The sequence below is a fragment of the Heptranchias perlo genome, chromosome 17 (genome assembly GCF_035084215.1).
Source record: "Heptranchias perlo isolate sHepPer1 chromosome 17, sHepPer1.hap1, whole genome shotgun sequence".
Classification (NCBI taxonomy): Eukaryota; Metazoa; Chordata; class Chondrichthyes; order Hexanchiformes; family Hexanchidae; genus Heptranchias; species Heptranchias perlo.
In genome coordinates, this window is record NC_090341.1 from 13,612,065 (window position 1) to 13,756,243 (window position 144,179).

The 144,179-nt window shown below is 43.1% G+C and overlaps 1 protein-coding gene across 3 annotated transcripts; it reads right to left on the bottom strand.

Moving 5' to 3' along the window:
* Positions 1-6,759: 6,759 nt before the first annotated feature.
* mtmr14 (myotubularin related protein 14) lies at positions 6,760-81,056 on the bottom strand. 3 transcript variants are annotated; one of them, XM_067998522.1, is made up of 19 exons: positions 80,600-81,056; positions 76,284-76,432; positions 69,136-69,244; positions 66,789-66,864; positions 65,762-65,819; positions 63,410-63,532; positions 58,377-58,450; positions 57,343-57,413; positions 45,664-45,738; positions 43,217-43,283; positions 42,891-42,976; positions 39,979-40,055; positions 39,097-39,133; positions 38,047-38,117; positions 32,119-32,177; positions 29,595-29,721; positions 16,915-17,094; positions 14,734-14,886; positions 6,760-11,868 (listed from the first exon to the last, which is right to left on the bottom strand). In XM_067998522.1, exons 1-19 carry the CDS (start codon positions 80,711-80,713, stop codon positions 11,691-11,693), a joined length of 1,884 nt encoding a protein of 627 aa, XP_067854623.1. In that variant the 5' UTR covers positions 80,714-81,056; the 3' UTR covers positions 6,760-11,690. The 3 variants fall into 3 exon arrangements, with proteins under 3 accessions (XP_067854623.1, XP_067854622.1, XP_067854624.1); XM_067998521.1 differs by having other exon boundaries at positions 29,595-29,730; XM_067998523.1 differs by lacking the exon at positions 14,734-14,886 and having other exon boundaries at positions 29,595-29,730.
* Positions 81,057-144,179: the final 63,123 nt, after the last annotated feature.

The following is a 144,179-nucleotide window of genomic DNA, read 5'->3' on the forward strand; positions in this document are numbered from 1 at the left end:
CCAGTGATCTGCCTATGAACCTTTTCCAGGTCTGCTATATTTCCCATCATGCGAGGGAACCAGAATGGTCTGTGGCTGTGCTACGAAACTTCAACTTAATTTTGGGTCAGTTTCTTTTTAGAAAAAGAAAGTTAATTTGTTTGGAAAAGTTTATTTGGGGTCACATCAATACCATCTATCCTGCTCAACCCCCCCCCCCCTCACCACCATCTACCCTGCTCAACCCCCCCCCCCCCACCACCATCTATCCTGCTCAACCCCCCCCCCCCCACCACCATCTATCCTGCTCAACCCTCCCCCACCACCATCTATCCTGCTCAACCCCCCCCCCCCACCATCTATCCTGCTCAACCCTCCCCCACCACCATCTATCCTGCTCAACCCCCCCCCCCCCCCACCATCTATCCTGCTCAACCCTCCACCACCACCATCTATCCTGCTCAACCCTCCACCACCACCATCTATCCTGCTCAACCCCCCCCCCACCACCATCTACCCTGCTCAACCCCCCCCCCACCACCATCTATCCTGCTCAACCCCCCCCCCCCACCACCATCTATCCTGCTCAACCCTCCCCCACCACCATCTATCCTGCTCAACACCACCCCCACCACCATCTATCCTGCTCAACCCCCCCCCCCACCACCATCTATCCTGCTCAACCCCCCCCCCACCACCATCTATCCTGCTCAACCCCCCCCCCCACCACCATCTATCCTGCTCAACACCGCCCCCACCACCATCTATCCTGCTCAACCCCCCCACCACCACCATCTACCCTGCTCAACACCGCCCCCCTCCCCCCACCACCATCTATCCTGCTCAACCACCCCCCCCCACCACCACCATCTATCCTGCTCAACACTGCCCCCCCCCCCACCACCATCTATCCTGCTCAACACCGCCCCCACCACCATCTATCCTGCTCAACACCGCCCCCACCACCATCTATCCTGCTCAACCCCCCCACCACCACCATCTATCCTGCTCAACCCCCCCCCCCACCACCATCTATCCTGCTCAACACCGCCCCCACCACCATCTATCCTGCTCAACCCCCCCACCACCACCATCTACCCTGCTCAACACCGCCCCCCCTCCCCCCACCACCATCTATCCTGCTCAACCACCCCCCCCACCACCACCATCTATCCTGCTCAACACTGCCCCCCCCCCCCCCCACCACCATCTACCCTGCTCAACCCCCCCCACCACCATCTATCCTGCTCAACCACCCCCCCCACCAGTCCTCGAGACCAAAGGTACCGGCTTGAGACTCCTGGGGCATTGAGACTTGTTCTAGGGGAAGCGGGGCCTGTACGGGCTGGACAGGTTGCACCTCAACAGAACTGGGACCAATGCCCTTGCAGGGAGGTTCGCTAGTGCTGTGGGGAGGGTTTAAACTAATTTGGTAGGGGGATGGACACCAGGATATAGCATTGGAAATGAGAGTGCACAAAGGATTGGGAGACAGACAACACTAGAGTAAGAAATAGTATGATAGTAAGTGGGATCAGATTAAGAGAGAATACAAGAAGGTCTAAGATAGGTTTACAGTGCATATGACTAAATGCACGAAGCGTAGTAAACAAGGTCGGTGAGTTACAGGCGCAATTAGCCATGTGGGAATATGATGTAGTGACAATAACGTAGACCTGGCACAAAAGAGGGCAGGATTGGACACTAAATATTCCTGGATACAGGGTGTTCAGGAAAGATAGGTTCGGAAATAAAGGAGGTGGGTGGCAGTATTGATTAAGGAGAATATTGCAGTGCTGGAGAGAGAGGATGTCCTGGAGGGGTCAAGGACAGAATCTATTTGGTTAGAGTTAAGAAACAATAGAGGTGCCATTATACTACTGGGTGTATTCTATAGGCCACCAACTAATGGGAAGGATATAGAGGAGCAAATTTGTAGGGAAATTAGAGATGTGTAAGAGCCATTGAGTGGTGATAATGGGGGACTTCAACTATCCTAATATAGACTGGGCTAACAATAGTGTAAGGGGCAAAGAGGGAGAGGAATTTTAGAAACGTGTTCAGGAGCACTTTCTTGACCAGTACGTTTCTGGCCCAATGAGGAAGATCTGGTGAATGAGGTGGGCCAAGTGTCAGTCAGGGAACATTTAGGGAACAGCGATCATAGAATCGGAGGGACAAGGACCACTCTAAAGTAAAAATAATCAATTGGAGGAGGGCCAATTTCAGTGGGATGAGAATGGATCTGTCCCAGGTAAAGTGGAATCAAAGATTGGCAGGCAAAACTGTAATTGAACAATGGGCGGCCTTTAAAGGAGACAGTTTGGGTACAATCTAAATACATTCCCAACAGGGAGAAAGGTAGGGCAACTAAAGCCAGAGCTCCCTGAATGACGTAAGAGATAGAGAGTAAGATGAAACAGAAAAAAGGGGCATATGACAGATGTCAGATTGATAATACAAGTGAGAACTAGGCTGAATATAGAAAGTTCAGAGGGGGAGCCAAAAAGGAAATAAGAGGGGCAAAGAGAGTGTGTGAGAATAGACTGGCGGCTAACATAAAAGGGAATCCAGAAGTCATCGATAGGCTTATAAATAGTAAACGGGTAGTAAGAGGAGGGGTGGGACTGATTTAGGGACCAAAAAGGAGATCTACGCTTGGAGGCAGAGGGCATGGCTGAGGTACTAAATGATTACTTTGCATCTGTCTTTACCAAGGAAAAAGATGCTGCCAAAATCACAGTAAAAGGAGGTAGTTGAGATGCTGGATGGGCTAAAAATTGATAAAGAGGAGGTACTAGAAAGACTAGCTGTACTTAAATTAGACATCACCCGGTCCAGATGGGATGCATCCTAGGTTGCTGAGGGAAGTAAGGATGGAAATTGTGGAGGTACTGGCCATAATCTTCCAAACATCCTTAGATATGGGGGTGGTGCCAGAGGACTGAAGAACTGCAAATGTTACACCCTTGTTCAAAAAAGGGTGTAAGGATAAACCCAGCAACTACAGGCCAGTCAGTTTAACCTCGGTGGTGGGGAAACTTTTCAAAACGATAATCCGGGACAAAATTAACAGTCACTTGGACAAGTGTGGATTAAGTAAGGAAAGCCAGCACAGCTTTGTTAAAGGAAAATCATGTTTAACTAACTTGATTGAGTTTCTTGATGAGGTAACAGAGAGGGTAGATGAGGGCAATATGGCTGATGTGTATATGGACTTCCAAAAGGTGATTGATAAAGTACTGCAAAACTGAAGCCCATGGAATAAGGGGGGCAGTGGCAGCCAATTTCGTATGCATGCTAAGTGACAGGCAACAGAGAGTAGTGGCGAACAGTTGTTTTTCAGACTGGAGGATGGTATACAGTGGTGTTCCCCAGGGGTTGGTAATAGGACCATTGCTTTTCTTGATATATATTAATGACTTGGACTTGGGTGTACAGGGCACAATTTCAAAATTTGCAACAAAACTTGGAAGGGTAGTGACCAGTGAGGAGGATAGTGATAGACTTCAAGAGGACATAGACAGGCTGGTGGAATGGATGGACACATAGCAGATGAAATTTAACGCAGAAAAGTGTGAAGTGATACATTTTGGTAGGAAGCATGAGGAGAGGCAATATAAACTGAAGGGTACAATTCTAAAAGGGGTGCAGCAACAGACAGATCTGGGGGTATATGTGCACAAATCATTGAAGGTGGCTGAGCAGGTTGAGAAAGCAGTTAAGAAAGCATAAGGATCCTGGGCTTTATAAATAGAGGCATAGAGTACAAAAGCAAGGAGGTTATGATGAACCTTTATAAAACACTGGTTTGGCCACAACTGGAGTGTGTCCAATTCTGGGCACCGCACTTTAGGAAGGATGTGAAGGCCTTAGAGCGGGTGCAGAGGAAATTTACTAGAATGATTCCAGGGATGAGGGACTTCAGTTAAGTGGAGAGACTGGAGGAGCTGGGGTTGTTCTCCTTTAGAGCAGAGAAAGTTGAGAGGAGATTTGATAGAAGTGTTAAAAATCATGAACGGTCTAGACAGAGTAGATAGAGAGACTGTTCCCGTTGGCAGAAAGGTCAAGAACCAGAGGACATAGATTTATGGTAGAGGACATAGATTTATGGTGGTTGGCAAATGAACCAAAGGTGACAGGAGGAAAAACTTTTTTTTTTAATACAGTATGTGGTTATGATGTGGAATGTGCTGCCCGAGGGGGTGGTGGAGGCAGATTCAGTTGTGGCTTTCAAAAGGGAATTGGATAAGTACTTGAAGGGGAATAAATTTGCAGGTACCGGGAAAGGGCGGGGGAGCGGGACTAGCTGGATTGCTCTTGCAGAGAGCCAGCACCGGCTCGATGGGCCGAATGGCCTCCTTCCGTTCTGTAACCATTCTATGATTCCCACACAGTGAGATACCAATCTCAGTCGTGGGGTTTCAGTCAGGCACAAAGTGAAGGCCAAGATTTTCATAGGGATGGAAAAAAATTAAAGGGAAAGTCATCTTGTGGTTGCTCTCTTACCCCACTTAGTGACCATCTTGGGTGGCATTGAATTGGAGCAGGTTGCCTGCTGCCTGCTCAAATGGAGAGTGATGCTTGGGAAGGGAGGATAACCTAAAAGGGGTGAAAAATAATAAATTGAATGGTCATTCTCCTCACAAATATACAAAATGCAATAGTATTCCACACATATAGGAAAAAAACAATTTGGTCAAAAAACTGCTGAAATCAATCATTAATTACAAAGACATCAATCTTATTTTTCATTAAAAGATAAACGGCACCTTCATATTTCTTTCAACAATGGAAGCCTGCAGAAAGGCATTCAATACAGTTTTATTTTACACAACTTCCACAGCTGATAGAACTGGGGATGGGGTAGGGTTAAATTGCAGTCAAAACTCAGAATTTGGAAAAATTCTTAAGAAAACAACTATCCAATGACTTGTAGGTTAAACGTAATTTATATGTGGCTGCACTGGATCCAAGTTTAATTTGAGGTCTGCAGTAATCTCGCTGGGATACTAAACAGAATGAACTAAAATATTTTAGTGTCAAACAGTCGAGAGTACTCCTGCGTCGTAAGGCTTCTCATCTTTTTAGCCACCGATACATCACATGCGCACAGACTGAAGCGGGTTCACTCTCTCTCCCCCTGCTGGCTGCAAGGGAGGCTCAGCGTGGAACAGGAACTTGCACAGGGAGAGGCAGAACAGAGGACCTAAAGTGCACTCAGTAGCATTCATGCATCTTACGTGCCTTACTCAGAGAACGGACGGGTGGGAATGCATTAAAAGCCAATACGTTCCAACCCTTTCTGTAACTTAATGCAAAATTGCACAGCATAGTTCAACAGCAGTGAAATGTATAGAAACACCATCAATCGTTTCCGAGCAAACAAATCAGGGCTGAGATTGTTTCATCAGCACCTCCCATTGATCTGTTTCTTTATGCGATGCCGCTAAGAACGAGACAGTACACTTGCCTCCCGTCTAATTTCACATGTGTAACATATTCAACCTTGCCTTACTTTCAGTACAAAAAAAAACATGGAATGCTGGAAATCTAAAATAAAAACAGAGAACTGCATGTCCTTCAGCATTCGAGAGATAGGTGGGAACCTTTACCAGAATCCGGGCAACTTTGCCTGATGAAAGGTTCCAGCAGAAACAGTAACCGTACTCTTATTTGCTAACTGACCCTGCTGTGCATTCACCGCACATTTTGCTTTTGTTTTTGATTACCAGCATTTTGACAGGAAAGTTGCCCTCCTTACTGTTTTACCAATAATCCATAAAAAGCTGACTATTGTCTGTTTTGGTGCACTGGAAACTCTTCTGCCACAAGGCAAATTAACATGTTAAAACAGACCAAGTTGCAATGAAACCTTGGTGAGCGTACACCTTTTGGAATTGCTCACTGGATGCTGAGAGCAGCACCGCCTCGGTAAGAGAGTTCAGAGAACCGAATGTTTGTAATGGCACAAGGCAACACATTGGACGAGTAAGAGGTCACGGATGACAACCATAACTTACTCGAAACTTTATTTTGTTAACTGCTGTGTGAATGGGTTAACAGGAGCCTTGGAAAATGAAGCATCACCATGCGGACAGAACTGAATTGGATTCATAAGGCTGGTCCGCGTTGTATTTTTTTTCTCTCTAGTTGTCACACGTCGTCAAACACAGCGCCACGGACAGGAGGTAAGCAAGTAACCGCCTATGATTTTAGTGAGACCAAGTGCATGGAGGGGAGGGAGAAAGAAGGGAAACATTGAACCCCAGTCCGCTATCGGACACAGTGAACAATTGTGATTACACAGAAGTATTGCCAGAAGCCTTGGGCAGGCCAAGTGACCGTCCTCCAGGGAATGATACTCATGACGAGGAGAAATCCCCATAAGAAAAATTCCATTACCCCAGGCAATGAAATGCGCCAATGTTCGAAGCCTGCATACTTCAAGCAACTTTTCCAAAAACAGAAATCCAGTAACAGTGAAACGCATGATGAGCATCTCACATGCAGATATGAAAATAAAATGTTATACGAGTATTTGTAAATCGCCTATGCAGTTACCTAAGATCAGTTGATTGAATGCAAACTTTATATAAAGGGTTGTGGGGAGGATGCACAAGCCCTTTGCAAGCTTTTTAATAAATAGATTGTATAGCTCTCTATGTTACTTGAATTAACATTATTGGAAAATGTTTATCATTTAATAGCACTGTGTGCTTGAGCACATTTTGATCCGAGACACATACATTAGATGCACAATGAATATGAGGCCAAATCTTTTGGTCAAGATTTCAAGTTTATTATTTGTATCTAAGTTGTGATACTTCATACACATGCAGAGAGCACTGCCTGAAACAAGAAGTCCCGAAGAACCATTACAGTCATTTACAAAATCATGTACTTCATGGAACAGTAATCTGTGAAAATTGAAGTCATATCTTTCTTCACTTTAAGAGTACTGAGTACAGAATATTCCATAAACCAGCTTCTTTAAAGGAGTTCTTGCAATATACAAAGCACATTACCACAATATTAATTTGTTAAGGTTCCTCAGAACAGGTATGATCCGACAAAAAGGAAAACATAAGGCCTCAAGCTCAGCAATATACATGCAACCAAATCAAGATGGACATACCAGTTTTCAGTAAGAGATTAAAGGCAAGTTTTGCACAGGATCAGTGAAGACTGAAAAAGAAAATTGGAACTGTACAATTCACTGGCATTACTGATCTTAACAAAGTCCAGGTCTCCAGCCCAAATGGATAAACACTCAACTTCAAAATAGAAAGTCATGGGTTGTGTCTTGAAGGTGCTCTAGATCACCTTCCATGAGTTGACCCAATTAAATGGCAATCATGATTCAGATCATCCTTGCCTTGCTGGCTTGAAAAGGATAAATGTTGCAGTGAGAGGAATTAAAAACACAACACAAACCTGTTTCCCAAATTAATTTCATGTCCCTCACTATTACCATCAAAAAAGAAAAGCAGCAGTAACAGCATACATGATCTCAATATGGGAGAGAAACAGGGATTCTTACTTTCTACCATTCAGGCTGCCATACCTTCGTATGTGCCCATGTTTAAATAATGTCCTACAAAGCACAAACATGATTCTTCTTTTAAGAGACTACTTCTGATTCTAACAATTTCTAAAAAGTGATCGGATTAGCAACCAATGTACAGCTAGGGATATCAAGATGCATTTTGAGCCCAGTGTTACAGCACTAGTTTTATTATATATATTTGAAAATAATTTTCTTTAACTTACAACATTTAGACAAATACCTTTTTGGGTTATCATGCACTATCAAAATACTCCCAGTTTTTTTTTTAAAAAACAGGCTGACAAGAATCTTTATTTGCAAGATTGCAGATTTAAAGCGGCATTATCATGGTTTTTGGAGGGAAGTGCTTCTAAACACACTCAATTCTTAAAACAGCGCTGCAGCAGATACTGTATCAGTTGTGTGGCAAACCATTTGTGGAATCATATTACTTGTTACAATGGATAAAAGCACTTTTTTTTTATTAGCAACCGGCAAAATTGGTGACACAGCACAGGTTACATTACCAGGGTGATAACATCATTCTAGAACTAGGTGGAAGGATGAAAAAATCCACCTCATATACTTGGGTGATAATACTCAAAAATGGTGGCTTAATTATGAAACAATTTTCAGGAACACTTTTTGCCCATTAGCAAATTGGTGTTTGCAGGGTTGGATTAAAAAGAGTGCTAATGCAACTGAAGGTTTTTAAACCGTAAGAGAAAAAGAAAGAGAATTATAGTTTTAATGAGACAGTTCACTCTTAAGCATAATATTCCTCTTCCTAGCAAACAAATATTCACACACTGCTTGTTGCTAGCCTGGTAGATCATGACTCAACATTATGCTCTCTTTCAGCCAACATCAAATCCAATCTAAAAAGTTTTTGCTGCCCCTTTCTCTCACCCAGCATCAATCAGACTCATCCCTACACCACCAGCGTGTTAAAGGCACTAGACCAATTCCAGTGCTGAGAATTGTACTAGTGGGAATTTCACACTCCAGCAACATACTAAATCCCTCATTAATGATATCTCATTTTACATACAATCAACCCCAAGGTCTTTTTGGACAACTCAAAAAAGTACCATATTCATAGCCCTACTGTAGTACAAGCCAGACATTGACTGCACAAACCATAATCTCGGGGGTTGGGGGGGGGGAAATGGTCTTATTTCTTGCATTTAAACCTAACAAAGACATCTCCAGTCCACAAAAAAAGGAACAATTCTTTAAGAGATTATCTGCACCATTAAGAAATGGAATGCACATGAAATCCTTCAAGGAAATATGGTTATCTAGCTGGGAGAGGAGGAATTTAACAAAAAACACAAACATCTTAGTAAATTAATCTTGGGTAAATAATTGAATGGGAGAGGTTTTTTTAACTAATGGCTCTTACACTTTAGGGCAGCTTTCAAAGTTTGACATTTTACTACAGCTAGTGAGGGAACCCTCAGCGTTCTCTACAGTCCCCTTAGTATCCAAATAAAATACAACCAAACTTCATAAAGTTCCCATTATAAACAGCCTTGATCAGCAAAGCGTTATTTTAATAAGCCAACATATCCTTTAAAACAGACAGATCAGTAGGTCACACAACACCTTCCTGGGTTACAGTGTACATTGTACATCAGTACATAACCTGTTAAAGCAATCTCCCACTTAAAAATTGAAAAAGGTTTAATTCACTTACTTGGAGAACACCTTCTTTAGGTGTGGTATTGTTGTCCACATAACATAATGCAACAGTCCAAATATGCAATGCACACTTAAATAGCAGATTAATCCCAATTCTCACCATCTGATTTAAATGATTAAACAGGTTAGTTTAACCTCTTATTATTCACTAACCCTGATCTTTCTTTTTAAACTGGCCTATCAATACTTCTGTGTGTCATCCAATGTACTGTTTACGCACCACTGTTTGAATATATGCTCAGTTGGGGAGTGGGGAGGGTAGGAGAAGAGTGGGAAGTATATACAAGAACTGAAGCAGGAAAAATAGAAAGGAAGAAAACTGTAAATGCTGGAAATCTGAAATAAAGACAGTAAATTCTGGAAATGCACAACAAGTTGGTCAGCAGCTGAAGAGATAAAAGACTGTTAACATTTAAGGTAGATTTGGTCAGAATTGAAAGATTTACACTCAAAACATTTATTTCTTTACAGGTGCTGATGCATTTTCCGCACAGTTTTTAATTAAAGAACAAAAACCTATTCTATTCTTAAAAGCTGCTCTAGAAAAGTAGTGGTAAAGGAAGGGGATGAGACCTAAGTGACGTTTATATGTTAAATGCCACAGATACGGTAAACACAGAACATTTCTTCAAATTAAGCCAATCAGGTAGAACCAGAGGACATGAATTTAAATTAGTGAAAGGCAAATTTAAAACAATTATTAGGAAGCAATTCTTTATTCAGAGTGATAAATTATTGGACAAATTTGCTGGGCAGGATAGTTAAGGCAACAAAATTGGGGATTCAAAATGCAGCTGGATGCGAGAATCAGGGCATTGGAGGGATGAGTTTCGATGGGTCATATGGCCTCTTCTCATCCTTGACTTTTCTAATGCTCTTATATGCAAGAGTTCAACGTTGATTCCACTGTCAACAGCTTGACTGCTACATTTAAGAAGGTCATTTGCCACTTGACTGTTGGATCATCTTCCTCCTCTGAAGAATTCTAGTATGAAATTTCAAAAGCTTGCAAGATCTCTAATTCAAGTGATGCAACACACAGCTTCCGCCCCCTTTGATCCTCAACTGCAGGCTTTTCTAAGGAAACTTAAAAAAAAATCTTGTAAAAATTTGAACAGCTGGATTATACAATAGAACCCAGGGACGATCAGCTCCATGTTACCAAAGGAAATAGATAACCTTAACAGGGATTAAACTACATTTAAAATAAATAGATTAGGTTTTTTTTAAAAAAGTGTTACAAAAATATTATCCAAGTTTTTTAAGCAGGTTAAAATGTAGTATTAAAAAATAGAAAAAATCTTAAATCTTTAGAACCTCTGTCTAATGCTGAATTAAATTAGGTCTGCTAATGACAACATACTATCTTATATTTTATTCTTACTTATGTTGACAGACATTTTCAAACCAATTCATTCATTGGTTGGATAAGCTGTTAGAATCTAGCAGAACCTTACTGAATCGGAGTAATTTACTATTAACATTATCAGAGCCTGTACTACCACTACAGATAATTTGGCAAAATCACAGCAGTGGTTACAGTCGCTGGATTCACCGGATAACTTTCCCATGTGGCTTCAACCAGCAAGTTGCCACTCAAGTTAACCAAACAGCTGTTTTCACAGATTTGATTTGACTCTTTCCCTCTCCCTGCCCCTCCCCCACTATCTGTAGGTTAGCTTTACTAGGATTGCAGCCTATGATAGGCACAGTACTCCACTATGTAAAAGTGAGAACACCATAATAAGGTCCACACTTATAACAATGAAATTAATAAGCCTTTGGGAATAACTGGGTGTCAGATGTTTGAGGTTAATAAGATAAACCATTTTGAAATGTTGCTAAAATTAACTCTATTTGAGTACTAGCTCTTTTTAAAAAAATAATCAACACACTAATTTCACCACACCTGTCTAGCCTTAAAGGAAGTTGCAAGATAGAAATTCCTTTATCTTATCAGGTAACAATAGATAGGAGTCTGATAACAATGATTTTTTTTCAAAAGCTTCAAAGCAGCAAACTTTGAAGTGGTTAAAAACGTCACTGGACTTGTTCACCACTACCTCTGATTGACTCTCATGCCTCTTAATACAGGAATTTCTAGCTTGCAAAGAATAAAGTAATTCATGACGACTACATATTTAAGTTCTCCAATGTAAATGCAATGAGGACAAAAGTACTTCAAGAATGAGCAGTCCTGTCCCAAAGGCTGAACCTGGGCCTGGTTTGCTCACTGTCTTCCACCAATATTTGGACGCTTGGGGGGTGACTCTCCAGCTTTCAGAAATAAGTTTCAGCAGAGAAAAAAAAAGTTTTCTAACAAGTAAACAAAATCTAAGGTCAAAAAGTGAAAGAGGAGATCTGGTTGAAAAACAAATTCACAAGTCCATCTTTGGCATTGTCACAATTGACATCTGCACAGTGATCCACACATTTAAAAAAACAAATGCGGGCTGTGTCAGACAATGCTGTTTGTGCCTCTGAGCCCGACTCCACGTGCAAACTGTTCAAGAAGTCCGCCGATGGCTGACGGGCTGGATGACACAGATTTGAGGCCCACGGTTGCACTGTACGCAGACAAGAATATGGCTCGAACTTCCTCCAGCTTGGCCCTGCGTTCTGGGATGAGCGGATACCTGCAAGAAGACAAGCTGGTTAATTCTATTGTCAACTTGAGATTCCATTGAGACTGATATTACTCAATCAGATTTTTAAACACCAAATGCCTCATTGTTCCCTTTCATCTGCGTTAAAAATAAGCCTGGAAATATTTTACCCTTGGACTTATTTTTAAAAAATAGCCTTCTACTGATACATATAGGCCAACTGCCATTGTGTTAAACTGAAGCATGTCCTCAAGAAAATAAATCAGCATCTTCACTGAGATTGGAGGCTGCTAGAACCAGATATGTTGGCTGGCAGCTGTTAGAACACATTAGATTGGTTGGGGGCAAGAATGGAACCAGCATAAAAGGAAATGTTGATAGGGTTAGATGAAGAGGGGTGGGAGGAGGCTGGTGTGGAGCGTAAATGCTGGCATAGACCAGTTGGGCCGAATGGCCCATTTCTGTGCTGTAGACTCTATGTGATTAGACTTTACTTCCTCCCATTGTTTGTTATGCACAAACTTGAAGCAGAAAAAATTTTAATGAGCTGGTGTTTTTTTTTTAAAAAGAGTTTGTTTGTCCCCAAAGAAGTTATGTATTAAAAAAAGGTGTTTATAAAAACTGTTGTCTTATTTGAAGGTTTATTTTCTCCAAGACTTGTTGCAATTTTTTAAAAAAGATTAAAAATGGATTTATTTGATTAATTGGCTTTATTTGAGTATTCCCTTCCCTGCATCGGCAGAACCACTAGAGGTGGAGTTAGAGTGATGATGAGTATTATTTAACTTAAAAAAAATTAAACATTTACACTCAATTACCATAGGCACCAAAATGAACTAGATCAGGTGTCAAAAAAAAATGACATTTTGGGGGGCGGGGAAAATAAATCTAATGATATTTGCACTATCACCCCTTTTAGTACATAGATCCCCCTTCAGTAACTTCTAAATCCAACGCTGCTGCAAAATGCACTTATTTTACTGCAATTAAAGTATTCACAGTCTTGAGGATATATCTGCAGCTTACGTTATGACAAACCTGTGTTGCACTGAACTTTCAGTCTGACTCCATGTCATAATGCCTATATTCAGGGCATGTTTTTTGAGCTGTAAGCTTCACTGGGGCCGTGTCAGCTTTGTTGTAGCTTTTTCTCAGCTTTTCCTAGTATGGCATGTACGCTAGTGCAACTTCTCACATCAAGCAATGTTACAGCCTGAATGTAAGTGCAAATTTAGTGCCATGTCTAGACCCGTGGCTCTCAGAAGTTAGGTGGAAAATGCTTAAACTAATTTTACACAGAATGCTTATAGCCTGTAAAGAGATAACTCCTATTCATCAATCTGACATAGATTGAAATTAGAAGTGAAAAGACAGCTGCACAACCCAGCTTTCTGCATTTTGTATTTAAAAAGTTGCCACTTTCATTGTTCTGTCCTCTCCCCTGTTAAGCCTTCCATCTCTTTTCAAATTCCTCACTTCTGCAGACAGCCTCCATCTCCTGGATGCCCAGCTGACCTCAGAAACTTGCCCAGTGGAGGTCACTGGCAGGAATTCTCCTCCTACCTACTGTAGTGCAATGTATAGGTACACCAATCCAGTGCGCCACATGGCTGCCAATCTCGATTTTGAGTTTACATGTTTCACCTTTGAACTGGAAATTCTGTTAAATGAGAATGAATGGCACAGGATTCGGTTCACTGGAATTCTATTCAATGAAATATAGTCCAAGTCATTGGAATTTCCCTCCTCTTAGATTAGATACATTTACCAGCTGTATTTTAGAAACGTATCCCCTTACAATGTAAATGATTCATAAACACCAAAAATATTTATTCAGACTTGATTATTTAAAGTAATTTTGTCTTAGATGTTCAAGTAGCCTTAAGTACGCTTAACACAAACTAAAACCGCCATCCTGTCCAGTTAGCAAACTTTTCATTAAAAAATAAAAACAAAAAACCTTTCCACGTAGCCATCAAAACCATTCATACCAGTCATATTATTAACCCCATCTCTCTCAGGGTTCTGTGAAATTGAAAATCTTATTTGGACAGGAGTATTGAGGGCATATTGTGCCATTATGTGATCAGTTTCCATAAAGGACCCTTTCTTTCATCAACAAGATTCTCAAGGGATTCATTGGCAGTGTCAGCAGTGGTTCACTGCCTGAAAGCTGATGGATATAGGAATTATTTCTGTTCTTACTGCAACTCGCCTTTATTTTCAGGTTTCAATTCTGACAGCTATTTAAGCATAATTGATTTATTGACTGCAAGAGCTCGCACCCATTTGTTTTCTCACCACGACACAGATCAGCACAAAAATCCTCCTTGCAGCCAAGCTCATTTCCACCGTCATACTTTGGCTTTGTTTTTCTTCTTTCTTCCTTCCACTCCCACAATTGTGCCTACTGCACATGTGAGAGCCTCATGCATTTGAAATCAGGTATAAATGCCTGAAATGCAATGGAGACCCCGCCAAAAAACAAAACAAATGTAGAACAACAATTGAATGTTCACTTCTGATATCACATTTGGTAACATTACTTTCAGTTCCCTATAGTTTGTAAATTTATTTTCTTCTACTTCTGTAGGTCTCCCCAAAATAACTTGACTTCTTCCAGGTTCTCGGCAACAGTGTTGTAAACCAGTTTCTTTGAGGAATGCAAGAGATATGCTATTTGGGCTGGTTACAAATATTTCTTCCTTCTGGAGAAGATCCAGGCCCCTACTGAGCTCCAGCTGAGAATGGAAACTCACCACGTAAAGAATTGAGCAGGTAATGGACAGGGAGGAGGAGATGAGAGGGACAGACGGGCAGACAGACAGAGGGAGACACCTGTAACAGGATAAAATAATTTTGACGCAAAAGTTGCATAACCTCAGCAACACTCACAGTCTCCCATTGGCTCCATCATCTTGAATGTTGAAGGGGAGGGGTGAGTCATTGGTAACTACAGCCTGGTCATGAATACTGCCACAGCCAGACACGATCTGCCAGCTGCCATAATCCGTGGAAGAGGATGAAGAATGAGAATACTCTGTGGAGCTGCACAGGAAGACAGTGAAATACAAAATAAGCACAACTGGCCCTTTGGACTGAGCTAGAGTTTTTAAAAAAAATCTCTTTAAATGGTTAACCCACATATTCCATAGTTATGAAAGGACTTCCGAATTGGTTTCTTCTCCACTGAGGCCAGTATCTTTTCCGTGTCAAAGGGACATTAAGCCATTAAGTACAGCAATACCTGATTGCTTCTATAGGTTAAAAGCTTCTGTTAGAAGCTATAAAAAATTATGTTGCAACGAACATTGTGCCTAAAGCACGTGATATATACTCAATGAAAATTAATTATATTTCAGATGTCACTGTAGATCCAATTCTAGTAGACGCTAATGTAATGAACAAAATTTGCAATGCCAAGGCTGCAACTCCTCCTAATGTTGACAGCAATTTGATTCTGCTAGGCCAATATGGAATCAAAATCAGTGGTGTAGAAATCTTGAAATCCTCTTCAAAAGATCTTAAAAGGGTGGCGACAAGGGCAGAGGGAGTGTTTTGTATTCCATCCACCTAATTCAATTTTGTTTTAAAAAAAGGTCTCCTACCCAATAGAAGATATTTAAATTTGGTATGGTTTCCATAGCTGTGCAAAGACATGCACATATGCTGGATGCCAGATGGCTAGTAGATGTTTTCTGCTGCAACACCTCCCAGTCAGCATACAGGACTAGAAACAAGGCAGATCTCGGTTGCTCCTTATGGTGCAGTTCCTGGGCTGGTCCTGTAGTAAGGTGGCTCCCTGGTGAGAGTGGAAACTTAAAATTGTGGGAAGAGGCAGAGCTGGGACATAAACGTTTGGATGTCACGTTATCTCCTTGTTGGGGAGGGGTGATAGAGAAGAGTATTTTAAGAGAAAGTACGTCCCACTGTGCACACAATTACCTTTACATTAACTTAGAATTAGTTTAACTGCAAATTGGAATAGAGTTAGAGGAAATAGTAAATCTTAAAACAAAATATAGGGTCATATCAACAATGAGTTTAGAAAGAGAATGAGGTGGAGTTAGAGCACAGTAGGTCATTAAAGAATTAAAGGAATTGAGGAAGCCAAGAGAAACAACAAAGGTTTACTATGGAGGGAGAAATGTGTCAGCAATACTTCCAGAGCTACCACGTGGTTTTCCTTTTCAGATTTTCAAAACAGGTCAGTAACTCACCCCTGGTGAATGTAATTTTTCAACACTGCTACACTACAGAAGCCATGCTGAGGGCTTTACGCATGCCAGCCCTCTGTCCAGAAAGTAGAAATGCCAACTTTAGCACAATAACCGTACAAAATGTGCAAAATACATTGTTTAGCCAAACTGCCAAATAAAAGGTTAATCTGGAATGGTGTGCTACCACAATCATGCTGGAGCTTCAACGTGCTGTGCCATTGGGCGGTAGAACACAGGGGCAGCCCCCAGCTGTCTACATAGTACCTTTCTACATTTGCCAACATAACAGTGATTGCATTTCAGAAAATAATCCATTGGTGTAAAGCTCTTTGGGACATCATGAGGACGTGATAAGGCACTACATAATTGAAAGTTCTTTCTTTCTAAATTTGAGACTTGCCATTGTCTGCAGGCATTGAGGGAATGCCAGGTACTTTCCCCATGGGGTTGTGGGGAAAAGAGAACAGAATAAACAATGACTGGGAGGATGTTACAAGGTTAGAACACTAGGGGTTTGGATAAACAGTGGATAACTTACATGATCATTCAAGCCCTGACCACATCTTATAGCCTTGGACATAATTTACTTGTTGTTATTGCACAGATTTAAAGTTAACCCTTTCAGGCATTTACCATTCTAATCTAGATATTCCATTATTGCTGCAATTATTGCCAATTTTATCTGTGCTGTTCTACATCAAGCAACAAGGGGAGCTTTTTTTCCCCATTAAGATGCAATAACAGTTTGTTAGCTATTGCAAAGTAACAGTGTATTTGAACCCACGTACTGTGGCATGCCCTTAAGCAGCCGTTACCCTATATATCCTCAGTAGAGAGAGGATGAAAGCACACTAACCTCCTTTCAGGAACAGCCAAGGGACTACTACTCCCTGTTCTCAGGAAGTTATTTTCTGATTGGCAGAACGATGGCCTAGCTTCAGAGATACTAGGTTGCAAGAACCGGTCTTCTGGTTGGTTAGGCAAGTGTGGTTTATTCCACACAACATTCTGTGGGGACGACGTTCGGCCTCTTCTCCTGGAAATCAATGGAAGCAGATAAAATTATAGAAGAATGGAAATGCTTTTTTACAAATCCAGAATCCCAGATGCTGATGACATTAGAGTGATGGCACATTGTCTGATGAATGCATTTTTGCGTCAATGCTCCAAGCAGTGTGTGCGGGCAGTCTTGTACTTAAAAGAATATAGTCCAGCTTTAAATGAATATTTATTAAAAAAAATACCCAATCACTTTCACATCTCAGAGGATGCTGGGAACCAAGACCAAGAAAAGTAGCAACACATTTTTGCAGCCAATTTTGGCAATGGCACAAAGATTATGTCCCTAATGAGCAAGCAAGCTAATGCACAGCAAAGTTTTTGAAAAAAACAGGAATTTCTTAAGATCCAGAATGAGGTGGAGGGCTTTTTCCCTGACAAAAAGGCCCACTGTGGGCCCTTATTCTTGAGTTCCATCGTGGAACAGGAGGCAGCCATTTGGCCCACCGTGCCTGTACCAGCTCTTTGAAAGAGCTATCCAATTAGTCCCACTCCCCTGCTCTTTCCTCATAGCCCTGTAACTTTTTTCCCTTCAAGTACTTGTCCAATTCCCTTTTGAAAATTACTACTGAATCTGCTTCCAACACCCTTTCAGGCGTTGCATTCCAGATTATAACAACTTGATGCGTAAAAAAATGTTTCCTCATGTCGCTTCTGGTTCGTTTGCCAATCATCTTAAATCTGTGTCCTCTGGTTACCGACCCTTCTGCCACTGGAAACAGTTTCTCCTTGTTTATTCTATCAAAACCGTTCATGATTTTGAACACCTCTATCAAATCTCCTCTTGGCCTTCTCTGCTCGAAGGAGAACAGCTCAGCTTCTCCACATAACTGAAGTCCCTTATCCCTGGTACCATTCTAGTAAATCTCTTCTGCACCCTCTCTAAGGCCTTGACATCCTTCCTAAAGTGTGGTGCCCAGAATTGAACATAATACTCCAGCTGAGGTCTAAACAGTGTTTTATAAAGGTTTAGCATAACTTCCTAGCTTTTGTGCTCTATGCCTTTATTAATAATGCCACAGATCCCATATGCTTTTTAAGCACTCTTCTCAATTTGTCTTGCCACTTTCAAAGATTTGTGTACATACACACCCAGGTCTCTCTGTCCCTGCACTCTTTTTAAAATTGTACCATTTAGTTTATATTGCCTCTCCTCATTCTTCCTACCAAAATGTGTCACTTCACACTTCTCTGTGTTAAATTTCATCTGCCATGTGTCTGACTATTACCTCCTGATGTCTGTTATTAGCCTCCACATTGTTTACTACATTTCCAAGTTTCATGTCACCTGCAAACTTTGAAATTATACCCTCCATACCCATGTCCAGGTTATCAATATATCACAAAAAGAGCAGTGGTCCTAATACCGACTTTTGGGGAACACAGTAGTATACTTCCCTCTAGTCTGAAAAACAACCGTTCACCACTATTCTCTTTCTGTCCCTTAGCCAATTTTGTATCCACGCTGCCATTGTCCCTTTAATCCCATGGGCTTTAATTTTGCTAACAAGTCTATTGTGTGGTACTTTATCAAATGCCTTTTGAAAGATCATATACACAACATCAACCGCACTACCCTCATCAACCCGCTCTGTTACTTCAACAACGAACTCAATCAAGTTAGTCAAACACCATTTTCCTTCAACATACCCATGCTGACTTTCATTTATTTTCCAAGTGCCAATTTTGTCCTGGATTATTATCTCTGAACATTTCCCCACCACCGATGTTAGGCTGACTGGCCTGTAATTGCTGGGTTTATCCCTCTCCCCCTTTTGTACAGGGGTGTATAACATTTTCAATCCTCCAGTCCAGTGGCGCTACTCCCATATCTAAGGAGGATTGGAAGATTGTGGCCAGAGCCGTAACAATTTCTTCCCTTACTTCCCTTAGTAACCTAGGATGCATCCCATCTGAACCGGATGACTTTTCTACTTTGAGTACTGCCAACCTTTTAAGTTCCTTCTCTAACTATTTTTAGACCTCTCCAATATCGCTACTACCTCCTCCTTTATTGCTACATCGGCAGCATCCTCTTCTCTAGTGAAGACCAATGCGAAGAATTCATTTATTACCTCAGCCTCCACAAGAAGTGCTATATAAAATTAATTTTTTCCTTCCTTGAGCACTTGGCTGCAAACAGATGCAGATCATTTGACTTCATTTACCACCGTCTAAAAAGTTATTGAAGTTGGGAGTCCATACTACAAGAAGTTCAAGCAGCAGGGCTTCATAAAGAGTCTTGCTAATGGCACCACTACAGTGGATGCAACCATCAACCCAAAATCCTACAAGACCTGCTCCGCTGACACTTCCTTCAAAGAGATAAAAGCTTCTCTTTGCGGTGTTTAAAAACGGTCTAGTGAGGCTATCTCTAATAAAGTTTGGAAATGGGTCAGGCAGTTATACAGGTGACTCCCAACATGCCTGTCTCAACCACTAGCCTTGTTAGGTGTTCGTGGCACATCCCATATGCTTCGACCCACTTGGATGTGGGTGACTGTGAAACTATAGGCGGCCCAGACAATCGAACTCTCCCTATTGTGGGAAGCTACTTGGCAGTGAAGGTTCTTACTCAGGAGGCGGTGAAAGCTTTCTGAATGCTACTTTCCAGAAGGAGAATCCATTCATTTGTGCAGACATGTGAGGTAATCATATCTTAATACTGAAAATAACATCATTTTTGAAAGAAGCAAACTTTCCAGCACTGGGGCATCAAAGACCAAAGGGGAAATAAAAGCAAGAAAATATGACTGAAAAAGTATCTGAAAAAAAATAGAATAAAATGGGGGGAAAAGAAATGAACATACAAAGAAAAATGAGAGTTGAGGAAAAAGACATCAGTAAATGAGTAAAATCAGGATAGCTAGAAAGGAGAGAGAGACATGACTACGTTAAAATTGTAATTGATTTATCCACCCCAACACTGATGCTGTCTAAAGAAAAATGGATGGTCTAATGACAGCACTGTGACTAACTGTATATAAATGTAAACAAAAAGATAGAAGATGATCATGAAATATGTTTTCAGCTGCAAGACATGATCCTAGTAGTGGCAACATCATGGATCTGGGACTTGCAGAGTTAAATGTATAGTGAGTATGTAGACATTGTGCTGCAGTTACAGTTAAACATGATAGATTTGATATGCACATTTTTGCTTTTTGTTCTGCTGTGAATTTTTAAAAAAAAGGAATATTGAAAGCTAGTCTCATATCACCAGCCTTTTAAAAAAAGTCAATTAAAATATTTCCTTGCTATTTTGAAATTGTTTTTTTGTTTACACAGTGAATCCTAATGGTACAACTGCAGGAAAAGACTACGAAAGGGTACGAACCTGAGAGCGTCAGGAAACTGAATTAACCCCTTATGAGCCATGGATACGTTTTCTCATCTTTTTCATGCAATGCGAGCCCAATTAAAGTTGCCCCCAACTTTGGCCCTCCATTTGCCACAACACCACTGATTTTCTCAACTCCTTCACCTCTACCTTCAATACCTTCGTCTCCAGCAAAACATTCACCGTCTCCCATTCTGGTTGTTTCTGCAGTACAGCCCCCATCCTCACGCTCTCAAATCTGAGACACGCAAACTTGAGCATACCTGGCATACAACTGGCTTACCCATCCATTGCTCTTCTCTGCCAAACTGTCTACTACTCTAGGATTATCCCAAAGGGCAAAGATAACCCCAGACTCCTTTTCTCTACTACCAGTTGCTTCTCTTAAACCCTCTCCCCTTCATCCTCCAGTCTAATAAGCGTGAGGAGCTCATAAAATTTCTTTGTCACCAATCTCAAGACCATCTGTTCAGATGCCTCTGCTCTTTCCCCCCTTTTCCATGTCTCCTAAACCAATTTTGATAAGGTCCCACACAAGAGGTTAGTGTGCAAAATTAAAGCACATGGGATTGGGGGGAAATATACTGGCATGGATTGAGAATTGGTTGACAGACAGGAAACAGAGAGTAGGAATAAACGGGTCTTTTTCTGGGTGGCAGGCAGTGACTAGTGGGGTACCGCAGGGATCAGTGCTTGGGCCCCAGCTATTCACAATATATATCAATGATTTGGATGAGGGAACTGAATGTAACATTTCCAAGTTTGCAGACGACACAAAGCTGGGGTGGAATGTGAGCTGTGAGGAGGATGTAAAGAGGCTCCAATGTGATTTAGACATGTTGGGTGAGTGGGCAAGAACATGGCAGATGCAGTATAATGTGGATAAATGTGAGGTTATCCACTTTGGTTGTAAAAGCAAAGACAGATTATCTGATTGGGAAAAGGGGAGGTGCAACGAGACCTGGGTGTCCTTGTACACCAGTCGCTGAAAGCGAGCATTCAGGTGCAGCAAGCAGTTAGGAAGGCGAATGGTATGTTGGCGTTCATTGCAAGAGGATTTGAGTACAGGAACAGGGATGTCTTACTGCAGTTGTACAGAGCCTTGGTGAGACCACATCTGGAGTATTGTGTGCAGTTTTGGTCTCCTTATCTGAGGAAGGATGTCCTTGCCATGGAGGGAGTGCATCAAAGGTTTACCAGACTGATTCCTGGGATGGCAGGACTGACGTATGAGGAGAGATTGGGTCGACTAGGCCTATTTTCACTAGAGTTTAGAAGAATGAGAGGTGATCTCATTGAAACATAAAATTCTAACAGGACTAGACAGACCAGATGCAGGGAGGATGTTCCCGACGGCTGGGGAGCCCAGAACCAGAGGTCACAGTCTTAGGATACGGGGTATGCCATTTACAACCAAGATGAGGAGAAATTTCTTCACTCAGAGGGTGGTGAACCTGTGGAATTCTCTACCACAGAAGGCAGTGGAGGCCAAGTCATTAGATGTATTCAAGAAGGAGATAGATATATTTCTTAATGCTAAAGGGATCAAAGGATATGGGGAAAAAGCAGGAACAGGGTACTGAGTTAGACGATCGGCCATGATCGTTTTGAATGGCGAAGCAGGCCCGAAGGGCCGAATGGCCTACTTTTGCTCCTATTTTCTATGTTTCTATCTCCCTCCCACTGTAGCCTTGAATCCTCATCTCTCTCGTTTCTACCTTATCACCCCCTCCTTAAGCTGATCTCATCTATGAGACCTACCTCTTACTCCCTCGACCCCATTTCTATACTAAACTCCTGACCACCCAACTTCCATTCCTGATCCTCATGCTGGTCGACATTGTAAATGGTTCCCTCTCATCAGGCACTCTCCCCTCGCTTTCAATAGTGCCGATATCATCCCGATCCTAAAAAAAATCTCACCGTGTTATCACGTACTACTGCTCCATCGCCAATCTTTCTTTCCGCTCCAAGGTCTTTGAATGGGTGTTGTCTGCCTCTACTCATTGTGCGATGAATTTCCTCATCAACGTTCCAAATTTACCTTTTGAACCTGTGTCCCCTTGTCCTACTCTTGCAATTTAATTAAAGTAATATTCCGGAGTTACCTTATCCATGTCCTAACCATCTTGTACATTGCTGTAAGATTGCCTCTAAGATACCTCCCTTGTAGCCAGAAAAGCCCAAGTTTCTCTAGTCATTCCTTAGAACTCAGACCTCTAACACTAAGGATCAGCCTCATGACTCTTCCCTGCACTGTCTCCAGCACTTGAGTGTCTCCCTTATGTCTTGAGAAATGGATGCAGTACTTAAGGTATAGTCTGACCAGAGGACTGTGCACTTTGATCACTACTTCCTTTGACTTAGATGCAACTGTTCTGGCTATGTGGTTCAACATTCTATTCTATTGGCTTTGTTGAATGCTGCTTTACACTGGTTGGGCACGTTTAGGAACTTAGGAACAGGAGTAGGCCATTCAGACCCTCGCACCTGTTCAATCACTTAAATCGTGGCTCAACTACATTTACCCACCTTTGTTCCAGATCCCTTGATATCCCTTACTCAACAAAAATCTATCAATCTCAGTCTTGAAAATTTCAACTGACCCAGCATCTACAGCCTTCTTGGGAAGCAAATTCCAGATTTCCTATTCCCTTTGAGCAGAAAATTACTTCCTGATTTCACTGTTAAATGGCCTAGCTCTAATTTTAAGATGATGACCCCTTGTTCTGGATTCCCCCACCAGAGGAAATAGTTTCTCAGTATTTTCCCAATCAAATCCCTTTATCATTTTAAACACCTCTCAACCTTCTAAACTCAAGGGAACACAAACCACGTTTATGCAACCTGTCCTCATAATTTAACCCTTTAAGCCCTGGTATCATTCTGGTGAATTTGTGCTGTATCCCCTCCAAGGCCAATACATCTTCCCTGAGGTTCGGTGCCCAAAACCGAAAGCAATACGCCAGATGGGGTCTGACCAAGTCTCTATACAACTTGAGCATCACTTCCTGACTTTTGAATTCCAACCCCCTGGAGATAAAGGCCAACATCCTATTAGCCTTTTTGACTACTTTTTGTACCTATGCACTAGCTTTTAGTGATCTGTGTACATGTTTGCTCCTCCACAATGCCTAGTCTCTCACCATTAAGAAAATATTTTGATTTGTCTAATTCAATGGCGGAGCAGGCTCGAGGGGCTGAATGACCTGCTCCCTCTCAAACCCAATATAAAATCCAATCATATTATGATCACTATTTGCAAGATGCTCCCTTATAGTCAGATTGTTAACTAATTCTGGTTCATTACTCATCACTAAATCCAGTTTGGCCTGTTCCCTTGTCGGTTCTAAAACATATTGTTCTTGAAAGCTGTCCCAAATATATTCTAGAAATTAATTCCCTTTACTACTTGAGCTGTACTGCTTCTCCCAGTCTATGTGAAAATTAAAATTTCCCATTATAACCACAATGTTTTTGCTACATGATTCCCTGATCTCCATATTTATACATTCTCCCCCCCCCCCCCACATTACTATCAGGAGGTCTGTAGACAACTCCTACCAGAGTCTTGCATCTTTTGCTGTTCCTTAATTCTACCCATAGGTTTCCACTGTCCAATCACCTTTACTGAAATCCCTTCTTTCTACTGCAGTAATTGCATCTTATATCAGTATTGCTACCTCCTCATCTTTCCCAATTTCCTTGTCCTTTCTAAAAATCCAAAGCCTGGAATATTTAGCTCCAAATCATGCTCAAGTTGTAGCTGGGTCTCTGTAATGGCTACTACATCAAAATGTTATGCTGAATTTATGCTTCTAACTCACTTGTTTTATTTCTTATGCTACGTGCATTTGTATACAGAACTTTTACCTGGGTAACTGTCCCCACACTGCCCCCATATGTCCTGCTGGTCCTTTTCTCATGCTTTTTGATTTATAGTGTGGATTTTCCCCTCCTTCCCCCCCCCCCCTCCACCGACCCTCAACGAATACTAGTTTAAATCTTTCCACATTGCTCTATTCGCCCTTTATGCAAGGACATGGGTGCCTCTCTGGTTTAGGTGATGGCCAACCCTTCTATACAGCCATTCCTGGCCCCAAAAGTGGTCCCAGTGTCCCAGGAATCTGAAACCCTCCCTTTTACACCAACTTTCCAGCCAGGTGGTGACAATCCTAATCTTTCTGTCCCTATCTGGTCCCGCGCGTGGCACTGGGAGTAATCCAGAGATTACCACCCTGGAGGTTCGGTTTAGTTGTTAAGTCTACTAGAACTTCCAAGTCTCTTTCAGCTTCATCTATAGCTATTTCAACACTATATAGGAAGTACGTGTTGCTCACATATTTGTGAGACACCAAAAAGTTAAAAGTGGTGATCAGGATAGTGGCAATCCTGCCAATATTCATTAGCAGAGATTGTCTACATCTACGCACAGGTCCTAGTTGGAGGTATAATGTTTTTATACATTCAAAAACAATTCATTATACGATGGCTATTGGATTTATCACTAGTATTTGACAGTAAAGACAATTTAAAAATGCCAGGTCCTGACATAAACAATGGCACCCATGTGTACAGCATCAAATATGTAGGAAAAGTCCACTGCACAAGTTACAATGTCCTTCTTGGGAAAGAAGGACCAACCGTTTTACGCACCTTTACTAAATAAAACTGGACAAAAAAATTAAAACATTACAGCAACATATTGCTGAATATCATGAATTTGAGCAAAATACTCAATTTTCAAAAAAATTTCAATGAAGCTTAGAATATTTTACTGAAGAAAATATGAACTGCTGTAACATGAGGCAATTGCAGTTCTGCAGACAATTCAGTACAAGGTTTTGCTTAATAGAATGTAATTTTAAAGCAGTCACTTAAATGTCAAGGCAAAAACTTCCTGAAAGCAATGTTTTGGAACCAAAAAGAAGCAAAATGTATTCTATTTAGTCACGGGAAAAAGAATACAAGTGCTCTCTCACCATTTTAAAAGCCTTCAATTGCCATCAAAAGTGGAGGCAACTTCAGTCTACAATGTTCACTTGGTCTACAGCGATCTTTGCCCTGTACAACAACTTCAGTCCTCGTCATTATGGTAATAAATCAGTACTTTCAACACTATGAATTCTTTCAAAGAGCATTGTCTTTTAAAAAAAATTATTTGTTCATGGGATGTGGGCGTCGCTGGCAAGGCCAGCATTTATTGCCCATCCCTAATTGCCCTTGAGAAGGTGGTGGTGAGCCGCCTCCTTGAACCGCTGCAGTCCGTGTGGTGAAGGTTCTCCCACAGTGCTGTTAGGTAGAGAGTTCCAGGATTTTGACCCAGCGACGATGAAGGAACGGCAATATATTTCTAAGTTGGGATGGTGTGTGACTTGGAGGGGAACGTGCAGGTGGTGTTGTTCCCATGTGCCTGCTGCTCTTGTCCTTCTAGGTGGTAGAGGTCACGGGTTTGGGAGGTGCCGTCGAAGAAGCCTTGGCGAATTGCTGCAGTGCATCCTGTAGATGGTACACACTGCAGCCACGGTGTGTCGATGCTGAAGGGAGTGAATGTTTAGGGTGGTGGATGTGGTACTAATCAAGCGGGCTGCTTTATCCTGGATAGCGTCGAGCTTCTCGAGTGTTGTTGGAGCTGCACTCGTCCAGACAAGTGGAGAGTATTGCATCACACTTCTGACTTGTGCCTTGTAGATGGTGGAAAGGCTTTGGGGAGTCAGGAGGTGAGTCACTCGCCACAGAATACCCAGCCTCTGACCTGCTCTTGTAGCCACTCTATTTATTGAAAAATGTTTGGCAAACGTTTTCAGAGGTGCATGAAAATGTGGTAGCATACTTCACATCTTCTGCAAAAAAATACATTTCTTAGAGATACATTTTTAAAAAATCAACACTGCCTCAATAAAGTGAAGCAGACTTTGCGTCTACTGCATCATGAACTTCCCCACTAGTCAAATAGAGTAACCCCAAAACAAATTTCAAAGCTGATTATTACAGGAGAACAGCCTGTCTGAAAACTCAGGGCAATGCAGGTCTCTTGCCAGGGGAAACAATTCCTCCCTACTTTCTCTATCAAAACTCCTCATTATTTTGAATACCTCTATTAGGTCCCCCCATAACCTTCTCTACTCTAATGAGAACAATCCCAGCTTCTCCAATCTCTCCACATAACTGAAGTCCCTCATCCCTGGTATCATCCTGATAAAGTTCATCTGTACCCTCTCCAAGGCCTTGACATCCTTCCTAAAGTGTGGTGCCCAGAATTGTACACAATACTCCAGCTGAGACCTAACTAGTGATTTGTAAAGGTTTAGCATGACTTCCTTGTTTTTGTATTTAATGTCCCTATTTACAAATCCCATACGCTTTCTTAACCGCCTTATCAACTTGCCCTGCCACCTTCAAAGATTTGTGAATATGCACCCCCAGGTCCCTCTTTTGCAACCCCTTCAAAATGGTACCATTTAGATTATACTGCCTCTTCATGTTGTTCCTTCCAAAGTACATCATTTCACATTTATCTGCATTAAATTGCATCTGCCATGTGTTTGCCCATTTCACCAGTCTGTCTATGTCCTCCTGAAATATGCTACTATTCTCCTCAATACTTTTTATGTTGCCAAGTTTTGTATCATCCGCAAACTTCAATATTGTATTCCCTATACCCAAGTCCAGGCCATATAAGAAAAGCAATGGTCCCAATACCGATCCCTGGGGGACCCCACTGCATACTTCTCTCCAGTCAGAAAAACATCCTTCACCACTACTTTCAGCCTCTTATCCCGTAGCCAATTATCTACCCAAGTTACCAATGTCCCTTTAATCCTGCGTGCTTCTATTTTCCGAATAAGTCTTATGTGGTACTTTATCAAATGCCTTTTGAAAGTCCATCTACTGCACTAACTTCATCAACCCTCTCTGATACTTCAAAGAACTCAATCAGGTTAGTCAGGCACGATTTGCCTTTAACAAATCCGTGCTGACTATCCCTTATTAACCCATGCTTCTCCAAGTGAGAATTAATTTTGGCCCTGACAATGGTCTCTAGTAGTTTTCTCATCACTGATGTTAGACTAACTGGCCTGTAGTTACCAGCTTTAACCCTCTCCCCTTTTGTCAATAGGGGTGTAACATTTGTAATCCTCCAATCCTCAGGCACGACTCCCATATCAAAGGAGGACTGAAAGATTGTGGTCAGAGCTTCTCCTATCTCCACCCTTGTTTCCCTCGGCAACCTAGGATGCATCCCATCTCGATCAGGTGACTTGTTAACTTTGAATGTGCCAACCTATTTAGCACCTCCTTTCTATCTATTTTTATACTATCCAATATCTCTACACCCCCCCTCCTCTACAGTGACATTAACTTCATCCTCTTCTTTTGTGAAGACAGATGCAAAGTACCCATTCAGTACCTCAGACATGCCCTCTGCCTTCACAAGATGATTTCCTTCTTTGTCCTTAATTGGCCCCACCATTCCTTCAACTATCCTTTTACTTTTTATGTGTTTATAAAAGATTTTTTGGGCTCCCTTTTATGTTACCTGCTAATCTTATCTCATATTCTCTCTTTGCCCTTCTTATATCCTTTTTCAATTTCTCCCTGCGCTCTCTGTATTCTGCCTGGTTTTCTACTGTATTCTATACCTGACAAATGTCATAAACTTCCTTTTTCTGTTTTATTTTAGCCTCTATTTCCTTTGTTATCCAGAGAGATCTAGCTTTGGGTGCCCTATCTTTCCTCCTTATGGGAATACGCTTGGTTTGTACCCAAAATATCTCCGCCTTGAAGGTTTGCCATTGCTCATTTACTGTTTTCCTGGCCAATCTTTGCTGCCAGTAAACCTGTGCTATCAATTGGTAAATTCATTATTAATGTACACTGTCTTGTTCGGTGACAAGGCAGTTAGCTTTTTTGGTGTATTCTATCACAAGTAAGTGCTGTTACGCTCATTTAAATGATCTAAATTTAAATATATAAAAATATAAGGGTCAACTTTCCCTGAAAATAAATGTGGCATCAATAAAATGGCTTTAATTTGATCACAAAAGTGATTATATATACCTGGCTCAGTTCCAACCTAAGTTGTAACCGTGTGCCAGTATTCATTCAAGTGACTGTGTGTATCCAAGTCAACCTGACAGGTGAAAGGTGTTAGTTGACTTTTCATATCAAAGAGGCAAAAAACCTGATGTTTCATGTTTATTTCTGTCAATTCATCATCAGAAGCAGAAATGTATTACTGACTTTAAATTCCATCTGCCACTTTTCTGCCCATTCCAGCATCTTATCAATATCCCCTTGCAACTTTTTTCAGTCCTGAGAATTATTTATCTGACTTCCTGTTTTAATTTGGCTGCAAATTTGGGCACCACTCACTCTAGCCCTACATCTTGATCATAGCAGATGTCATTTTTGTGTCGAGATGGAATGGACATGACCCATTCCCTCTAGCCCTATATCCAAATCATTGATGTGCACAGTGAACATTTTGTGATACTGAGTTATGTAGACTGCGATGGCTCCAGATTCAGTTCATGTTCAGTACTGAATTAGAAGAGGGGAGGGCTGCTACAGTTGGGCGATGGAGGGAAAAAAAGATATATTAGGCAATTTCCCTACTCTTGATCCCCCATAACTGAATAGTCTGTCAATACTGTCTTCTTCTGGTTCAGATATAAAAAAATAACCTATTGAGTGAACTACTGGCAGGTATTTATGCCTGTAGAACCTCAATCCTAATATTAAATCACTTCTTCAGGAGGGGAGGATTAAGAACAGAAATTTGAAGAGAACGATTAAAAATAAATCAATAAAATAGTCATTCATCAGAGCAGCATGGTGCTATTGCATGGTGTGTGTTTATGTTCACGACTTCTCACAAAGCGAGTCATAAATCCCAAGCTAGACATCTTCGTCATCAGTGCAAATCATCAACACCAGATGTTTCCCAGCAGAGAGGGAAGGAAAACTTCATATCTCTCCACCCAATACTGACCTGCTCTCACATACCTCCAACTGTTTATAGGAAGAACACATGTGCTTAGCGAGACCAAAAAGAGGAAGAGAAGGAAGAGTAAAACACTAAATATATATTTTATATATACACAAATACACAGATATAAAAAAGCCTTACTTACCAAGCCACTTGCGTTGTTGGGCCTGCTGTCAGTTCCACCGCCTCATAGTTGAAAGTCCCTGTAGTAGTGGGAGACTCCTCCATGATGACAGAGAAATCGCTGCTCAGACTGGTGGTACTTCCTCGGTCTGTATGCGCTAACACAAATACATGTTAAGCATCATGTTTTGGCCTGTATATACGTTATGCTGCAGGAGCTTTACCCCACAGTATGTATCATAACTGTACCAGACCCCCAACGTCTGATTAAAGTCACAAGATACAGAAAGTTGCCTCAAACCTATTCTGAACCATAGAGCATCTTGTTTCAGAGACAGTCCTCAGCCATATATGCTATCCATTCAGAAGAATTCTTACGTGTGAACTACAGAAACACAGCTTTGAAGCCTGTATCCTAAATGGAAGCTTTTTTAGATAAATTTTCTGGTGTGAGAGACTCTGAATAAAGATCTCACCAGGTTCATTTCAGGGACATCTATTATTGGAGATCATTAGCCAGTCTCCTCATTCCCTACAGCTGAAGCCTCAGGTCGTGCCAGTATGTCTGACCCCAAATGTCCCATACTGAAAACGAACATTGTGTGCACCTGCCAGGGTGCTCCTATATTTTGCAGTAACCATATTTCAATATTCTAATGTAGAATGGAAATTCAGTTGACCTGACCTCTGATACAATCACAAGGACTTGGGTATTTCCCTGTGTTTTAAGACCATCTTCTTAACAGAACTATGCGTTAAGAGAAAGTAAAACAAGCATGAGTATTTCTACTTTGCATTAGAGTTACACAGTGGGAACATTGAAAATGCATTGCTAAATATATGTACTGTACATATAAAAATAACACCTGCATTTATACAGCATCCCTAATTGTGTGAGTACTGTACTCCTGCTGCCAACATTGCATTAGCAACATAAATGAGAGGATCTTCACGCAGCATATCCACTCCCCCAACGGACTAGTCTTAGGTGGCACTCAAAGCCAAGCTCTTGATGTAAAGGGAAAGCATTCTAACACGTTGAGTCTCCCAGTAAAGACAGCAGACTATTCTTTTTGTCCGAAATCATATTTGAACTCAGGTCCCAGAGGTGGAAAAAAAATCAGCAAGGCCATCGGTTTTCAATGTAAACTGGAGAGAATTGCTGAATACTGGTAAAAAAAATTCTGAATTCCATTTAATAAAAAACAGAAGTTGCCTTATTCAGTCCTTGTAAACAGTGTTCTAAAGACAAACTGTTCATTCACACTTCTTCTATGAAACAATGGACCATTTTGTACACAAACATTGGAGACAACATAGGTGAACAAAGGGATTTAATGTCTAACGGATCACAAGTAAACATGAAATAGGCAGATCTCCAATGTGGATTCCTGCAGTTCCTTCATGGACTGTTTGTTTCATTTTCATTTCAATAAATGCATCTATAGAATGACCCGATAAAACGACGTCATCAGGATCACGAAGCCCAGTCTGAGCCAAATGTGTTTCCCTCCCTCAAAATCAATTTCGGGTTCAAATCACTCCATTTGGTGGAGGGAAACACGCAGCTTCTTTGTCGTGAGTATTTTAAATTAGTACATGTGTGGGTGGATTAAAGATTCGAGACTTTCCCCCCCCCCCATTCACTTTCTTCAATTAAAGCTTGCAGTGCCAACGTTAATCTTTTCTGACCCTTCTTCATAACAGGAACGCATCACAAACCTCTTTCATGGTAGCGAATGGATTCTGAGAGTAGAAAATGAGTTACGGATGACTCACTACAGGAGAAGCTATCGAGTAATTGAAGCTTCAATATATGCAGTATGAAAACCAATATATTTGTTAATAGCTATACTGGATACAGGACGTTTTTTTAAGAATATATAAGCCATGTGAGACTGAGTTATATAATGGATCACAGGTTGGCAGGCTATTGCTGTTTTCAAAAAGTCTGATTGCTGCAGCGATCGAAGAGGACAGCAATTCTGAGTCAGTTCTAAAGATAGTAAATACTTACCCCTAGAACTGTCCTAGATTTTTTTTAAATTACTGCCTGAATTTTTTTTTAAATTTTAAATTTTTTTTAAAAAATAAGGTAGTACAACAGAGGATAGATCAAGAATATTTCAGATGCTTTGGATAAAGTCCACTCAGCACTTCGATGTTCTGCTACTTGATCCTATTAGTGAGCTAAGCAAATGCTTTGCAAATCTTCAGCAGTAGAAACTTGGAACTATCATACTGCATTGCAACACACATGGCACTCTGGCCATGTATTTTCTGTTGACCTTTTAGAAGTCCACTGTGACTTGCAGCATGCAGCAAAGTCCTCTATCACATTCACTGCTTTATTATAGCAACTCTGTAACCTGCAAGTATATACAAGTGAGACTTTATTTGTTACTGTAGTTAGCAAAATCATTTCCGGCAGTGCCTGGTGCCAAGACTGCATTAGAGTTACGATTAGAATAGTGCACAGTACTATTGAGGCTGTGGTAAGCTGTTTTTTCTTGTAATTAGAGAACATAGGGTGTAAATGTGCTTACCTAGTAGAAAGAGATCTTCCACAGGAAGTTCCGCTTCTTTATAGTGCGTGTTCTTCCTTCTGCAAAGGAAAAGGAATAAAGTTACACACAGCAAGAAGGACTGGAGTTTTTAATAATTTTTACAGACTTGGCCTTTGAGAATATGTTTGCATGGATCTGTTGAAGAATCATTTAATAAGGTACCACACGAGATTTATAGCAAAGATTTATAGCACAGGATCAAGGAGTATGGGAATGTGGAAAGGGACATGGTTGGAAGGCAGAAAACAAAGGGTAAGGGTAAATCAAAGTTTCTTGGACTGCACAGATGGGGTGAATGGTGTACCACAAGAATACGTGCTGGTGTCGCTCTTATGAACATGAATGATCGGGACTTAAGAATTGAGGGAACAATATTAAAATTTACTGATGACACCACATTGGCGAATTGTGACAAAGATCATGAAAGACTGTAGGAGGACAAGGCAGACTAGCATGATGGGCAGATGGATGTCAGATACAGTTCAATGCAGAAAAGTGTGAAGTAATATTTTGGAAGAATAGGGAAAGGATTTGAAAAGGAGTAGAGGAGCCCAGGGACATTGGTCTACAGATACACAAGTCGTTAAAGATAGCAGCGCATTAGAGCTAAAAGCATAGATTTCAAATGTAAGGAGGTAATGTTGAACTTGTGCAAGATGTTAGGCTGCAGTTTTGGTCACCCCCATTATAGGAAGAACGTAAAAGCAATGGATAAGGTACAATGTAGGTTCACTATGATGTTACTCGGGATTACAGTTATGAGGTAAATAATGAGTTTCCATTGGTCGGGTAGACATTAACAAGTGGGTGTAAATTTATCACAAAATGAATTAAGGGGAGATTAGAAAAACAAGTGCAGAAGATTCAAAACTATAAAAAGTATCCAGAAACAACATGTTTTCTACTTATGTTATGGAGATATTTAAATAAGAACAGCTTCCATAAAGTTAGAAGATAGCTACACTCCCTATTTTATGCCATTTTTTATATGAAACCTCTGGTATTAGATTCTTAAGACGAACTTTAGGGACTAGAGGCTCAAGATTTACCACCTGAGAGACTAGCAGAAAGCACTCCTCTGCTGGATGGGTCAACCGAAGTAATATATTACTAGCAGAATGCAGTATCATACTGTGGATGTTGTATAAAATATTCATCTCTCATTGCCATTACATTACAATCACCGGGTGGTGATATGTCCAGAGTCTCTCCCCTCCCAACTTGCTTTATTCTGGTCTAATATGTGCGTAAAATTCTGATGAGATCCGTTCACTGTAAATTTAATGTGCGATAGCAGCAATTGGGAGTTAAAACTCAGATGTTTTCCAAGTCTTCTTCCTCCTATCTTACCTCCTCCAAGATCGTACACAGTTGCTACTAATATTGCCATGCACTTGGCTGTCTGATGATACATTTTCTTGTTGTGGTAAGATGGTTTTTTTGCTTTGCATCTCATGAATGTTCTGTTCGCACAAGATAAACAACATACAGCAATCTTGCCAAGAGTTAACTTGTATTTTACAGCACCTTTTAACATAACAAACATGCACTTTGCATAGCGAGAAAATAAATGTCAAGTAGTAGTAAAATAGTTAGGAAAAAAACTAAAATTACAGTCAAAAGTTATGCTGGGACTTTTAAAGGCAGGAAAAGAAGTAGCAAGGCAAAGAGATTTAGGGACAGAGTTCCAGAGAGTAGGAATGGTGGAAGGCATCAACACACCAGAGGCTGGAGTCGGAGGCAAAAGACTGGAGGGGGATAGACAGCCAGTGGAGGTCAGCAAGAATGGGTTAAAGGGCCTTAGTGCAGGACACGAGACGAAGTTTTGAACTAATTGGAAGTTCAGGAGCCTGGCGAGGAGGGAATTGGAGAAGTAGCGCCCTGAGGTAATGAAAACATAGATAAGGATTTTAGCAGCAGGAGGGGGGTGCGGTAAGGACAGAAAGGGGCAATGTTGCAGAGGTGGAAGCAAGCGCTCTTGGTGATGGATAGGATATAGGATTTGAATTTCAGCACAAAAGGTTGTGCAACATCTGGTTCAGTCTAAGGGAAGGGACAAAGCAAGGGTAGAGATTTTGGCAGGAACCAAATAAGACGTATTTGGTTTTCCCAATGTTGGATGAATTAGCTATGGTAACAAATTAACTTGTGGTCTTTCTGATCATTAATTTCCCCTTTCAGTTCACCTCTTCAGTCCCATCATTGAAAAAGTACATTGAGAGAGTCCTACACTTGTATGTCTCAATCACTTCTTTTGCCAAAACACTATCCAGCTGCTACCAACACTATGTGCCTTTCTGTTTTCCTTGGCTGGTTTGTTTCATATCTTCACCATTCTGTGTGTGTAGTTGTTAGATCTAAACTGTTCTTATTCCATTTTCTGAGCTTAAATCCCTAGCCCCTTCTTCCAGTGTTGGTGGTTATGCCACATCAGAACATAACACAAGATATAGGAGCAGGAGTAGGCCAAACGGCCCCCCGAGCCTGCTCCGCCATTCAATCAAATCAGGGCTGATCTTCGACCTCAACTCCACTTTCCCGCCCGATCACCATATCCCTTGTTTCCCCTAGAGTCCAAAAATCTATCTACCTCAGCCTTGAATATATTCAATGACTGAGCATCCACAGCCCTCTGGGGTAGAGAATTCCAAAGATTCACAATCCTCTGCATGAAGAAATTCCTCCTCATCTCAGTCTTGAATGACTGACGCCATATCCAGCGACTATGCCCCCAGTTCTAGACTCTCTAGACAGGGGAAACAATGGGCTCGATTTTAGCGTCGGGTTTCCTGCGGGTTTCCAGCGGGGGGGCGCCGAAAATCCCGATATCCAGTCACGTGACCGGATCGCGCCGAGATCCCGGCCACTTCCGGGTGCCGCGCTGACGTGCGGGGCTGCGTGCGCAGGCCCCGCTGGTGGGAATCCCGCAGGCAATTAAAGCCAGCGGGGTTCCACTTGAGTGTACTTACCTTGCTTGTTGAGGTCATTAAATGAGCTGAAGCAGCTGTCAAAACAGGAAGTGTGGGATTTTAGCTTCAAGGCAGTGAGTTTCACACACCGGGGGAAACAGTCTCCCTTCAACCGGTCGTGTTCCAGCCAGCAGCCTGTGGCAGCTGCCAAGGTGCACTCCACAGCGGGTGGGAGAGCCCTCACCCACGCAGGAGGCCACCGCGTCACGTAGGGCAACCCCTGCCCTCCACCACCCCCCGCCAAGCCAGAGGACAGACCGACGTGAAACCGCAGCCCCAGTGCGAGGAACCACCTACCTACCCTGCACAACCCCTCCGACCAACACCTGCCAGATGGGTGGTGCGTTGACATCCTCGGAGGACGAACAGCATGACCAGCCCCAGCAGCCTCGCAGTCCACGCCGTCCACCTCTGACACGTGGAGCTCCACAACAGAGTGCTGTGACACATCCACCTGTACAGCAGGAGGGAGGGCTACCGCAGAGAGAGACGCGTCGCAGAGGGCACTACCCTCCGCACAGGGTCCACAGACCGAGGCGCAGCTCCCCGGACCTCTCTGAGCAGCAGTGCACACGGAGGCGCAGATTCACTCGACATGTAGTCGTGGAGATCTGCAGGCTCTTTCATGCCGAGCTGCTCCTGGCTGGCCCCAGCACCATCTGCTTACCTGTCTCTGCCAAAGTCACCACTGCCCTCCACAACTTCTCCTCCGCATCCATCCAGGGTGCAGCCGGGTACACCGCCGATGTCTCTCAGTCGTCTGCGCGGAAGAGCCCTGCAAATACACCTGCACCTACTCTGCAGTAACACAATGGGTGGCATCAGTGGTGGGTCCTCATAGTGATACCCAGGAGCGGGCATTATTGGACACAACAGACAGGATTCGCGGAGACATGGCAGTGGTGGTGCCAATATAATGTGTGATGTTTGTTGCTCTGAAATTCAATATAGGTAACACCCATGGCAAACCCTCAAACACCCTGTGCATCCCCTTCATGCTCACGACACGTTTGCCGTACGCTGCCTACTGCACATACGCGATGCATGCCCTGTGGCTGCAGCACAGGTGGTGGCAGGTTGAGTGAGGCTGGCCGTGAGAGAGATGCACGAGAGGGTGAGTATGGGATAGAGCCATGAGATTGTATGAGGATTGGGTTGCGTGTTAGTGGCAGGTGAGTACTGGCGAGGTGAGTAGGTGCAGGTAAGATGAGGATGGGGTTTGAGTGGGTATGAGGGGTGATGTGACAGAGTAGTGTTGGCGGTGCCGAAGGAGATGTGGGGTGGGGGCAGTGTTGTGGCAGACGGAGTGTAGGGGAAAGACTACGTGTTCTCATTGTGGCTGACCTACTGAGGTCATTGGAGCGCCTCCTGCACTGTATGCAGGTGGGCGATATGTTGGTGGTGCAGGTGACCCCCTCTGCCACCTCGAGCCAGGCCTTCTTGGTGGCAGAGGCAGGCCGCTTCCTCCCGCCCGCCGGGTGGAAGATCTCTGTCCTCCCCCTCCTCCTCACCCCATCTGATGATACCTGGGGTGAGGCATCATTAAACTGGGAGCAGCCTTCCCCCTGGGCTGCTCCATGCTGTAATTTGTTCCATTGGTTGCAGCATCTGTCAGTGGAGGACTGCCCCTTTAAGTAGAGAGCCTCCAGCTGACAGATCGTACTGCGCATGTGCAGCCCGCCCGACGCGCAGACCAGCAGCGCGGAGCCCGGAGGAGCAGGTAATTGGATCCCATTAGTGGTTTGCCTGCTACGATCGCGCGGGCAACCCACTAATTTCACCGGGCGCGGAGGCCACGCACCCGAAACCCAACCCGCCGGAAACCCGCAGGCCTGCTAAAATCAGGCCTAATCTCTCAGCATCTACCCTGTCAAGCCTCCTCATAATCTTATATGTTTCAATGAGATCACCTCTCATTCTTCTAAGCTCCAGAGAGTATAGGCCCATTCTACTCAACATCAGGATGACAGTTCAACTGGGCTTTATCACTCTCAACACTTCAGAGAAGCAGAAATTTCCTCCAACTAAACATTGGGAAGTCCGAAGCCATTGTCTTCGGTCCCCGCCACAAACTCCATTGCCTAGCCACCAACTCCATCCCTCTCCCTGGCCACTGTCTGAGGCTGAACCAGACTGTTCGCAACTTTGATGTCCTATTTGATCCTGAGATGAGCTTCCTACCCCATACGCGCTCCAATACCAAGACTGCCTACTTCCACTTCCGTAATATTGCCCATCTCTTCCCTGCTTCAACTCATCTGCTGCTGAAACCATCATCCATGCCTTTGTTACCTCTAGCCTCAACTATTCCAATGCACTTCTAGCTGACCTCTCATCTTGCACCCTCCATAAACTTGAGCTCATCCAAAACTCTGCTGCCCATATTCTAACTTGCACCAAGTCCCATTCACCCATCACTCCTGTGCTCGCTGACCTACATTGGCTCCCAGTCCAGCAACACCTCAATTTTAAAGTTCTCATCCCTATTGGCCTCGCTCCTCCCTACAATTCACCAAGATCTCTGTGCTCCTCCAATTCTGGCCTCTTGCGCATCCCCGATTTTAATTGCTCCACCATTGGCGGCCGTGCCTTCAGCTGCCTAGGCTCTAAGCTCTGGAATTCCCTCCCTAAACCTCTCCGTCTCTCTCCTTCATTAAGACGCATCTTAAAACCTACCTCTTTGACCAAGCTTTTGGACACCTGTCCTAATATCTCCTCATGTGACTTGGCGTCAAATTTTGTTTGATAACGCTCCTTGGGACATTTTACTATGTTAAAAGGTGCTTTATAAATGCAAGTTGTTGTTGTTGTTGAAAATATTTTATAATGGTCCAGACCTGGAAACAGTGAAGTCTTGGGCCTTGGATCATTGCAGCTTGTGTTTATTAGTTGCTATCTACAACACTCCTGCAAAAAAGGCCCAAGATGAGATCCTTACCTTGGCTTCTTTGCTGCAGAGAACTCTTCTGATGTGATGTGCTTCAAAAAATTGAAGCAGAAAAAGAAAATCTAAACAAAAAAATGGAAGTTTGTTTTTAGATTTCAGGCTCTCTCATGTGATCTTCCATGATTCTTCACCATGCTTCTTCACCAAGCCTACCTTTGAGAATGCAAAGTTATACACGTACTGATAGATTCAGAAATAAGCCAGCATAAATAGAACAAAAATACCATGAAACCTAGAATGGTCTTAAAAATTGGCCTCTTTCACCATCACAAAACCTCCCAACTTTTTAGTTGAAAGTTTAGTAAGTTTAAAAACAGAAAACGCTGGAAACATACAGCAGAGCTGTCAGCACCTGAAATGAGAATTTCAATTTAATATCTGGAGACCAACAATCTTGCTGTGTATTTCCAGCATTTTCTGTTTTTTATTTCAAATTTCCAACTTTTTCTCGATTTAACAAGGTTGGTTTCCTGCAGTAACATTTTTCCCTGTCAACAGGTGGTAGTATTGCACTTTGTAAACTGTTCATGGAACTACTTTAGACAGTGCAAAAGCTCCATCTCCTGGTAGAAACCAGTACTAATGAACAAAATTCCACTATTAGGCTAAATAAAAACCAACATTGAAGGATCGCTCTTTCATCCTTAAGAGAGGCAAAGTTCAGAATTTTTCTCTGCACTCACACTCAGAGATCAAAAATCCAAAATTAAGCGATCCTAATTCTTCGCTTAGAAGAGATCCTTTACATCACATATTCCAATAGCAATTTTGTAAACAGCAGTGATTTTCAAAAAAGGAAGCATAGACAGTTTTCTAATTGACCTAAATTTCTGCACAGCCCATCATATTACGACTCTTTACAAATGTAAATTGGATCAGCTAATGATTAGCTTTTTCAGTTAGAGTCTATTGATAAGTACAATACAGATGCTAGCTAGCGAACTAATCCTATTAAGACAATAAAATTAGTATCCCAAAGCAGTCACACAAAGTGTTGATTTTAATCATCAACAAAAGACATTGCTCCAATTTTGGACTCACCTCCTCCCCTTTGCTGAGCCTGTCGGACAACATGTGCCTGCAAATGCATATAAAAACAGAGCAGTGAACCTATTTAATGAGCTAAAGTTATTTGTCTGCAATGATGACACAAATACCTTACTAAAAGTACATAGTATGATGTGCTCCTTTAACCACAGAACTGTCAACTTCCCTTTCTTCAGGTTATTACATTTTGAATAGTCAAGCGGAGTGAATATTCAAATTCTGTTGTCTAAAGGTTAAAAATTGATTAAAAATCATAACTCTGCAACTCCAAGGCTTTGAGCCAGTTTTCTTACACTTCTATGCGGTGCGTGCTAACTACTTAGTTATACCTTGCATTGAAGGAAAGTCCCCTCTCCACAAGGCATTGACTGGAGCACAGTTCTGCAGATGTCAGCCACCCTCTGTACCTAAGCCAAGTGGCATTTCTTCAACATTTAACCTAGAGAATGAGTGCCTGCAGGTTATTTGATCAAAGGGGCACCAAAGCTCAGGCAGATCCTATCTTACCCATCATCCACTCCATTTCCAGCAGGAGTCAGGGAACTCTGGCTGATTCCTTCCTGCCTCCCCCCCACCCCCCAGGGACACAATTATATGGTCACTTGGCTCAGGGGAAAACGTTTCAAGAAAAAGGTCAGGTGCCTTTTAAAAACCACACTGTGGTTTTTAAAATCTTGCTTTTGTAAAAGGTTGCATAACATAAAACACGAACAAAGTTTGAAAGCTGCAAAACACATTCAGAATCTGAATATCACAGGATTTCACAAAAACCTGCCAGACTGTGACTTTCTTTATAAAAAAATCAGTAATACTGTCACCTAATTACTGTTCTAACCCTGCATGACTTTGCTGTTATGAAATAAAAAACAAACTCACCCAAAAAGGAACCAATCATAAGCGATGGTTAGATAAAGGATTTCCATAGGCTCCAGACAAGCATGAACAAGTCCATCCTGTAGAAAACAAGTCATGGCAAATTCTTTAACCTACAGAGGTGGTACTAACAGAAACTTTTTTTAAAGCCTCTAATGAGCAATGTTAAATGCAAGCCGTCATGCCTTGCAAGGATTTCTAAAGAGGAATCTCCAGTTGTCACGGCTGCATACTGCATCAATGACATATCATTTCAATATTGGCAAAACTATAAGCGTTCAATATTTTGCTGCTGTTTATTAACAAAAGATAGATACAGATATGAATGGCCTTTCATCCTATCTTAGCTCATCTATAACAATATCCTCCCTCCCCTGATCATAGCATCCAGTTGTTTCTTAAATAATTCGAGTTTTTGCCTTCCCTCCCCTACCTGGAAATCGAACCCATGTGTTGATCACTCTTGGTGCAAAGAAAAACCTTCCGACATCAGGCATAAATTTGCCTTTTAGTAGTTTGAACCTATCCTACGGTCACTATTTACTATCTGTGACACTTCTCAATTGCCCCCTTCAAAAGCTTTCCGCATAACTCAGTCCTCGACACTAGGGATATGACTTAACAGATTTTAGTTATTACGGCTCATTTGCAGAGTGATTTGGCAAAGATTCACAAGGTACTTTTATTACTGCCTCTAAATTAGTGGGCTTTGTAAATATTCTGTGACACAGTACTTACAAAGCATTCAAGTGATAGTATGTGTAAACACACATAAAATCTTTCCTAAGGAAGTTTTTGCACATAGAATAATCATCACAGTTCCAGGGTTCTTCCCATTTAGTGTCGCTGAAGCTCAATTTCTTCTGAGCATTTCAACCCACAGTCTTGGATCGTCAGCAGTATGGTAGGATTCAGAATGTCAGGTTAAGGAAGCCATTCTGCACTTTTCCCCACTGGGCAGCTGTATTTTTGTGTCCCAGTGCCTGATAATCCCAAACTGCGGTTTTCGATCAGTGGTTGATGCATTACTTTTATTAAGGCCTGTAGCAGCTGGATTCAGAGTGGCACAAGTGGAGGTCTGGGAGGTGTCATTCCCCTACCTGCAGGAAGTGCATGACGCAGGAAGAACAAAGGGAAATAAACTAATGAAGACAAAATCTTTTTAAAAAATAAAATTAAAGTGTTAAATTTTACTAAGTGAAAAGTAGCCTGCAGCTTTCAAAACTATGAGGGGTTTTGATAGAGTAGATAGGGAGAAACTGTTTCCACTGGCAGGAGGGTCAATAACCAGAGGACACAGGTTTAAGATAATTGGCAAAAGAACCAGAGGGGAGACGAGGAGAAGTCGTATTTACGCAGCAAGTTGTTATGATCTGGAATTCACTGCCTGAAAGGGTGGTGGAAGCAGATTCAATAGTAACTTACAAAAGGGAATTGGATAAATAGTTGAAAAGGAAAAAATTGCAGGGCTATGGGGAAAGAGCAGGAGAGTGGGACTAATTAGATAGCTCTTTCAATGAGCTGGCACAGGCACGATGGGCCAAATGCCTTCCTTCTTTGCTGTATGATTCTATGATTGTGATTTCTACAGCACTCCCCCACCGCCATGAAGATTTTCGTTATAAGATCCATGACTTAATTTTATTCTGTGCTATACAGCACCAGGCTCATTATGATATGAAATGCAAGAGGCTCCACTCCCAAGGGCTGTATTATAATCGAGGATAGATGTTAACGGATTACTCATTGCCGTTGGGAATGAACAGAGGCAAGAAATGAAAGTGATTCCAGATGGCAAGAATTTAACTTATGAGAAAAAGTTGCGGAATTTTACCATGCAAGCAACTGAAGTGGGCAGTATAAGTGGGTTTGACATAATTAGGTCTGATTCTGGAGAAGAGAAGAGTTTGATGGATCTGGTGAGAAGATGCATACAGTGGGATTGATTAATCAAAGACTGACAGGTTTGCTGAGCCAAATGGCCTCTGGCTATTCGCAAGAATTCTTACGTTCAAAAAGACAAAAGTGAGGGATTTAGAGAGAAAAACAAACGGTGAAACAATGTGGTCCAATGAACAAATAATCTCATGCACCATAGCTGGAGAATAGCTGAAAAAGGCACTCACAATCTCAAGTAACCTGGATAACATCTAGGTCCTATTTCATTACAGGAGCACAGCTGACTGCAGACATGCATTTTTCCCACCACCGGGTCAATGAATCCGGCGTAGAGTGAAGGCTGCCTGTTTCAGCAGAGCCTGTGCCGCGCATTTGCACTTTGAATGGCTTTACCATGATGCTAATCATGGCAGGATTCAATAGGGTATGCTACGATCATTATTTTGCTGCCTATATTCTTTATTGAAAGAATCTGCATGATTTGTAAAACTAGGATTGTGTGTGTGGACCCTCAGAACTGAAAGTTCTTGGAACCAACTGCTGAAGAAGGTCAAACAGGCTGGACACAAAGCAGAGCTCAGCACCCTACCACCAAATATAGAAAACGAGATTGGGGGGGGGGGGGGGGGAACGAGCAATGCACAGAGACCATTCTCTACACCAGCAACACAAAAAAACCTCTAATGTAAAAACAGCTCCTGAAACTTTGGGATAGCAGATTAATACTGAACCAACAGTTGATTTTAAAAAAAAGTTCTACTCCATTGCTTGAAAAAAATGAAAATCCAGTAACTGGCAGAACATACTTACCCCTAGGATACTATATGGTAGAAACTCAGCACTAGGGTTCACTAGAGTTTTAAAAAATATTTAAATGATATACAAAGGATTAACGCAAACATACAGGTAACTAAAATACTGATTAAAAGTATCCTGATAAAAATACGAGTTTGATGTTTTCTGATATCTTAATAACATTTACTGCTGAGAAAAGCTAGAAGAGCATGTATACTTACAGCCCACAATGAGAGACGGAGGAGAGAGATAAAGAGTGGAGTTCGATCCCAGCCAGAAATACAGTGCACCAATAAACCACTGTCTTCTGTCAGGAGATGAAAGGAACAAAGATTAGAACAGGGCATCAACATCAAGGATAAAATTTAGATAAGAAATTATAACTCAAGTTTAAAGAGCCACCCACTGTACAAGAGCTTAAAAGACAATGTTGTAACACACTGCACCACTCCATCAGAAGAGAGGAGGCTTTCATCCTAGATTATATCACTAGCAAGTAGTCAAACTGCCAGAATGTTAAGAACCGTCAATCAAAACCTAGACTTACCATCCCGGTTTATTGTGTGAATGAGCAGCTTCAGGTAATTCTGTGTCTGTTGCACAAGATCCCAGGACTACATAGAGGTAAAAAGAAATAAAGAAATGTTATCCTGACATAACCGGAAGGACAGATGTACAAGTTTTGGACTTTAATTTGGGGCAAAGGCTTGATAGAGAAGATTTCAGTCTGACAATGCAGCGGTTAAAAGACTACCTTCATGCTGACATTTCATAAATACAAGGTGCAGGAATGTACTTTTTAGAATAAAATCCTGGAAAACATAAATATCTATTGTCCCATGAGGCCCCTCCCAATCTCTGTAACCTCCTCCAGCCCTACAAGATCTTTGCGCTCCTCCAATTCTGGCCTCGAGTATCCCCGATTTGAATCGCTCCACCAATGGTGACCGTGCCTTCAGCTGCCTAGGCCCTAAGCTCTTAAATTCCCTCCCTAAACCTCTCCACCTCTCTCTCCTCCTTAAAACCTACCTCTTTGACCAAGCTTTTGGTCACCTGTCCTAGTATCTCCTTATGTGGCTCGGTGTCAAATTTTGTTTGATAATGTTCCTGTGAAGCGCCTTGAGACGTTTTACTATGTTAAAGGCGCTACATAATTGCAAGTGGCTGTTGTAACAAAAATACTGCAGTGCCTGTTTGCTGCCACTAGAGGAAGCTTCAACCCAGTCGATGCCCTCCCGTGATAACAATCTGCCATTACATTAAAAATGTTAATATACATTTGAAACAGTAAAATGCCAGAGGACAAAATATTTTTACGGACCCACACACCCACAGTTTTCCTGGCATGTTGGTGATCAGGGTTTAAACTCAGGATTGTCCCAGTACTTGACACGTGAATGGCTATGGTCTTTACTCCTGCTGCTATACATCTAAATAGCTTCATATGGTAACAGGTGTGTGTAAAGCTTTGGTCCTTATTGATACGCTGACCTACATTGGCTCCGGACCTGGAACACCTCGATTTTGAAAATTCTCATCCTTGTTTTCAAATCCCTCCTTGGCCTCGCCCCTCCCTATCTCTGTAACCTCCTCCAACCCTACAGCCCTCCAAGATCTCTGCACTCCTCCAATTCTTGCCTCTTGCACACCCTCGATTTTAATCGCTCCACCAGTGGCGGCCATGCCTTCAGCAGTCTATGCCTTAAGCTCTGGAATTCCCTCCCTAAACCGCTCCGCCTCTCTCTTCCCCCTTTAAGATGCTCCTTAAAACCTACTTCTTCGTCCAAGCTTTTGGTCACCTGTCCTAATATCTCCTTAAGTGGCTCAGTGTCAAATTTTGTTTGAAAACGCTGCTGTGAAGCACCTTGGGGTGTTTTACTATGTTAAAGGTGCTATATCAATGCAAGTTGTTGTTGTTAAAGTAGTATAGCTGATGGAAGACTCGCTGGTTTCCCATGGGCAACTGCACTGCATAGTATAAATACTCCCATACCATGGGGATCGACTGAATTTATAGACCCATGAAAATGTGTGCCTACAAATGTGAGATATTATCAAGTGAGCTAGTTTCAGGAAAGTAAACTCATGGAGCCAGTCCTCTTGTTTCCATATGGCAACTAGATCTCTGCATTCCACAGTAGAGCCTAGCGTGACTGGCACCTGCCTTAGAAGTAAAAAGGGAGAGTGATGCACAGAGGTCACTTTTCCATGACAGAAGGGAAGTAACTGGGCAATATGAAAGCACCTTTATGTTAAAAACTTGTCTCCATTTTGGGAGAAGAACCACCATGTGTTCCTCTCCCCTTTTTAACATTTCTGTCAGGTGCCAGTCTCTGTAAGCCCGCTGGGTTCAAAACTGATGTGTGGAGACGAAATTGTTATAGACAGTGCAAATACACAGGCTCCTTGAATTTAGTTTACTGGAACAAGATACTTTAATCTGATGAGATTTGTAGTCCCACATTTCTTTTATGCGTGTTTATACTATGGAGAGCAGCCTTCAAAGAGCATTGTATCTCTGCAGTTGGCTGCAGTATTCTAATCTAAAACCTCTCTAAGCTGCTAAGGGTATTTTTACTGGACATTATAAAGCTTCTGATGACAGATAGACTGTGGGAAGGCATGGAAGTGTGACAAGTTAGGTTGCAGATGGAGTACTGTGTACAATTCTAGACACCCCATTGAAAGCAATGGAAAGTGTAGCTTCACTAGGATATTACCAGGGAAGAGTGGTTACAATTATGAAGAGAGACTTGAGAAGTCAAGGCTTTTTTCCCACTAGAGCTGAATGTCTCCTTTGTGTCTAAGTGACCATAATTGGACCCAATACTCAAAACATTGGTCGACCCAGCACAAAAGTATTCCCCTGGCACCCAGTACCTAGCATTTTCTTGGATCTGTGTTACCAATGTCAACCAGTCAAGAGCGAAAAAAAATCTGGATAAAAATAAAGTTCTGAATACAGAATCCAGTGTTACTGGAGCACTGTCTCACCTGATAATCCCTCCAGTCAATGTTCAGATTCTCAGTCAGAGAACGGGGAATATTCAACGGCGCATCAACAAAATCCTACAAGTAGATGCAAGGTCAACAATCAATATGTAGATGCAAAATACACATTTTATACAATCCATGGACTACAACTGAAGTGGATAACAGCAACGAACAGCTGCAGAAGCTGTTATGATGGTTATTATCCTGCAAGTCACAGGTTAACGCATAATACTGACAATTTTTTTTTCATAAAAGCTCTTTCACTCAATTCACAAGCTGCAATCAAAGACTGCGCAAGCAATAGACATGGCAATTGCTTTCCTCGTGTACCCTCAGACCTCCAAGGATTACAATACAGTCCAACATGCACTAAAGAGAGATAGTGGAGAGGAGTGTTATAATTGGATAGCCATGTAGTGAAGGATAGAATACTGGAGCCTGGTCTTTAGTTGTTCCCAAGCATTTATTCACAGAGATTCTCCTTACACACACCCCATACCCTAGATAAGCTCTGCTTTAAAACCTCGAAACTAAGATAGAGTCCATACTCTCAACCTGTACTCAGGACACAGCAGACCAGCTACGACATACCGCCAAACAGACGAGGCAATGGAACTACGCTGCCTACATGAAAACCAAGAGCAGGAAGCTTGAGAAACTCGGCATCACCACCAGCATTGACCAAGCTTCCCCTGGTACCACGGTTGCAACCACAGGGAAGTCTATCGGCAATTTGTCCGACCACACCCTTCAACCAGAAGAAATCGAAGTTCTCAGCCGAGGGCTCAATTTCTGCCCCACTACCAAAATGGACCCCATTAGTCTCGCGGTGGACACAGAGGAATTCATCAGGAGAATGAGGCTCCAGGAATTCTTCCACAAACCCCAAGATTTCAGCAGCAAACCCAATGAGACAATCAACGATCCGGAACAGCAGACAGAGGGATCCGCAGTACAGCAACCGAAGAGGAAAGAGTCAAACTGGACTCCTCCAGAGGGTCGCTGCCCTCAGCTTGACATGTATGCTCAAGCTGTCAGGAAATGCGTCAATGCCAGATTCATCAGCCGCACTCACAAGACAGTCCAGAATGTCACCCGAGCACAACGCAACGCCATCAACGCTCTCAAGACCAACCGCAACATCGTCATCAAACCAGCGGACAAAGGAGGAGCCATCGTCATACAGAACAGAACGGACTATTGCAAAGAAGCATACCGACAACTGGACAACCAGGAACACTACAGACGGTTACCCGCAGATCCGACCAAAGAACACACCCACCAGCTCAACAAACTGATCAAGACCTTCGATCCAGACCTTCAAAGCATCCTACGCGCTCTCATCCCACGTACTCCCTGCGTGGGAGACTTCTACTGCCTCCCAAAGATACACAAAGCCAACACACCCGGACGTCCTATCGTATCAGGCAACGGAACCCTGTGTGAGAACCTCTCTGGATACATCGAGGGCATCCTGAAACCCATCGTACAGGGAACCCCCAGCTTCTGTCGCGACACTACAGACTTCCTACAAAAACTCAGTACCCATGGACCAGTTGAACCAGGAACACTTCTCACCACGATGAACGTCTCGGCACTCTACACCTGTATCCCCCACGATGACGGCATCGCTGCGACAGCATCAATACTCAACACCAACAACAGCCAATCTCCAGACGCCATCCTACAACTCATCCGCTTCATCCTGGATCACAATGTCTTCACCTTCGATAACCAGTTCTTTACCCAAACACACGGAACAGCCATGGGGACCAAATTCGCACCGCAATACGCCAACATTTTCATGCACAAGTTCGAGCACGACTTCTTCACTGCATAGGACCTCCAACCAACCAGATACATCGACGACATTTTCTTTCTATGGACCCACGGCGAAGAATCACTAAAGAGACTACACGATAACATCAACAAGTTCCATCCCACCATCAAACTCACCATGGACTACGCCTCAGAATCAGTTTCTTTCTTGGACACACGAATCTCCATCAAAGACGGGCACCTCAGCACCTCACTCTACTGCAAGCCCATGGACAACCTCACGATGCTCCTCTTTTCCAGCTTCCACCCTAACCACGTCAAAGAGGCCATCCCCTATGGTCAGGCCCTGCGAATACACAGGGTCTGCTCAGACGAGGAGGAACGCGATGGACACCTACAGACGCTGAAAGACGCCCTAGTAAGAACGGGATATGACGCTCGACTCATCGATTGACAGTTCCGACGGGCCACAGCGAAAAATCACATTGACCTCCTCAGAAGACTAACACGGGACGCAACCAACAGAGTACCCTTCGTCGTCCAATACTTCCCTGGAGCGGAGAAACTACGCCATGTTCTCCGCAGCCTTCAACATGTCATCAATGACGACGAACACCTCGCTATGGCCATCCGCACACCTCCACTACTCGCCTTTAAACAGCCAACCAACCTCAAACAGACCATGGTTCGCAGCAAATTACCCAGCTTTCAGGAGAACAGCGTCCACGACACCACACAACCCTGCCACGGTAACCTCTGCAAGACATCGACACAGATACCACCATCACACGAGAGGACACCACCCACCAGGTGCATGGTTCATACTCCTGTGACTCGGCCAACGTTGTCTACCTCATACGTTGCAGGAAAGGATGCCCCAGAGCATGGTACATTGGCGAGACCATGCAGACACTGCGACAACGGATGAATGGACACCGCGCAACAATCGCCAGACAGGAGGGTTCCCTCCCAGTCAGGGAACACTTCAGCAGTCAAGGACATTCAGCCACCGACCTTCGGGTAAGCGTACTCCAAGGCGGCCTACGAGACACACGACAACGCAAAATCGTCGAGCAGAAATTGATAGCCAAGTTCCGCACCCATGAGGACGGCCTCAACCGGGATCTTGGGTTCATGTCACGCTACACGTAACCCCACCAGCGAACAAAAGTTATCTGTTTTTAATATAACGGGTCATTTGCTGTCTTTCTCTTCCTTCCGGATGTTTCTATGTTTCTGCCTCTCTCTCTCTTTTTTTGGTTGTTTGTATATTCGGTGGCCCTGTAGGTAACACCTCTCTGTCTGAACACTTTGATTGCCTTGGCAACGGGCAGTTGGAAAGACTATCTGTAATCACCAGGTATTGTTCTGTGATTTATAAATGCAAAAGGTTCGAGGATTTCTTGACATTCACCTGAGGAAGGAGGAAGCCTCCGAAAGCTTGTGATTTTCAAATAAAATTGTTGGACTATAACTTGGTGTTGTAAAATTGTTTACAATTAAAAAGGATACAAGAGAGTCCCCAATTGATATCCGCCACCTGAATACAATTAACACTCATTGTTATAAATCATACTATTAACAGATTCCCTTCTCTCTCTTTAAATAAAAAAAGTTAAACTTTATATATACTCAATACAATCAAAAATTTCAAAAAAATCAAAAACTTCCACACCATTACATTGCGAGGCGACCCTTCTCCAGGACCCCTAATAATTCCTTTGTACATGTACCTCTTTTAGTAAAACAATCCAACAGGTGATGGCTTGAATCCACCCATTTGATTTTAGAGATTTCCTTTCTCTCCAACATTTGTTTCAAGCCAGCAAGGTCAATCCGTAATCTTTCCTCACTCACATTTTTTGTAGATTGTACATTATCCCAAAATGAACGATTGTCTATATAACATTCAAGGGGTATACTATCTTCAGTACTCCCATTGTACAGGATGTCACTCAAAATATTTGCCAAAATAAAATCCCATAACCACTGCGTGAACAAGAGCCAGTGTTCCAGCAGCTAGAGTACTTTTAACAGCCCTTCTTATTTTCTTAGCTTCCAAGCCAAATATTTCCCATTCTCATCCATAAGAAACACAATGAAACCAGCTGTACTAGAATACCCATCAGGAAGATTAGCACATGAAGCCATCACTAAAGATAACTAGCTTCATTTCCTTCGGTCACCTAAGGATGGGAACCTAAGTACATATTTATCTATATTTAATTTTCGTAACGTTTTATTTTCCCTTAAAACATCCTCTACCACAGGGTGTTTCATTGAAGTACTTAACTCCAACACATCAAAACTAGCATCTGGTCTAGTCTGAGTGCACAGCCAGTTCAACTGATCAATCAAGCTTCATAATTGCTCTGTCTCTTCTTTACATATAGCATCACCTTTCTGTGATGACCTAGTACGATTCAGCGGGCGGTTTTAGAAACACTTCTCTCTGAAAAGTATCGCCCTGCAGAAATGCGGCTTTCATGTCAATTGACTTATACTCCCATGAAAATGTTGCCAAAACAGCCAAAAAGATTTTTAAGATTACCTTTCCAGCAGTGGGAGAATCCACGCAAACATCTGTATTACCGAGTTTCTCTTCAAATTCCCTAGCTACCAATCTCGCTTTAGCCTTATCAGTCCCATCTGCAAGGACTTTTTCAGTACAAACCCATCTATGTGACAAAGCTGGTTGATCCTTATCTGTTACTTCAGAATAAACTCCAAATTTTTTCCAACTATCTAACTCCCTTTGTTTTGCCTCTCTTACTCATTTATCCTCAAGTTTACTGGCAGCCACCAAAACTACACGATCATGAGGACTACTGCTTCTAGTTCTGTGGTCTTTGTTTCATTGTCTAACCTTGTCAAGCTACATCCTCTACTTCCACTTCTATGTCTGTAAGGACTACTATTGCGAGATCTCCCTCTTTCATCTCTAATTCACGATCATTTTCTGATGTGAGATTCACTTCCGGACTCCCTATCACTACTTGCACTCCACTTTCGTACTCTTCACTCTTTTACCCCATTCTGCCAATCTATGGACCTCGCTTCATGACCATCATCCTGAACATTCAACCAATATTTAAATCTACCAGTAGCTTTGCCTGCACGTCCCAAAATTGTTGCATCCCTCCATTCATTAGTCCCTTCTGGAACATGTGTCACCTGTGTATCCACTTTGGGTAATTGTTCTGTGGATGTGATAACTATGTCATGTATTTCTTGATCACTGACATTACCACTGTCCAGCTCTTGAGCTACCTCAGTCTGTTCCTCAGGAGTGTCATCAAAAAAAATAATGAACATCTGAAGCACAAAGTGCCTCATTTACTTCTATCAACTGCTCAGAGTCCAAGATTTTATAATTAATTCCAATTAATCAATGAGGAATGAACTCTGACAGTTTGTTTGCCATGTTGGACAAGTACTGTCTTACCATCATGACCTGTTACCTTACCAGGGCTTTCCATTCCCTGTGACCCTCTCTTTTATAGTACACCAAATCTCCTGAATTGAACTCTGTCTCAAATGGTCTAATACGATGCCTTAGTGCTCTACGAATTCTCTGATACCTCAGCCTTGATAAAAGCCTGTCTCCCTGCATGCGTTGCATTTAAATGCTCAGAAAAAATGGCACTAATTGTAGTACCTTCTAGAGCAGGAGGATTATCACAAAGAACAGAAAGAAATTTGGGATTGCACCCATAGACTAGTTGGTAATGACTTTATCCTCCAACCATCTGAAGAGAATTCTTTGCATGAACTGTCCATGCTTGGGCAGTTGACAATTAACACTCTGTTCGATCAGCCAAAATTTTATACACCATGCTATCAATCACAGCATGATTCCTTTCACAAAGATTATTGCTAAAAGGGCTCTCAGCTGCTGTATTTATGACAATTATATTCATATTCTCACACATATCTTTGAATTCCGTGTTAGCAAATTCACCTCCACTATCGGTCAAATATTTTCCTGGTGTCCCAAGTCCAGTCCCCATTCATTTTGCCATAATTTTATCAACAATAACCTTCTTCTCCTTACTATATATTAGTGTGGAAATACTAAATCTCATAGCCAGGTTAATAAAATGAAAGATGAAAACACTTCTGTCTTTGTCTATGAATAAAAGCTTGGAAACAAATAAAGATCAAGCTCTAGTATTCTATCCTTCACCACATGGCTACCCAGTTATAACAAGGCAGCAGAGAATGGTAGCCTAACGGTGGAGGTTGAAAACTACGAGTATTTTCTAAATGGTGAACATCTCAAAACAGTGGAGGTCCAAAGAGTCTTAGGGGTACATGTACATAGATCGTTAAAATGTCATGGACGGTACAGAAAATAATCAAAAGAGCTAATGGAATGCTGGCCTTTATATTGAGAGGACTAGAATACAAGGGGGTAGGAGTTATGCTTCAGCTGTACAAAGCCCTGGTTAGACTACACCCGGAATACTGTGTTCAGTTCTGAGCACTGCACCATAGGAAGGATACATTGGCCCTGGCAGCATAAATTACAGGTACGGTAGCATAGTGGTTATGTTGCTGGAATAGTAATCCAGAGGCCTGGACTAATTATCCGGAGTCATGAGTTCAAATCCCGCCACGGCAGCTGGGAAATTTAAATTCAATTAATTAAAATCTGGAATTAAAATACTAGTATCAGTAATGGTGGCCATGAAACGACCGGATTGTCGTAAAAACCCATCTGGTTCACTAATGTCCTTTAGGGAAGGAAACCTGCCGTCCTTACCCGGTCTGGCCTATATGTGACTCCAGACCCACAGCAATTCTTAATTGCCCTCTAAAATGGCCTAGCAAGCCACTCAGTTGTAAAATCTCGCCAAAAAAAGTCATAAGAATGAAACCGGATGGACCACCCGGCATCGGACCACTCGGCACCGGACAAGACAAAGGCAAACCAAGGCCACTCGACCCTGCAAAGTGCTCCTCACTAACATCTGGGGACTTGTACCAAAATTGGGAGAGCTGTCCCACAGACTAGTCAAGCAACAGCCTGACATAGCCATACTCACAGAATCATACCTTTCAGCCAATGCCCCAGACTCTTCCATCACCATCCCTGGGTATGTCCTGTCCCACCGGCAGGACAGACCCACCAGAGGTGGCAGTGCAGTGATATACAGTCAGGAGGGAGTAGCCCTGAGAGTCCTCAACATTGACTCTGGACCCCATGAAATCTCATGGCATCAGGTCAAACATGGGCAAGGAAACCTCCTGCTGATTACCACCTACCGTCCTCCCTCAGCTGATGAATCAGTCCTCCTCCATGTTGAACACCACTTGGAGGAAGCACTGAGGGTAGCAAGGGCACAGAATGTACTCTGGGTGGGGGACTTCAATGTCCATCACCAAGAGTGGCTCGGTAGCACCAATACTGACCGAGCTGGCCGAGTCCTGAAGGACATAGCTGCCAGACTGGGCCTGCGGCAGGTGGTGAGTGAACAAACACGAGGGAAAAACTTACCAGACCTCGTCCTCACCAATCTACCTGTCGCAAATGCATCTGTCCATGACAGTATTGGTAGGAGTGACCACCGCACAAGTCCTTGCGGAGACGAAGTCCCGTCTTCGCACTGAGGACATCATCCAACATGTTGTGTGGCACTACCACCGTGCTAAATGGGATAGATTCAGAACAGATCCAGCAGCTCAAAACTGGGCAAGCATGAGGTGGTGTGGGCCATCAGCAGCAGCAGAATTGTATTTCAGCACAATCTGTAACCTCATGGCCCAGCATATTCCTCACTCTACCATTACCAACAAGCCAGGGGATCAACCCTGGTTCAATGAGGAGTGTAGAAGAGCATGCCAGGAGCAGCATCAGGCATACCTAAAAATTAGGGCCAACCTGGTGAGGCTACAACTCAGGACTACATGCATGCTAAATAGCGGAAGCAACATGCTATAGACAGAGCTATGCGATTCCACAACCAACGGATCAGATCAAAGCTCTGCAGTCCTGCCACATCCAGTCGTGAATGGTGGTGGATAATTAAACAACTAACGGAAGGAGGAGGCTCTGCGGACATCTCCATCCTCAATGATGACAGAGTCCAGCACGTGAGTGCAAGACAAGGCTGAAGCGTTTGCAACCATCTTCAGCCAGAAGTGGCGAGTGGACGATCCATCTCGGCCTCCTCCCGATATCCCCACCATCACAGAAGCCAGTCTTCAGCCAATTCGATTCACTCCACGTGATATCAAGAAATAGCTGAGTGCACTGGATACAGCAAAGGCTATGGGCCCCGACAACATCCCAGCTGTAGTGCTGAAGACTTGTGCTCCAGAACTAGCTGCGCCTCTAGCCAAGCTGTTCCAGTACAGCTACAACACTGGCATCCACCCGACAATGTGGAAAATTGCCCAGGTATGTCCTGTCCACAAAAAGCAGGACAAATCCAATCCGGCCAATTACCGCCCCATCAGTCTACTCTCAATCATCAGCAAAGCGATGGAAGGTGTCGTCAACAGTGCTATCAAGTTGCACTTTCTCACCAATAACTTGCTCACCGATGCTCAGTTTGGGTTCCGCCAGGACCACTCGGCTCCAGACCTCATTACAGCCTTGGTCCAAACATGGACAAAAGAGCTGAATTCCAGAGGTGAGGTGAGAGTGACTGCCCTTGACATCAAGGCAGCATTTGACCGAGTGTGGCACCAAGGAGCCCTAGTAAAACTGAAGTCAATAGGAATCAGAGGGAAAACTCTCCAGTGGCTGGAGTCATACCTAGCACAAAGGAAGATAGTAGTGGTTGTTGGAGGCCAATCATCTCAGCCCCAGGACATTGCTGCAGGAGTTCCTCAGGGCAGTGTCCTAGGCCCAACCATCTTCAGCTGCTTCATCAATGACCTTCCCTCCATCATAAGGTCAGAAATGGGGATGTTCGCTGATGTTTGCACAGTGTTCAGTTCCATTCGCAACCCCTCAAATAACGAAGCAGTCCGAGCCCGCATGCAGCAAGACCTGGACAACATCCAGGCTTGGGCTCATGAGTGGCAAGTAACATTCGCGCCAGGCAATGACCATCTCCAACAAGAGTCTAACCACCTCCCCTTGACTTTCAACGGCATTACCATTGCCGAATCCCCCACCATCAACATCCTGGGGGTCACCATTGACCAGAAACTTAACTGGACCAGCCATATAAATACTGTGGCTACGAGAGCAGGTCAGAGGCTGGTTATTCTGTGGCGAGTGACTTACCTCCTGACTCCCCAAAGCCTTTCCACCATCTACAAGGCACAAGTCAGGATTGTAATGGAATACTCTCCACTTGCCTGGATGAGTGCAGCTCCAACAACACTCAAGAAGCTCGACACCATCCAGGACAAAGCAGCCTGCTTGATTGGCACCCCATCCACCACCCGAAACACTCACTCCCTTCAGCACCGGCGCACAGTGGCTGCAGTGTGTACCATCCACTGGATGCACTGCAGCAACTCGCCAAGGCTTCTTCGACAGCACCTCCCAAACCCGCGACCTCTACCACCTAGAAGGACAAGAGCAGCAGGCACATGGGAACAACACCACCTGCACGTTCCCCTCCAAGTCACACACCATCCCGACTCGGAAATATATTGCCGTTCCTTCATCGTCGCTGGGTCAAAATCCTGGAACTCCCTTCCTGACAGCACAGTGGGAGAACCTTCATCAGACGGACTGCAGCGGTTCAAGAAGGCGGCTCACCACCACCTTCTCAAGGGCAATTAGGGATAGGCAATAAATGCTGGCCTTGCCAGCGATGTCCACATCCCATGAACGAATGAAAAAAAATTTACTAGAATGATACCTGGACTCCTAGGGTTAAATTACGAGGAGAGATTACACAAACTAGGGTTGTATTCCTTGGAATTTAGAAGATTACAGGGTAATTTGATCGCAGTTTTCAAGATATTAAGGGGAACGATGATAGGGTAGATAGAGAGAAACTATTTCCATTGGGGAGTCTTGGACTAGGGGAGTCTAGGACTAGGGGACATAGCCTAAAAATTAGAGCCAGGACACTTCTACACTTAAACCTGTGACATATTTGTATATTTATTATATTTAATCTAAGATGTTTGACCTGCCAGTAGAAGTTTGCAACTCAATTGCGCAAACAGCAGTTCATGCTTGCTCAATTGTTAGATTTAAAATCTGAGCTTGATAAGATTTTTGTTAACCAAACGTATTAAGGGATATGGGGCTAAGGCGGGTAAATAGAGTTAGGTCACAGATCAGCCATGATCTCAGTGAATGGCGGAACAGGCTCGAGGGACTAAATGGCCTACTCCTGTTCCAGTGATCCTAGAAGAGCAGAGGGATTTGGGGGTACAGGTTCACTGGATATTAAAGGCAGCACCTCAGGTTGATAGAGTTCCATTAGCTTTTCCTTGGCTTTAAGTGTTATCACAAGAGGTACAGAATATAAAAGTCAAAAGTTAATGAAGAGCCTTTATAAAACCTCAAGACCCATTCCAGTTCAGTGTACAGCATTTGGCTCCACACTATAGGAAGGATATTGAAACTTTAGAGTAGGTTCAACGCAGATTCACCCTGACGCTGCCTAGTATAACAAAATACAAATACGAAGAAAGACTTGAAGTATTTGAAAAGTGGAGGTTATGGTGCGATATAGAATCATAGAATGGTTATAGCAGGGACAGAGGACACTCGACCCAACGAGTCCGTGCTAGCAATATGATAGAAGTTTTTAAAATTATGAATGGATGGAACAGGGTAGATGGAAGCACACTGTTTCCAGAGATGAGGGGTCTAAAATGAGAGTTCATAAATGCAAAATTAAATGTCAGAGATTTAGAACAGGGAGCAAGAGAAGCTTCTTCACACACACACACACACACACACACACACAGAGTTGAGGCTATGGAATTCACTTCCAGGGTTAGTGGTTGAGGCAGAAACTATGTCAACATTTAAGATTAGATTGGATAAGTGAATGAAGGAAAAGGGGATAAAGGGATACAAGGATACAAGAACAGGGTGGGTAAATGTGATTAGGGCTATTTGCTCGCTGAGGGGTGAATGCCAAAACAGACTGTTTGGGCCAAATAGCCTGTTTCTGTGCTGTAACTTTATATATTTCTATGTATACACAGCCTTTAATATCTGTAATTTCACACATGGTATTTATTTTTAAACAATCTCAAGTTTAAGAGCGAATTACAAGTGGTTCCTACAAATCCATTTCCATCATTGGACTGAACACTGTTCTGTTTGAGGAATTTAAAGTTAATTTTTGCCTGATTACACCTCCATGAAGCACCTTGGGATTTTTTTCTATGTTAAAGTCTGATATATAAATGTAAGTTGCTGTTGAATTTGTTAAACTCATGTAATAGAGCTGCTGTAATGGATGTCAGACAAACTCTTTCAGATTGTTCCCTTTAGCAAGTGAGAACCATTAAAATGCATTTGTCCACCCTGCTATAGTCTACACACCCTTGATTCTGACGTCAACTAACAGGCAGTGATATGACTCTTCTAGCAACTGGACCGGAATACTAACTCATTGAAGAAAAACTCCATCCATCACAGCCAACGTCTGTTCTTAGGCCTAGCAACACACCACCTGCCAAACTCCATATCTGACCAGGCAGTATGCAGTTTTAGCAGTTATTCCTGCACATGTTCCCATTGCACAATATGGTGCAGGCAGTACAAAAAATTATCTGCGATATCTATAATCTGCCCACCATGCAAAACTGCCTCCTCAAATCAGTAATCTATTATAACGACATACTTGTGTTTCTTGATTGTGAATGGCAGGGAAAAAGGGCGTTGGTGGGGAGAAAAAACAATTTGAACAGGTTGTGAGTAAAGCCTGTTTCTACTCACATGCCTCCCATCAGCTGTAAGCTCACCTGGTTCCAGTTGAACACCAGCCCTTCAGCCGTGTAATCTCGATCCTTGTAGTCCTTAAAAAATTCACAACCTACAGACAAGATAAAAGAAAACTGTAATGACTATTACAACAATGTCTTCACGGTGTCCTGGCCAATATTTATCCCTCAACCAACAACACTAAACAGATTATCTGGTCATGATCACAATGCTGTTTGTGGGAGCTTGCTGTGCGCAAATTGGCTGCCACGTTTCCTACATTACAACAGTGACTACACTTCAAAAGTACTTCATTGGCTATAAAGCGCTTTGGGACGTCCTGAGGTCATGAAAGGCACAATATAAATGCAAGTCTTTCTTTCTTCATGTCTACATCTGGGCATCAATGTATGCATGATAACAATTAAACAAACAATGAATTAGAGAGTTCATGGGTGAAATATGATTTTTTGTAAACAATTGAAATATTGACTTTGCATGAAAATTTGAGGTTGGTCCTACATCAATCAGCATAAACGGAATTGCCATTTTTTTGGTTCCTGGACACTGAGTGCAGGCAATCATTTCTTAATCCAATTTCACCACCCATCTAGCAGCAATCCACAGCGAGACAATTTTCCATAATTTTTTTAAAAATATTTTACAAATTAAAACTAGTTTTTAAAAATCTTAATTTTGTTTCTTTTTACCCAAATTTATTATGAAAGATATAACTGAGGTGCACTTGTAGTCTCAGTAATCACTTTTCTTATTCGATTAGTTAATATTGATTCTCTGGACTTAAACTAGTATAGCAACAGAACAGTGATAGTGGAATCACAACTCGCCCAATGGGCCAGTGAAGGCATTAAACGTCAATGTATGCTCACTGGGCTCCCACAAAGAGGCAACTTCTCGGGCAGTTTTCCCAACACATAGCTGTGTTTAGACAAGATAAAGCAAGTACGTTGTTGATTTTAATTATTTAGCAAGGCCATATTTTAATTAAAAACCATGGACTTTAATTAGCTATTGCCCCTGCAAACAAGTTCAGCCCTTGCTGTGCAGCGGTTACCTGGGTACGGTATAGACAACAAGGTGAAATCTGCATATCGCTGGGCTTTATCCACCTTCTCGGATGAAGTCACACTGAACAAGAAGAAGAAGGGAAGAGGATTAATCTTTATGACATTTTACCTAACACCCGACCCCCCCACCCAAATTTTGTATTTTTGTGCTCAACATGAGGGAATCTATAAATGGGAAAAGTAAACACTGCTCCGCTTTTGACAGAGAGTAGCACAGTCAAGCACTTCCAGGTAGAGGAAGCCAAATGCAGGGTGAAACTCCCTCTACTGTGCCCTGAACATAGCCTGAGACACCGGCACCCCACCACATAAGTGTAACATTTCTGCTTTCCACACCAGGCAATGTTACAGCCGCTGAACAGGACTTGCAATTCTTTCTGATTTATGGTTAGTCTTGTGCTATAGGCTTATGACCTAAACTCAATTCCCTCAAGAGCATTATGGGCAACTCTCACCCCACCTGTCTGAGCAGGGTTCAAACCATGGCCTCAGAAAAGATAGCATCCTAATCTGATTATGCCATATTATCCCCCCTCACTAGAGACCTGCTTCTACTGTTCTGTGAGTCTTTGCTGTCAATTAGTGCCGACTGAACCCCCATGTCAAGTGAGAACAAGGGCCAAGAGTAAAATTGAGAGAGGGGAAAGGGATCTTCACTAAGAGGTTTGTTGGTGGAAGCTACCGTGAACTGTGAGTTACAAATGCACGAGTGAAAAAAAAACTCAGACAGAAACAGTAAACATTGCACATTTTACAAAGTGCAATATATCCATTACAAGTTAACATGACCAGGGCTTCAAAACATTACCACTGACCTTAAAATAAATCAGTACATTTATTTTAAAAAAAATAAAGCTAAAAGTTAGTTTCATTTCCTTTTTAAAGCCCTAGCCACATTAACATGCACTGAACATTATGCACAGATGAATAAAAGGCAGAAAACACTGTACACTTTGACAAAGAGCAGTTCAAACGCATTCCAGACAGTTTTTCTTCTTTAAAAATAAATCTGAAATGAAAAGAGAGTGTAGAATTTTAAACCCTACCAGCAGCACTGACTGCCCCAAAGACAGGCCGCAGCAGAGTCCAGACGGAAGTGTTAAAACCAGAGAGAAAAGCAGGCATTTTTTTTTAGGAAACCAAAAATTGCACTAACTCGACTGAACAAAGTTCCTTTGAATTAATCAGCCTACCCATTCAAACCAATTTAAACTAAACTGTAGTCTCCAGCATTGACTCTGACTTAAGAGGATCTACAACTCCCTCTACATCAAGTACCCTCTTGTTCTAGGCAACTTTGTTTTTATATAACTGAATATATTTATTTGAAGAGGGAGCAGGTTTAGCAGAAATTTATGTTCAAAGCACTGCCATAATGCTTAAGTGAAAAAAAGTCAGAAATATATAACATTAAATTTGCTATCTGCTATTTCAGATCTCTTTCCCTTTTAGAAACATCTCAGTGATGTCATTGATAGAGAGGAGCTGCCTGTAGCCCAAGGCAGAACCATTCACTGAAATGCATGGGCTCGACAGGCCGAATGGCCTCCTTCTGTGCTGTATCCATTCTATGATTCTATGCAGGCCACCGTTTCAAACCACTCAGAGCTGATGCAGAGCCACGTTACTCCAAGAAAATAAGCTACCAACAGAGTAAGCATCAGTTCCGGAAAAGTTCTAGCGTTGGCCACATTATAGATAAAGGTTTTATGTGGTTTCTCCATCAGCAAAGGGGTCATAATGAACATTTCTGTATCTCAGATATGTCAATCACACTACTGAAGCAAGCAATAATGCGTCCTTTTTGGGGTATTCAGCTATATTCTTACTAAATGCACAAAGTTAAAAACTAAACACTTTTGTGACATGTGGAAGGATCACTGCTGATAGGTAACAATTTTCCCTCTCTGGTGCCAGATAAATAAACTATTAGGTATTGCTATTCATCCCTACAATCAGGTCTGTACTACGAATGGGTGAGCAGGAGCAAACTACGCACGTCCACAGCCAAAAACACATTCCACTCATCCTTTCAGTTTATATGTGAGTTTTTCATTGAATTTTACTAGTGATTTTTGATTAAATGATGCTTATTCATACTTCATAGAATTCAATTATTAAATAGGCTTGAATGCAAATGGATGCTTCTTAGCAGCAATTTTATTTTTGATCAATATTAACAGATCAACAATGATTGAAGGATGAAGTTAAACTAGCAGTTAGAACAAAACACCCCACCTCACCTCCAAACTGGAAGAATAAACCTCCTTTCAATCCTGTAGCAAAATAACACCAGATATACACTCCCCACTATAGGCAAACACAGAATTCCACCATATCACAGAAGGTACACTCAAAGCATAATGCATAGACTGTTCTTACTATGGTAATCACAGTTATCTGGGAGGCCCTACACATACAGATAGATGAGTTTAGTGTTCTGTAAAAGTGCATCATGTGAACTTTCTTAAAAGTTCCTGAGCAACTCTTGTAAGCATGAGCGCCAATTCTTCCTTTAGAAACTGCTGCACACAGAGACCACTGTCAGTTCTTTCTCGAACTACCAATTGCCTGATGAGCAGTGTTGGATGGGACCTATATAGTTGTGGAGGACGTTGCTTTAGATAACAAGAATTAATGTGGTAAATAATTTCCCTTTAACTTTCAGATTGGGTCCCTCCATCTATATCAATATTCCAAAACAGTACTTACTATGAAGGAGGTTGACAGGATTACTTATAGAAATAAGTAAATGAGGCAAAGTAAAAGTTTACACCAGGAAAGAAAATTATCGAAAAGAAATAACAAAATTAAAACACTGCTACCAGCAGCTGTTTTAACTTACTAGATCCAGGACAGAGAGACTGGCAATCTAAATTGATGGCCATATCAACTGACTAAATTTCCTCAAGTTGAAATATATGAACAGCCGAGAGGGAGGTCAATGTCTACCAAAGTGACCTTTAGATAGGGCAAGGGCAGTTTGCCAAAGACTGACATATGGCAATGCATTCTACTAGCAAATCTTTGCAGTGAAATAGGATAACCAACTATCTGTGTGCACAGAGGACTGGGACCAATTGATTTAGATAGTTAAGTCCACTTCATAGAATCATAGAAAATTTATGGCACAGAAGGAGGCCATTCGGCCCATCATGTCCGTGCCGGCTGAGAAATGAGCCACCCAGCCTAATCCCATTTTCCCGATTTGGTCAGTAGCCCTGCAGGTCATGGCTCTTCAGATGTGCATCCAGGTATTACAGCAGGAGCAAACATCTGAGACTGTTCAATGTTAAGTGCTAAACTCTTTTGCAGAGATGCATATAGTTGGCATTGTTCCTCCAATCAAAGTGGGACGCTGGCTATTTTCAAACTGTAGATGCTTTAATTCAAAAGTTGCACGTCCGCCACCAGACCGTGAGCATGTCTAGAATAAAAGTAGCAAACTCTAACTGCACTAGGAGAGCCCCACACATTGAAGAGCAAGATGGGATTTTTAATTCAACACGTGGGGATGATTAAGTAACTCACTCGTGACTGTCGCTTACATTTTTATTACATTAAAAAACTATGAATTACACTTCAGCACATGGGATTCTCAGTCTCTCTCACACATTGTAACTGACTAACAGCAGTATGCGCTTTAAGATTTATTATCCTTCTGAAAATGCAGTACCACCAGAATACAATACATAATACACGCACACCATGTCCTGGCCAGGCAGTCAGACAAGAGTGAGAATACTCTCTAGACTATCCCTCCACAGTGTAGGGTTTGAAAATGTTTAGAATCCTCGAGATTTCAGATGCAGATTGCATTGTTTTATGTTAAAAGGCAAGGAGGCACAATAGCAAAATCATTAAAATATGATGAATGGCTAAATCTGACAGTCAAGATGATTGATGGCAACAGCCAAGACCAGAAAAATATTAGTTACAGAACTATAGCAAGCATAATAGATGTCTGAAAACACATTAGATTCAAGGGTTCACATGGCAACAAAGCAGGAGTGATTTATCCACATGACTGAACCCCAAGAATCCATTTTAGCCTCAAAAATGCTTAGAAATTTCAAGAAATATTTCAGAGATTAATACAAAGCTCGTCTGTCAGCATCTGTAAAGAGAAAATATAGGGTGATGTTTCAGGAGTAGATCCTTTAGACTTCCAGCATTTGTAGTTTTTTTCTTTATTTTTAATATTTGAGTTTTCTTGTTGGAGTTTGCATTTAACATTACAACTGATAAATTGTTGGTAATGCTGGTAACCACCTCCATTACAGCTGCTGATTTGTGCTATACTGTTGTGCTTCATATGATAAGTGGAGCCTGTGTTACAAGATGATTAAAATGGGGTTATAATTTATATTAGCTGACAAGTTTTTTAAAAATTTGTTCCTGGGATGTGGGTTACATTGGCAAGGTAGTATTTATTGCCCATCCCTATTTGCCTTGAGGGCATTAACAGCCAACCACAAGTGTGGGGCTGGAGTCACATGTAGGCCAGGCCAGATGGCAAGTCCCTTCTCTGAAGGACATTAGTGAACCAGTTGGGATTTTATAACAACCCTGCAGCTTTCATGGTCATTTTTCTGCTGCCATACATACATTACCAAGTTTACTGAATTCAATTTCACAATTTGCCATGGTCAGATTTGAACTCATGACCCCTGGGTTACTAGTCCACTACCATAACTATTAGGCTACAGTAAGAGTTTTTTACTTGAAGGGGAATAAAAGAGGAAGGGGAGGAAATAGCTGAAACTGTTGCAAAGCATCATGCACACTTGAGGGCTTTGTAAGTGTTAGATCAAACTAAGTGGTTTAACTAGCCATTCTGACCCTAAAAACAAGTCATAACCTTGAACAGTATTCCAGAGAGCATACACATTAGCCTGACCTTTACTAATGTTTTTTCCAGGAGTTTCTTGTGTTACTGCCATGAGGATGTCTCTTCCCCAAATTACCATTTGTGTTACGACATCAGGGCATTAAACTAGGAGGTCCAGAAATCACTTACTTCAACCCAAACTTCACTTTCTTCTTCTCCACCATCAGGTCACAGATGTAACGAACAGAAAGATAGCGCAGCAGCTTTATGTCATGACCTCGGACCTTATCAAATAGCTGGGAATCACCATTCCTGGAATAATCGAATAAAGAAAAATGAAGCAAGGTCAGTTCAAAACCAAAATGTAGTGTCTTCTTCACTGAAAGTTCGCTAGTGATACATAATTATTACTGAGACAATAAGCCCATATATTCACATCGTTCACCTGACGAAGGGGGAAGCCTCCGAAAGCTTGTGAATTTAAAATAAAATTGCTGGACTACAACTTGGTGTTGTAAAATTGTTTACAATATATTTCTAAGAAGATTATTTATGATAGAGCAGCAATATTTGAGATTTTACCAATTCTTCTAAGTGCATCACTTGCTCAAACTATGAGTCAGTTTGGTGGAAAGTCATATTATACAGCTACAGAGCATAAACAGTCCCAGTGTTTAAAATATATTTAATACATAGGAAAATCATGTCTCACGAAGGAAAATCATGTCTCACGAATTTGATTGAGTTTTTTGAAGGGGTAACCAAGAAGATAGATGAGGGCTGTGCAGTAGACGTGGTCTACATAGACTTCAGCAAAGCATTTGACAAGGTACCGCATGGTAGGTTGTTACATAAGGTTAAATCTCATGGGATCCAAGGTGAGGTAGCCAATTGGATACAAAATTGGCTTGACGACAGAAGACAGAGGGTGGTTGTCGAGGGTTGTTTTTCAAACTGGATGCCTGTGTCCAGCGGTGTGCCTCAGGGATCGGTGCTGCGTCCGCTGTTATTTGTTATTTATATTAATGATTTGGATGAGAATTTAGGAGGCATGGTTAGTAAGTTTGCAGATGACACCAAGATTGGTGGCATTGTGGACAGTGAAGAAGGTTATCTAGGATTGCAACGGGATCTTGATAAATTGGGCCAGTGGGCCGATGAATGGCAGATGGAGTTTAATTTAGATAAATGTGAGGTGATGCATTTTGGTAGATCGAATCGGGCCAGGACCTACTCCGTTAATGGTAGGGCGTTGGGGAGAGTTATAGAACAAAGAGATCTAGGAGTACAGATTCATAGCTCCTTGAAAGTGGAGTCACAGGTGGATAGGGTGGTGAAGAAGGCATTCAGCATGCTTGGTTTCATTGGTCAGAACATTGAATGCAGGAGTTGGGATGTCTTGTTGAAGTTGTACAGGGCATTGGTGAGGCCACACTTGGAGTACTGTGTACAGTTCTGGTCACCCTATTATAGAAAGGATATTATTAAACTAGAAAGAGTGCAGAAAAGATTTACTAGGATGCTACCGGGACTTGATGGTTTGACTTACAGGGAGAGGTTAGACAGACTGGGACTTTATTCCCTGGAGAGTAGGAGGTTAAGGGGTGATCTTATAGAAGTCTATAAAATAATGAGGGGCATAGATAAGGTCGATAGTCAAAATCTTTTCCCAAAGGTAGGGGAGTCTATAACGAGGGGGCACAGATTTAAGGTGAGAGGGGAGAGATACAAAAGGATCCAGAGGGGCAATTTTTTCACTCAAAGGGTGGTGAGTGTCTGGAACGAGCTGCCAGAGGCAGTAGTAGAGGCGGGTACAATTTTGTCTTTTAAAAAGCATTTGGACAGTTACATGGGGAAGATGGGTATCGAGGGATATGGGCCAAGTGCAGGCAATTGGGACTAGCTTAGTGGTATAAACTGGGCGACATGGACATGTTGGGCCGAAGGGCCTGTTTCCATGTTGTAACTTCTATGATTCTATAAGCACAAGCTTCAGTTAAGCTGGTGAAGGTCTGGTGAAGGGCAAAACTATGGCAGATGGAGTTTAATGAGGGCAAGTGTGACCCAAGAAAGATAAATCAAAGTATTTTCTCAGTATGAATAAGGTGAACTACTGATGAGAGAATGTATTGGTGGTCCCCACAAGTTTGAGAGAAAAAAGGACTGACAGCATATTTAAGGAACCATAATTTCATCCCTCACAGACAAGCTTATTTGCATTCAGTCCTGCATTACCTTTCTACATTATGCCCTAGGTCACCATTCACTGAAATCTACAAGTCCTGACTTCAAAACAATTGGATCAACTATAATCAGGAAAACAGCAACTTGTAGCTATAAAATCTTTCAAAGGAAAAAACAGGGAATACAAGAAACATAAAAGGTCATTCTCTCATGCAGAACTAGTTCAAGGGGCTACGGCTATACTCTAGATTCACGTGCTTAAGACAAACATTTCTATCACTATCTAATCCTAAACCCCATCAATCAAAGCATGTGCACAGAGTTCAATTCTCAACAGAATGGAGGTATTTCACTTACCGTACTGCAAAATCATCAGGCACTTCATCAGACTCTGCTCCTGCATCATCAGATCCTCCTAAGGAAATAGAGAGAAACAAAAAAGTGTGTAAATAAAGTGTAAAGGTTTTTTGGGCACATGATTAAGGTAAGCAAACAAAGACTGCACTGAGCTTGCACAGATCATAGTAGCTAAGTACTTCAAACACCCAATTTCAGAAAACACTGCATACATTTCAGTGCAATAGTTCCATTTCTGGCACATTTGAACTTTGAAGGCGACTAATGCCTGTTAGTGTTTCGTTTAAGAGCTCTACTATGTTCCTGCCAGAAAGGAAGGCCATTCATTGGCACTGCCTAATTGTTCTCAAATCAGAAGCAAGGGCACAACCTAGTGTATCGGCTTCTTCACAATTACCATTAACGCAACAGCAAATCAGCCCAATTCCAGCCGAGACAGAAGCGTGATGTCATAGTCAGATCTCTTTCTCTCCCCCTACATCAGCCTTTGGGTCACACTTGCCCACATTAAACTCCATCTGCCATAGTTTTGCCCTTCACCAGACCTTCACTGCTCTACACAGTCCTTCACCAGCTTAACTGAAGCTTGTGCTTATGAAGAAATGTAGCTTATAATGTATTAAATATATTTTAAACACTGGGACTGTTTATGCTCTGTAGCTGTATAATATGACTTTCCACCAAACTGACTCATAGTTTGAGCAAGTGATGCACTTAGAAGAATTGGTAAAATCTCAAATATTGCTGCTCTATCATAAATAATCTTCTTAGAAATATATGGACTTATTGTCTCAGTAATAATTATGTATCACTAGCGAACTTTCAGTGAAGACACTACATTTTGGTTTTGAACTGACCTTGCTTCATTTTTCTTTATTCGATTATTCCAGGAATGGTGATTCTGAGAACAGACAAGACATTCTTTGCCACTCAAAAACTCATTATAAAGCTAGTTGTACTCCTACAACTAGCTTTATAATGAATTCAGAACATGCATGTATATTTAATGAATTAAACCACTATTTACCTGAGAATAAGTAGTTGTATCCACTGCGTCCGTACAGCTCCCCCCATCCAGCCAAAGTTGCCGACCGACAAATATGCTGCAATAGGAGAAAGCAACAAAAAGAAATTAAACCTTGTGTATTGAACAAGCAGTACCACTTATGTAAATGACTGCAGTGTAACAAATAAATAAATTGATAAAGTGCACAATAGAGAAGATAACATTTTAAATTGTTTGTTGTCCTATAATCATTAAGGCAGCAGAGCTCTTTGGTTAAAACTGACAATGAAAAGAAATATAACAAATCAAGGTTTACATCTATTATCTATCGCCTGTCAATTTCTGTTCACTATTCATTGCCTCAATAACTTCATCCTTTTTTTTTTGAGGCTGCAGAGCTAGGATTTAGCAGAGAAGTTGACTGGTAAGCAAATACTGACAGGAGACACCAAAAGTTAAGAACACAAGAATTTTTAGGGACAACCCATTAGGTCCAATCTTCTTATTGAGCTCAACCTTTCTGATCATATCCCTCAATTCCTTCACTCTCACAAAACACATTTAGTTCCTCAAACCCACATATGTAGTCAGTTTCAATAGCTTTCCCAGTTAACTTATTCCACAAGTCTATTACACTTTGTGATTTCCCTCCTTCCTCCTAACTTTCTCATTTTTAACACATGTTGCCTAGTATTTGAAATCTTCATTACAATAAACGCATTTGCCAATCCCCTTCACAATCTTGAAAACTTCAATTGGGGCACAATGAAGTCTCTTTTCCAAAGTGGACAAGTCAAATTTCATTTACCTTCCCTCATAAGATTCTTGATACCCAGAATCATCTTGATTGCGCACCTCTGTTTCCTGTCAAAGGTCATAATATCCTTCCTGTGAATTGTGACCAAAACTGCACAAAACACTCCAGCTCGTATGTAACCAATGTTTTATACAAGGGTCACATGACACATTAACCTGTCTCCTTTGTTTTCAAATGCTGATGGAACAACTGTGTATTTCCAGAATTTTCTGATTTTATTTAATGTAATCTCTGATTTCTGTTGTATCCTGTTGAAAATGTAACCCAATACCTTATTTATTTTTGCTACTGCAGCTAAGCATTGGGCTGACACATTATAAATCTACAATAACTCCTCGTCCCTTTCCTGATCAGCATGATGTCGGTCTGTTCCACTCAACAATAATTTTCAATGCTCCATACTAAATATTTTATACTGAACTGCATCTACCACCTACTAACTCAGTTACCTAAAAAAATCCAAATCCTTTTGAATCTTGCTGGATTGTTCCTTACTTGCTGCCTTTTCTTTTGGTAACTACAAAGTGGAAAACTTTGCTTACAATATCCAAAATAGAGGCAATTCCAAGGCTCTCCCTTTGGGTACCTTGCTAATAAACTCTCCAACTTGAAAATTCCGAATTTTTGACGGCCCTCAATTTCCTATTTTTGAGCCCACTACCTGTCCAGCATCATACTTTACCTACATTACCATTAATCACCAATGTAGATACATGTCAAAAGATTTCTGAAAATCCAAGTATATATAAACTGCGTTTCTCTTGTCTCTGGTGTCAGTAATATCTTTGAAAAACAGGTTAGGTAATCATGAACACTGCCCCTCCCCCCCCCCCCCCCCCAATGTTGCCCCCGACTCTCCCCCAACTTTGGTTAAGATTTTTTAGGTAACTGGGTTAGTAGGTGACAGATGCAGTTGTGTAAAATAATTAGTATAGAGCACTAAACATTGGCCACAGGTCCTAAGCATCATATGGTGGAAGCAGATTAGTGGTCACTATACTGCAATACCATAACAGATCATATCAAAAGTAGGCAACAAATATCAAGCAAAATGTCACATTTTTAAAATCAAAAAAGGTACATGGAGTTACTTTATCTCCCTGAGAATTTGGCAATTCAATTTTTTAACCTATCCGATTACTCCCTTCTGATTCTAGAACAATTAAATTCCATTCTACAAAACATCAACAGGTTAGGCTGATGCAACAATTATTGCCATTCTCTGTGCAGTCTTTTCCAGTTTACTTATACACTTTTCTGTTTACCCAATTTCCTTCCTAAATTATATATTTTAAATCAAGCTCATGTCACATAAAGTAACCTTCCTCTTTGTTCCACCATTTTGCATTTTGAATTAAAATATCAACTGGAAACTCAACTGAGGAGAACGTCTAAACACTAAGAAAAAATAAGAGTGCATGAAAGCATGATTCAAACCCAGTCCCCAACGCAGAAGAAATTTCTGACAGCGACAATTCAGTACTCATCTTGACCACTACAATAATTGTTTGAGTCAAAACTTTTGATCAACCTATAATTTCAGGACCATACCTTTCCGTGGTACAAAATGACCGGGCAGACAAAGCGACTACGACATCGTGCCATCTTACTACGGCTCACAAAGTCCTGCAGTTTACTAGTCTGAACTGTACTCTCAAACCTTTAAAACAGAGGGAAAATATTAAAACTAGAATTAACCAGCAAAAATACAACACATTGATATTCCATACATGTGCAAAATGTCACCACAGGGAGAATAGTTTTGTACGCACATGGTGACATGACTCCTGCTGCCAGTTTGGGAAGTGCTTCACAAGGTCAGGTGAGATGGTGAGGCTAACAGTTTTTATAGATGAAAGAAGATTAAGGGTAGGGCCAAAGGAAAGAAGTAGTAGCTGTTGGTTAGAATTTTAAGAGAAATGAAGAAGTGAAAGAAGCCTGAATTTTTACTGCCCTATCGTAGGGTATGGAGATCAAGAAGAAATTATTCAGACATTGAACTACAAAAAGAATGGGGTTTTGGAGCAATGAGGCCCGAGTACAGAGCTCCAGAAACCTTTCACATATTGTGGAACTGTTTTCACTATATGAAATATGAAAACCTTTGACATAATGTGGAACTGTTTTCACAAGATGAAATATAAAATAGAAATAGGATATTACCTCTCCCTTGTGTTTTATGACTAAATGAAAGGAAGCATGTTGTAGAAATGTTCAACAATCTGTATCTGCTTTCCCCAGTGGTGCATTGTGCTGTCATATGACACCCTACTTATCCTAGTAGAATCAAAATGGATCAATGGGACAAGCATCACTGGGAATTTGGCCATGCGACAATTCAACTGAAAAATCAACACCGTGACCACAATGTTGCCTGACTGTCAAACATAACCTAGTTACAAAATGTACAAGAAAAAAGAAATTGAACAGTGTTCTTTCAAGCTGTAGAACTGCAAGTATAAACCCACCATACAAGAACATCTCAAAGACTAAACCACACGATTGCAAAGGATTTTTTACATTAAGGGGGCAGATGTCAACCATGGATCTTCGATGAAAACAAAAAATAAAATTACTCAATACAAGAAATCCCTCAGGCGTCTGACATTTCAGGTTGGGTGAAGGTTCCAATTTGCACTCAGCTGACATCAACCACTGGCTCAGTGTGTGCCTACACACTCACAAACATGGCTTGGCACTCTTTCCATTCCTGATGGCGAATAGTAGCCTGTGTCATTTCCTTGTCAAAGACGTGTCCACCTCAGGACTCCACCTGACCTGAAATTTCAAATTTCCTCAAGGTTTGCTGTCATTATATACTCTCTAATAGCTAGATGTTAAAAATTAAACTTGTAAGTAGGCAGCATCGAATGGGAAGGTGCTCTACACTGTTTCCTCTGCAGTATTATCATTCTTCCATAAGCTAACCAGCATACTTAAGTTGAATAGTATCTCTTATAATTCAAAACGCTCTGCATATGTGTACATTCCGCTAAACTGCATACTTTAAAATATGTCTGGCTACTTGTTAAGAATTAATTATTCGACTGGAGAGAACTAGGTGGTCCTGACAGCCAGTATCTAAGAAAATTAATGAACCAACTCACTACTACACTAACATGGCTCAAAACCCACATTCTGTTTTTAAAAAAATAAAATGAACATCCCCAAATGTTTACTTCCCTTTTTCAATGCTAATAATAAATGCCCAAAAAAAAAAGCACATATCATTAGTTACTGCCATTAGGACCGTTTCACCAGTTACTGCTCTTAAAACATCGGTCAAAGGGTGTATCAACACTTGCAACCCCTTCTGCACCTATTAGAAGTGGCTGCATAGCACTGGCATTTCATCTGGTCATTTTAATTACGATAACTCCAGCGAAACGGACCTGTAGATGAAGTGTTTTTTTTATGTAATGGTGGCAGCCACAGCAGATATTATCAGTGGGCGAAAAATACTTAGGGGTTGCAAAAATTTGTTTGAAGCCAGAGGACATCCTGTTTATTCGATTTTTAAACAGGTCTGGAATATTCCATTAAGTTGTATCTAAAGGAGTTTTGCTAGAGCTGGTTTGCATTTCAAATTACAGCTACTTCTGAAAAAGTAACGGTAATGAGGATCAGATCAGAAGGAGCAGCCTACTCTAGTATTCAATGCATGACGAAACAAATATGTGGATTCCCATAGACTATTTTGACCACTTCTCCATTCTTTAGTCAAGGTACAGAGTAAAAATAGTGATTTAAAAATGCACAAAAATGCAGAAATATCACTTTTGGATCAGGAGCTCAACAAATTTCTAAATATCAGTAGTGCAGCACAAACAACTATTCATTCAGCAACCTAGATTAAAACAGAATACAATGAAAGAGATTGATTTAGTTTCTGAATGTGTCACTGTGTCTAGCTGAGACTTGGCACTGGTTTGACCACATTCATCGTGATTATTGATAAAATGTACCTATGTTGCACGTTTTATGAGCTGATAGGGAACTCAATAGAACAAGGGTCAATGGAGATATGACCTACAAGAATTTTAAAACTTTAAATCGAATGTGGAGTTTCCTGGAATAGATAATATTATGTAACATTCAAGAGAAGCAGGATTCCAATCAAGCTACAAATAAAACACTATGCATTCTTCTTTATTAAATGTGTCATTCACCTTCATTATCATCAACTCAGTATGATTACATTAATCCTGCTCTGTAACCAGTCAATAGGTGATGTGTACAAATAATCCAGCTGACTCTTTTCCCCCTCCCTTCACTATGGGTAAAGTGCCTGCTCTCTAGAAGACCAGAAAATAAAATATATAATTTAAAGTGAAAAGAAAAATAAAATTATGGGACTTAAAGGAGACATCAACCATTTTGAAACGATGGCGAATAAAGTTTCATAAAGAAATTGTAAAGTTAAAAGCTGCTGTGGTTTGTACATTATATTATTGATATCTTTAAATCAATATCAAGAATTCCAGTTCATATGGGATGACCTACTAGCCTGTAAAACTAAATGGCCCCATATCAAGCATTGTGTATTTGACAAAGTCTATATTTGATGAAATATTAGAAACACAGGAAGCAATTGACTGGGTGGTAACCTGGTAGAGGAGACTGCTCACCTGTCATAGAACCTGCCTGATTGCTATTGGAAGGTACAGGCTGCGACAAATATAATTGCTATTGCTTGGGTGTGAGCCTCAACAGTGAGTGTCAGTGAGGTATTCGAACTTGATGTATCGGACATTGCAGCTGATCTCAATTCTATTCTCACCTGACACCCACACACTTCCAGTCAGGTCATTAAGCTTGGACCGGATGAATTTAAAAAACACACATGAAGCAGATTATTTTCTCCTAGACTGAATCTCACCATTAAAATATTTTCAGCTAGTCCCAACCTAAAATAATAGAACTCAAACACTGAAAATGTTGGCCTCCATGAAATTTTCACGAATAAAAACATCGAATTAAAAACCACTCAAACGGGTCTATTTTTCCATTTTAGCATAGACATACTAATATTGGCCTCAAAATGATCAATAGCATCTTAGAGAAGCACATACCAACAGGAGGACCACGCCTATAATTACGAAGAAGCAGAACCCACTACCAATTTTTTCACCCAAAAGGGAATAAGTAAAAGGGAGTACTGGGGAACGGGACACTTTCCAACTTTACCACCAGGTTCTGGCATTAAGTAATCCTGAATCGAGTATAGCAAGGACCAAATAGAGTAATGCTTCCTGCACTCTGCCTCAATCGTGCACTTTAAGTCCCTCAAAACTCAAAGAGAGCATCCCCTATTGAACTAGTGTGGATTGCCCATATAGTACCAGTAATATCAGGATAGGTGATAATAAGGCGACAGGCAAGTCCCCACAAGGAGGGAAGAATGAGACATTCTTCCTTCACAAACGGCACGACTTTTTAACATCAGAAAAAGTTTCAAAACATAAGTCCTCTTTTATCAAGGATTTCGCAAAAGATTCTGGTGGAGCAGTTCACTTGAAAAACTGACTGAACAAGTCCTATGCACCTACCAGCCAATCAAAGTAGCATCAACAGCAATAAAAGAAACTCATAGCACTAATCGGTCACATCCACTCTTCCTCCCAGGTCCAGCAGTCAGAAGGGAAGGATGAAGCAAAACCAGATGCAAAAATAATTTGCAGTTTTTTTTGCATTTCAACCAATTGCATCAGTTAATTCTGAACATGATAACCTCTCCTCTCCCCGTTTCTCAGATTTATATAAATTATTATATAACCCTTTTTTCAGCTACACTCTTCTTCCTATAACCTTAACCAGCTAGTCTTATTCCATTTTATTTCTGTTTCTTGGGCTAAAATAGCTTCCGCTATCATCTTTGACATCCAGCCCAAATTTGCTTAATAAAATAGCAAGATCTCCACTGACGGCTCAGTGAGATTATACAGCAAGTAATTGGCCACCCAGACTAGAAGGTCTCAGGCTCGCTCCCCAATCTATGCCAAGTTAGTTGATAGTCAAGGCATCAGTATGGACACCACAACTGGTTCCAATGGTGCTGGCCTAAGGACATAAGATGGAAATCCATGTATAAATTCCCAATGAGGACAGAATTGGCCTTGGCGGCGATGTCCCAAGCAGTCAAATAGATCATCAACACTAAGTCTCACACAAATAATGGCACCTTGGACAAGGTACTGTGGAAGGCTACGCACATGGAACCATACTCTTGAAAGTTAAGAGGCACATAAAAACTGGCAAGAGCAGGAAAAGATTAGAATGTATGTTCCAGGAGCACCCAGCAGCCTCACAATTCTAGAGGGGCAAGATGATAATGATCATTGAAGATGTGGAGTGTATCATAAAACATGCTGCTGGTGAAAGAACAGCCAAACAGAAGTCTATCAAAAACAGGGCTTTGCACTACTAGTTTAAAAAAAATTGATTTTACAAGCATCAGAGACTAAACCTACTTTTATATTGCTGCCCAGGTCTTGGGAGAGTGAGCTGACTGCACCACTCTCCTGCGTTTAGTAGTCGATAATGCAGCCATTCTTCCCGTAAACCGACTCCACAGTGAGCCTTGATATTCGATCCATGTGTAAAATGTCACCGCAGGGAGAATAGTTTTGCATGCACATGGCGACGCCACTCCTGCTGCCAGAGCAGTACAGTTACTGGCCTCCTGAAAGCCAGCAGGGGTCAAGGATACCTGGTTTAAAAAGGTCTTCCAGACCACCAGACTTTAAAAATCCAGCAAGATTGCCTGGATGTCGACACCAGTTACGTGAGGCCTGTTATATGGAAGCCAGTAGCTAAAGTCAGATATAAAAGCAGCTAAAAGGACCCTTACAAGTTCTAGTACTGAAAAACACCAACAGTCAAAGCAATTCAAGAAAAATGCCCTCTTTGTATGATCTTAAAAAATGAATGTCACCATCAGGACCATTTTTTAAATAATTTGATTCACCGTTTGTTTTCCTTGTCTATTTGCTTTTAATAGTTTTGTTTGAACAGAGAGAGGGGCAATGACATGATGGGAACGGATCTGAGGAGTTAAGAGACCAAGAGTGCAGCGTAAGCAGTTGGAATGATTTGTTGTTAAGCATACCCTGCATCGCTACTGATTTCAATTCACAAATCTGGCTCAGCAACACCTCCCAGCAAGATTCCCCTGATGTCATCAGTACTGTTGACAAAAAAAATGATTCCCTCCTCAAAAAAAAAAATTCACAGAAAAGTGGAAAAACAAATTTAAGTAACTTAAAGTTAATTCATTCTATACGCAGCCTCTTCTGAATCACTCCAAGCAGCAATTTTCAGTCTTCTCCAGTTGCAGCCAAAGGCAAAGCCAAAATTACCAGCATGCTTTTATTTTTCCAGAGAGGAGGGGTATGGTCAATTGACAGAAATATCTGTTGTCTTGGACTGTTTTAAAAATTGGCCTAAGTAAGGGGCAATCTATTACTGTTCTAATGCAATGTGCCACAGGTGATTCCGCAGTGAGTTCCCAATCTCAGCTATTTCCATTTGGAGAGGCATAGAGCAGGTGTCAGATATTTTCCCCAGAAGTACTGGGAAAAACATTTTTTTTAAAATCCCAGGCAAGTTTCCCCACCCCTTTTCCCTCACTCTGTTCCTTCTTATAAGCTGTTCATCTTTATTTTATTTATTCGTTCACGGGATGTGCGCGTCGCTGGCAAGGCCGGCATTTATTGCCCATCCCTAATTGCCCTCGAGAAGGTGGTGGTGAGCCGCCTTCTTGAACCGCTGCAGTCCGTGTGGTGACGGTTCTCCCACAGTGCTGTTAGGAAGGGAGTTCCAGGATTTTGACCCAGCGACAATGAAGGAACGGCGATATATTTCCAAGTCGGGATGGTGTGTGACTTGGAGGGGAACGTGCAGGTGGTGTTGTTCCCATGCGCCTGCTGCCCTTGTCCTTCTAGGTGGTAGAGGTCGCGGGTTTGGGAGGTGCTGTCGAAGAAGCCTTGGCGAGTTGCTGCAGTGCATCCTGTGGATGGTGCACACTGCAGCCACAGTGCGCCGGTGGTGAAGGGAGTGAATGTTTAGGGTGGTGGATGGGGTGCCAATCAAGCGGGCTGCTTTATCTTGGATGGTGTCGAGCTTCTTGAGTGTTGTTGGAGCTGCACTCATCCAGGCAAGTGGAGAGTATTCCATCATCTAAAATATCTTCTAGTTCTGATGAAGTGTTATGCCTGAAACGTTAACTTGTCACTTCTCTCCACAGATACCATGCCTGACTTGCTGAGTGCTTCCAGCATTTTCTGTTTTTGTCCCCACCTAGTCACTAGTTACAGAGCTGCACTGGCTGAGGCTTAGGACAAGACTGCCTGCCTATCCACTCAGCTTAGGAAAGAGTCATGAGCCATAAGGAAACCTAGACAGGAAAAGGAGAAAAATTACCTGAATATTTGATAAGACAACTGTCAACTACACATTAAGTCATTGTAAGGAGCCTCAGTGACAAGACATATTCAAACTTACAGCATGTTATTAGCAATTAATGCTTCACAACCTGCTATGAATGAAGGAAATTCCTGCTCTATCCTCTTGTTCCTCTCCTCCCCCCAAAACAACTAAGCTTGCAAGTTCTCTGGGAAAACACGATAGAAACATGAATGATCTCACTGAATTCACCAAGTGTGCTAGTTGTATAGCCTACTTTGATTAAATCCCATTACCTGTCCTTGTCACCCTCTGTGCTTGCATATTCCATAAAGATGATCTGGCGGGGGTAATGTCCACAAAGCTCTCCATTTGGGTTCTGGATCACGCTGTACACATAGTCCCTCCTGAACAACTCCAGGCAACGATTCTCAATCTTCTCCACCTGTAGCCAAAGAGAAAACCAAAATTACCACAGCGGAGGGATATGGTCAACCAACAGATAAATCCACTGCCTTGAACATAACATCTAAAGGAAACCATTGTCCGAGGACCCTACAGTCATTTTTCAGTTACTTCTGACCGACCTCTGTACAAAAGGTATTATTGCAGGTGATTTTTTTAATATAAAGTCTATGTTCCAGTATTCCTTCTAATCAACTCAGTGGGTCTAGTGTTCAGTTGCTACGTCATGTGCACATTAAAGCCAAAATATAGGGTAGCCAATTAAAGTGTGTCAAGAGAGCATGCACTCAGTGATTTATTGAAGTTCATATGTATAACTCGAGAAAGAGCAACAGGCACCGCCTTTCATGACCTCAGGACTTCCCAAAGCGCTTCACAGCCAATGAAGTACTTTTCAAGTGCAGTTACTGTTGTAACGTATGGAAACACAGCAACGTCCCACTAACAGCAATGAGATTGACCAGATAAACTCTTTTAGTGGTGTTGGTTGAAGGATAAATGTTGGCCGAAGGATAAATGTTGGCCAGGACACTGGAATTCATCGACTCTTCTTCAAATAGTGTCATGGGATCTTTTACATCCACCAGGATGGGGAGATGGGGCCTCAGTTTAACATTTCATCCAAAAAACAGCACTTCTGACAGTGCAGCACTCCCTCAACACTGCACTGAAACATCAGCCTAGATTATGTCCTCAAGTCTCTAGTTTGTTGACTCAGAAGTGAGAATGCTATTACTGAGCCAAGACTGACATAGATGTAAAAAAAACCTTTTGTACTTTATACAAATGAAGATGATCTAGTGATGTGCAAATAAATTGCATATTTCATCTTCAGCACTGAATATATAAGTGCTTTCAAATTAGAAAGTTAAGTATGCTCCCCAATTGCTAAGCTGCTTAAGGTGGTGAGCAACTTAACTGTACTGACCAGCAAGGTCCCCGAGCAGTAAAATTGGGGTCAGCACACTTAGGCTAGGGAAGAGAGAAATTAGCCAGGGTTCCTGCTCCTGATTGCTATTTAACAATCCCTTTTGTAAAATATGTGGACATTGTGCGAGGACAGGACTGGGGTCACATATGATACCTCCAACTACTGAACAGTCCACTGCTGCTTTAATCACATTGTCCAGGCTCACACATGAAGAATGGTCACTGGGGCGAGGAGCTAGAGGGTATCCAGCACCTGGAGAAAGGTTAGTAGCTTGAGCAGATAGATGTCCTATGAAATCTAATGGAGAAATTAGGTGATAAATTTTGGGAGCAAGAATGAGAGGACATAAACGCTAAATGGTATATATACTTGTCCAATAATGATAATGGCACTATTGGTGTAGTATTGATTGTAAACTGCCACAGCCTTTAAGGCAATTCAAAGCTTCTCAGCTGGGATTGGCCTCAGAGTGATATTGTTCACTGCGCAGTACTTAAAGGGTGAACCAGAATTATACTTCAAAACATATTGCTGTAAATAGGTCAACATGTTTTGATCAGGACTGAACAAAGTGTACATTCACAAATGGAAAATAAAATTTGCACGGAGTGGGGCAGGTCCTGCTGTCAAATGACAGTGAAAACTTATGATGGAGGCAGATAAAGAACCAGATTCAAAGTGTATTGTGCAATACAATCTTAGCTTGGTTGAAATTATAAACTCCCCATCCACAAATGACAATCACCACAGATGGCAAAATCCAGGGAAGGGAGTTGGTGGGGGGGGGTCTCGCAGAAAACACCAGCAAATTGACCAAAAACAAATCAAATCAGATTTAAAAATATGAAAATTGCACAAATGGCAGTTGACTGCTTTCTTTCCTGAAGTGAAACCCTCTGCATTACCAATCAGGTTTTCTGCCACTGGCCAAATTTGAGCTTAACTAGTAAATTATGAAACAGCAGGAAGTAAAACACAAAGAATCTGGTGCTGTGTCTGAGGTGGAAGTTAGTACTTATTGCTGACAATTCACATCACAAGGATAGAGACTAAATTCCAAATACAATTAAACACGTGAGTCTGTGGCTGGCTGCCACAGCACAATCAGTGCTCCCAATGTATTGCACAGCATTGGTAAGGCACAGCTCCTGCCTGTTATTTCTCCCATGGCACTGAGTGGAAACTGGCCAAATGGACATCAAGTCACTGCTGGACTTCGGGACTGACCAACAGAATCACTAGGCATTGGCAGACAAACCAGGATAAGATTTCCCACAACAGACTGTCCCCTTTCTCCGCTAGCCATGTGGCACATAATCAAAATGGAGACAAGAAATGAATTCTTAAATACAGGTTAAAGGGCGCATGAGGGTAGTATGCTGAGTATTAATGTGCAATACCAGACAGTAGGAAACTTGAAAGTTCAAACCCCCCAATCTGCTCAGTTCCTGGTGTGAATCATGCCAGGCAGAGAGTACAGCACTGAAGGGGTGGTACCAGGCACCTCCTAAAAGTCATTTAAAGGATGCACTGGGTTCGGGCTGCACATCGGACTCAGATGCCAATGAAAACACAAGCAGACTTGAAATAGAAAGACATGGGATCAATTTAAAAGGGAAAATGATACAGCAAGAATAATCTGAACAGAATGAGGTTTACTACATAAAATAATTTTAAAGGAAAAACACAGGATGAGTAAAAACAAGTTACAACTTCCAAAAGGCAGATGCAAATTACCAGTAAGTTCACAAAAGATGGACATAACAATTGTTATGAGGAACATGAATATCAGGGAAAGGAGGAGTATTTTTAATGCAAAATATGCCACCAAAAATATTGTGGGTATGAACGTCCCTCAGAGGAATTGTTCTACATTCATCTAGTGTTGAAGAACTAAATCAAAATTATCTCATTCTTCGAACGTGTGTTTTAACATGTAAATTTTGTCACTGTCTAAAACCTTGTTAGTGTAGATCCAACAAATAGTTTATCTAGAACTTGGAATGGCTTAAAATCTGTTTTTATATGTATGAAACGGTTGTCTCCAAAGATTTTTCACTAATATTTCACACAATTAAATATTCTTTATCCATGTAAAGGATTAGGCTCCTCACACTTCAGAACACAATACCAACAGCAGACTGAACATAAAATGTTATTAAGAAAGAACTTGCATTTATATAGCACCTTTCAATACCTCAGGAACTTCCAAAGCGCTTTACAGTCAATGAAGCACTTTTGAAGTGTAGTCACTGTCTGTAATGTAGTGAAATGCAGCAGCCAATTGGCACAGATCAAGGTAGCACAAACAGCAATGAGATAATGACCAGATAATCTGCTTTTAGTGATGTTGGTTAAGGAATAAATATCAGGCAGAACACCGGAAGAACTCCCCGACCTTCTTCGAATAGTGCCACGGGATGTTTTACGTCCAACTGAGAGGTCAGACCAGGCCTCGGTATAAAGTCTCATCAGAAAGATGGCACCACTGACAGTGCAGCACTCCCTCAGTACTGCACTGAAGTGTCAACCTAGATATATGCTCAAGTCTCTGAAGTGGGACTTGAGCCCACAAACTCTGACTCAGATGCAAGACAGCTACCACTGATCCAAGGCTGACAGTGTTACTCTAGGAAACCACCATAGTGTTTTTCTAAAACTATACAATATTTTTTTTTTAAATTCCATGGGCTTATCTAAGTGAAGGACTTTTCTTTTCCATCTCTTTTTCTCTCTCTCTCAAGCCACTCTCTTTCTTTCTAATTTGACTAATTCCCACTATTTCCTTCTCCGTCGCTCGATCTGTTTCTTTCTCTATCCTTAAATTTAATTGGTTATGGAGATAGGCCATTGGGCACAATGTTCATGAGGTCCCAGATGCAACGTTGACATCGCTGCGCCGTTATCAACTCGTATTTGCGGTGCAAATATAGTGCGATCTGAAGGGTGAAGTAAAAAGTCCAGTTAACATCACTCGCCACAAGATGCAGCGTTCCAGCAATTTCTGGGCCATTATTTGACGCTGTCACTCTTGGCTTTTGGGTTATTATTTGACGCTGTCACTCTTGGCTTTTGGGTTATTAATTGACGCTGTCACTCTTGGCTTATTATTTGACACTGTTACTCCAGATTTGGGTTATTATTTAACGCTTTTACTTCTAGTTTGGGTTATTATTTGACACGTTCCTCCCGGGTTACTTTTAGTGATGCTGTTACCTTGTGGTTCGCCTCCTTGGCCCGGTACTGGTGCTTGGAGAAATGTTCAATCAGTTCTCCGATCTCCTCGCTCCTGCTGCCCAGGGCAGGCCCAGCCAGGCTCGCCTCCCACATCTCGCAGCCCTCACTCCACTCCCCGATCCGCACAGCCTCCACCGGCCTCTCCCTGTAATGTACCGCCGGGGCTGCAGCCCATGGCCCAGCCGCTCCCGCCGAACCGGCCCCGACCTTCCCTGCGGTTCTCACCGCCCAGCAAACCAGCCGCTTTCCGGGGACCACGGGCCCAGCGCCCGGCCTCCGCCCGCACTCCCCGCGACGTATGCTGGCAGGGAGATGCGCGGCTGGCGATTTCCGAAAAGCCTTTTCCCGAACTCGCAGCGCTCACAGTCCGAAACAACTCAGTTACAACCCGGCAGCAAACTCAGGAAACACCGCCTGAGCCATCGTCATGGGATACCACCCTGACCTCTAACCCCACCAACGTAATGGGATGTGAACCTGACCTCTCACCCCATTGCGTCACAGATTACCAGCCGCACCTCTCGATCAGCATGCCTCCCAAACTTGGCTTCTCACCATTACCGTTGGAGACAAGACTGGTCTCTCTCTCCCTCCATCAGAATGGAATTCCAGACTGGCCTCTCTCCCTCCATCAGAATGGAATTCCAGACTGGCCTCTCCTCCCTCTATCACAATGGAATTCCAGACTGTCCTCTCTCTCCCTCCATCAGAATGGAATTCCAGACTGTCCTCTCTCTCCCTCTATCATAATGGAATTCCAGACTGGCCTCTCCTCCCTCTATCATAATGGAATTCCAGACTGTCCTCTCTCTCCCTCTATCATAATGGCATTCCAGACTGGCCTCTCCTCCCTCTATCATAATGGAATTCCAGACTGGCCTCTCCTCCCTCTATCATAATGGAATTCCAGACTGGCCTCTCCTCCCTCTATCATAATGGAATTCCAGACTGGCCTCTCTCCCTCTATCATAATGGAATTCCAGACTGGCCTCTCCTCCCTCTATCATAATGGAATTCCAGACTGGCCTCTCCTCCCTCTATCATAATGGAATTCCAGACTGGCCTCTCTCCCTCTATCAATGGAATTCCAGACTGGCCTCTCCTCCCTCTATCATAATGGAATTCCAGACTGGCCTCTCCTCCCTCTATCACAATGGAATTCCAGACTGTCCTCTCTCTCCCTCTATCATAATGGAATTCCAGACTGGCCTCTCTCTCCCTCTATCATAATGGAATTCCAGACTGGCCTCTCCTCCCTCTATCATAATGGAATTCCAGACTGGCCTCTCTCTTCCTCTATCACAATGGAATTCCAGACTGGCCTCTCTCTTCCTCTATCACAATGGAATTCCAGACTGTCCTCTCTCTCCCTCTATCATAATGGAATTCCAGACTGGCCTCTCCTCCCTCTATCATAATGGAATTCCAGACTGGCCTCTCTCCCTCCATCATAATGGAATTCCAGACTGGCCTCTCTCTCCCTCTATCATAATGGAATTCCAGACTGGCCTCTCTCTCCCTAAATCACAATGGAATTCCAGACTGGCCTCTCTCCCTCTATCATAATGGAATTCCAGACTGGCCTCTCCTCCCTCTATCATAATGGAATTCCAGACTGGCCTCTCTCTCCCTCTATCATAATGGAATTCCAGACTGGCCTCTCTCCCTCTATCATAATGGAATTCCAGACTGGCCTCTCTCCCTCTATCATAATGGAATTCCAGACTGGCCTCTCTCCCTCTGTCATAATGGAATTCCAGACTGGCCTCTCTCTCCCTATATCACAATGGAATTCCAGACTGGCCTCTGTCCCTCTATCATAATGGAATTCCAGACTGGCCTCTCTCCCTCTATCATAATGGAATTCCAGACTGGCCTCTCTCCCTCTATCATAATGGAATTCCAGACTGGCCTCTCTCTCCCTCTATCATAATGGCATTCCAGACTGGCCTCTCTCTCTCCCTATCATAATGGAATTCCAGACTGGCCTCTCTCCCTCTATCATAATGCAATTCCAGACTGGCCTCTCTCCCTCTATCATAATGGAATTCCAGACTGGCCTCTCTCTCCCTCTATCATAATGGAATTCCAGACTGGCCTCTCCTCCCTCTATCATAATGGAATTCCAGACTGGCCTCTCTCCCTCTATCATAATGGAATTCCAGACTGGCCTCTCTCTCCCTCTATCATAATGGAATTCCAGACTGGCCACTCTCTTCCTCTATCATAATGGAATTCCAGACTGGCCTCTCTCCCTCTATCATAATGGAATTCCAGGCTGGCCTCTCCTCCCTCTATCATAATGGAATTCCAGACTGGCCTCTCTCTCCCTCTATCATAATGGAATTCCAGACTGGCCTCTCTCCCTCTATCATAATGGAATTCCAGACTGGCCTCTCTCTCCCTCTATCATAATGGAATTCCAGACTGGCCTCTCCTCCCTCTATCATAATGGAATTCCAGACTGGCCTCTCTCCCTCTATCATAATGGAATTCCAGACTGGCCTCTCTCCCTCTATCATAATGGAATTCCAGACTGGCCTCTCTCTCCCTCTATCATAATGGAATTCCAGACTGGCCTCTCTCTCCCTCTATCATAATGGAATTCCAGACTGGCCTCTCTCCCTCCATCATAATGGAATTCCAGACTGGCCTCTCTCTCCCTCTATCATAATGGAATTCCAGACTGGCCTCTCTCTCCCTCTATCATAATGGAATTCCAGACTGGCCTCTCTCTCCCTCTATCATAATGGAATTCCAGACTGGTCTCTCTCTCCCTCCATCATAATAGAATTCTAGACTGTCTTCTCTCTCCCCCTATCATAATGGAATTCCAGACTGGCCTATCTCCCTCTATCATAATGGAATTCCAGACTGGCCTCTCTCCCTCTATCATAATGGAATTCCAGACTGGCCTCTCTCCCTCTATCATAATGGAATTCCAGACTGGCCTCTCTCCCTCTATCATAATGGAATTCCAGACTGGCCTCTCTCCCTCTATCATAATGGAATTCCAGACTGGCCTCTCCTCCCTCTATCATAATGGAATTCCAGACTGGCCTCTCTCTCCCTCTATCATAATGGAATTCCAGACTGGCCTCTCTCCCTCTATCATAATGGAATTCCAGACTGGCCTCTCTCCCTCTATCATAATGGAATTCCAGACTGGCCTCTCTCCCTCTATCATAATGGAATTCCAGACTGGCCTCTCTCTCCCTCTATCATAATGGAATTCCAGACTGGCCTCTCTCCCTCTATCATAATGGAATTCCAGACTGGCCTCTCTCCCTCTATCATAATGGAATTCCAGACTGGCCTCTCTCCCTCTATCATAATGGAATTCCAGACTGGCCTCTCTCTCCCTCTATCATACTGGCATTCCAGACTGGCCTCTCTCTCCCCCTATCATAATGGAATTCCAGACTGGCCTCTCTCCCTCTATCATAATGGAATTCCAGACTGGCCTCTCTCCCTCTATCATAATGGAATTCCAGACTGGCCTCTCTCTCCCTCTATCATAATGGAATTCCAGACTGGCCTCTCCTCCCTCTATCATAATGGAATTCCAGACTGGCCTCTCTCCCTCTATCATAATGGAATTCCAGACTGGCCTCTCTCCCTCTATCATAATGGAATTCCAGAATGGCCTCTCTCCCTCTATCATAATGGAATTCCAGACTGGCCTCTCTCCCTCTATCATAATGGAATTCCAGACTGGCCTCTCTCCCTCTATCATAATGGAATTCCAGACTGGCCTCTCCTCCCTCTATCATAATGCAATTCCAGACTGGCCTCTCTCTCCCTATATCATAATGGAATTCCAGACTGGCCTCTCTCCCTCCATCATAATGGAATTCCAGACTGGCCTCTCTCTCCCTCTATCGTAATGGAATTCCAGACTGGCCTCTCTCCCTCTATCATAATGGAATTCCAGACTGGCCTCTCTCTCCCTCTATCATAATGGCATTTCAAAATGGCCTCTCTCTCCCCCTATCATAATGGAATTCCAGACTGGCCTCTCTCCCTCTATCATAATGCAATTCCAGACTGGCCTCTCTCCCTCTATCATAATGCAATTCCAGACTGGCCTCTCTCTCCCTCTATCATAATGGAATTCCAGACTGGCCTCTCCTCCCTCTATCATAATGGAATTCCAGACTGGCCTCTCTCCCTCTATCATAATGGAATTCCAGACTGGCCTCTCTCCCTCTATCATAATGGAATTCCAGACTGGCCTCTCTCTCCCTCTATCATAATGGAATTCCAGACTGGCCTCTCTCTCCCTCTATCATAATGGAATTCCAGACTGGCCTCTCTCCCTCCATCATAATGGAATTCCAGACTGGCCTCTCTCTCCCTCTATCATAATGGAATTCCAGACTGGCCTCTCTCTCCCTCTATCATAATGGAATTCCAGACTGGCCTCTCTCTCCCTCTATCATAATGGAATTCCAGACTGGCCTCTCTCTCCCTCTATCATAATGGAATTCCAGACTGTCCTCTCTCTCCCTCTATCATAATGGAATTCCAGACTGGCCTCTCTCCCTCTATCATAATGGAATTCCAGACTGGCCTCTCTCCCTCTATCATAATGGAATTCCAGACTGGCCTCTCTCCCTCTATCATAATGGAATTCCAGACTGGCCTCTCTCCCTCTATCATAATGGAATTCCAGACTGGCCTCTCTCCCTCTATCATAATGGAATTCCAGACTGGCCACTCTCCCTCTATCATATTGGAATTCCAGACTGGCCTCTCCTCCCTCTATCATAATGGAATTCCAGACTGGCCTCTCTCTCCCTCTATCATAATGGAATTCCAGACTGGCCTCTCTCCCTCTATCATAATGGAATTCCAGACTGGCCTCTCTCCCGCTATCATAATGGAATTCCAGATTGGCCTCTCCTCCCTCTATCATAATGGAATTCCAGACTGGCCTCTCTCTCCCTCTATCATAATGGTATTCCAGACTGGCCTCTCTCCCTCTATCATAATGGAATACCAGACTGGCCTCTCTCCCTCTATCATAATGGAATTCCAGACTGGCCTCTCTCCCTCTATCATAATGGAATTCCAGACTGGCCTCTCTCTCCCTCTATCATAATGGCATTCCAGACTGGCCTCTCTCTCCCCCTATCATAATGGAATTCCAGACTGGCCTCTCTCCCTCTATCATAATGGCATTCCAGACTGGCCTCTCTCTCCCTCTATCATAATGCAATTCCAGACTGGCCTCTCTCCCTCTATCATAATGGAATTCCAGACTGGCCTCTCTCTCCCTCTATCATACTGGCATTCCAGACTGGCCTCTCTCTCCCCCTATCATAATGGAATTCCAGACTGGCCTCTCTCCCTCTATCATAATGGAATTCCAGACTGGCCTCTCTCCCTCTATCATAATGGAATTCCAGACTGGCCTCTCTCTCCCTCTATCATAATGGAATTCCAGACTGGCCTCTCCTCCCTCTATCATAATGGAATTCCAGACTGGCCTCTCTCCCTCTATCATAATGGAATTCCAGACTGGCCTCTCTCCCTCTATCATAATGGAATTCCAGAATGGCCTCTCTCCCTCTATCATAATGGAATTCCAGACTGGCCTCTCTCCCTCTATCATAATGGAATTCCAGACTGGCCTCTCTCCCTCTATCATAATGGAATTCCAGACTGGCCTCTCCTCCCTCTATCATAATGCAATTCCAGACTGGCCTCTCTCTCCCTATATCATAATGGAATTCCAGACTGGCCTCTCTCCCTCCATCATAATGGAATTCCAGACTGGCCTCTCTCTCCCTCTATCGTAATGGAATTCCAGACTGGCCTCTCTCCCTCTATCATAATGGAATTCCAGACTGGCCTCTCTCTCCCTCTATCATAATGGCATTTCAAAATGGCCTCTCTCTCCCCCTATCATAATGGAATTCCAGACTGGCCTCTCTCCCTCTATCATAATGCAATTCCAGACTGGCCTCTCTCCCTCTATCATAATGCAATTCCAGACTGGCCTCTCTCTCCCTCTATCATAATGGAATTCCAGACTGGCCTCTCCTCCCTCTATCATAATGGAATTCCAGACTGGCCTCTCTCCCTCTATCATAATGGAATTCCAGACTGGCCTCTCTCCCTCTATCATAATGGAATTCCAGACTGGCCTCTCTCTCCCTCTATCATAATGGAATTCCAGACTGGCCTCTCTCTCCCTCTATCATAATGGAATTCCAGACTGGCCTCTCTCCCTCCATCATAATGGAATTCCAGACTGGCCTCTCTCTCCCTCTATCATAATGGAATTCCAGACTGGCCTCTCTCTCCCTCTATCATAATGGCATTCCAGACTGGCCTCTCTCTCCCTCTATCATAATGGAATTCCAGACTGGCCTCTCTCTCCCTCTACATAATGGAATTCCAGACTGTCCTCTCTCTCCCTCTATCATAATGGAATTCCAGACTGGCCTCTCTCCCTCTATCATAATGGAATTCCAGACTGGCCTCTCTCCCTCTATCATAATGGAATTCCAGACTGGCCTCTCTCCCTCTATCATAATGGAATTCCAGACTGGCCTCTCTCCCTCTATCATAATGGAATTCCAGACTGGCCTCTCTCCCTCTATCATAATGGAATTCCAGACTGGCCACTCTCCCTCTATCATATTGGAATTCCAGACTGGCCTCTCCTCCCTCTATCATAATGGAATTCCAGACTGGCCTCTCTCTCCCTCTATCATAATGGAATTCCAGACTGGCCTCTCTCCCTCTATCATAATGGAATTCCAGACTGGCCTCTCTCCCGCTATCATAATGGAATTCCAGATTGGCCTCTCCTCCCTCTATCATAATGGAATTCCAGACTGGCCTCTCTCTCCCTCTATCATAATGGTATTCCAGACTGGCCTCTCTCCCTCTATCATAATGGAATACCAGACTGGCCTCTCTCCCTCTATCATAATGGAATTCCAGACTGGCCTCTCTCCCTCTATCATAATGGAATTCCAGACTGGCCTCTCTCTCCCTCTATCATAATGGCATTCCAGACTGGCCTCTCTCTCCCCCTATCATAATGGAATTCCAGACTGGCCTCTCTCCCTCTATCATAATGGCATTCCAGACTGGCCTCTCTCTCCCTCTATCATAATGCAATTCCAGACTGGCCTCTCTCTCCCTCTATCATAATGGAATTCCAGACTGGCCTCTCTCTCCCTATATCATAATGCAATTCCAGACTGGCCTCTCTCTCCCTATACCATAAGGCAATTCCAGACTGGCCTCTCTCTCCCTATATCATAATGCAATTCCAGACTGGCCTCTCTCTCCCTATATCATAATGCAATTCCAGACTGGCCTCTCTCTCATCCTATCATAATGGAATTCCAGACTGGCCTCTCTCTCCCTATATCATAATGCAATTCAAGACTGGCCTCTCTCTCCCTCTATCATAATGCAATTCCAGACTGGCCTCTCTCTCCCTATATCATAATGGAATTCCAGACTGGCCTCTCCCTCCCTATATCATAATGCAATTCCAGACTGGCCTCTACCTCCCTCTATCATAATGGAATTCCAGACTGGCCTCTCTCCCCATCTATCATAATGGAATTCCAGACTGGCCTCTCTCCCTCTATCATAATGGAATTCCAGACTGGCCTCTCTCCCTCTATCATAATGGAATTCCAGACTGGCCTCTCTCTCCCTCTATCATAATGGCATTCCAGACTGGCCTCTCTCTCCCCCTATCATAATGGAATTCCAGACTGGCCTCTCTCCCTCTATCATAATGGAATTCCAGACTGGCCTCTCTCCCTCTATCATAATGCAATTCCAGACTGGCCTCTCTCTCCCTATATCATAATGCAATTCCAGACTGGCCTCTCTCTCCCTATATCATAATGCAATTCCAGACTGGCCTCTCTCTCCCTATACCATAATGCAATTCCAGACTGGCCTCTCTCTCCCTATATCATAATGCAATTCCAGACTGTCCTCTCTCTCCCTATATCATAATGCAATTCCAGACTGGCCTCTCTCTCCCTATATCATAATGCAATTCCAGACTGGCCTCTCTCCCTCTATCATAATGGAATTCCAGACTGGCCTCTCTCTCCCTCTATCATAATGGCATTCCAGACTGGCCTCTCTCTCCCCCTTGCATAATGGAATTCCAGACTGGCCTCTCTCCCTCTATCATAATGCAATTCCAGACTGGCCTCTCTCCCTCTATCATAATGGAATTCCAGACTGGCCTCTCTCTCCCTCTATCATAATGGAATTCCAGACTGGCCTCTCCTCCCTCTATCATAATGGAATTCCAGACTGGCCTCTCTCCCTCTATCATAATGGAATTCCAGACTGGCCTCTCTCCCTCTATCATAATGGAATTCCAGACTGGCCTCTCTCTCCCTCTATCATAATGGAATTCCAGACTGGCCTCTCTCTCCCTCTATCATAATGGAATTCCAGACTGGTCTCTCTCTCCCTCCATCATAATAGAATTCTAGACTGGCCTCTCTCTCCCTCGATCATAATGGAATTCCAGACTGGCCTCTCTCTCCCTCTATCATAATGGAATTCCAGACTGGCCTCTCTCTCCCTCTATCATAATGGAATTCCAGACTGGCCTCTCTCTCCCTCTATCATAATGGAATTCCAGACTGTCCTCTCTCTCCCTATATCATAATGGAATTCCAGACTGACCTCTCTCCCTCAATCATAATGGAATTCCACACTGGCCTCTCTCCCTCTATCATAATGGAATTCCAGACTGGCCTCTCTCCCTCTATCATAATGGAATTCCAGACTGGCCTCTCTCCCTCTATCATAATGGAATTCCAGACTGGCCTCTCCTCCCTCTATCATAATGGAATTCCAGACTGGCCTCTCCCTCCCTCTATCATAATGGAATTCCAGACTGGCCTCTCTCCCTCTATCATAATGGAATTCCAGGCTGGCCTCTCTCCCTCTATCATAATGGAATTCCAGACTGGCCTCTCTCCCGCTATCATAATGGAATTCCAGACTGGCCTCTCCTCCCTCTATCATAATGGAATTCCAGACTGGCCTCTCTCTCCCTCTATCATAATGGAATTCCAGACTGGCCTCTCTCCCTCTATCATAATGGAATACCAGACTGGCCTCTCTCCCTCTATCATAATGGAATTCCAGACTGGCCTCTCTCCCTCTATCATAATGGAATTCCAGACTGGCCTCTCTCTCCCTCTATCATAATGGCATTCCAGACTGGCCTCTCTCTCCCCCTATCATAATGGAATTCCAGACTGGCCTCTCTCCCTCTATCATAATGGAATTCCAGACTGGCCTCTCTCTCCCTCTATCATAATGGAATTCCAGACTGGCCTCTCTCTCCCTCTATCATAATGGAATTCCAGACTGGTCTCTCTCTCCCTCCATCATAATAGAATTCTAGACTGTCCTCTCTCTCCCTCTATCATAATGGAATTCCAGACTGGCCTCTCTCTCCCTCTATCATAATGGAATTCCAGACTGGCCTCTCTCTCCCTCTATCATAATGGAATTCCAGACTGTCCTCTCTCTCCCAATATCATAATGGAATTCCAGACTGGCCTCTCCTCCCTCTATCATAATGGAATTCCAGACTGGCCTCTCTCTCCCTCTATCATAATGGAATTCCAGACTGGCCTCTCTCCCTCTATCATAATGGAATACCAGACTGGCCTCTCTCCCTCTATCATAATGGAATTCCAGACTGGCCTCTCTCCCTCTATCATAATGGAATTCCAGACTGGCCTCTCTCTCCCTCTATCATAATGGCATTCCAGACTGGCCTCTGTCTCCCCCTATCATAATGGAATTCCAGACTGGCCTCTCTCCCTCTATCATTATGGCATTCCAGACTGGCCTCTCTCTCCCTCTATCATAATGCAATTCCAGACTGGCCTCTCTCTCCCTCTAACATAATGGAATTCCAGACTGGCCTCTCTCTCCCTCTATCATAATGGAATTCCAGACTGGCCTCTACCTCCCTCTATCATAATGGAATTCCAGACTGGCCTCTCTCTCCCCCTATCATAATGGAATTCCAGACTGGCCTCTCTCTCCCTATAACATAATGCAATTCCAGACTGGCCTCTCTCTCCCTATATCATAATGCAATTCCAGACTGGCCTCTACCTCCCTCTATCATAATGGCATTCCAGACTGGCCTCTCTCTCCCCCTATCATAATGGAATTCCAGACTGGCCTCTCTCCCTCTATCATAATGGAATTCCAGACTGGCCTCTCTCTCCCTCTATCATAATGGAATTCCAGACTGGCCTCTCTCTCCCTCTATCATAATGGAATTCCAGACTGGTCTCTCTCTCCCTCCATCATAATAGAATTCTAGACTGGCCTCTCTCTCCCTCTATCATAATGGAATTCCAGACTGGCCTCTCTCTCCCTCTATCATAATGGAATTCCAGACTGGCCTCTCTCTCCCTCTATCATAATGGAATTCCAGACTGGCCTCTCTCTCCCTCTATCATAATGGAATTCCAGACTGTCCTCTCTCTCCCTATATCATAATGGAATTCCAGACTGACCTCTCTCCCTCTATCATAATGGAATTCCAGACTGGCCTCTCTCCCGCTATCATAATGGAATTCCAGACTGGCCTCTCCTCCCTCTATCATAATGGAATTCCAGACTGGCCTCTCTCTCCCTCTATCATAATGGAATTCCAGACTGGCCTCTCTCCCTCTATCATAATGGAATACCAGACTGGCCTCTCTCCCTCTATCATAATGGAATTCCAGACTGGCCTCTCTCCCTCTATCATAATGGAATTCCAGACTGGCCTCTCTCTCCCTCTATCATAATGGCATTCCAGACTGGCCTCTCTCTCCCCCTATCATAATGGAATTCCAGACTGGCCTCTCTCCCTCTATCATAATGGCATTCCAGACTGGCCTCTCTCTCCCTCTATCATAATGCAATTCCAGACTGGCCTCTCTCTCCCTCTATCATAATGGAATTCCAGACTGGCCTCTCTCTCCCTATATCATAATGCAATTCCAGACTGGCCTCTCTCTCCCTATACCATAATGCAATTCCAGACTGGCCTCTCTCTCCCGATATCATAATGCAATTCCAGACTGTCCTCTCTCTCCCTATATCATAATGCAATTCCAGACTGGCCTCTCTCTCCCCCTATCATAATGGAATTCCAGACTGGCCTCTCTCTCCCTATATCATAATGCAATTCCAGACTGGCCTCTCTCTCCCTATATCATAATGGAATTCCAGACTGACCTCTCTCTCCCTCTATCATAATGCAATTCCAGACTGGCCTCTCTCTCCCTATATCATAATGCAATTCCAGACTGGCCTCTCTCTCCCTATATCATAATGCAATTCCAGACTGGCCTCTACCTCCCTCTATCAAAATGGAATTCCAGACTGGCCTCTCTCCCCATCTATCATAATGCAATTCCAGACTGTCCTCTCTCTCCCTATATCATAATGCAATTCCAGACTGGCCTCTCTCTCCCGATATCATAATGCAATTCCAGACTGGCCTCTACCTCCCTCTATCATAATGGAATTCCAAACTGGCCTCTCTCTCCCCCTATCATAATGGAATTCCAGACTGGCCTCTCTCTCCCTCTATCATAATGGAATTCCAGACGGTCTTCTCTCTCCCCCTATCATAATGGAATTCCAGACTGGCCTCTCTCCCTCTATCATAATGGAATTCCAGACTGGCCTCTCTCCCTCTATCATAATGGAATTCCAGACTGGCCTCTCTCCCTCTATCATAATGGAATTCCAGACTGGCCTCTCTCCCTCTATCATAATGGAATTCCAGACTGGCCTCTCTCCCTCTATCATAATGGAATTCCAGACTGGCCTCTCCTCCCTCTATCATAATGGAATTCCAGACTGGCCTCTCTCTCTCTCTATCATAATGGAATTCCAGACTGGCCTCTCTCCCTCTATCATAATGGAATTCCAGACTGGCCTCTCTCCCTCTATCATAATGGAATTCCAGACTGGCCTCTCTCCCTCTATCATAATGGAATTCCAGACTGGCCTCTCTCACCCTCTATCATAATGGAATTCCAGACTGGCCTCTCTCCCTCTATCATAATGGAATTCCAGACTGGCCTCTCTCCCTCTATCATAATGGAATTCCAGACTGGCCTCTCTCCCTCTATCATAATGGAATTCCAGACTGGCCTCTCTCCCTCTATCATAATGGAATTCCAGACTAGCCTCTCTCTCCCTCTATCATAATGGCATTCCAGACTGGCCTCTCTCTCCCCCTATCATAATGGAATTCCAGACTGGCCTCTCTCCCTCTATCATAATGGAATTCCAGACTGGCCTCTCTCCCTCTATCATAATGGAATTCCAGACTGGCCTCTCTCTCCCTCTATCATAATGGAATTCCAGACTGGCCTCTCCTCCCTCTATCATAATGGAATTCCAGACTGGCCTCTCTCCCTCTATCATAATGGAATTCCAGACTGGCCTCTCTCCCTCTATCATAATGGAATTCCATACTGGCCTCTCTCCCTCTATCATAATGGAATTCCAGACTGGCCTCTCTCCCTCTATCATAATGGAATTCCAGACTGGCCTCTCTCCATCTATCATAATGGAATTCCAGACTGGCCTCTCCTCCCTCTATCATAATGCAATTCCAGACTGGCCTCTCTCTCCCTATATCATAATGGAATTCCACACTGGCCTCTGTCCCTCCATCATAATGGAATTCCAGACTGGCCTCTCTCTCCCTCTATCGTAATGGAATTCCAGACTGGCCTCTCTCCCTCTATCATAATGGAATTCCAGACTGGCCTCTCTCTCCCTCTATCATAATGGCATTCCAGACTGGCCTCTCTCTCCCCCTATCATAATGGAATTCCAGACTGGCCTCTCTCCCTCTATCATAATGCAATTCCAGACTGGCCTCTCTCCCTCTATCATAATGGAATTCCAGACTGGCCTCTCTCTCCCTCTATCATAATGGAATTCCAGACTGGCCTCTCCTCCCACTATCATAATGGAATTCCAGACTGGCCTCTCTCCCTCTATCATAATGGAATTCCAAACTGGCCTCTCTCTCCCCCTATCATAATGGAATTCCAGACTGGCCTCTCTCTCCCTCTATCATAATGGAATTCCAGACTGTCTTCTCTCTCCCCCTATCATAATGGAATTCCAGACTGGCCTCTCTCCCTCTATCATAATGTAATTCCAGACTGGCCTCTCTCCCTCTATCATAATTGAATTCCAGACTGGCCTCTCTCCCTCTATCATAATGGAATTCCAGACTGGCCTCTCTCCCTCTATCATAATGGAATTCCAGACTGGCCTCTCTCCCTCTATCATAATGGAATTCCAGACTGGCCTCTCTCCCTCTATCATAATGGAATACCAGACTGGCCTCTCTCCCTCTATCATAATGGAATTCCAGACTGGCCTCTCTCCCTCTATCATAATGGAATTCCAGACTGGCCTCTCTCTCCCTCTATCATAATGGCATTCCAGACTGGCCTCTCTCTCCCCCTATCATAATGGAATTCCAGACTGGCCTCTCTCCCTCTATCATAATGGCATTCCAGACTGGCCTCTCTCTCCCTCTATCATAATGCAATTCCAGACTGGCCTCTCTCTCCCTCTATCATAATGGAATTCCAGACTGGCCTCTCTCTCCCTATATCATAATGCAATTCCAGACTGGCCTCTCTCTCCCTATACCATAATGCAATTCCAGACTGGCCTCTCTCTCCCGATATCATAATGCAATTCCAGACTGTCCTCTCTCTCCCTATATCATAATGCAATTCCAGACTGGCCTCTCTCTCCCCCTATCATAATGGAATTCCAGACTGGCCTCTCTCTCCCTATATCATAATGCAATTCCAGACTGGCCTCTCTCTCCCTATATCATAATGGAATTCCAGACTGACCTCTCTCTCCCTCTATCATAATGCAATTCCAGACTGGCCTCTCTCTCCCTATATCATAATGCAATTCCAGACTGGCCTCTCTCTCCCTATATCATAATGCAATTCCAGACTGGCCTCTACCTCCCTCTATCAAAATGGAATTCCAGACTGGCCTCTCTCCCCATCTATCATAATGCAATTCCAGACTGTCCTCTCTCTCCCTATATCATAATGCAATTCCAGACTGGCCTCTCTCTCCCGATATCATAATGCAATTCCAGACTGGCCTCTACCTCCCTCTATCATAATGGAATTCCAAACTGGCCTCTCTCTCCCCCTATCATAATGGAATTCCAGACTGGCCTCTCTCTCCCTCTATCATAATGGAATTCCAGACTGTCTTCTCTCTCCCCCTATCATAATGGAATTCCAGACTGGCCTCTCTCCCTCTATCATAATGGAATTCCAGACTGGCCTCTCTCCCTCTATCATAATGGAATTCCAGACTGGCCTCTCTCCCTCTATCATAATGGAATTCCAGACTGGCCTCTCTCCCTCTATCATAATGGAATTCCAGACTGGCCTCTCTCCCTCTATCATAATGGAATTCCAGACTGGCCTCTCCTCCCTCTATCATAATGGAATTCCAGACTGGCCTCTCTCTCTCTCTATCATAATGGAATTCCAGACTGGCCTCTCTCCCTCTATCATAATGGAATTCCAGACTGGCCTCTCTCCCTCTATCATAATGGAATTCCAGACTGGCCTCTCTCCCTCTATCATAATGGAATTCCAGACTGGCCTCTCTCACCCTCTATCATAATGGAATTCCAGACTGGCCTCTCTCCCTCTATCATAATGGAATTCCAGACTGGCCTCTCTCCCTCTATCATAATGGAATTCCAGACTGGCCTCTCTCCCTCTATCATAATGGAATTCCAGACTGGCCTCTCTCCCTCTATCATAATGGAATTCCAGACTAGCCTCTCTCTCCCTCTATGATAATGGCATTCCAGACTGGCCTCTCTCTCCCCCTATCATAATGGAATTCCAGACTGGCCTCTCTCCCTCTATCATAATGGAATTCCAGACTGGCCTCTCTCCCTCTATCATAATGGAATTCCAGACTGGCCTCTCTCTCCCTCTATCATAATGGAATTCCAGACTGGCCTCTCCTCCCTCTATCATAATGGAATTCCAGACTGGCCTCTCTCCCTCTATCATAATGGAATTCCAGACTGGCCTCTCTCCCTCTATCATAATGGAATTCCAGACTGGCCTCTCTCCCTCTATCATAATGGAATTCCAGACTGGCCTCTCTCCCTCTATCATAATGGAATTCCAGACTGGCCTCTCTCCATCTATCATAATGGAATTCCAGACTGGCCTCTCCTCCCTCTATCATAATGCAATTCCAGACTGGCCTCTCTCTCCCTATATCATAATGGAATTCCACACTGGCCTCTGTCCCTCCATCATTATGGAATTCCAGACTGGCCTCTCTCTCCCTCTATCGTAATGGAATTCCAGACTGGCCTCTCTCCCTCTATCATAATGGAATTCCAGACTGGCCTCTCTCTCCCTCTATCATAATGGCATTCCAGACTGGCCTCTCTCTCCCCCTATCATAATGGAATTCCAGACTGGCCTCTCTCCCTCTATCATAATGCAATTCCAGACTGGCCTCTCTCCCTCTATCATAATGGAATTCCAGACTGGCCTCTCTCTCCCTCTATCATAATGGAATTCCAGACTGGCCTCTCCTCCCACTATCATAATGGAATTCCAGACTGGCCTCTCTCCCTCTATCATAATGGAATTCCAAACTGGCCTCTCTCTCCCCCTATCATAATGGAATTCCAGACTGGCCTCTCTCTCCCTCTATCATAATGGAATTCCAGACTGTCTTCTCTCTCCCCCTATCATAATGGAATTCCAGACTGGCCTCTCTCCCTCTATCATAATGTAATTCCAGACTGGCCTCTCTCCCTCTATCATAATTGAATTCCAGACTGGCCTCTCTCCCTCTATCATAATGGAATTCCAGACTGGCCTCTCTCCCTCTATCATAATGGAATTCCAGACTGGCCTCTCTCCCTCTATCATAATGGAATTCCAGTCTGGCCTCTCCTCCCTCTATCATAATGGAATTCCAGACTGGCCTCTCTCACCCTCTATCATAATGGAATTCCAGACTGGCCTCTCTCCCTCTATCATAATGGAATTCCAGACTGGCCACTCTCCCTCTATCATAATGTAATTCCAGACTGGCCTCTCTCCCTCTATCATAATTGAATTCCAGACTGGCCTCTCTCCCTCTATCATAATGGAATTCCAGACTGGCCTCTCTCCCTCTATCATAATGGAATTCCAGACTGGCCTCGCTCCCTCTATCATAATGGAATTCCAGACTGGCCTCTCCTCCCTCTATCATAATGGAATTCCAGACTGGCCTCTCTCTCCCTCTATCATAATGGAATTCCAGACTGGCCTCTCTCCCTCTATCATAATGGAATTCCAGACTGGCCTCTCTCCCTCTATCATAATGGAATTCCAGACTGGCCTCTCTCCCTCTATCATAATGGAATTCCAGACTGGCCTCTCTCTCCCTCTATCATAATGGAATTCCAGACTGGCCTCTCTCCCTCTATCATAATGGAATTCCAGACTGGCCTCTCTCCCTCTATCATAATGGAATTCCAGACTGGCCTCTCTCTCCCTCTTTTATAATGGAATTCCAGACTGGCTTCTCTCTCCCCCTATCATAATGGAATTCCAGACTGGCCTCTCTCCCCCTATCATAATGGAATTCCAGACTGGCCTCTCTCCGTCTATCATAATGGAATTCCAGACTGGCCTCTCTCTCCCTCTATCATAATGGAATTCCAGACTGGCCTCTCCTCCTTCTATCATAATGGAATTCCAGACTGGCCTCTCTCCCTCTATCATAATGGAATTCCAGACTGGCCTCTCTCCCTCTATCATAATGGAATTCCAGACTGGCCTCTCTCCCTCTATCATAATGGAATTCCAGACTGGCCTCTCTCCCTCTATCATAATGGAATTCCAGACTGGCCTCTCTCCCTCTATCATAATGGAATTCCAGACTGGCCTCTCCTCCCTCTATCATAATGCAATTCCAGACTGGCCTCTCTCTCCCTATATCATAATGGAATTCCAGACTGGCCTCTCTCCCTCCATCATAATGGAATTCCAGACTGGCCTCTCTCTCCCTCTATCGTAATGGAATTCCAGACTGGCCTCTCTCCCTCTATCATAATGGAATTCCAGACTGGCCTCTCTCTCCCTCTATCATAATGGCATTCCAGACTGGCCTCTCTCTCCCCCTATCATAATGGAATTCCAGACTGGCCTCTCTCCCTCTATCATAATGCAATTCCAGAGTGGCCTCTCTCCCTCTATCATAATGGAATTCCAGACTGGCCTCTCTCTCCCTCTATCATAATGGAATTCCAGACTGGCCTCTCCTCCCTCTATCATAATGGAATTCCAGACTGGCCTCTCTCCCTCTATCATAATGGAATTCCAGACTGGCCTCTCTCCCTCTATCATAATGGAATTCCAGACTGGCCTCTCTCTCCCTCTATCATAATGGAATTCCAGACTGGCCTCGCTCTCCCTCTATCATAATGGAATTCCAGACTGGCCTCTCTCCCTCCATCATAATGGAATTCCAGACTGGCCTCTCTCTCCCTCTATCATAATGGAATTCCAGACTGGCCTCTCTCTCCCTCTATCATAATGGAATTCCAGACTGGCCTCTCTCTCCCTCTATCATAATGGAATTCCAGACTGGCCTCTCTCTCCCTCTATCATAATGGCATTCCAGACTGGCCTCTCTCTCCCTCTATCATAATGGAATTCCAGACTGGCCTCTCTCCCTCTATCATAATGGAATTCCAGACTGGCCTCTCTCCCTCTATCATAATGGAATTCCAGACTGGCCTCTCTCCCTCTATCATAATGGAATTCCAGACTGGCCTCTCTCTCCCTCTATCATAATGGAATTCCAGACTGGCCTCTCTCCCTCTATCATAATGGAATTCCAGACTGGCCTCTCTCCCTCTATCATAATGGAATTCCAGACTGGCCTCTCTCCCTCTATCATAATGGAATTCCAGACTGGCCTCTCTCTCCCTCTTTTATAATGGAATTCCAGACTGGCTTCTCTCTCCCCCTATCATAATGGAATTCCAGACTGGCCTCTCTCCCCCTATCATAATGGAATTCCAGACTGGCCTCTCTCCGTCTATCATAATGGAATTCCAGACTGGCCTCTCTCTCCCTCTATCATAATGGAATTCCAGACTGGCCTCTCCTCCTTCTATCATAATGGAATTCCAGACTGGCCTCTCTCCCTCTATCATAATGGAATTCCAGACTGGCCTCTCTCCCTCTATCATAATGGAATTCCAGACTGGCCTCTCTCCCTCTATCATAATGGAATTCCAGACTGGCCTCTCTCCCTCTATCATAATGGAATTCCAGACTGGCCTCTCTCCCTCTATCATAATGGAATTCCAGACTGGCCTCTCCTCCCTCTATCATAATGCAATTCCAGACTGGCCTCTCTCTCCCTATATCATAATGGAATTCCAGACTGGCCTCTCTCCCTCCATCATAATGGAATTCCAGACTGGCCTCTCTCTCCCTCTATCGTAATGGAATTCCAGACTGGCCTCTCTCCCTCTATCATAATGGAATTCCAGACTGGCCTCTCTCTCCCTCTATCATAATGGCATTCCAGACTGGCCTCTCTCTCCCCCTATCATAATGGAATTCCAGACTGGCCTCTCTCCCTCTATCATAATGGAATTCCAGACTGGCCTCTCTCCCTCTATCATAATGGAATTCCAGACTGGCCTCTCTCTCCCTCTATCATAATGGAATTCCAGACTGGCCTCTCCTCCCTCTATCATAATGGAATTCCAGACTGGCCTCTCTCCCTCTATCATAATGGAATTCCAGACTGGCCTCTCTCCCTCTATCATAATGGAATTCCAGACTGGCCTCTCTCCCTCTATCATAATGGAATTCCAGACTGGCCTCTCTCCCTCTATCATAATGGAATTCCAGACTGGCCTCTCTCCATCTATCATAATGGAATTCCAGACTGGCCTCTCCTCCCTCTATCATAATGCAATTCCAGACTGGCCTCTCTCTCCCTATATCATAATGGAATTCCACACTGGCCTCTGTCCCTCCATCATAATGGAATTCCAGACTGGCCTCTCTCTCCCTCTATCGTAATGGAATTCCAGACTGGCCTCTCTCCCTCTATCATAATGGAATTCCAGACTGGCCTCTCTCTCCCTCTATCATAATGGCATTCCAGACTGGCCTCTCTCTCCCCCTATCATAATGGAATTCCAGACTGGCCTCTCTCCCTCTATCATAATGCAATTCCAGACTGGCCTCTCTCCCTCTATCATAATGGAATTCCAGACTGGCCTCTCTCTCCCTCTATCATAATGGAATTCCAGACTGGCCTCTCCTCCCACTATCATAATGGAATTCCAGACTGGCCTCTCTCCCTCTATCATAATGGAATTCCAAACTGGCCTCTCTCTCCCCCTATCATAATGGAATTCCAGACTGGCCTCTCTCTCCCTCTATCATAATGGAATTCCAGACTGTCTTCTCTCTCCCCCTATCATAATGGAATTCCAGACTGGCCTCTCTCCCTCTATCATAATGTAATTCCAGACTGGCCTCTCTCCCTCTATCATAATTGAATTCCAGACTGGCCTCTCTCCCTCTATCATAATGGAATTCCAGACTGGCCTCTCTCCCTCTATCATAATGGAATTCCAGACTGGCCTCTCTCCCTCTATCATAATGGAATTCCAGTCTGGCCTCTCCTCCCTCTATCATAATGGAATTCCAGACTGGCCTCTCTCACCCTCTATCATAATGGAATTCCAGACTGGCCTCTCTCTCCCTCTATCATAATGGAATTCCAGACTGGCCTCTCTCTCCCTCTATCATAATGGAATTCCAGACTGGCCTCTCTCTCCCTCTATCATAATGGAATTCCAGACTGTCCTCTCTCTCCCTCTATCATAATGGAATTCCAGACTGGCCTCTCTCCCTCTATCATAATGGAATTCCAGACTGGCCTCTCTCCCTCTATCATAATGGAATTCCAGACTGGCCTCTCTCCCTCTATCATAATGGAATTCCAGACTGGCCTCTCTCCCTCTATCATAATGGAATTCCAGACTGGCCTCTCTCCCTCTATCATAATGGAATTCCAGACTGGCCTCTCCTCCCTCTATCATAATGGAATTCCAGACTGGCCTCTCCTCCCTCTATCATAATGGAATTCCAGACTGGCCTCTCTCTCCCTCTATCATAATGGAATTCCAGACTGGCCTCTCTCCCTCTATCATAATGGAATACCAGACTGGCCTCTCTCCCTCTATCATAATAGAATTCCAGACTGGCCTCTCTCCCTCTATCATAATGGAATTCCAGACTGGCCTCTCTCTCCCTCTATCATAATGGCATTCCAGACTGGCCTCTCTCTCCCCCTATCATAATGGAATTCCAGACTGGCCTCTCTCCCTCTATCATAATGGCATTCCAGACTGGCCTCTCTCTCCCTCTATCATAATGCAATTCCAGACTGGCCTCTCTCTCCCTCTATCATAATGGAATTCCAGACTGGCCTCTCTCTCCCTATATCATAATGCAATTCCAGACTGGCCTCTCTCTCGCTGTACCATAATGCAATTCCAGACTGGCCTCTCTCGCCCTATATCATAATGGAATTCCAGACTGTCCTCTCTATCCCTATATCATAATGCAATTCCAGACTGGCCTCTCTCTCCCCCTATCATAATGGAATTCCAGACTGGCCTCTCTCTCCCTATATCATAATGCAATTCCAGACTGGCCTCTCTCTCCCTATATCATAATGGAATTCCAGACTGACCTCTCTCTCCCTCTATCATAATGCAATTCCAGACTGGCCTCTCTCTCCCTATATCATAATGCAATTCCAGACTGGCCTCTCTCTCCCCATATCATAATGCAATTCCAGACTGGCCTCTACCTCCCTCTATCATAATGGAATTCCAGACTGGCCTCTCTCCCCATCTATCATAATGGAATTCCAGACTGGCCTCTCTCCCTCTATCATAATGGAATTCCAGACTGGCCTCTCTCCCTCTATCATAATGGAATTCCAGACTGGCCTCTCTCTCCCTCTATCATAATGGCATTCCAGACTGGCCTCTCTCTCCCCCTATCATAATGGAATTCCAGACTGGCCTCTCTCCCTCTATCATAATGGAATTCCAGACTGGCCTCTCTCCCTCTATCATAATGCAATTCCAGACTGGCCTCTCTCTCCCTATATCATAATGCAATTCCAGACTGGCCTCTCTCTCCCTATATCATAATGCAATTCCAGACTGGCCTCTCTCTCCCTATACCATAATGCAATTCCAGACTGGCCTCTCTCTCCCTATATCATAATGCAATTCCAGACTGTCCTCTCTCTCCCTATATCATAATGCAATTCCAGACTGGCCTCTCTCTCCCTATATCATAATGCAATTCCAGACTGGCCTCTCTCCCTCTATCATAATGGAATTCCAGACTGGCCTCTCTCTCCCTCTATCATAATGGCATTCCAGACTGGCCTCTCTCTCCCCCTATCATAATGGAATTCCAGACTGGCCTCTCTCCCTCTATCATAATGCAATTCCAGACTGGCCTCTCTCCCTCTATCATAATGGAATTCCAGACTGGCCTCTCTCTCCCTCTATCATAATGGAATTCCAGACTGGCCTCTCCTCCCTCTATCATAATGGAATTCCAGACTGGCCTCTCTCCCTCTATCATAATGGAATTCCAGACTGGCCTCTCTCCCTCTATCATAATGGAATTCCAGACTGGCCTCTCTCTCCCTCTATCATAATGGAATTCCAGACTGGCCTCTCTCTCCCTCTATCATAATGGAATTCCAGACTGGCCTCTCTCCCTCCATCATAATGGAATTCCAGACTGGCCTCTCTCTCCCTCGATCATAATGGAATTCCAGACTAGCCTCTCTCTCCCTCTATCATAATGGAATTCCAGACTGGCCTCTCTCTCCCTCTATCAGAATGGAATTCCAGACTGGCCTCTCTCTCCCTCTATCATAATGGAATTCCAGACTGTCCTCTCTCTCCCTCTATCATAATGGAATTCCAGACTGGCCTCTCTCCCTCTATCATAATGGAATTCCAGACTGGCCTCTCTCTCCCTCTATCATAATGGAATTCCAGACTGGCCTCTCCTCCCTCTATCATAATGGAATTCCAGACTGGCCTCTCTCCCTCTATCATAATGGAATTCCAGACTGGCCTCTCTCCCTCTATCATAATGGAATTCCAGACTGGCCTCTCTCTCCCTCTATCATAATGGAATTCCAGACTGGCCTCTCTCTCCCTCTATCATAATGGAATTCCAGACTGGCCTCTCTCCCTCCATCATAATGGAATTCCAGACTGGCCTCTCTCTCCCTCTATCATAATGGAATTCCAGACTGGCCTCTCTCTCCCTCTATCATAATGGAATTCCAGACTGGCCTCTCTCTCCCTCTATCATAATGGAATTCCAGACTGGCCTCTCTCTCCCTCTATCATAATGGAATTCCAGACTGTCCTCTCTCTCCCTCTATCATAATGGAATTCCAGACTGGCCTCTCTCCCTCTATCATAATGGAATTCCAGACTGGCCTCTCACCCTCTATCATAATGGAATTCCAGACTGGCCTCTCTCCCTCTATCATAATGGAATTCCAGACTGGCCTCTCTCCCTCTATCATAATGGAATTCCAGACTGGCCTTTCTCCCTCTATCATAATGGAATTCCAGACTGGCCTCTCCTCCCTCTATCATAATGGAATTCCAGACTGGCCTCTCTCTCCCTCTATCATAATGGAATTCCAGACTGGCCTCTCTCCCTCTATCATAATGGAATTCCAGACTGGCCTCTCTCCCGCTATCATAATGGAATTCCAGACTGGCCTCTCCTCTCTCTATCATAATGGAATTCCAGACTGGCCTCTCTCTCCCTCTATCATATTGGAATTCCAGACTGGCCTCTCTCCCTCTATCATAATGGAATACCAGACTGGCCTCTCTCCCTCTATCATAATGGAATTCCAGACTGGCCTCTCTCCCTCTATCATAATGGAATTCCAGACTGGCCTCTCTCTCCCTCTATCATAATGGCATTCCAGACTGGCCTCTCTCTCCCCCTATCATAATGGAATTCCAGACTGGCCTCTCTCCCTCTATCATAATGGCATTCCAGACTGGCCTCTCTCCCTCTATCATAATGGAATTCCAGACTGGCCTATCACCCTCTATCATAATGGAATTCCAGACTGGCCTCTCTCCATCTATCATAATGGAATTCCAGACTGGCCTCTCTCCCTCTATCATAATGGAATTCCAGACTCGCCTCTCTCCCTCTATCATAATGGAATTCCAGACTGGCCTCTCCTCCCTCAATCATAATTGAATTCCAGACTGGCCTCTCTCTCCCTCGATCATAATGGAATTCCAGACTGGCCTCTCTCCCGCTATCATAATGGAATTCCAGACTGGCCTCTCCTCCCTCTATCATAATGGAATTCCAGACTGGCCTCTCTCTCCCTCTATCATAATGGAATTCCAGACTGGCCTCTCTCCCTCTATCATAATGGAATACCAGACTGGCCTCTCTCCCTCTATCATAATGGAATTCCAGACTGGCCTCTCTCCCTCTATCATAATGGAATTCCAGACTGGCCTCTCTCTCCCTCTATCATAATGGCATTCCAGACTGGCCTCTCTCTCCCCCTATCATAATGGAATTCCAGACTGGCCTCTCTCTCCCTATATCATAATGCAATTCCAGACTGGCCTCTCTCTCCCTATACCATAATGCAATTCCAGACTGGCCTCTCTCTCCCTGTATCATAATGCAATTCCAGACTGTCCTCTCTCTCCCTATATCATAATGCAATTCCAGACTGGCCTCTCTCTCCGCCTATCATAATGGAATTGCAGACTGGCCTCTCTCTCCCTATATCATAATGCAATTCCAGACTGGCCTCTCTCTCCCTATATCATAATGGAATTCCAGACTGACCTCTCTCACCCTCTATCATAATGCAATTGCAGACTGGCCTCTCTCTCCCTATATCATAATGCAATTCCAGACTGGCCTCTCTCTCGCTATATCATAATGCAATTCCTGACTGGCCTCTACCTCCCTCTATCATAATGGAATTCCAGACTGGCCTCTCTCCCCATCTATCATAATGGAATTCCAGACTGGCCTCTCTCCCTCTATCATAATGGAATTCCAGACTGGCCTCTCTCCCTCTATCATAATGGAATTCCAGACTGGCCTCTCTCCCTCTATCATAATGGAATTCCAGACTGGCCTCTCTCTCCCTCTATCATAATGGAATTCCAGACTGGCCTCTCCTCCCTCTATCATAATGGAATTCCAGACTGGCCTCTCTCCCTCTATCATAATGGAATTCCAGACTGGCCTCTCTCCCTCTATCATAATGGAATTCCAGACTGGCCTCTCTCTCCCTCTATCATAATGGAATTCCAGACTGGCCTCTCTCTCCCTCTATCATAATGGAATTCCAGACTGGCCTCTCTCCCTCCATCATAATGGAATTCCAGACTGGCCTCTCTCTCCCTCTATCATAATGGAATTCCAGACTGGCCTCTCTCTCCCTCTATCATAATGGAATTCCAGACTGGCCTCTCTCTCCCTCTATCATAATGGAATTCCAGACTGGCCTCTCTCTCCCTCTATCATAATGGAATTCCAGACTGTCCTCTCTCTCCCTCTATCATAATGGAATTCCAGACTGGCCTCTCTCCCTCTATCATAATGGAATTCCAGACTGGCCTCTCACCCTCTATCATAATGGAATTCCAGACTGGCCTCTCTCCCTCTATCATAATGGAATTCCAGACTGGCCTCTCTCCCTCTATCATAATGGAATTCCAGACTGGCCTTTCTCCCTCTATCATAATGGAATTCCAGACTGGCCTCACCTCCCTCTATCATAATGGAATTCCAGACTGGCCTCTCTCTCCCTCTATCATAATGGAATTCCAGACTGGCCTCTCTCCCTCGATCATAATGGAATTCCAGACTGGCCTCTCTCCCGCTATCATAATGGAATTCCAGACTGGCCTCTCCTCTCTCTATCATAATGGAATTCCAGACTGGCCTCTCTCTCCCTCTATCATAATGGAATTCCAGACTGGCCTCTCTCCCTCTATCATAATGGAATACCAGACTGGCCTCTCTCCCTCTATCATAATGGAATTCCAGACTGGCCTCTCTCCCTCTATCATAATGGAATTCCAGACTGGCCTCTCTCTCCCTCTATCATAATGGCATTCCAGACTGGCCTCTCTCTCCCCCTATCATAATGGAATTCCAGACTGGCCTCTCTCCCTCTATCATAATGGCATTCCAGACTGGCCTCTCTCCCTCTATCATAATGGAATTCCAGACTGGCCTCTCACCCTCTATCATAATGGAATTCCAGACTGGCCTCTCTCCCTCTATCATAATGGAATTCCAGACTGGCCTCTCTCCCTCTATCATAATGGAATTCCAGACTGGCCTCTCTCCCTCTGTCAAAATGGAATTCCAGACTGGCCTCTCCTCCCTCTATCATAATGGAATTCCAGACTGGCCTCTCTCTCCCTCGATCATAATGGAATTCCAGACTGGCCTCTCTCCCGCTATCATAATGGAATTCCAGACTGGCCTCTCTCCCGCTATCATAATGGAATTCCAGACTGGCCTCTCCTCCCTCTATCATAATGGAATACCAGACTGGCCTCTCTCCCTCTATCATAATGGAATTCCAGACTGGCCTCTCTCCCTCTATCATAATGGAATTCCAGACTGGCCTCTCTCTCCCTCTATCATAATGGCATTCCAGACTGGCCTCTCTCTCCCTCTATCATAATGCAATTCCAGACTGGCCTCTCTCTCCCTCTATCATAATGGAATTCCAGACTGGCCTCTCTCTCCCTATATCATAATGCAATTCCAGACTGGCCTCTCTCTCCCTATACCATAATGCAATTCCAGACTGGCCTCTCTCTCCCTATATCATAATGCAATTCCAGACTGTCCTCTCTCTCCCTATATCATAATGCAATTACAGACTGGCCTCTCTCTCCCCCTATCATAATGGAATTCCAGACTGGCCTCTCTCTCCCTATATCATAATGCAATTCCAGACTGGCCTCTCTCTCCCTATATCATAATGGAATTCCAGACTGACCTCTCTCTCCCTCTATCATAATGCAATTCCAGACTGGCCTCTCTCTCCCGATATCATAATGCAATTCCAGACTGGCCTCTCTCTCCCCATATCATAATGCAATTCCAGACTGGCCTCTACCTCCCTCTATCATAATGGAATTCCAGACTGGCCTCTCTCCCCATCTATCATAATGGAATTCCAGACTGGCCTCTCTCCCTCTATCATAATGGAATTCCAGACTGGCCTCTCTCCCTCTATCATAATGGAATTCCAGACTGGCCTCTCTCTCCCTCTATCATAATGGCATTCCAGACTGGCCTCTCTCTCCCTATATCATAATGGAATTCCAGACTGGCCACTCTCCCTCTATCATAATGGAATTCCAGACTGGCCTCTCTCCCTCTATCATAATGCAATTCCAGACTGGCCTCTCTCTCCCTATATCATAATGCAATTCCAGACTGGCCTCTCTCTCCCTATATCATAATGCAATTCCAGACTGGCCTCTCTCTCCCTATACCATAATGCAATTCCAGACTGGCCTCTCTCTCCCTATATCATAATGCAATTCCAGACTGTCCTCTCTCTCCCTATATCATAATGCAATTCCAGACTGGCCTCTCTCTCCCTATATCATAATGCAATTCCAGACTGGCCTCTCTCCCTCTATCATAATGGAATTCCAGACTGGCCTCTCTCTCCCTCTATCATAATGGCATTCCAGACTGGCCTCTCTCTCCCCCTATCATAATGGAATTCCAGACTGGCCTCTCTCCCTCTATCATAATGCAATTCCAGACTGGCCTCTCTCCCTCTATCATAATGGAATTCCAGACTGGCCTCTCTCTCCCTCTATCATAATGGAATTCCAGACTGGCCTCTCCTCCCTCTATCATAATGGAATTCCAGACTGGCCTCTCTCCCTCTATCATAATGGAATTCCAGACTGGCCTCTCTCCCTCTATCATAATGGAATTCCAGACTGGCCTCTCTCTCCCTCCATCATAATGGAATTCCAGACTGGCCTCTCTCTCCCTCTATCATAATGGAATTCCAGACTGGCCTCTCTCCCTCCATCATAATGGAATTCCAGACTGGCCTCTCTCTCCCTCTATCATAATGGAATTCCAGACTGGCCTCTCTCTCCCTCTATCATAATGGAATTCCAGACTGGCCTCTCTCTCCCTCTATCATAATGGAATTCCAGACTGGCCTCTCTCTCCCTCTATCATAATGGAATTCCAGACTGTCCTCTCTCCCTCTATCATAATGGAATTCCAGACTGGCCTCTCTCCCTCTATCATAATGGAATTCCAGACTGGCCTCTCCTCCCTCTATCATAATGGAATTCCAGACTGGCCTCTCTCTCCCTCTATCATAATGGAATTCCAGACTGGCCTCTCTCCCTCTATCATAATGGAATTCCAGACTGGCCTCTCTCCCTCTATCATAATGGAATTCCAGACTGGCCTCTCTCCCGCTATCATAATGGAATTCCAGACTGGCCTCTCCTCCCTCTATCATAATGGAATTCCAGACTGGCCTCTCTCTCCCTCTATCATAATGGAATTCCAGACTGGCCTCTCTCCCTCTATCATAATGGAATACCAGACTGGCCTCTCTCCCTCTATCATAATGGAATTCCAGACTGGCCTCTCTCCCTCTATCATTATGGAATTCCAGACTGGCCTCTCTCTCCCTCTATCATAATGGCATTCCAGACTGGCCTCTCTCTCCCCCTATCATAATGGAATTCCAGACTGGCCTCTCTCCCTCTATCATAATGGCATTCCAGACTGGCCTCTCTCTCCCTCTATAATAATGCAATTCCAGACTGGCCTCTCTCTCCCTCTATCATAATGGAATTCCAGACTGGCCTCTCTCTCCCTATATCATAATGCAATTCCAGACTGGCCTCTCTCTCCCTATACCATAATGCAATTCCAGACTGGCCTCTCTCTCCCTATATCATAATGCAATTCCAGACTGTCCTCTCTCTCCCTATATCATAATGCAATTCCAGACTGGCCTCTCTCTCCCCCTATCATAATGGAATTCCAGACTGGCCTCTCTCTCCCTATATCATAATGCAATTCCAGACTGGCCTCTCTCTCCCTATATCATAATGGAATTCCATACTGACCTCTCTCTCCCTCTATCATAATGCAATTCCAGACTGGCCTCTCTCTCCCTATATCATAATGCAATTCCAGACTGGCCTCTCTCTCCCTATATCATAATGCAATTCCAGACTGGCCTCTACCTCCCTCTATCATAATGGAATTCCAGACTGGCCTCTCTCCCCATCTATCATAATGCAATTCCAGACTGTCCTCTCTCTCCCTATATCATAATGCAATTCCAGACTGGCCTCTCTCTCCCTATATCATAATGCAATTCCAGACTGGCCTCTACCTCCCTCTATCATAAAGGAATTCCAAACTGGCCTCTCTCTCCCCCTATCATAATGGAATTCCAGACTGGCCTCTCTCTCCCTCTATCATAATGGAATTCCAGACTGGCCTCTCTCTCCCTCCATCATAATGGAATTCCAGACTGGCCTCTCCTCCCTCTATCATAATGGAATTCCAGACTGGCCTCTCTCTCCCTCTATCATAATGGAATTCCAGACTGGCCTCTCTCTCCCTCTATCATAATGGAATTCCAGACTGGCCTCTCTCTCCCTCTATCATAATGGAATTCCAGACTGGCCTCTCTCCCCATCTATCATAATGGAATTCCAGACTGGCCTCTCTCCCCATCTATCATAATGGAATTCCAGACTGGCCTCTCTCTCCCTCTATCATAATGGAATTCCAGACTGGCCTCTCTCTCCCTCTATCATAATGGAATTCCCGACTGGCCTCTCTCTCCCTCTATCATAATGGAATTCCAGACTGGCCTCTCTCTCCCTCTATCATAATGGAATTCCAGACTGGCCTCTCTCTCCCTCTATCATAATGGAATTCCAGACCGGCCTCTCTCTCCCTCTATCATAATGGAATTCCAGACTGGCCTCTCCTCCCTCTATCATAATGGAATTCCAGACTGGCCTCTCCTCCCTCTATCATAATGGAATTCCAGACTGGCCTCTCTCTCCCTCTATCATAATGGAATTCCAGACTGGCCTCTCTCTTCCTCTATCACAATGGAATTCCATTCTGGCCTCTCTTTCCCCCTATCATAATGGAATTCCAGACTGGCCTCTCTTTCCCTCTATCATAATGGAATTCCAGACTGGCGTCTACCTCCCTCTATCAAAATGGAATTCCAGACTGGCCTCGCTCTTCCTCTATCACAATGGAATTCCAGACTGGCCCCTCTCTCCCTCTATCATAATGGAATTCCAGACTGGCCATTCTCTCCCTCTATCATAATGGAATTCCAGACTGTCCTCTATCTCCCTCTGTCATAATGGAATTCCAGACTATTCTCTCTCTTCCTCTATCATAATGGAATTCCAGACTGGCCTCTCTCTCCCCCTATCATAATGGAATTCCAGACTGTCCTCTATCTCCCTCTGTCATAATGGAATTCCAGACTATTCTCTCTCTTCCTCTATCATAATGGAATTCCAGACTGGCCTCTCTCTCCCCCTATCATAATGGAATTCCAGACTGGCCTCTCTCCCTCAATCATAATGGAATTCCAGACTGGCCTCTCTCCCTCAATCATAATGGAATTCCATACTGGCCTCTCTCTCCCTCTATCAAAATGGAATTCCAGACTGGCCTCTCTCTCCCTCTATCATAATGGGATTCCAGACTGGCCTCTCTCTCCATCTATCATAATGGAATTCCAGACTGGCCTCTCTCTCCCCCTATCATAATGGAATTCCAGACTGGCCTCTCTCCCTCTATCAAAATGGAATTCCAGACTGGCCTCTCTCCCTTTACCATAATGGAATACCAGCCAGGCCTCTCACTTCACCTGCATCAGCACCAGCCTGGCTGCTCATCCCACCTGTCTCAGCACCAGCCTGCCCTTTCTCCTCCCTTTCCAACTTGCTCATCAATGGCCTCTAGTCGTAAAGGCACAGTACTGAAGTATCTTAAATAAAATGAGGAAACACTCAGCAGGTCTGGCAGCATCTGAAGGGAGAGAAACAAAGCTTTCATTCCAGGTCAATGATATTTCACCAGCACTGGAAGATGTTAAAGGTGTATAAAGCCAGGAAAAGGGGGCAGGAAAAGAACAAAAAGGAGAGGCCGCAGTATTTTGCTTTTGTTTTATTGAAATACCTCAATTTGCTGGTGATGGGACTCTAGCTGTTTATTTTTAAACTTAGTCCCACACACACACACACTCACACACATCTAGTCCTGTCTTTGCTCCTCTTCTCTCCCCTCACTGGGACAGCAGCAACGACCAACAAAAGGTAATCTTTATGAAAGTTAGCTCCTTCCCCCCCACCCCCCTCTTCTTCAGCCTCTTGTAAGGGCAGAGCAAAAAAGAAAAGTCCAACTGGATAAACAGAGTCAGTCCTCAAAGTCCAGATAAAAAGTAGTGCAGTGCACAAAACTTGGAGCTTCTTCTCCTCTATCCCTTTGGTCCTTCTCTTCACCCTCTCCCACTTGAGGCTTTTGCTTCTTCTTCACAGATCTCAACAACAACTTCTCTCTGCCTTCTCAGTAGCATCTAACTACTTTGGACACCTCATTACTCCAGCTGAAATTTGCACCAGTTAGATCTATGTAAAATTCCTGAGGGCCTGAATGTTTAACACTGTCAGTTCATAAGCTGGTGCACCTGCAGCTTTTTTCATATCATGCCCTTATTTGCAAAGATCAGTTGTGCTGAGATCTCGGGAAGAGCTTTACTTGCTAGACGGTGCAAGCATGGTGCCGAGTGCCAAATGCCAATAGCGGGCTGCAATTCTCAAACATTAAAGCACTGACTTGTCATCCTGTCGCACTTGCCATGATGGCTCTACATATTGCTATGAAAATGAAATCTTGCACAAAATTGCTGACAATCTCAAAAAGCTGATCAAAGTGGCTCTTCATTTTTCCTGAAGCAGATGCCCGTGTGTGAGGGAAGAGATTAAAGCCTGATGAAAAATATCCCCTGAGGCTGAAGAAATTCTTCAGAGATCATCTAAGACTTTGCTAACAAGCCCATCATTTGCAGGATTCGTTTTTTTTTTAATTTTTTGATATTTGCTTTGCTTTGCTGCAAGTTGCATTAGTTTTTAAAAATGATTCTTTCTTATCTTTTGCAGGTTTATTTGCTTTAGTTTCTGTCGATTGCTTCATACAGAAAAATACAAAAATCAGATGACAGACAGAAATGTGAACCCCTTACAATTCTCCTCCGATCCAGGGACTCTAGTAAGAAAAACTATGCCATAGCTAGGAAAACTGTAAGGGACATCATCTCTGTTGTGGTGTTATTGTGTCAGTTGGGTACAGGATTGTAGAGGTTATGTTACTGGATGAGTAATCCAGAGAATGTGAGTTCAAATCCCCTGCTGGTAGTTTGAGAATTTGAATTCAGTTTATAAAATCTGGAAATAAAAAGCCAGTATCAGTAAAAGTGACCATGAAGCTGTCAGATTGTTGAAAAACCTCAACTGGTTCACTAATGTCCTTTTGGGAAGGAAACCTGCTGCCCTTACCCAATCTGGCATATATGTGACTCCAGTCTGATACCAACATGGCTGATTCTTAACTGCCCTCTGAAGTGATCTAGCAAGGCACTCAGTTGTATCAAAACCATTACCAGTGGTTCAAGTAGAAGGCCCACCACCACCACCCTCTCAGGGTAACCAGGAATGCCAGTCTTCCCAGTGACACCCACATCCCAAGAATGATAAAAAAAGTTGCAGGTGACTAAACTTCTGAAGTTTTCTTCCATCTCATTGGTGATTACCATACTGGCCCCTGTTACTTTACAGGGTATTTGACTCTAGGGAGGATGAACACCTACCAGTAGGTGCCATTTGTTGAATGATGTGTGTGACTTTTTTCTATCCTTTCCATAGCATTTTACCTCTTCCAATAATCATGGTCTTACCAATTGATGAAAGAGTTGGATTAATGGTTAACTCCTGATTATTTCCTGCAATTCTCTGTTAACATTTTCAACATGGCAAGTTTTCACAAGATTTTAGATTCTTTTTGAAGTACCAACTCAATTAAATTATTGGCCGATCAGATTTTCACTCACAGAGCTTTGATCTTTCACCATCATCTTTCAGCATTTCTGCAATGTGTTTTTAATGAAACATCAATAACTCTGTCCATTTATGGCAGTGTGTGCATTATTTACCTCAATTAGCAATAGTTTTGCACAGTGCCCATGATCCATTGGGATTATACTGCATCAATTCTATGTGCTCCATGCTAAATTAAAATGTAACATTGGTGCTACAAAGCAATGCAACATAAACAATGTTAACACATCAAATGCATCAAAGTGCAAATTGTGTTGCCATAGTATAATTAGAAATAGGTCACATATCGTTATACTGTAGTACTCAATCCTGACCAACAGAGGACGAAATGATACAATGTAAACACATGAAGGCACCTTGTGCAGAAATTTGAGTGCTACAGCAACATTTTGTAGATGAAGGACTTGTATTTATGTAGCACCTTATCGCATCTCTCAATAATGTCTCAAGGTCTTTAGCGCACAATGAATTACTTTGAAGTGCATTGATTGCTGTTATTTTGCACTCAGTAAGGTCTCACAAACAGTAATAAGGTAAATGAAGAGTAATTTGTTTTTGCTGGGATTGGCTGAGGGAGGAATGTTGGCCAGGATAGTGGGAGAATTTCCTGTTACTTTTTGAATTGTGCCTTAAGATCGTTAGAACCCACTGGAACAGACAGATGGGTCATTAACAGCTTGTCAGTTTTGGCCCAGTTGGCCTAGTAATTCTTGCCTCCAAGTCATAAGGTTGTGGATTCATGTGTCACTCCAATACTTGAGCATGCAATCTAAGCTGATATATTAGTGCAGTACTGAAGGAGTGCTGTATTGGCAGAGATGCTGTGTTTTGAATGAGACATTAATCCGAGGCCCTGTCCGCCTGTTCAGGTGGATCAAAAAGGTCCTATGGCATTGTATGAAGAAGAGAAGGATGTTCTCCTGGTGTTCTGATCAATTATTCTTCCCTCAAAATCAACTACTATATAATAGTAGTGACTACCTTTTAAAAGTAATACAACGGTTGTGAAGCACTTTGGGATGTCCTTAGGATGTGTAAGGTGCTATTTAAATGAAAATTCTTTCTTTAGTGTCTTATCTGAAGGGCAGCACTGCAATGCAGTGTCAGCCTAGATTGTGTGGTCAAGTCCTGGAGTAGGTTTCAAAGTGAGAGTGCTACCAATTGAGTGATATTTCCATACAAGGAGTATGTTATATACAAGGAGTATGTTAGACAATTCCAGACGTTCTCCCCCCCCCCACTTCCAAAGCAATCAAACCATACTGTGAAACTTTATTCTCTACAGTGTTTCTGTACAAAATTACTAATTGTTCCCATGATATAGCTAAAGTACTGAGTAAAGTCACAATTGTTTTCTGGCATTTCATGTGTCCAGTGCAATTTATATTTTCGCTGGTGTAAACCTTCATTACAGCTGTCACTTTACTGCCTTTTTAAAAAAAAATTTTATGTTTATGTTTTTCTCCCTCACCCTGCCTTAAGCCACTAAGATATTGGATATTATAGAGTAGGCTTCACCATGACCAGAAATTGGGCAGTACAATGGGTTAGTTTGTACACTACCTTCATCTCTGGGTTCTGGGTTTGAATCCAGTGCAGACTGATTAAATGAAAGTCTCTTTCTCTACTGGCTGTTAATATTCTATGTGAAATTAGTATGGGCAGCCTGAACTCAGTTCCTATTGAGCGTGAGCACCCAAAGCATAGAATTGTCCCTAATTTGGCAGTTTGGCTAAATTGGCAAACTCACTGACAGAGGCACAAAATTAGCTAATATGGAATTGGAAATAATTCACTGGTGCAGTAGGGGTGCTCTTCTAAGGTTGGGTCTAAGGAATATTATTGAAGCAGAGTAGAGGGGGGTTATCTCTGCAATTGGCTTTGCTGTATATGGCCTGCGACTGCTTGATGCTGATACTCTGTGTACCTGTAAAGTGAAAGTGTTTTATTCTCCAGTACAAACATCTTTCATCTTGATGAGCACATAGAAATTTCCTTGATTGGGAAATAATGTTAAGGAACAGGCGCAGATTTGGTGTTATGGGGAGTTATCACTGTGATTGACAGTGTGGCTTTCTGAGGCACCATGTTTGACAGAGTAAAGATGACGGGGAAGGCAGCATCATAATTGACAGATGTACGCGATTTGGGGGTGGGGGTGGGGGAGATTGCACCGTGATTGACAGACTGGACATAATGAGGGAGACAGCACCATGATTGACAAAGTGGGCATGATGGGCTGCCATCACCATGATTGATACAGTGTGCATAATGAAATAAACATCACTGTGATTGACACAATAAAGGGTTATGGTGCAGTTGCCACAACCTCAGCTTGACACCTCCTTGTGTGCCTATCCCTTCGATCCCTACCTAAGATCTGGAACTCATCATGTAAGGAGTCACAGGGAGAATCCATACCCTATCAGTTGATGGCACAGGCCCCTCAGGGTGCTAATGTGCTGTGTTGCTTGTTTGTGTCCTCTTCATTTCATATGCCTGCACAGCTGTGAGATTGTGCTGACAGCACAGCAAAGGACAATTGCATTTCTAAGTGAAATACGTTAATTCTCTGAGGACTGAATGCCCCTGTTGACTTTCAGATTTTGCATGCAGCTTTTACCTTGTAACCTCTACACTCGTTGTTATGAATGCTGAGCACTGTAAACGGATTGGAAGAAACACGTGGAAAGATTATTAACCACAGAGTAAAATAAAAACAATGGGATCGATTTTAACCCTGAGCGGTTTCGGGCAGGCAGAGGGTGAGGCGGGTGCAAAACACACTCTCTGGTCTAAGTTTCACACCTGGGGTATTTTAACTTGGTCACCTGTCTTCTTGCAGGTAAGTGGAGGGGAAGGGGTTTCAAGAGGATGTCATAAGATGGAAGGGGGGAATCCTGGGCAGCAGGAGAGGCCACGGCTCTCCTTGTGGAGCCGGGAGGAGCACTCCTGCTCCTTCTGGCCCCAAAGAAGAAAATGTTACACTTTGGAGGGCCTTTTCCGCCTGCAGACCAGGTGCAGACCTGCTTCAGCCTGATGGGAAAGCTGTGGCAGCTTCCCCACTCAGGACCCAGTTAAAATACAATTGGACTCCTAGTGACATAATAGGACCCCGAGTTTCATAAATTCATGAGGTCCCTGCCTGTTTTAGGCAGATGTCTCATCGGCCTGCAGAATCCTGCAGGTTAATATCGGAAATGGAACGAAAATTACCTGCTCATTTTTAACTGCCCACCCACCTGGTTTCTGCCAGGTGGGTATGGTTAAAATCGACCTCATAGTCATGATATTAACTTTTGTACTGTGACTAAACTGTTTGCCATTCAGTTTTACTCCCATATGATAAAGATTCATTTATCAGGTCTCGATTTTATAAAATTGTGTTTTGTGTGGTGAGGCTCAATCCCCAGGAGCACTTATCAGGAATTCGGGCACATGCATCCTATAATTTTCTGTACATTAAAATTATTGGAGGGGAAATGATGGAAGGATGTGCCTGAAATTCCTGATATGGAATTCCAGTGGATGAGGCTTCCTGCCAGGAGTGCAATTTTGTAAAATCGTCCCTATCCAGAAACCAGAGAAAATTGTCAGTAAAACTTTTTAATTAAACAGTTTCTTACAAATTTAGAGCTTAAAACCTAGAACTTACTAAGTGTAATATGAGCATATAAATTCATAATGTGCTTTCATGATATTCCTTTACCTGCCACTTTAATGGAGATGTTAACGATGTTAACTAACATCTAACTCGGAGGCATTGCAGCCAATCGTAGCACCCCTGCCATTGCTTTGGGTGGGATCAGCTAGCTCAATACTAGAGTTACTTGAATCTGTTATTAGGGACAGAGTGACTGAGCATTTGGACAAATATCAGCTGATCAAAGAGAGCCAGCATGGATTTGTAAAGGATAAGTCATGTCCAACGAACCTAGTTGAATTTTTTGAGGAGGTAACTAACGTGGTAGATAAGGGAGTGTCTATGGATGTTATTTATATGGATTTCCAGAAGGCATTCGACAAGGTTCCACATAAGAGATTGCTAACAAAAATGAGAGTGCATGGAATTAGAGGCAACCTATTAGCTTGGACAGGGAATTGGTTAGTAGGTAGGAGACGAAGAGTAGGGGTATTGGGTATTTGCTCAAATTGGCAGGATGTGACTAGCAGTGTCCCCCAGGGATCTGTACTGGGGCCATAGCTTTTCACTATATTTATAAATGATTTGGATGAAGGAATAGAGAGCCGTATATTTACGTTTGCTGATGACACTAAGTTAGGTGGTACAGTAAATAGTGTAGATGGGAGCAGAACGTTGTGGAAAGCACTTCTTCACATATAGGGTAGTGGAACTCAAGAACTCTCTCCCCAAAAAAACTGTTGCGGTTAGGCCAATTTAAAATTTCAAAACTGAGATTGATAGATTTTTGTTAGGCGAGGGTATTAAGGGTTATGGAACCAAGATGGGTAGATGGAGTTAAGAAACAGATCAGCCATGATCTAATTGAATGGCAGCGAAAGCTCAAGGGGCTGAATGGCCTACTCCTGGTCCTATGTTCCTATGTTCAATACAAACTGGGAATCAAACTCGAGACCTTCCTGGTCTGTCTGACTCAGAGACGGTGACTTATACCTCTGAATTATTAGGGAAGTCCTACCCTTACCTCTTAAGAGGTGTTAAGAGGAAGATAATCTGTTGGTGAAGTCAGAAATAATAGAACTGAAACAATTGCTCACTAATACCTCAAGATAACATCCTCAATTCGCTTTGAAAACATTTTCGGATTCTGATGTAAAGGTTTTCTAAGTAAAATATCAACTACAATTTTCAGGCTGTAACTGGTAAGTCGTTGTGACCTTGTGTTTACACAGGACCTTCACCTTTGGCATTTTAGGGAGGGCACTCACCAGAGTGTGGATGAAAAGTTCAAAAAACTTATGCAGTCACCTGAACCTGAGTGTGTTTTTACAGTCATGTGATACATGCCCAACTACCTCTTATTTTTTTTATGGTACTTCTCTTGTTTGTTACCACCATAATTTTGTATCAGACACAGTCCTTTTCACTACTTCCTGCAATTTTCTCTTTCTCGCACTGGCTGGAGCATCATGACTAGACGCTTCCTTTCGATAACCCCCGAATCTGGGCATGGGGGTTGCGGTGTGTGATTAACCTGCGCCCAGTCGTTGCAATGCAGGCAGCATGTGAGATTCGTGCTGCCTGGTCATTTACCTGATTCCGGTGAGCAGCCAGGCATGGCTGCACTGTTGAATAGCTTCTCACCAGCAGTTGGGGGGGTGGGGGGGGGGCGGTGGCTCTGATATCGCGTGAGTGGCTCGCACCTCTTAAAGGCAGCCTGCACCTCTTATTTGCAAAATATTAGATATGGGTCCACACAGAGATCAGACATCGCACACGTAAATCACAGATCCAGGTCCCGTCCCTATGTTTACAAGCTGTTGAGTTATGTTAAAACATTGAATAAAGGTTGCGCACTACCAAATCCCACATCCTCCAATCTGCACACCAGACCTCACCAATCTGCTGATCTGGGTTTGTACCACGCCTGCGAGATAGTGTGCACCAAGGTTCTCTGCTGATGTACTAGAAGCCATGGTGCAAGAGGTGGACAGAAGGAGAGGCATCCTATATCCACAGGGGGGCAAGAAGCCCTCCAGACACATGCTCAAGAGACAGTGGGAGGCAGTAAACAACGAAGTCAATGCCAGGCACATAGCACCATGAACATGGATGCAGTGCAGGAAGAAGTTCAATGCTTTGACACGAGTGGTCAAGGTGAGTGAGGTCAACTGTCAAGTGGCATCTCCTACCAACTGTACCACTAGCCGCATCCACTGCTCCATGCACTACACCCACCATCACCCACGTACCAATAAACTCTTTCAATCAGTACTCAACTCTTCCAATCAGATGATTCCTCTCACTCTCACACATTACCACTGTTGCAAGCCGCACACCCACAATTCATAGGTCACACACACTGGCAGCTATTCAGCCATGACAGGGACATCACCCAGATACCCTGCAGGACACTCACTGGCATACATCGCGCTTTCTTGCAGGAGAAGGTGGTGCATAACAGGAGGCAGCAAGTGGCAGTCACATTTGGCCCCTCGAGCCTGTTCCGCCATTCAATGAGATCATGGTTGATCTGTGACCTAATTCCATATACCTGCCTTTGCCCCATATCCCTTAATACCTTTGGTTAACAAAAATCTATCAATCTCAGATTTAAAATTAACAATTGAGCTAGCATCAACTGCCGTTTGCAGAAGAGCGTTCCAAACTTCTACCATCCTTTGCATGTAGAAGCATTTCCTAACCTCTCTCCTGCAAGTCCTGGCTCTAACTTTTAGGCTATGTCCCCTAGTCCTAGTATTGAAGTATAGGAGACCTCCAAAAACAGGTACAAATGCATCAGCAGCCAGAAGCAATAATCCAGCAACTAACCTGTAAATCCTGCATGGTCCCTTTAAATAGCGCTGGTGGGGGGGTTCCTCCAGGCCGCCTACGAGCTGTTCAGCTATGCGTAATTAAGACAGTGTGTTAGCTGGAGCATTGAGTTCCAAAATTGTATCTGTCCCTTTAAATCAGCATTGCACACTGATCTAACGCATATTCTCCTTACTTTACATGGTACTGGCATTCGTTGTCTGCGCTTGCGCAAACACCTTTATCAAGATGGCATCCGGCACACGTGCATGCGCATTCCGGACACCATTTTGGGACCTTCGGAGGCTGCGTAGCGCCTGAAAAACGGGTGCTACACGGCCGAATTTATAGTCCCTGGTGTTTTAGCGCAATTTTTTCAGCAATTTTTGTTATGAATCCTCACTGAGACCTAAAATGTATTTTCTGTATCTTTGAATGCATCTTTCTGGCATCAGAATGATTTGCATTAAAAATTGATAAACTTCCACAATTGCATTTTCTTAAACATGTTGTGCCTATTGTGCATAAATGATGGTTTGATGGGTTCAAACTTAATTTTCATGCATAAAGAGGGACTTAAAGGAGGAATATGGCATATGTTCAGCCCTTTCCTCGGACCCTGATCGTTTACGTTGGTTTCCACTTTTTTTATGCTGGTTTTCACATTCCAGCGTCTGAATGTAGAATCTCAGGTAACTTTGACGTAACTCATTAACAGGAAGATCGGCGTCAATTTTGGCGTAACTTGTAGGTTACACCGTTTATGGAAATTCTGGACCAAGTTGGTTTACATATATCTAAACTATTTTCAACTACTATTAATCACAGGTACAGCTGGAACAATAAACTATTGTCCAACTATTACAGATGTGACTGAAGGCTGTAGGGATAAAATAGTTTTTATTTATATGGTGCCTTTCATGTCCTCAGGGGCATCCTAAAGTTCTTCACATAAAAGAATTACTTTTGAAGTATAGTTACTGTTGTTATGTAGGCAAACGGGACAGGAATTTTCATAAAGCAGGGCCCCACAAACAGGAAATAAGAAAAGCGAGTAGTTAATATCTGTTTTGGTGGTGTTGGTTGAAGGATAAATGTTGGCTAAATAGTGCTATGGGATCTTTTACATCCACCTAAACAGGTGGATGGGCCTTTGGCTTAACATCACATCCAAAAGACATCATTTCCAACAAGGCAGCATTCCATTAAAGTATCATAAGAACATAAGAAATAGGAGCAGGAGTAGGCCATGCGGCCCCTCGAGCCTGCTCTGCCATTCAATAAGATAATGGTTGATCTTCAACCTCAACTCCACTTTCCCACCTGATCCCCATATTCCTTGATTCCTCTAGAGTTCAAAAATCTATCTATCTCAGTCTTCAACATAATCAATGACTCAGCATCCACAGCCCTCTGAGGTAGGGAATTCCAAAGATTCACAACCCTTTGAGTGAAGAAATTCCTCCACATCTCAGTCTTAAATGGCCGACCCCTTATCCTGAGACTATGCCCCCTAGTTCTAGACTCTCTGGCCAGGGGAAACAGTCTCTCAGCATTTACCCTGTCAAACCCCCTCAGAATCTTATATGCTTCAATAAGATCACCTCTCATTCTTCCATACTCCAAAGAGTATAGGCCCATTCTACTTAATCTCTCCTCATAGGACAACCCTCTCATCCCAGGAATCGATCTAGTGAGTCTTCGTTGCACCGCCTCTAAGGCAAGTATGTCATTTCGTAGGTAAGGAGACCAAATCTCTGCACAGTACTCCAGGTGAGGTCTCACCAAAGCCCTGTACCTTTGTAGTAAGACTTCCTTACTCTTGTACTCCAACCCCTTTGCAATAAAGGCCAACATGCCATTTGCCATCATAGTTGCTTGCTATACCTGCATGCTAAGTTCTTGTGTTTCTTGTACAAGGGCACCCAAGTCTCTCTGAACACCAACATTTAATAGTTTCTCACCATTTAGAAAATATTCTGTTTTTCTATTCTTCCTACCAAAGTGAATAACCTCACACTTCCCCACATTATGCTCCATCTGCCACCTTCTTGCCCACTCAGTTAACCTGTTTATATCGCTTTGCAGATTTTTGGGCTCAATTTTCAAAGTAAAAAAACGGGCGGGTTGGGGGCAGGGCATTGAAAATTGCCACCATTTCAGACCCACCCCCAACCCACCTCCAACCCACCCATTTCCGGTTTTCACCGGGGCGGGAAGAGAGGCAGGCGACCAACCCACTCCAAGGAGGTGGGTCGGGCCTTAAACCTTTCAAGGAGGCTTCAGGCCTCCATTTTTCTCTAATTCCCAATTTCAACCCCGGGGGCCGGGATTCCTGGGCCTTCTGTTTTACGCCTCGTGAAAGGATGCTAGAAGGCTTGAGATTAATAGGTAGGTGCCTAGAAAGGCACAGCTTGTGGGCCCAGAGGAGCAGGAGTGCTTCCTCCAGGCCCAACAAGCCTACCTGCACCGACCCCCCTAACAATTTTGGACACCTGACCCCTGATCGCGGACACCCCCTCCGACCCCAATCCTCCCCCCCGATCCCCGGCCCCAATCCTCCCCCCAACTCTGATCCTCCCACCCCCGACCCCGATCATCCCCCCACTCCGATCCTCCGGTTCTCCGACCCCCAACCCTCCCCCTCAACAATTGCGGACCCCTGCGATGACCCCCGATCCCAGCCCCCTCCATGACTGACCCCTGATCCCATCCCCCAGGACTCCAGACCCCCGTGCCAATCTATGCCCACCGGTGCCCACCCATGCCCCCATGCCCCCCCCCCTCCCCATCCATACAAACAAAGACTTACCTGCAGACTTACCTGAAGACGTCCTCTCCCTGGCTAGTCTCCCGTCTGACTGAGACCAGCCTGTCAATCAGGCCGGTCAGTCGGACGGGAAACTCTACTAATGGGTTTCCCGACCTCAATTTAACTCCCCCGCCCCCTTCACGGCTCCATTTTAAAATTGAGCCCTTTGTGTCCTCCTCACAACTTACTTTCCCACCTAGCTTTGTATCATCAGCAAACTTGGATACATTACAATAGGTCCCTTCATCTAAGTCATTAATATAGATTGTAAATAGTTGAGGCCCAAGCACTAATCCTTGCTGCACTCTACTAGTTACAGCCTGCCAACCTGAAAATGACCCATTTATCCCTACTTTCTGTTTTCTATCCACTAACCAATCTTCTATCCTCGCTAACATGTTACCCACAATCCCATGAACCCTTATCCTGCATAATAACCTTTCATGTGGCACCTTATCAAACGGCTTTTGAAAATTCAACTATACTACATCCACTGATTCCCCTTTATCTACCCTGCTAGTTATATCCTCAAAAAACTCTAATAAATTTGTCAAACATGATTTTCCTTTTGTAAAACCATGTTGACTCTGCCTGATCATATTATGATTTTATAAGTGCCCTATTACTACTTCCTCAATAATGGATTCCAGCATTTTCCCTACGACTGATGTCAGGCTAACTGGCCTGTAATTCCCTGTTTTCTCTTTCCCTCCTTTCTTGAATCTTGACCAGCCTAGATTATGTGCTTGGGTGGGGCCTAACCCCACAACATTCTGACTCAGGGGAGGTGCGCTGCCACTGAGCCAAGCTGACATGACTGTAGGTTTACGATGTTAATGTGTAGTCAGTTTTGCTTCGGAAGCCTAGGAGTTTAACAGGGCTCAATATTGGTATTGTTATATCACTGGACAATTTCTATTTAAAAGGGCTATAGAAAGGGGCAAAGTGGCATCCAAAAACAATGATGTTCCAATTCCCTGCACCACAAAGTGCTGGGATACTGATTGATGCTTTGTGATTCCCCACCTGGAAAAGGTGTCAGAGGGGCTCAGTGAAGGTCAGTCATTTTTCCAGGGAAAAAAACTGGAAACAAACATTGTTAAAAAGCCTGAGGACAGTTCACCTGCCTGCCGCCTCAGTGGAAGAACGTATATCTCACCTAAATAGAGGGAAAGAAAAGAAACTTGAAAAGGGCTTGGGACGCAAACTGAAAATATTATTCACTGCATTTCATCATGCAGTAAATTCATGATCCCAGCTTGTGCCAGGGGAAAACTGGAGAAAGGGAAAATGTGATAGGTGAATCAATACATTCCATTCTTGTGCACTTCCTAATGGCCTCTTCGAAGGTGCTTTTACACTATATGAATGAAACCGCAGACCCATTCTCCCTCTGTTGGCTGCACTCCATAGTGTAAACGGGTCTGCCTCCCTTATTCTGACAGCATTGCAGACCCACAGAAACATAGGTTTACGATTTGGCCTTGGGATAAGGGAGCAGGTTTTAACAACGTAGATAGGGAGAGTGGGCTCAGGGATACCAAGTTCCCGGGATCTGAACTACAGAAGTGCCAAATATAAATGCACATTCAGAGTGACATAAACAGAGGACTTAGGCTCAACCACTTGGTTTGCGAACACCTGGATAGATTTTTTTATTCATTCATGGGATGTGGGCGTCGCTGGCAAAGCCAGCATTTATTGCCCATCCCTAATTGCCCTTGAAAAGGTGGTGGTGAGCCGCCTTCTTGAACCGCTGCAGTCCGTGTGGTGAAGGTCCTCGCACAGTGATGTTAGGTAGGGAGTTCCAGGATTTTGACCCAGCGACGATGAAGGAATGGCAATATATTTCCAAGTCGGGATGGTGTGTGACTTGAAGGGGAACGTGCAGGTGGTGTTGTTCCCATCTGCCTGCTGCTCTTGTCCTTCTAGATGGTAAAGGTCGCGGGTTTGGGAGGTGCTGTCAAAGAAGCCTTGGCGAGTTGCTGCAGTGCATCCTGTGGATGGTACACACTCCTAACTTGTGCCGAGTAGATGGTGGAAAGGCTTTGGGGAGTCAGGAGGTGAGTCACTCACCACAGAATACCCAGCCTCTGACCTGCTCTTGTAGCCACAGTATTTGTGTGACTGGTCCTGTTAACTTTCTGGTCAATGGTGACCCCTAGGATATTGATGGTGGGGGAGTCGGCAATGGAAATGCCATTGAATGTCAAGGGGCGGTGGGTAAACTCTCTCTTGTTGGAGATGGTCATTGCCTGGCACTTGTCTGGCGCGAATGTTACTTGCCACTTATGAGCCCAAGCCTGGATGTTGTCCAGGTCTTGCTGCATGCGGGCACGGACTGCTTCGTTATCTGAGGGGTTGCGAATGGAACTGAACACAGTGCAATCATCAGCAAACATCCTCATTTCTGACCTTATGATGGAGGGAAGGTCAATGACGATGCAGCTGAAGATGGTTGGGCCTAGGACACTGCCCTGAGGAACTCCTGCAGCAATGTCCTGGGGCTGAGATGATTGGCTTCCAACAACCACTACCATCTTCCTTTTTGATAGGTATGACTCCAGCCACTGGAGAGTTTTCCCCCTTTTTCCCATTGACTTCAATTTTACTAGGGCTCCTTGGTGCTACACTTGGTCAAATGCTGCAGTCACTCACCTCACCTCTGGAATTCAGCTCTTTTGTCCATGTTTGGACCAAGGCTGTAATGAGGTCTGGAGCCGAGTGGTCCTGGTGGAACCCAAACTGAGCATCGGTGAGCAGGTTATTGGTGGGTAAGTGCCACTTGATAGCACTGTAGATCTTGACTTTGTGATAGTATAAAACGGGTGATGGCGAGTCAGCAATCAATTTTACATCTCTCCTGATTTTTATTTCCAATGACTTCAATAGAAAGACTTGCATTTATATAGCGCCTTTCACAACCTCAGGCAGTCCCAAAGCGCTTTACACCAATGCAGTATCTTTGAAGTGTAGTCACTGTTGTAACGAAGGAAATGGAACGTAAAACGGGCTGCTGACTCACTATCACCCGTTTCTCACTATCGCGCAAAGTCAAGATCTACCCCATCGTGTCTTGTAAGCATTGGGAAGGGACTTAAAAGAACAGGCGTTCTTATAAGTTATGAATTATTTACGAAGTGGAAGTAAAAACAAAATTAAAACAAAACGAAAAAAACTGGAAATGCTTTATTCATTATGGGCAGATTACAGTCTGCATTGGCAATGATCAGTGGTCTCCATCTTATCAACAGGTGTTGTTTCACTGTTGCCCGAGGACAGAACTTACACATGCCAGGTATCGCAGTATCTTTAAATGAATTAATGTGAAATTACACTTCAGATTTTAAAATTTGTGATGTAATAATCCTGTGGGACTTAGACTGACCCAATGATAGTGCTCAGAGCATAGGCCGTGGCAGAGTTAGTTTGTACATCTGTTTCTAATAGTCTTGGACCTAAAATTCCTCTTTTAGCAAGAAATGCTCTTCTCCATAAATCACGACCTAAAAAAAATTCCATAACCTTGAAAACATATGGGGGGCAATTTTAACCTAACCCGCCCGTCGGGAAACTGATGAGATCGGGTGCACCGCTGGTTTTACACCCAATCCGATTTTACTCTCCATTGAAGTCCCAACAGGCGGGTTAGGTTAAAATTATCCCCATGGTTTCTGACTATGGTTTTTGTTAGCGGATCATTGATTACTGAGAAAAACAGGCATTCCTCCTTTTTTTGTGTAAAAAGAAAAATTTTATACCCCGTGAGTATGTTTATTTATTTCATTGCTTTTTTCTCCCTATTTGTAATGTTACTTTTCTATCCTTTTATTTTGGCATACCCTCTCCCTGCACCACATCCAACGAGAAAGGGTGATAGGGGACCTGGTGTCAGATCACTGCTATTTCTGCTCTTGGTACGGGCACAGGAAGAAATATAAACAGTAGCCTTTGGTAAATAATGGTTCACCCCCACTCCTCCCATTCCTCCACCCAATTTTTGAGGGAGTGTTTGGTCTCTACTCAGCACTCCCCTCCAGTGACAAAACCAAAATGCGGAACATACCGTGTGAGATATTGTGAGTATGAGCCAGTGTTCTTTCTAGTCCTGTTGCCATATTTCACACCTCCTTCAGTTTGAACTCTGTGCATCATAAGTAAAATATATGCAGGCAACATCCTGCTTTAATTGGTTTGTGGTTCAACAAATGACATGGAATTAAGTTTCGAGCGAGTTCCTGACCCTCATAAATTGAGAGTGGGATATTTCAAGCACAGTATAGTATATGATAATTACAGTTAAGCCTTTGAGGACTACTGAGACATTTCTGCAGCATAATCCCCCCAATGATAAAAAAAAATGATTACGGTTGTGTTGCTTATAATGTGGAGTAGGAATCAATCTATTGCTCTATATGTTTGTCTAATTCAACTTTATAACATTTGCTCTCAAATACTCAGATTGACTTGATGTTGAATTGCTGCTTGTCTCTAATACTCACACTGTAAAGACATCAACAAAAAAATTCTTCAACTGCCGGAATCTTGAACTAAAGGAAGAAAGACCAGAAATACACAGCTGGTCAGTTAGCATTTGCAGAGAGGAAAGACAAGTTAATGTTTCAGGTGTCAGGCCTTACTTAGATGTTGTATTTCTGTAACCTATACATTGTAATGGAGTTAACAACAAGGCTCTGGCCGCCACCATTTTGAAAGGGGCCTTCCTTTGGGTGGTCGGTGCGCCCACCTGTTTCATACGGTAAGTCTCTTGATTATGTAAATCAGTTTCCATGATGTAGTTAAGATCCTGATTGTAATTTTAAGGGACGAATGAGAGGAGCGTGCACACTCCGCCTATGTATCGTGCCGTTGAGTGGCCTAAGCAGCAGTCCTTTCAGAGACCATTGCAGGCCGCACCAAAAACAATCCCAAAACCTTTTCAACATTATATTTTTTTGAAGCCAGAAGGAGCGGGAGTTCTCCTCCTAGCTCCACAAAAATACCGTGGATCAATGGGGCCCAGGCTCACGCCCCTCTGCTTCACTTCCCCACCTCCCACAACCTACCAGTGGATCAGCTTGTGTAGGAGCCAGCCAAAATTGCTCAAGCCCAAAACCGGCGAGCTGCATCGGGATGCCCTCCATTTAAATGAGGTCCAGCTCTGAAAATAGCTCCGGTCTCTTTGCCCACAGAACGGGTGTGCAGTCGACACCCTCCGCGGATCGGCTGCCCAATAGTTAAAGTCTACCCTAATCACTTGGAGGTTCTCCAATGATGACCCTCTCCAATTCTTATGTTATAACAAAGTCCTATTACTGTGGTTTCCTAATCTCAACACTGTAAAGGAAATGTTCTTCTGTGCTTTCTTACTGCCCGTATTAAAAAGATTTTTTATTGCTTTCTCTCTCTGGGGACCTTGGTGTAAAAGAAATGTTCCATTCCTGTCACTCTCTAATGTTCTAATTCTGTCACTCTCTAATGTTCTAATCCTGTCACTCTCCAATGTTCTAATCCTGTCACTCTCCAATGTTCTAATCCTGTCACTCTCCAATGTTCTAATCCTGTCACTCTCCAATGTTCTAATCCTGTCACTCTCTAATGTTCTAATCCTGTCACTCTCTAATGTTCTAATCCTGTCACTCTCCAATGTTCTAATCCTGTCACTCTCTAATGCCACATTGTAAAATTAATGGGCGGAAAATCGTTGGCTGCAAACTCGTCTTCCCAATATGTGGTTCTTAGTGGGAGAGGGTTGCAGCAAGAAGGTGCCAGGAATGTGCAGTGGAGCCTGGTTAGACAAATGTTGCTTTGTATTATTCATTATTACTTGTTGATCTTCCCTGGTTTTGCTCATGGACACAAATTTTAATAAAGTTGTCTCCCTGTATAACTGTCTCTACTTGTCTCACGCTCTTTAATTCTTTCTGTCTCCCTTCTCCCCTTAGTTTGTCTTCCAATATTTCTTCCTCTCCGGTATGCAGGCGCTGCTGCAACGTGTAGATGAACTGCGGGTTGGTAGGGCTGAGAGTGAGTGGGGGCTGCAAGAGCCAGAGGCTGGGCTGGGAGGAAGCCGGGAGTTTGGGGCTGCAAGGAGTTAGGAAGGCCAGAGGCAGAGGCCTGGGGTTGTCAGTAGGGCTACAAAAGATGGGAAGGTCACAACCTGAGGTCTGGGGCTGCTAAGGTTGGGAGGGAATGCAGGCAGGGAGTAGTGACATCTGTGAATAGTTTTGCCGTACGTCTCTTGATCACAGAATTAGACATATAGGGTATCTTAACAACAAAACATCTTAACATCTCTCGAGATGAAAAGTTAATTGCATCTCTTTGATATTGTCAATGGCTGCTAAACTTGTTGCAGTATCCGCCACTGTGGGGGGGAATTTTAATCCTCCACAATGGGCGGAAGAGGGTTGGGGGTGGGGTTCAAATTGGCAAATATGCGAAACCGACCCCTCCCTGCCGCGAATGTGCTTGCTTCTGTTTTAACCACGATGGGTTTGGGGGCATCTGAGTAATCCACTCTGTAGAGGCGGGTCCGCCAGTATAATATGTAAATGAGACTCCGTTCCTGATACGTTGACAGCGATTTAAATTTAACACTGGCCAACTGGGTTTCCCAGGGCCCGTGAAACCTGGTAGCTAAGAGCAGCCGGATTCAGCAGGTAAGTGCTTTTTATAGCACTGCTTAAAGGCTAGGAGGAGCAGGATTGCTTGCCCCGGCCTCCCAAGCAAATCATCTGCCGCAATCGGCTGATCCCCCCCCTCCAAACCCGTGATCTTTCCTCATCCCTCTTCCCTCCCGATTGCCGGTCCGACCCCCCCCCGCTCCCCACTTCCAACCCACGATGTTTCCCGGTCCCCCCTCCATCCTGATTGCTGGTCTGACTCCCCCCACCAACCCGCAATGTTTCCCGGTTGCCAGGGGCTTCCCCCAACGGTCCCTGGCTGCGGCCTTCTACCGCTTGCTTTCCCACGAGGCAGCCTATCAATTTGACCGGCTGCCGGGTGGGAATCGGAGTGAAAAAATGATAATGAGCTCCTGCCATTAAATTCAGCAGGACCTCCGCATTCCCAGCATTTCCGGTTTTCCCCCCACCAAACACAGTCCTCTGCTCCCTCCCCACCTCACTGTAAATATCAGGGTCTTTGTTTAGGACAGAAATAAAAATGAACTTTAATGATATGTGACTTTTCATTTCTAATTTATTAGTAAGGATTGACAGCATTTAGAGTGCTTTCCAGTTTGATTAAAGGAGTCCAGCAGCAAAGACAAGAATTATTGATGGGCAAGTTGGAACTCAGCTTTGTGACCAGAGCAAACATTATTATCGAAAGCCCTGTTTTTAAAAAAATTATGTGTCACCCTGGACCTCTGGGCTGGATCAGGACAGGAGGGTATATTGAGGCCCAAGCAGGGGGTGGGGTGGGAGAGGGTTGGGCTGAGTAATGGAGTGAAATCCAACTGGAGCTCTCAGGATGGGTCTCTGAGGGAAGGTGTGAAGCTGTAGGTAGAGTAATCAGGCAGATGTAAGAGGGAGGTACTGTTGGTGGAGCTGGAAGGCAGGTGGGCCTGCGAGCAGAGTACATGCAGGTTGAAGACAGGATGGAGCCTTGAAAAGGCCATCAGTATTGTAAACCTCCTTATGGAATGTGCCTTTGCAAAGAAGGTCTGGAGAGAGATGCAGTGGTATCGGTCCAGGTTCGTCCCGAGCAGTTCCGTAACACAGGTTTCTGTGCTCTACGGGCTGTTCCCGGGGACGCACACTGAGACGGACATCGGCTGCTGCTGGAAGACCATCAACTCGGTGAAAGACGCCCTTTGGTCTGCCCGAAACTTGCTGGTCTTCCAGCACAAGGAGCTGTCCTCGACCGAGTGTTGCAGACTGGCACATTCCAAGGTCCAGGACTACGTGCTGAGGGATGCACTGAGGATGGGTGCGGCCGCCGCAAAGGCCCTGTGGGGAAAGGCAACCGTTTAGAGCCTTCCCGCCATTGTAAACCGAGGGGCTGCAATCAGGGAAAAACCCCCTCGGGCAGAATGTAAAATTCAAATTGCTGTAATGTACCTGTAATGAATCTGAAATGGACCAGAAATGAATCTGTAAGCAATAATCTGTGTTGAGTATGATGCAATGAGACACCCTAGAGTGTCATGAACTGCAATGATGTCCAATGTGTTCATTGTACTGCACTTAACGTAACCTGCAAATTGTATAATCTGTATTGTGTATGTTTGGAAAGTGATATGACAACTGTTTTGTATGTACTGCTGCAAATTTTTATGAATAAAGTATATTTTTTGAAAAAAAAAAATCAGTATTGTAAACCTGGAAGGTGAGTATATGTCAACCAGGTTGCATTACTTTCCAATTTCCCTTCTGATCATATGACTTGGATGATATAGGGAACTTACGATATTGGGAATTATGTGTGTTCTTACGTGTCTGCCTGATTTTTAAAACTTATCAATATTATTCTTATTTATAAGCTTTACGCCTGCAAAGAAGGAACCTGCATTTACAATTATTCTTATGACGTCCTCAGGACATCCCAAAGCCACTGAAGTGTGGTCGCTGTTATTAGATTAAACACAGTAGCCAATGTGTGCACCACAGGATTGACAAACAGCAATGAAATGAATGACCAGCTAATCTGTTTTGTATTGATTGAAGGAAGAATGTTGGCCAGGATTTTATACCTGAACAGATAGATGGGGATTTGCTTTAAGATCTCTTCTGAAAGATGGCACCCCCAACAACACAGCACTTAGTCCTTATTACTGGACTGGAGTGTTTGCCTAGATTATGTGCTCATGTTCTGGAGTGGGGCCTGAACCCACGATGGAATGACTCAGAGGCAAGGATGCTACACTCAAGTGAAGATTCAGAGCATTGACTTTAGAATTGAGGGAATACCTAAACTGTTTATTTTCCACAAAGATCCTCTCCATCTCACTTCCAGTCATACTGTTTAAATTCCATTAGCTCTGTTAAGCACTGAAGTAGCACAATGGCAATCATAATTATGTTTAAATACCCTCCCTTGTTATAATATTATGCTTGAGAGCAAAGTATCTTGTGTGTTAAATATTGAATAACGCATGACTGGCAATGAATCAGAAGGCAGTAATTCCAGCGATTAATTCAGATAGCATCATAAACCAGGAGAACGGAGCTCAGGCACTTTCTGAACGCCAGTAGAGCCATAAGATTGAATTGCTGTACACTGTATAAAATATTGAAATAGTACAATAGATTACATGCTATTTAATATGATATCCTATAAACTACACTATAAATATACAGCAAACAATGCTCTAAACTATATACACTAATGTACTACATACTATAGAATCTAATTTACTGAATAGTCATATTACATAGAATTACACAGAATTTACTGCACAGAAACAGGCCATTCAGCCCAACTGGTCTGTGCTGGCGTTTATGCTCCACACAAGCCTCCACCCACCCCTCTTTATCTAACCCTATCAGCATATCTTTCTATTCCTTTCTCCATCATGTGCTGATCTAGCTTCCCCTTATATGCATCTATGCTATTTGCCTCAACCACTCCTTGTAGTAGCGAGTTTCACATTCTTACCACTCTGTGGGTAAAGAAGATTCTACTGAATCCTCTATTTGATTTATAGGTTATATGTATATATATATGTTATTTTATATAATATATTACTCTGTTCAAGACATTGTAGGCTATAAAATGTATCTAATAGAATTGATGAGCATGAAAAGAGAACACTGGAACAGGAAATCAAAATGGACATTGAAGGGTATTAAGGGATCATATGGGCATGTTCATAGTAAGTATCATAGTAAGTATAGCTAAGTATCAAAGAAAAAGTAGAGCCCCATAACAAACAGAAAAATGTAATAATAAAGGAGGATAATGGCAGAGCTTTATATTATTTTATCATGTTTTAATTTTGCAGGACTTGCATGTAGTCCTAAGCAGGTAACTAAAGAGTATGGAGAGCCATTTGAGTTTATGGAAAAAATAGTCATCAACAATTAAAGGTCAGGTGCATGAATCTTGGAATTATAGGCCTATTCATTTAATATCATCCCTGGAAAAGTGCTTGTATGTAAAACAAAGGAAGCTATTCATGAGTGTCTCACAACAGTGGAGGTAATGAGGCAGCTTTTTCTTTGATACTTAGCTTTCTTTGAACATGTCCATCTGACCCCTTAATACCCTTCAATGTCCATTTTGATTTCCTGTTCCTGTGTTTACTTTTCATGCTCATCAATTCTATTAGATACATTTTATAGTCTACAATGTCTTGAACAGAGTAATATATTATTTGAAATATATAAAATAACATATATATATATAAAACCTATAAATCTAATGGGGAATTCAGTAGAATCTTCTTTACCCAAAGAGTGGTAAGAATGTGGAACTCGCTACCACAAGGAGTAGTTGAGGCAAATAGCATTGATGTATTTAAGGGGAAGCTATTTAGCTGGCAGATTTTTGTAACCCTAGTAGTGTCCAATAAATCTATTAGAGTTCTTTGAATACTTTGAGTAACGAAGATGCTGCATAAGAGAATGGTGGTAGATAGTTTAGGAAGGATGTCAAGGCTTTGGAGCGGGTGCAGGGGAGATTTACTAGAATGGTACCAGGGATAAGGGACTAGTTATTTGGAGAAACTAGAGAAGCTGGGATTGTTCTCCTTACAGCAGAGAAAATTATGGGGAAATTTAATAGATGTGTTCAAAATTATGAAGGGTTTTGATGGAGTAGATAGGGAGAAACTGTTTCCAATGTCAGAAGGGTCGATAACCAGAGGACACAGATTTAAAGTAATTGGCAAAAGAACCAGGGGGAAGATGAGGAGAATTTTTTTTACGCAGCGAGTTGTTATGATCTGGAATGCATTGCCTAAAAGGGGGGTTGGATGCAGCTTCAATAGTAACTGTCAAAAGGGAACTGGATATATACTTGAAAAGGAAAAATTTGCAGGGCTATGGGGAAAGAGCAGGGTAGTGGGATTAATTGGATAATTCTTACAAAGAGCCGGTACAGGCATGATGGGCCGAACGGCCTCCTTCGGTGCTGCAAGATTCTATGATTCTATAGTATAGTCATAATTTCCTTTAAATAAGGCCCCTTGCAGGATACCAGAGGTAAAATATAAGCCCATAGAATCCGAAATGAAATTGTAAATTAGATTAATTGGCTAAATAACAAGAAATTTACAGCAGCAATCAATGGTAATAGGGTTAATTGGATAGCTCTGACTAATGGAGTACTTACTGTTTAGAATATTTAGTAATAGCCTTGGAAGGGGTAAATAGAATGAGTTGCGATGGCACAAAGTTTTGTTGGAAAGTAAAATGTTCTGAGGAGACATATATTGTTCAAAGAGATCGACAGACAATTGGCAACTGGGTAGACGAATTATAAATAGTGTTTATTGCTATAAAATGAAAACTAAAACATGATAGCCCCGATTTTAACTCAGGGAGAGTGATCAGCATGGGGCCAATGGGGATGTGGCTTGTTAATGTGAGACCCAGGCCATTTTTACTCCCGAGCCCTATTTAAATACATCAGTTCCAACTCCCGACCCAACCTGGCATCATTGACCTGATGTCAGCAGGCGCGAATTGTGCGAGCCCGCCAGGAGACTGCAGGCGGGTACCTGCAGAGACAATCCTCAGTAGTCAGGAAAGTGGATCAGTTGGGGAGGTAGGTGAACGTGGTCAAGGGAGGGAAGCCCAGAGGTCGGCAAAAAGGTGCATGATCAGAATTCCCTGCACATCTCTTTCTCATCGCGTGCGGGAGAAGGGGTCTATGCACTAGTCTATAGTAAGAAAATTATTTGGGGTTACTAGTTGACCAAGTGCTAGAAGTGTTGTCACATTGAATGTCAATAATTGCCAAGGTAAACAGAATGTGTGCTTGCATAAGCAGCTCCATATATTCTGGTGGAAGATTTCATTTGGTTGCTATGTGTTGTCAACATATCAAATTTGACAGTGAGTTTTCCTTTCATAGCTACAAATTACAAAATTGTAAACAAGCTCTTTTAGAATGTTTTTATTATTTTGCTAGAAATATTCCTGCTATGTTTATGATTTCATTGCAACATAACGACCAGGTGAAATTTTCCTCTCATAAGTCCATTGTGATTTACTAAGCTTTTTGCTACATTTAATTAAAATGGTCTGGTTTGGATCACCATTTAATAAGCTCCCAATTCACATTACTGTTCCTGATGATGAGGTATCAATTTGTGATACATAACCTTATATCCTGGTCTCACTGCTTGAATGCTTCAGTCGGATTTTTTTCCCTACAAGTTCTCTTGGGATTGATGCCTGTGTGATTGACTCAGGAACTGAATGTTCATTTTTACAGAACTTCTTTGGATTGATATTGATGACTGTCACCTTGTTAGCCCTTGAAATACGGCCGTTCTAAATCAGGATCCATAGCTGTTTGTTCTGTTTGATTTGTTATTGTTACATTTATCAGAAGAATGTTTTTTGTTCATGTTGTAGTTTGGGGTTTTCTTGGGTGATTTATGGACTTGATTTTTAGTTTGAGGCTTACCTATGTTTTATTTCTTCTTGGAAAGGTATTCTATTCTCTTTTCCACGTGGATAGAACTTCTCGAAGTGAGTTATATACTTTGTACACTGTTCTAATGCTCCTTAGAGATGTTTGCCATTTAGCTGGTGGACTGTGATTTAGTGTATGTTTTGAACATGCATGTATGGGAAGCTTACTTTGTCTGTCTCTCATACCCTTCCCTATCCTCACAATAAATTCACTTTTTACTTATGTTGATATAATCATATGTTTTCCTTAATATAAATTTGTAGTGTGTCCTTCTATTCCAGTTCTGTGATGGTTTTTTTGTACACTGAGTTCCTTCCATATTCCTCCCATGTCTGTGACATCACCTCATTGGAAGGGATCATGCAGTTGTCAACATATTTGATAAAGAGTCTTGCTTATAGGTTTCCTCAGAATATCCTATAGGAATCCCTGTTTTTTAACCAATTTTCCTTCAATCTCCTTTTGGAGGTTTTGTTGCTACCTGTGATGTATGGTACCTGCATAGTTAATACAAACTGTTAGTTCTGTATAGGTGGTGCTGGATTTAGACCATTGCTCATTACACTCTTTAATAACAATCTGGGGTAACCAGGGTATTCAGGAAGAAAACCCAGACCCAGCAAGTATCCCTAATGATAGCATGACCAGTCATTGTTTAAGCAGACATGTTCGCTCAAATCAAAAGCAAAAGCAATAAAAACTAAAGCAGCAGTATTCCTTAAGTAAAATTGATGACATCATTGGGATCTGATAGATTAGTATTTGCTTAGTAAGCATTTAAAAAAAATTCTAAAAAAATATCAGCCAGGGTTCCCTAATTTCTATCTAGTGGTTTGTGCTGGAAAATGTGTGTGTGGGTGGGTGGGTATGGACATCTGGTGAGGGCAGGGCTATGCTCAGCTTTGATTTTCCTGATGCTCGATGTTAAGATTTATGCATGTAGAATGGCCACTTGGGCAGGGTTCCAACTCGTGCAGGGTCTTGCAGGATCACCATAGCTATTTTTACCTTTAGTGCCATGGCTAAAGGCCAAATTGCCACTCTGAGGCATGGTGAGTTGCTAATTTCACTTCCACGCTATTGTTTCCAAAGAAAACTAAAGGATACGGGTGATGCGGTAGCGCGGGGTGTTGCACTTATAAGGTTCAGTGCCATGGAGTGGAAGGTTGCAAGTTCTACACCCCCACCTGCTCAGTACCTGACCTAAGATGTGCCAAACAGACCATGCAATATGGGCGAGCAAAGGCACCAGTCCAGGCAAACTGAAGAACAGAGATAACTTGCTTACCAGGCAAAAATTGCCAATAAGAAAAACCACAAAGAATACTGGTTACAATCAGAGGAAAATCCTCAAGGAACAATAATGACACAATATTTAAGTTGCTGCAGCTTTTTGTGCAAGTCATGTATTTTAATATTTTTGAAGTACATTTTGCATGATTACATGATTTTATTACCGTTTAGTAGTTTTCATTCTGTAGGTGCCTAGGATGATCATTCTCCTTAGAGTAGAGAAGGTTAAGGGGAGACCTAATAGGGGTATTGAAAATTATATGGGATTTTGGTAGAGCAATTAGGGAGAAACTGTTTCCTCTGGTGAGTGGGTCGCTAACCAGAGGTCATTGATTTAAAATAATTTGCGAACAAACTAGAGGGGAAATCATAGAATCATAGAATGGTTACGGTATAGAAGAAGGCCATTCGGCCGATCAGGGAGAAATTTTTTCACACAGAGGGTTGTTAAGATCTGAAACGCACTTCCTGAAAGGGTGGTGGAATCAGATTCCATAGGAACTTTCAAAAGGCAACTGGACATGTACTTGAAGAGGACTAATTTACAGGGTCATGGGGAAAAAGCTGGGGTATGGGACTAAATTGGACAGCTCTTTCAAAGAGCTGGCACAGGCATGATGGGCCGAATGGCCTCCTTCTGTGCTGTAAGATTCTATGATTCTATGATCATCCATCCTAGTTTGAATTGTTAATTTGCTAGAGACTGCAATCTGTGTATCATGCCACAGGGATGTTTATGTTGATGGGTTCACAAGATAGGCTCAGATGAAAAAGCCCCACATCCCATTTGTTTTCATTTTTCAGAGTACCAACCTACACTTTTTCCATTATAGTACTCAGTCACACATTCCAGATGTTGATCCTTGTAAAGGTGTTGTTGCATCTGAAGAACTGTTGTTGTTTAGGGATTTGTGATTGATTTAGAACCTCTAAATGGTGCATTAAAAAAATTTCGTACCCAAAGGATCTGGGAACAAATTCAGAATCAGTCATTCAAACAACAATAATCTGTTTGATGAATCGACATCTCCAGGAACAGGAATTATCCCTCATTCCTTGTTAAAAAATAACAGGAGAAGACTTTGTGCACTATGCACAGCAAGATGGTAGTGAATTCTTTATAACTGTCTTTACAAGTCTGCTACACATATCACCCAAAGGAAATCTTCTCCAATATTATTTTAATCAAATATGACAGAGGTACAAAACACACAAATACATACTGTGGAGAAGTTGAGATTTTTCTGACAGAGCACTGTAAGAAAATAAAGGCCACTGGTCACAATATGCATTTTTAAAAAAATTACACATGTAGAAACTGGACAGTGGAATATAAACCTGGAAATTACTGTGAGTGAGTAATGTACGAATGCTTAATTCATTTATATTAACTTCCTTTCTCCTCTATTTTAATGGAAGCATTGGTCCATTTAAAACAAACAGCTAAATGCTGTGTTAAAGCGGAGGAGGAAGCAACTTGATTCAAACACATTAAATCTTCATACGATAACATCACTCACAGTACTTTACAGGCTATAATCTCTGCCTGTAGAAAGACAGTAAAAATTGACCAGATGCATATCAGGACAAGCTTAATTCATCTCCCAGTTGATGCCATTTTCAGCCATTTCATCTCAAACAAACATTTCTGTCTATAATTTTCTATTCTATAAAGTTTTTACTGTCTTGGGACAGAAATGGCTTGTCTTCTAGCCTTTCTGATACTTCAATCAGCAGTATTCTTGAGCTAGAGGAGAGGTCAATAATCACCATTCAATATCCTTCAGATTATGCACCCTCAGTGCACAAAACCTCCGTTCCTCTTGCAATGAACTTGCTGAATGACCATATCTTGACCTCCCCTAGATTCTATATTTGTAACAGTTAAAATTTCGGGGCAGATTTTAACTTGGAGTGGGTTTACAGCAAGGTGAGGGCTCGGGCAGGGGAGGCAGTGACTTTCCTTGTGGGGCCTAGAGGAGAAATCCTGCTCCTCCTGGCTCCACAAAGGAAAGTTTTAGACTCACCTGAAGGGCCTCTTCTGTCTGCAGATCAACTGCAGACCCTCTTCTGCCTTGTGTGAAAGACATGGTCCTTTGCAGTTCACAGCTGATTTAGAGGATTAGTACTTTTTCCATTTCATTGGCTGGCTCACTTTGTGGGAGATATAGCACACATTTTAGAATGCAAAATGAAAATAGGATTACCAGGAACAAAACACCAGGACTAAATTCTGCCAGAAACTTTGAAGGGGGAATTTTAAACTAATTTGCCTGGCAGAAAACTGACGGGAACTGTTGCAATATTGGTTTTACACCTGTCCCGATTCTTTCTCGCCAATGACTTCAGTGGACAGTAATGTCAGACGGGGTGTAAATCCAGTATTTCACCCAATTCTGTTGGTTTCCCGCCAGACGAATTAGGTTAAAATTGCCCCCTAATTAGTAACCAACTAGTTTACCTTGAATAGTGCAATTTCCAGACATTATATCTATTAAGTGTATTTCTTTAGAAAATAGCCTAATATAAACCACATTGGATGATTGCAGCCTTCAGATAATATGTTAAATCTAGGTTCTGTCTGCCCGTTCTGGTGCACATTAAAGATCCTATGGCGTTATTCAAACAAAGGCAGGAAGTTTTCCTGGTGTCCTGGCCTTCACCCCTCCCTCAACTAACACCAAAAGATAAACAGATTGCCTGGTCAATTATCTCATTGTTGTTTTTGGGATCTTGCAATTCTCAAAATGGCTGCAGTGTTTTACTACATAAGAACCATCACTGCACTTTGAAAATAGCATTTTGAGATGTTTTGAGAGATATGAAGAGAGCACAATTTTTTATAGATAAATATTAAAAAATCTATTTGCTGACACTTTTGCTGACTGTTTTGAACTAATAAATGCCATTTTATATAAAATAAAATCATTGCAAACTTGCTGATTTGGCTCATTTGGAATTTTGTCTGGCATACCTCAAAAAATAAAAAAAGTGAACAATTTTGTATTTAAAGTAAAGAGATTGCAAAATATGCCAACTTCACTTTCAAACTTCCAGGGAGAGCTGATTTATATTAGTCACTAAATTTACATCTGCACCAGACTCAGCTGCAGCACCATTATTCTCACTCTCGTCAAAAGTCCAGCTCAATCCCATGAGACACAGCAGTGTAAAAGAGAACACAACCTGCTGCGGAGACTTGGCAGACTTTCTGAGCACTGTACTGTAGTGCACCATCGCAGCAGTCCGGGCATCTGAACCGGATTTTACAAAATCTCAAATGTTCTCTTAATCCCAGGCCAAGTAGAATAATGTGCTTATTTTACTACAATTCATGTGGACTAGCAACCTTGAAACTATTTTCTATACTTCCACAGTTGCGGTATCACAACGGCTCTTTGATGCTGTCCAGCATTTTACAGCATTTATTTGCCTCTGCTTTTGAAGCTTAAAAATTGTACAGAAATAAATTGATGAAACCTATAAAAGAGTGTGATAAACAGAATACTCAATTCTCCTTTTGCTTAGGCTTTTTAAAATATGTAAATCACTCATATCTTTGATATGAATGCTATGTATGCTCAAATTGAGCAGTAATGATAAGCAATGTATGGAATTTGACTAAAGAAGTGTATATGTTGTTTCAGGACCTCTCAACAATTCCTTCCATGTGTAACACAAATCATAGTAGTAAATTATTTTTAGTCTGTCAAGACTTCATTAGAGGTGCTTCATACAAAATTGTGCAGCCTTGCACCTCCCTCAGCTCAGGCATATATCAGACCCAGCATAAGAACACCAGAGTGATGGGCAGGTGTGGAAGATGAGTTTAAAACAGAAAAGAGCAAACATGTGGGACAGCCAGAAAGCTGAGACAAGTGCATAGAACGCTATGGGAGAGGAGAAAGTCCCAAGTTGTTCTGATGGCAAAGTATGCAGTATGCAGCAAATGCCATGAGTGCGTGTGTTGCCATTAATGGCAAGTCCCTCTATTAAGTTATTGTGATACTGCACATGTTCATATGAGAAGGCAGAACTGAAAAGTAGTTCTACACAATTCCATAAACAGATAAACATGTTAAGATTGCATTGTAAATGATTATGTACATAGTATCAGCACATCACTAACTGGACTGTTGGAATTTGTTACATTTGCTGATATTCAGCCTACTATTATAATGTCATGATTACAATGTACTTTTCCACAATGCAGGCATTAAAATTCAGGACCCAAAATGTATCCCTGAACATCATATCAATTTACAAGTTCTGGTGTGTCAAAATGACTCTGAAGTGAACAGAGGAGTTGACGGCTGCTACTGTAACTAACTTAGCACTTGGAACCTTAAGAGTAATGCGTTGTTCAGTATTGCACTTTTAAGCATCTACTGAAAATGTTCTGCTGCACTGACAGCTTCTTAGCTGACTTACGGAATCCTATATCTTCAATGATATGGGTCAGTTTAATGAAATGTGCATGAAAATGTTAATTTTTAGGTCTAAAGTACACTCAGATTGTCTGGTCATTATCATGTTGTTGTTTGTGGGACCTTGATGTGCGCAAATTGGCTACCGCGTTTCCTACAGTACAACAGTGACTACACTTCAAAAGTACTTAATTGACTGTAAAGCACTTTGGGACGTGCTGAGGTTGTCAAAGGCGCTATATAAATGCAAGTCTTTCTTTTTTCTTGGCTATATGTTTTTCCCTATTATGTCAATGTCTATATGTTACTGAATGAAAAGCCACCTGGAATAATGACCTGCAATTTACAATGTCAGCTCGTGAGTATGTTTTTATAAAGCCTTATTATATGGTGATTCCACATAACCGCACAAATTATTGGATAGAAGAGAAAGATTTATTTTGTGCAACACATTCCAAACATGTATATTATACTTGCATCCTTTGTCATTTTATTACCTTCAATACAAAATGATGTAATTTGAGTGTAGATATCCTAAATATGCACCTGAGCTTTTAAAACATGTCTAATCTCAGAGACACAACTTAATTGGATTCTTTCCATATATGATAATGTAAAATCTTACTTTGCTACCACAAAATTCCCTCCCAGTCATATTATCCGATTATCTCTTCACAGTTTGAAAAAACATTACTGACCTGTTCCGGGAGTTGATCTAGGAGCTGATGATAAACCCTATCAATTGGACAATAAGTGGCACTCCCACAAACAGTAATTGTAACACAGTCTGCAGTTTTGTCTTTACAAAAAGCAGAAAAACTGCCTTTGAGGACTGAGCAAATCTGAGTATATGGGATTTCCAAAACTTTCAGCTGAGCAAATCAGAACGAAAATTACTTGAGGCATGTGCACTGCATGGGAACAGTACTAACGATTTGTAGATTTCAACTCAGCAAGTGCCTTTTTCACAGTTTAATAAGTGGCTCAGCAGCATTATTCCCGGTGTGTTCTGTTTTGCTCATATGCTGTGCATATATTGTAACAATTTCCATCTCACAGAAGTTACCCTGATGAAAATAATATGTTAAAAATGAATTCTTATGTTTTGCATGCAACGGTGAATTGCAGCCCCTGTGTGAACTGAATAACTGACAGTGTAATGAGTGTAACAGTAAGAGTAGAAGATACCAGTCCTATTGCAATTCAGAGTGCTATGTTTATGCTACGTACAATGAAATATACCAATTACAGCAGCTAAGCATGTAAACAGGAATTATTATTAACAGGCCAAACATTTCTCTTCTGCTCATCATCTCTGAACTCTTAAAAAGTACAAGTCCATCCAAGACTTGAATACTGCACCCATATCTGGGGGTTGTCTTTTAACACCTCTCTCAATCAGACAGGATTCAAGAAAAGCTTGACCTCTGATACCTGATCCTTCTCTCACCTCCAACCTTTATCCTCTTTCTCTCTTTGTCAAAATCTTTCTTGTCTCTCTTTTATCGATATGGTAATTGTTCCTGTGAATGTTGTTTTCTTGTTTCTGCTAAGCTCCAAATATTCCATATTACATGCTCTTTCACTTTAAAAAAATTAATTCCCAGGATATGGGCATCACTAGCAAAGTTGGCATTTATTACCCATCCCTAGTTGCCCTTGAGAAGGTGGTGGTGGGCCTTCTTCATGAACCACTGCAGTCCATGTGGTGATGTTACTCCCACAATGCTGTTAGATAGGGAGTTCCAGGATTTTGACCCAGCAACAATGAAGGAACGACAATACATGTCCAAGTTATGATGGCGTGTGACTTGGAAGGGAACTTTAAGGTGATGGTGTTCCCATGCATCTGCTGTTCTTGTCCTTCTAGGTTGTCGAGATTATGGGTTTGGGAGGTGCTGTCGAAGAAGCCTTGGCGTGTTGCTGCAGTGCATCCTGTGGATGGTACACACTGCAGCCATGGTGCACTGCAGGTGGAGGGAGTGGATGTTTAATCTGGTGGATGGTCTTTGTCCTGGATGGTGTTGAGCTTGTTGAGTGTTGTTGCCGTTGCATCCATCCAGGCAAGTGGAGAGTATTCCATCACACTCCTGCCTTGCATCTTGTAGATGGTAGAGAGGCTTTGAGGAGTCAGGAGGTGAGCCACTCACTGCAGAATACCTAGCCTCTGACCTGCTCTGGTAGCTAAGGCATTTATGTGAGTTGACCAGTTGAATTTCTGGTCAATGACGACTCCCAGAGTGTTGTTAGTGGGCGATTCGGCGATGAAAATGCCATTGAATGTCAAGGGGGATGGTTACAAGGATACACTTCTTTGTATCCTCATTCAAGACTCATCATACTATCTCATACTCCAGCTCACTCTCTCTCAGAATCTCAGGTGTGGAACTCCTTACCTCCCTCAGTTTTCCCTCTCTCCTACATTCTAATGGCTTTTAAAATGCAAAGTTGACATGACTTTATGACTACTTCCTGATTTACCTGGCCTTCCCTCCTACAATTTTCAACTTTCGTGAGGTCTTGCAGTTCATCTGGGCTTCTGAAAAAAAATAAAAGCAGCAGTAAACCCTTGCCACTATATTGAGGGGCTTTTAGACAAGTTCTTGGAAAAGCCATGAACAATCCTTTTCAAAACATTAATATGTTGGCCACCAGGTTGAATTTATGCTGTGACAGACAAGTTCTTTTTCTCAAATTTAAAAGGAATTATATAATTGAACTTATCATGTTATTACTTAATTCTTTGTTTACTAACTTGCTAAAGTGTCTCCCAAGACACTTGGTGAGAACAATCTCTACAAATTCGTTCCAAGGGCGTGTATGTAGGTTGCCTCTGGGAGTTTAAGCAAAGAATTACACATTTATATTGCTTCACTATGACCATATCCACATATGTATGTCAAATTATTTGGTTCCATTGGGCAAGATTGTGAAGATATAGTTAAATCACATATAGTAAATCAATGTAGTGTTTTATTAAAAATGTTTTCATCTTTATCATGATCTGGTTCAATTCCATCTGATTGAGGATCCCAATCTGAACACACCGTGATGACTGCTGGGAAATATTCCCAATAAGGCTGCATTGCCTCGGTGACGCGCATTCGCCAAACACAAGCGTGTCGGGAGCGCGCACCCCAGAGCCAGAGAGAGAAAGAGAGAGAGAGAGAGGAAGAGAGGGGAGAGAAAGAAAGGGAGAGAAAGAGGCAGAGAGCATCTGGAAAGATGGAGCATATCCATCACATAGCGACACTATAACAATCGGACTCGGGCATCAGCACCATATTACTGGGATTTTTTATTTTATTTTTTTAATGTAAAGATAGAAGATCGGGTCTTGCATTTGCATCAAGGAGCTGTCGAGGAGAGAGACCGAGAGAGGAAAAGATGTTGCCTTCACAGGAAGCCTCTAAAATCTACCATGACAATTACATGCGGAATTCCAGAGCCATCGGCGTGCTGTGGGCCATCTTCACCATTTGCTTCGCGATCATTAACGTGGTGGTTTTCATCCAGCCTTACTGGATCGGGGACAGTGCCAGCACTCCCCGCGCCGGCTACTTCGGCCTTTTCCATTA

Bases quoted from the DNA above. Each gene is read 5' to 3' on its own strand.
- mtmr14 (XM_067998521.1), bottom strand. From the start codon at position 80,713: ATGTGGGAGGCGAGCCTGGCTGGGCCTGCCCTGGGCAGCAGGAGCGAG. The intron at 57,414-58,376 runs GTAACCGCTGCA...TCTTGTCTGTAG, and splicing joins GTTGTCTATACCGTACCCAG to GTTGTGAATTTTTTAAGGAC. The intron at 29,731-32,118 runs GTAAGCACATTT...TATTTGTGTTAG, and splicing joins GGAAGATCTCTTTCTACTAG to CGCATACAGACCGAGGAAGT.